Source organism: Coloeus monedula (assembly GCF_965178545.1).
Source record: "Coloeus monedula genome assembly, chromosome: 2".
In the NCBI taxonomy this organism is placed as follows: Eukaryota; Metazoa; Chordata; class Aves; order Passeriformes; family Corvidae; genus Coloeus; species Coloeus monedula.
In genome coordinates, this window is record NC_138782.1 from 45399821 (window position 1) to 45543999 (window position 144179).

At 40.8% G+C, this 144179-nt stretch overlaps 4 protein-coding genes across 6 annotated transcripts; 2 read left to right on the forward strand and 2 right to left on the reverse strand.

Annotated features, from left to right (window-relative positions):
- Window positions 1-7952: 7952 nt before the first annotated feature.
- On the reverse strand, window positions 7953-23081 carry ARV1 (ARV1 homolog, fatty acid homeostasis modulator). Its single transcript, XM_082302762.1, has 5 exons — window positions 22949-23081; window positions 13611-13730; window positions 11823-11976; window positions 10388-10612; window positions 7953-9933 (listed from the first exon to the last, which is right to left on the reverse strand). The coding sequence occupies exons 1-5, from the start codon at window positions 23045-23047 to the stop codon at window positions 9827-9829; spliced, it is 705 nt and encodes a 234-aa protein (XP_082158888.1). The 5' UTR covers window positions 23048-23081; the 3' UTR covers window positions 7953-9826.
- Window positions 23082-23277: 196 nt separating this feature from the next.
- Window positions 23278-64177, forward strand: TTC13 (tetratricopeptide repeat domain 13; the record flags this gene model as incomplete). 3 transcript variants are annotated; one of them, XM_082303355.1, is made up of 23 exons in its annotated part: window positions 23278-23485; window positions 27213-27307; window positions 30097-30172; window positions 32935-33005; window positions 35260-35325; window positions 36828-36920; window positions 37975-38091; window positions 38917-39027; window positions 41425-41507; window positions 42662-42803; window positions 44041-44215; window positions 44655-44811; window positions 45897-46027; window positions 46365-46497; window positions 46976-47068; window positions 51735-51818; window positions 53245-53329; window positions 55638-55747; window positions 57053-57188; window positions 57803-57882; window positions 58971-59049; window positions 60597-60676; window positions 64042-64177. In XM_082303355.1, 23 exons carry the CDS (start codon window positions 23287-23289, stop codon window positions 64163-64165), a joined length of 2520 nt encoding a protein of 839 aa, XP_082159481.1. In that variant the 3' UTR covers window positions 64166-64177. The 3 variants fall into 3 exon arrangements, 2 of the variants coding, with proteins under 2 accessions (XP_082159481.1, XP_082159480.1); XM_082303354.1 differs by having other exon boundaries at window positions 23302-23485; window positions 55641-55747; XR_014227376.1 differs by lacking the exon at window positions 58971-59049 and having other exon boundaries at window positions 23302-23485; window positions 64042-64113.
- A 4711-nt stretch (window positions 64178-68888) lies between these two features.
- On the forward strand, window positions 68889-88748 carry LOC309570262 (uncharacterized protein C1orf198 homolog; the record flags this gene model as incomplete). Its single annotated transcript, XM_082276968.1, has 4 exons — window positions 68889-69236; window positions 76653-76703; window positions 86047-86598; window positions 88524-88748. 4 exons carry the CDS (start codon window positions 68889-68891, stop codon window positions 88578-88580), a joined length of 1008 nt encoding a protein of 335 aa, XP_082133094.1. The 3' UTR covers window positions 88581-88748.
- An 18375-nt stretch (window positions 88749-107123) lies between these two features.
- Window positions 107124-131871, reverse strand: CAPN9 (calpain 9; the record flags this gene model as incomplete). The annotated part of the gene is made up of 20 exons (XM_082302426.1): window positions 107124-107150; window positions 107957-108015; window positions 109468-109584; window positions 110230-110308; window positions 111694-111762; window positions 114112-114176; window positions 114756-114813; window positions 115313-115393; window positions 116520-116556; window positions 117209-117417; window positions 118060-118217; window positions 119031-119191; window positions 122434-122511; window positions 124312-124397; window positions 124644-124727; window positions 125260-125428; window positions 125778-125911; window positions 126518-126636; window positions 127063-127132; window positions 131659-131871. 20 exons carry the CDS (start codon window positions 131869-131871, stop codon window positions 107124-107126), a joined length of 2073 nt encoding a protein of 690 aa, XP_082158552.1.
- Window positions 131872-144179: the final 12308 nt, after the last annotated feature.

Below are 144179 nucleotides of genomic sequence, written 5' to 3' on the forward strand. Positions count from 1 at the left end.
TATCTTTGGTTTATCTGAAGTTACTGCATTTAACTCTAGACAACACTGCATTACTTAAGGAAATAACTTGTTTGTTTCCTTAGCAAAGTAGTTAAAAGATTTATCTTATTTGCAAAGTCATCTTCTACTGATTTTAACATTTTCTGTGAGTTTCCAAGCTCCCGATGTGGTAAAGCCTCTTAACTGCCTATTCTATGATCCTGGCAACTGCAACTCTGCAGGTAGCTTTACAAACAGCCAGGGTCTGCTGTGAGGGCTAGGTTCTGCCATGGCTCAAAGAGCCTGGGGGATCTGTGCCAAGGGACAAACCCTCCTGAGCTGAGGTGGTCTGGAAGAGCAGAGATGGCCCCACAAAACCCAGATGAGCTCTAAGGATTAAAGCCTAGGTGAGGCTGGATGTGTGCTGGACTGGCACCTGCAGCTTGTGGGGCAATTGCACCTTGTAAGAAATGAAGAGGATTAACAAGGGGTTCTCACTCAGATGACTCACTCAGAAGTGAGTTTGGCTATTTGATTTTAAATGACAGAGGAACTTTGGAGGGGATAAATATTCACTGCAAAAGTCTCTTTCCCTTAGTTTTTTGGCCCACTCTGTTTTATCTTTTCTATTCCCAAAACTTAATTAAATGAATGTGGAAGCAACCAGCCCTAAGTAATGAAGCCCACATCTGATTTCAGAGGAATGTGCTTTGAACAGTAGAATTTACATTTTTCAGATAAGGCTGGTATGCAATTTAAAAAGATAAAGCCATCTGCTACTGAAATACACAGACTTGTGACTATTTTGGCTCTTCTCTGGAGTTTTGCTACAGATTTTAAATGCACTTGTGCTAAGACTTTATTAAGATAATGTCTTCAAGAGAATGTAATCTTTCAGAATTCCTCAGTTTAATATGAGAGAAGAAATCCTATGCAAATAATGGATTGTTAGAATTTAGTGGCCGAAGCAGACTGTTTGGAATTGTTAGTGCACAGAGAGTTCAGTTCTATGTCAAACCACTGCCTTAAATTCATGTTAGCAGTTCAATCCTCCTCGCAGTGCTAACTACTCACTTTCAGAAATCACAAGCATTTCTTCCACAGGTCAGAAACGTCCTTGTGATTACCTGGCTAGACACATGAGTAAGGGCTTGTGAGCTCCTTTTGGCTCAAGATACCAGGCGCTGTCACAAACAATAAAGTTGCCTGTCTGAGCCCTACCAGCTCTTGCTTAAACTCTTCTGACTCGTCAAACAGCAGAACATTTTAAATCATTTACAAGGAGGCAGTGTAATAAGGTCGTTACTTCAGTTACAAAAGCACCTGGATGACAGGGACAGTACATTTTGTTGGGTTTTTTTCTCTTAACCCTTTACATTATTTGGTTACCTGAATCTTGATTTTAACAAAGCACTAATTATTTGTACTGAAAGCCCTCATGGACATAGGAAAATTCAAACATTGCATGCAGAGGTGCGCTAACAAACGAAGTTTTGAACAGGTAAAGTACAATCTTAAATGGAACCACATTTTAACCTGTTTCATTATTCCTAAGCAACATCAAAGGCTGTTTGATTGTGGAATAAAATTACTTTTTATATGCTACATTGCACAAAAGGTAAACGACTGAAATACTAAAATAGTTTGGTGTAGGGGAAGGACATTTTATCAGAATCAGCTGAAAAAAATAGTATATCAAAAGAGAGAAAATTAATTTCTCATAGCATTAGAGTATCAAAGCTCTGTTACCATTTGGTTTTTGTCCTGTATGAACACAGCATGTCTATATTCTTTCCAAGGGTCTTGCTATTCCTGTTTCTTCTGTTAGTATTGTACAAATCATACATGATCTTGACTTGCATCTGCAAAATACCCTTGCTCTTTCTGACTGATACTTCATCATGATGCTCAAGTTGGAGAAGCCTTTCCTTAAATACCTTGCATCACACATATAAGCTGTAGAGAGAATGGAATATATAGCACTTATTCAATGTGTAATTTGAGTGCATTTTTAGAAGAGGAAAGACATTTATGAACAGAGTTCTAGTGTATTTTGGAGACTGTCATTGCACAGTTGCTTGCATACAGTATTAACCCTTATGGATAAATGAGAGAAGTAGAAATTTGCAGTAATCTCTGTGGGGAAGAAGGAATTCTGTTTTATGCATTTCTTTTATCCTCTCTCATGTCCTTTCTTACAGGATTTGCTTGAGTTCTGAGTTCTCATATGTAAATAGGTTTGTCTTGTCTCCAGTGCTTTGTGTGGTTACACAATAGGACTTTTTTTTTCACTTATCACTAGCCAGTCATTCAAAAAGTCCTTTCTGTTTCTGTTGCAAATGTAGGACTGTTCTAGGCTTTCAATGTCCCTTCTTCTCATAGAGAATAATACTCTTTTCTGTGCTTTCAATGCAGGTGTGTATGGGCAGAATACATCATTCAGTGTTAGAGAAGCCAAGCATACCTCGTTATTACCACAGACGTTTATTTGTATAAGCATCTGCTAAAGTGTGCCTCCTAATGAAAATTTACACTACAATTTATTTTGCAAATTAGGAAGGAGTTTGTATGGATGCATTTATTCTCCAGAAACAGAGATCTTAATGCATCATGCATCATGTCCATTCTCTCATTCTCTGAGTTGAATACTTTCATTTGTAGGCACTGATTGTATTTTTGTTTCAGCTTAATGGTGTGTTACCCAGTGCCTATGTCCTTACAAAAAGTCTGTAGTAGATCTGAGATGTGCAGGCTGCCTTGTTTATTTAAAATGAAATATTTAATGCTTTGTGGTCCTGCAGCCAAGGAATTTGTCTGATGGATTTCTGTGTGACTGGCTTAGCAAGGCTAAGCAGCGGGTAGGAGAGGGAATAGGAAGCATACAACCAGGAGAATAAAAGTGGAGGACAGAAACTTTCTAGAAGACCAAGTCACCATCTTCACCATGGATCAAATAAAATCGTGTATTTTCACAAAATCATATTGCTTGAATAAATGGTCGTAGTTGAAAAACAACCAGGCATCAAACTGTCACTACATGCAGTAGGAGCTGATAGGTCTCTTAATTCAGGAAAGGCAGCTTAGGTTTGGTTTCTGAGAGCCAGAATATCTGCCTGCCAGGGAGAACATCTGTCAGGAATGCCTATCCATCCAAGTGGCTGGCGGAAGGACCTGATGACCTCTCAGATCACTTCTAGCCCTGTCTGATTCTGTGAAAACAAAACTGTTCCCAAGGGGGTGGCTGAGGCAGCTGCTTGCTCAGGACAAAGAGCTGAGCCTTCAGGAGCAGCTGCTGCAAGGAGTTTAGAGAAGACAGCACTTTCCAATATAATGGCATGAAATGACAGATGGCACCTTCCACCCTGCCATTGTAGTGGGGAAGGATCTGTGCACGAGGGCTTCCTGTTTTGCCATCCGCTATTGGGACGTGTTGGGAGGATTAAAAACACCTCTCTGAACTTTCAGTCAAAGTGCTTGTGCAGCTGAATTAGATTAGAATCACCATGCTGGCATTTTGTTACATGAAAGTAGCTGAGTACCAATGAGGGAAGGGAGACGTCATCTCTATGTGCTTCTGATGCTCTTTTATCAGGGACATGACTTTTTTTTTTTTTAACTGATACAATCTGTTCTGTTGCAGAATAATCAAACTACTGTGGGAAGAAGGTGCCTTTCTCACTGGTGGCCTTTTCTTTCAGTGTGGGACCTTTAAACAGACAGAAGCTGCACAACTTTATACATAGATAAGGCAGAAAATGCACAGGCTGTAAGAACAGGATTGACCTTCCCTTTCCTTCCATCTACACACACACACACATCATTTACATAAATTGCACAATTCAGTTGAGCAGGAAACTATTTTTGGGAGAAATCCACTTAAAGAAGTGCAAAATACATTTGAAAAGATGAGAATTTTAGTATAAACTAAGTCTTGTCATGTGGTTGTGTAAGGAAATGAGTACCTGCTATTGTGTTCATCTACAGCAAAGTTAATTTCATCTCTAAAGAAAAGGGGTCAAATAAGGTCCACCATTCCTGAAAAAATTCTTCATTAATCATCAGTGTTTTATTTCCACTTTGCTCTCTCCCAGGACAAAATGAGTAAGAGATGGACTGTGCTTTCCTTGCTGTGCAATCCATCTGCCATTTTCACACTACTAAGTAGGAGAAATGTCCTTAGAGGGAAACAGATTGCTGCTTTGGACGAATTTATAAGGCGTATGCTCAATGTGATACATTCACTTTTAGTCCCTATCCTGCAAAATCCAAGCCATTTTTTCTGGTGCTGGTATGTGGCATGTTATTATCCAGTGGATGTTCTCAATGGGAAATGTTTTCTTCCTAGTTATTATTACACTTCTGTTGGCTTTTGATTTTCAGTGATCAAAAGAACGCTGTAGTCCTACTGAGAGAGACTATCTCTACTGTAGCCAAGACATGATACATATGTGGCTTTGAAGGTTAGAACCAAAGCTTTATTCTGGAAGTGGAGTGAGAGACCAAAGAAAGGATCAAAGTTAAGGAGTGATGCATGTATGACAGCATCAGATGGGCTGCAGCTTCCCTGGCAGGGAATCACTATAAAGGTAACACCCACAGATGCTTACAGAGTGAATAAGCAGTTCTGAGGAAGGAGTGCAAGGTGAGTAGAAGTGCTTCTATGTTGTTGAGGTTTTGTTTTCTTGTTTAAATCTATGAAATGTTATTGAATTTGTTTACTGAAAATTACCAATGGTTTGTAATATTTTTTTAAGAAATACTTTTCTGCAAAACATACCAGTGCTTTCCACCGCAAAGTCTCAAACTGTCAAATATTAAGTACCTTATTTTTTTTCTTTTAGACAGCTGAAAGTAAGATCAGCTAATGTGCCAGTTCCCTTTGCTCCAAGTTTTTCAACTAATTTCAGATTTATTTTGGCACACAACAGCTGCAATAACTTCAAAATCATAATAAGGGATTAGTGATTTGCTGTATATACCCCTAGAAGTCTTCAGATGTGTACATTACAGAACTGCATGCCAGCGAGGGTCAGAATTAAAGCTTCCCTTAGTACAACAAAGACTTTAAACATGTCACCTTTAATATTCACATCCTCTGGCTCCTGGCATGTCTGTTTCATATCTGACATTCAGTGTTGACTGACTCCTAACAACCTGCAGCTGAAAGGACTTAATGCTTTTCATCTTTCTAAGCAGACATGAACAAATTAATCCTCCCCCAAATCCTATGATGGTGGAGATACAATCATTTTATGAAGCCACACATATGACTTGCTCAAGGTCACAGTACTGGTCGGTCTTAGAGCCAGGATTAGGATTCAGGTCTTAATTCAGGTCCCCAGTCCGGTGCTCAGAGAGCCATGGCATGCACTTCTGTGCAGCTTATGGACAACAGTTCTTTTGCCTAAAAACGTCCTCAGAATTACAATTAGAGATTTTAAGAAATCAAGGGGATCATCTGGATTTATTCCAGCAGCAGCCAGCACATGTAAAAACTCTTAGGTTCACACTCTTACGCTTCTATGTAAAGGAATTTAAAGCACATTTTTACCCAGGGGAAAAAACCCAAACAATATATATTATTCTAATGAATAGCAATTAAAACATCATTAACAGTATTTCCTAGTTGCTTTGCAGACCTGTCATTTGTCTATACAGAGCTCAAAAAAAGCTTTACAAATTTAGGACAGCAGATCATGTTTAGGAAAAAGATTTTATGAAGCTCCTTATGTTCGTATCTTCTTTCTTGCTACCTCAGTAATACAGTAAGCATTACTGGAAAGAATAAGAAGGTCAGAACAGCTAAGAGGCAGGAGACAAAATGGGAATCTTGTTATACACAGCTTCCTGCAAATTTTAACTGCAGAAACCTGAGTTTCAGATTAATTCAGCAACAAAAATCCTGTTGATTTTTAGCAGTGGAGGAATGCATTCATTCTCTCTTTTGCCACGTGAATTTTTGAAGAGCTCAACAAGACTCAGAATAATCCCAGCTTGTAGGACTACTTAGGTTTTAAAGAGATGTCGTCCTGAAGTAATTTGTATTTTATAGCATCCATGGTTTGTATCTTGAATTGACTTTGATACCAAGTCACCAAAACAAGTATTTTGTGACCTATTTTTCACCACTAATTTCATTCTCACATTTCTCCAAACTGAAGATGGATGTTCATTTTTTAAAAGCTTGAATTTGTGTTTTTAAAAAACAAAAATTAATCAAAGAACATGTGTGTAAGAGTGTCTGTGTGTTCCTTCCACTTTTGAAATCAATAGTGGTTTCCTTATCAGCTCCAGATGGCACTGCAGTGCTTAACACCACCCCGCTGGGGAGGGCTCAAGGAATGCAAAAGCAGGCAAGCCCCTGAGAAACAAGGGCCTGCTTGTTTTATGAGAAATCAGCTAATAGTTTTCCAGTGCAGATGTCCTACTTTACTTTCAGTTTGGTGAAGACTGGGGTAACAAATGGCAGCTTATGTGCCTCTGAGATGGGACTTGTGTGGAAGAAAGGGCTCCCTTGTCTGTACGTGCAGGAGGTCACAAGCACAGTAGCCCTTGCCTGCACCAGCGAAGCCTAATGCAGCACACACTAATGCAGAATGAAGGGAGAAGCTCTGCTGTTGCACAGCTCTTCCTATTCAGTGACTAATTCTAAGGCTGCACAATTGGAAATTCTGCTTTGTAAAAGTGTATTTGCAAGGCTGTAGTGCAAACCATTGAAGTAATGAGGTTACTGGTACACCTTTTCTAGGGAAACCCATAAACTTTACTGCTTGGACGACATCTTTTGATATGTCATGTTGTCACTTAGACTATTACAAAAATGTCTACACTAAATATGACTCTTCTTTCATGTTCATCATTTGTAAACTTGGGAATAGGATGTTTTTCTATTTGCTTAATGATACACTCATAAACATCTATACTGCATATTTTCTTACATATTTTTCTTGAGATGCTATCTTCTTGGTTTTTATTGTCAACTTTGTAGAAGTCTGCCAGACTCCTACCTTCTCTTTTAACCCTCCTTGGCTTTTACTGTAATTCTCTAATTCTGCATACACTAATTTCTAAATACTTGTTACATGACCTGTGGACCCAGCTTAAGTTCCCAGCTCCCACTGTGCAATCACTAAACCATTGCTCAATCCAAGTCTCAATAACACCCCTGGTTCTTCTGTGCATTTTATGCAACAGCATTCTGAATTTGCTCCATAGGCCACGCTTCCCCTTCTGATTCCAAGCAAAACTCAAAGAGTTTCTATAGGTCCACTTGCAGGCTGGTGTATTTTAAACTCAAATAAATATTTTCCTATAAGTTAATGAAGCAACTGATGATATATAGAAAGGGCTAGCTATTTGCCATCCATCTTCCAGCACAGGTAACTGTTTCATTACAAAAAGCTTATGGAAAAAATATGGAGTTCAAAAGACAAAAAGGAGTAAAAGGAAGAGAGATGTGATGGTTTTAAACAGGCAGAACCTTAAAATAGTCTTGGTTCTCTCTGAAGCACCATATGAACACCTTTTCAAAAGCATAAAAAATGTACACACCTGCCCCCACCCAGAGGGTGTCCTTAAGCTCCCCGTAGATTTATGAAATAGTAGTGTATTTGTCATGTTAGTTCTGGTACGTGAGTAGCTTTAACACCGAACAATGCTGAATGCCCCACATTACTAATGATGCCTCTGAAGACTGAGAACCTGTACCACACCTGCTTTTGTTCCACAGCTCTGTAGCTCTTAATTGTCTTCCCTTGCTTCAAAGTTGTGTAAGGGCAGTGGTGGCTCCTGGCAGCATTACAGAACGCATAACTGACAGGTTATCAGTGTATGTGACACAACAGGTAAACACTGCTTCTTTCAGAATGCGTTCGTGTCCATTCTAGGTGTTCTGAAAAAAAACCTCAGAAAATACCTGAAATCAGTTTTTTTAAATTCAAAATAAAGTTTAATTTCAGAAAACTGTCCCCAAATAAAATTTATATACATAGTATTTACAAATTTGCTGCTGACGAGATCATGTTTACATATAATAACCTGCATTAGTTACACTTAAATGGGCTTCACTCAGCATTAAGACTGAAACCGGTGCCAGAGCAAGTATCTAACACAAACCAACAAAAACTGCCCGTTGTGGGGGGGTATATATAACCATGACACATATGATGAATATTTAAAAAAAAAAAATCTAACCTAAGAATAAACCAAAGTACAGTTGTTACATCTAAACTGGCATGAGAACTCATGCACATTTTTCTGAAGAAACATCCTGAGTTGTGGTGGATTGACCCTGTCTGGATGTCAGATGCCCACCAAAACTGCTCTGTCACTCCCCAGCTGGGCACTGGAGAGAAAATATAAGGAAAGGCTCACAGGTCGAGGTAAGGATAGGGAGAGTTCACTTACCAGTTACTGTCATGGACAAAACAGACTCAACTTGGGGAAATGAATTTATTACCAATCAAATCAAGATTCTTGCATACTTAAAAATGTTGCAGTTTGGGGTTTTTTGCTTTCTCTGACATGCTCAGAAAGTTGCAAAGTGTAACACAAATGACAAAAGTGCTATCAGCCTTTGACTTAATAAAAAAGAATCAGCAACCATTTGCTTTTCTGATCAAGTAACTTGCATAGCACGGGCAGTTGCATCAGACATGTTTAATGTCTTCTGTGGTCATAATCTAGACTTACTCTAAACCTGGTGGGAATTAACTTGAGGATGTTGCAAAATGTTTTTGATTCATTCTGGAAAACACAGACATGAGACAGCATCTGAGGAAAATGAAGAATGGAAGTAATCCCTATGGATAATACACCCTTCCAGAACTCAAGCAGTAGAGTTAAATATTGGATGGAACAAATAGAAACTGGTCTGCACAAAAGTGGGTTTGTGTCCTTACTACTGTCTTGTGGACACCGATTCTGTCAGTTCCTTTGTGGGCCATTTAGCTCTACTTTTGCCTGCTGAGGAAGAAGGTGCAGAACTTCTATAGATGTTTCTTCACCAATTTAGGCCTAAACATTTTGGTTTGTTTGTTTTTTTAATGCACCTCTCTATTGCTGAATGACCTCATATTTCACTTTTTGCTTCCACTAAATGTGCAGCCAGATGAGGACTGGGTGTGGGGGATATGACTTAAATGCAGAAGAAGCGGTATCCCAAACAACCCTGCATGTTTGGGATCAGTCCTTTCTCTTCAGCTTTCAGAACTAAGCAGCATTTATGAGATCACACAAAATTTCAAGTATTTATGAGATCACACAAAATTTCAAGCCAGTTTAAACCTATCGTTCCGAGAGATTACTCTGGAACTAGATATTTTATTACTTTGGATTGTTACATAAACTTTCCAGAGAATGCAGCTTGGTTTTCCCACTGTAGTTTTACTCTGAAATACTTGCCTTTTCTCTAATGAACTATTTGCAAATGTTCACTTTTCTCTTTGAAAATCTGGTTTTGTGGAAATATAAATTTTGGCTTTTACATTTTTCCACTGACTCCCTTCCTCTTCAGGGAACGATTCATCCTCCTCTTTCTGCCAAAATGCAGTGATTGGTAGCAGGGCTGGGTGTTTTTATGTACCTTTCTTCTTACAGCCACAGCTATGCAGCTGGATTTATAAAACTGTTAGGATAGTGAGACATTCATATTTTTAATGGGAAAATAAACAACATAAAGCTGAAGTTTTATGGCTCAGCACAGTAAATAGCCAAACTTCTAATGTTTCTTTGTTATCTGTCACCTTCTTTATCCCTATGAAAAGTGTTTTTGGACCCTGCTGGCAGAGATCATTCTTAGAAAATTATCATCATGTTGTTGATATTACTTCATATCTGGGCTGACATTTCAAACATCCCATCCCATTTTCTGGAACAAGCAGACCACACCATTTTCAAAAATTAATCCAAAGAGGATGGCAAACCAAGGGAGTATTCGATTCAAGTTCAATGTAACTGCAAAAGAAAACAGAACAAATTTATCACGTACCATTTAAGAAGATCATAGAAATCATGTGAGAATTCATATTAATTTGTGTGTATAAGAAATCACACAAATCTGTTCAGTCTGTATTCCAAAGACATGAATAAAATTAATACGAAATTTTGATTTTTCAGAAACTCAAAAGAATTCTATTTTATGTTTCAATGATCTATGATGAGTTGTCTCAAATTGTAACAGATGGATCTGGTGGATATAATACCATATCTACAAAGAGATGATGGTGAGATAAGAGGTGCTTTTTTTCTTCTTTTTTAATTTGTTTTTGTTTCAATCACTTTCTATTAAAGTTTAAGTAGAACAGTTTTAAGCTAGAGCTATTTCAGTCACGTACCTGATACAGATTAAAAAAGATAACAACAATAATGACTTCTGTAACATCACATATACACATATACAAAAATGTACCTCTAATTGCCTGAGAGTTTGATATCAAGACAAACACTTTTATAAAAGCGAGGCACAAAGGCGTGTAGTCGTGTTCCCAAATAACAGCTGGAATTAGCAGAAGCTTTCCATAGGTGGACAACAGCAGTGCTTTGAGAAGTAAAATGAAGTCAGACTTTCTTTTCAGCGTCTCAGGTGTCATCCACCACAAGGTAATAAAAATGCCAATGAAAAATGAAGTTTGTTCTAAAAGGAAATAAGAGGAGTTGGAAAGAGAGAATGAAGTGCCAAAAATCAAGTCCACTTCTGAATGAATTTCAGTAAAATGACATGTCCTAAATACAACAGAGTCACTTTTTAAAAGCCATAGGCAAATATAAACATCCTCCATCTGTGTTCATTTTAATAGCCAAATATTACTTAAACCAATTCAGTATCATGATATTCAGAACAGTTCTATCACAGAATTCTATCTGTAGGATTGCCATACTTGTGATTGCTGACTCCATATAGCACAGGAAGTTAAGCATAAGAACCTCTTCACTTTTTAGCAACAGGAGGGGGATTTTTGAACTGTCTGTTAGGCTGTAAAACAAAATCAATACTTGTCTTCTTTGCAAAAGGTCACCAGCAATGAACCCTTTTCATCCAGCATGAGAAAGAACACCAAGGTGAAAATACCATTGAGCTACCAGAATTCTTTTGACACCGCTCCTGTGATATGTTTGCATTAATACAGATGTCAAAGAAACTCCCACAGTAACTGTAAGAGATGAGTCACTACTGAAAAATCAGTTCAATATTTTTAATGACATGCTATAAAAACCTACTTAAAACAACATTAGACAATAAAGGATTTAAATTAAGCTCTGAATGTGTAAGAAAAATACTAGTTTTAGTATGCAAGTTTGATTTAAACACTATCATCTGAAAAAGTATGAGAAAAAATGTTTTAAGCAGCATAGAACAAAATCCCTCCCCTGCCTTCAAGTGTAGTCTTAGAGCACAGTATTACTTACTCTTTATTGGTGATGACACTGGTCTGTATTTTTGTGTATTTGTTTAAAAATACAACACAAAACAGATACATCTTTTCCCAATTGTTTACTTTAGTAAGGTTGTATCACCTTAATGAATAATAAACCTTGAAGTCAACATAAAAAGTAGAATAAGGCTGAGCTCTACATTGACCTTCAAACTATGTCAACAGATTTCAGGCGAAGATTTCTGAATATTGCCACTTTTCAGTCTCTTCATATCTAATGCTGATAATATCAGTCTGAACTGTAATGAGGATCAAAATAGGCATTTGCATTACATGCAGGCAAATCAGAGAGTATGTAATTGTGTAACCATACTGGGTTGGACATGACATCCATTCCGTATCAATTTTTGCAGTATGGGCTTGAAGTTCTTCAATGCTTAAAGAGTAGATAATACATATCACCAATCTTACCTAAAGAAGCTATGCCAAACATTCTATAAAAATCCCATTCTTTGGCATATCTGATTAAGTCATCAGGATCTGTATTTTGGCTTGAATCCTGTAGTTGCAACCACCTGAGATAAGCTTCACAGAGCAAACAAAATACACAGAGCTTCCCATGAATCTGGTAAATTAAAGAATAATAAAAGTATTAGTATTAAATCAGCATAAATTAAAGCATTAGTATGAAATCAGTATTTAAAATACATTTCAATGCCTCTACACAAGAAGTCTGTAGGTGTATTATTTTTCTTTAGAATATAACCAAAATTACTTCTGTTGAGCCACTAGTTTAGGACATCATCCTTTTAAGATCTGTTAACATGATAGTCAATTTACAACATGTACAAAACTGCATGAATAGTTTTGTACAGAAGAAGGTATAGAACTGTGGTTTCTAAGGCCTGATCCATACTATTTTAAAATTGGGAAGGCTGTTCAGCTAGGAATGAAAAACCAAAATTGTGCCATGGCTAGTAGAATTATACTATCTAAAATTTCAGTTCAAGGTCAACTACTCCATTCAGCAAACTGGTTTAAGTACCCTTGTTTCTCTCTTTCCCTGGGACAATCTCCATTAGAATAAACTGATAGTGTAGTTATACCAAAATATTTCTTAGTTCATATAAGGGTGAGGCATCAAAAATAAAGGGAGCAATATAACCAAATAAAACTTCAAAATATCCTCTGAAGTGACTGCAAAAATTATGTTGTAAGGGCCAATAGTTAGCATGTTTCCACATTAAACAGTCTATAAGACAGTGCATATATGACGTGATTTCTTATTTTATACAGATTTAAATAAGCCATAACAATTTCTGTGCATAGATTCTACTTTTTCCATTAGAGGCAAATTATGCCAACTGCACATACATGCACAGGGCTTTGCCAGTTAAAAATTCAACTCAATTCATTTGAATAGATGAAGTTTTCACAGACAGAATCCTCACAGAAGAACATCATTACCAGTCTCCAGAAGCACCGAATTCATTAAAAATATTTAGTTAGATTCATCCTTGAAAGATGAGGCAAGTGTATTTATCTACACTGCTTAAACTGGACTGGCTAAGACATACCAACATGAACACAGCATACACTCATGCTTAGAGATTTTGCTCTAGATTAGCTTCCCTCTCCTAGGAAATCAGTCCTTACAGTAAAAATATGCAATACTAAAAAGTCCTACCTCCACACTCCAGCCTGGCCAGCCCAACTATGTAATTCTGCATCAACAACACTTCAAGTGAAAGCCACCACCTTTTGTTCTGGCTTTGAGGGCATGGTTAATTACACAGGAAGAAACTTGTGAGAAATTAGTACAGTAGGTTTAACTGGCATAGTATTGCTCATTTAAAAAAAAAAAATGTTTCCAACAGAAATTTAATTTGGAAATTAATTTGCAATTAGATCTTTCTCTTACAGTGTAATTTAGCACATCATCATTTTAACATCAATTAACATGATAGGCAGATTAGAGAGTGTAGAAAACTGCATGAACAGTTCTTTGCAGTTCCTTCTCTTTAACATGTAAGAGGACTGTGTACTTGCTGGTACTGTGGCATCACTTCTGTGAAGACAGAAGCTGTCTTAGTAACAGGGAGTTTGAGATTCCATGTGTTCTATTCATGATATAACTGGTTCAGCTTGCTGAAATCTGTGGAAGGGCGGGAGATGAACGAGTCTCTAAAGTTTTACAACTATTACAATCAATATATTTTTAACAAAAAAAAGTCACAAGGTAGGGACATAGCAACTTACATTTATCTTTGTATTGAAAAGAATGTGCCTGTATGCTTGTGCTTTACATAAAACAGCATTAATCAAGATGATAACAGGATCATACTCAATGTATTTATCCACAGGTTTCTGGCAGGATTTCTGAAAGTCACAAAATAATAAGAATTAGGGGAAAAAAGTAGAAAGGAAGAGTTTATGAAATTTTCCTCTAATCTTAGTACAACTGGATAAATACAAACTAGCAGTTCAATTATTATGAGTCTTTCTCTAATGTCATCTTCATTTTCAATACAGTTTATATCCATGCAGAAAAATTGCTTATCTTCCCTTGGCACTACAGTTGACACACGTGCTTCCCTTATAAAATAGAAAGATTTATTATTGATTTTTACAGGCTTTGGATTAAGATCAATAATGAACTGTGCAGGAATGGACTTCTTTATCATTCTGTGCTCCACAGATGCAAAAAACCAAACTACTTTCCCAAGACTCAAGAAATGCACCAGTATCATGCTAAAGGTTAACTGATCATGGCTCATCTACTGGGTATTTTATTTGTGTTATTTTGGGTATTTTTTAGAAACAAAATTAGTTTCTTCTATCACTTCCCTCTTTTCAGAGATGCTTTATCCTCCTATCCTACCTTTTTCTTTCTTTCAAGGCGAAAGTAAATGTTTTGTGCTGTTGCATTGTTCTTCCATACTGTTAAATTTTCTGAATGTTTCAACCAGTTTTCCATCACTGAGCAAACACTAATATATTCAGAATACTGATAATGTAGTTTTCACACAGATCTACAGCCAAAGAGTCAGTTGCCACTGAACAGTGGTAGGACACTAGACCATCACTTCTCCAACACAGCTGCTGGTTCCTGCTGTGTCTGCTAGAGAGGTTATTTCACCCACACCACTGGGAACTGCTTGTCATCAATCCCCTCCAGCTTTATTGACTTACCTGCATGGCTGATCACTCCTTGATTTGGGTTAGAGCTAATAAAAGGCTGTTATACTGTAAGCAGGAGAGTTAAATAACAATCTTACAAAAGACTCATCTAGCAGACCTGAGGGGGAAATAACTTCTAGCAGAGAACTGAGGAGCAGCAGAGGAGCAGCAGCCAATGCTTCAGCTCCAACAAGTGCACTTGCAGAAGGGTGCTCTTCTGCAGGTCAGCTTTCTCCTGCTGCTAATCCTCCCGTCTGGCTGCTTGTTTCTTCCAAGCTGTCCATAGCTAATCTTGGTCCCCTGGGCATTCACATTAGCTGCCATGCTGAGAACACAACAGTCATAGAAATTATCTCTATTTCCATTTTAGTGAGTGCATGGTGGTGCACTACCAGAAGAGAAATGTTGGCACACCACTTTCTGAAATGCTGGAACAGTCAAAAATTCAGCATCAGACAACACACACCTACAGACAACTCCCAGAAAAGAACATAAAGGTTTTTCAGTTTTATAGAGATTCATTGTGTCTGTCATACAAAAACCAACTAAGTACCACACCACTGCTCACTCGCCCTGCAATGGGATGAGGAGACTCAGAAAGAGGTAAAGCCCATGGGTTGTGAAAAGAACAGTTTAATAATTGAAATAAAGTAAAATATAACAATAATAGTAATGAAATGGAAGATAGTAAGAGAGATAAAGCCCAAGAGAAACAACTGCTCAGTTTCTCACCACCCACTACCCTATGTCCATCCCATCCCTGAGCAATGATGATCCCCTCCTGGCCAACTCTCCCCAGTTTATTTACTGGGCATGACACTCTATGGGGTATGGAGTATCCCTTTGGCCAGTTTGGGTCAGCTGTCCTGGCTGTGCTTCCTCCCAGCTTCTTGTGCACCTGCTGGCTGGCAGAGCATGGGAAACTGAAAAGTCCTTGACTTGGGATAAGCATTAATATCAACAACTAAAACATCAGTGTTATCAATATTATTCCCATATTGAATCCAAAACACAGCACTGTACCAGCTACTAGGCATAAAATTAAACCAGCCAAAACTAGGACAGTGTCCAAAGTTAACATTTCCTTGCTATTTAACAGAATTATTTTTGTAGAATCTGACAATGCAAAATTTCACCAGCAAATTGACTCAAGAGTCCAACATCAATGTCAAGAAAAACATTCAAACAAATGCATAAACTGAAGAGAGTGTCTAGGGAATGCTGCAACCTCTAATCGGTGTTTCTTGGTCCAGCTCAAGGAAAAACTCAACTCATGTGGATAAGAAAACACTGTGTATGACAGTACACAAGTTAGAGGTAATGAATTAAAAAACTCACTGAATTAAACAAGGGTTTGATAGGTCTAAAATTAAAGCGAGTGAGATGGAAGAAAGGACATTAACACAAGACTACACTTACAGGATTTAATAGAGTGAAAAAGAAATTGTTACTTTAATTAGAAGCAGTGTTTTGCTTCATTTCTTTCTACTGGGAAATCATGAACAGATATTCCTATAGGTGGTAATTTGCATATGTCAAATCTCTGGGTTTATGTAGCACTGGACAAGTGTAATTTTTTTTTTTTTAATAGGTTTATTTCCACAAGCACTGGCCAAGTCCATACAAAATCAGATTATTCAACACAATGGGTGTCATAAAGGTTAAATGAAGGATATCCTACATACCCCCAGTTTTATCATGCTCTTAAATTCTCCTACAACAAAACATTTTTTGACCAGGACCAAAAATCTGAGTAAAGAATGGTATCTTCAATTGGAAGATGCCAATCAAACACTGATGAAAAAAATTGCTGTTAAGAGGTACTGAAAAATTTTCACTGACAACTGACATGAATTTTAGACAATGAAAATTTATCAGACCATCCAGCCAGACAAAACCAACAATACAGAAATTTACTGCAGATATATAAGGAGACTGCTACAAATGAATACACAAATAGTGGTGTCTTCTGCACCAGAGCTTCTGGCAGCCTTATACCAAATCTTCTGCAGCTGTGAAAATGATGTTAAATTTAGTATTTCTGTCTTCTAGAGCTAGATGAGAGCCCTCTTCTTCATATATCTTATATTTCTAATACACCTTTTTTTCTATGTGAGTCTCTGTTGCAAGAAGGAAAAGTCCTCTGTGCTTATCCAGCCAGTGACCTACCCAGCATGAGTTCACCCAGGGATTTGTGAGACCTCCAAACCACCCTTCCTGCAAAAGGCTCACATGTGCACTGCTATAGACTAATTGGATGATGGTTGCTATACTATTAGTATACTACAGAATTAATATGCCCTCTAGGAAGAATTTTTTCCATACCTGGCTTTTTCATTATTTTTTCCAGCTATACAACTAAAACATCTGACACCAACCTTAAATGCCTAGGAAGGAAACCTGTGACTGAAGCCTGACTTCAGCAAAATCACTGCAAGCAAGGATTGATGCAGTTTAAGCACACATCTGTTTCGCTAGATAGTTTCAGCTAGTTAAAAGGATGTAAGTTCGTGGACACTGATAATCACTAAGACTTTCAGAGAAGATTGGTATGAGCAGCTCAGCTATGGAGAACTGCTTGCACACTTAATTTTTAGTCAGGTAGTTTAGCATGAACTACAGTACTGGTGCTCATGTTTCGTTCCCCACTGCTGTTCTGCACAGCTGTAGCCAGTGGCCTGGGTAGCATGAGTGAAGAAGGCACATCTTCAAGAAACCTGAGCTTTTTCATCTTCTTTGGACTTTCTTGAAGATGTGCCTCAGTTATCACAACCAGTTCTAAAGAGATAAAAAGAACTGGATTTCTCTCTGCTTTTAGCCATTTTTCAACTTCTGCCTTAAATATGTAATTGATATCAGAAAGAAGTAACCGGTATTTTTTCTTGAAAAAATAGACACTAGTTTGATTAAAAGATACTTTAAGATTATGTTGCAGAAGAAAAAAGTCAAGCTTCACACCATAAATTCTTCTGATCTGGTAAATTTAAGGAAAATTACAGATGTCTGATACTGACATACGAAAGTCCAACAGATCTCTCCTAAAAAAGGATGTTAAAAGTATATCAATATTCTAGAAAATTTAAATAGATCTTACTTTAAGAACTGTTTGACTAATCAAATATATAGGAAGATTTGACTATGCTTGTCATTTTAAAAAACAAATCTTCCATTTTCATAACTTAGAAGTTTGCTTAGTTATCTTAAAAAAAAAATTAAACCAATTAGCAAGGGCAGATTAAAGAAAAAAGAAATCTTCAAAAGCTAGTGCAACCATCTTTTTCATAGTGTAGTGTATCAGACTCTTTTTTATCAAAGCAATCCAAAATATTTAACGAAAGTAATATACATTTTAACATCTCAGTTGTATTAAATATGACTAAAAAAAAATACTGATATGGTAATTCAAACTGCATGTTCATCAGCCTTTTATAAAACACTACTCAAAAGACATAACTCTTACTTTGTTCATCAAAGATACTCAACTTGCAAACAGTGTTCACAAATGTGTGCCCAATACAATACAGGGTACAAACATTTGAAAAAACACCTTCTGTCTCTGAAGGATAAAGTTCCTAAAGTATATGAACATGACTTTTTTGGAGTCATCTCTCCAATATTAAAACATTACTTATTTTTAAATAAAAATATTTCGGGATGGGGTTTGTGGAAAGTAAAAGAATTCTTGAAGAGGAAGGCATAGGACATGACAGAAAGTAAAAGTACACACTGAACAATAAAGCTTCATCCTGATCTAAAAATACCATGCAAACCACATCAGGAATACATTTGCAAATCTCTGGGAATTAGAAATATCAATGAAACAGTCTCATTATAGTATTCCTTTCCCCAGGGTTTGGAGTTTGGCAAAATTAAACTACAATTTTTTGCTGGACTACAAGTACAGCAAATTGTAACAACATTTACATAGATTTCATATGAGCACGGGTCAATTTACATAGGTTCATAAGGCAAATTAACACTCTTGTGAGAGTGCCCTTAATCCCAATTGCACCCTTAAATAATAAAACACATTAGCCGTGCTGCTTTCAGGAATGGATTCTTTATTAGAGATGCAGCCAAGTGTCATAATAGACTGAAAAACAAAACAGCCCAGTTTCAGATGCATTCCATTTCAGAAAATAAATTGAAAATACTGTTTTATAATTTTTTCCTGTATAATGTATTTTCCAGTAGTGAGCTGGTCTGTAAATAGAGTTCTGTAAAATTAGCATGTTATTTTCCAGGATGATCTTTGTACTCTTGACAGATTCTTACCATACCACATAAATGCTTTGCATTCAAAGCATTTGGTCTCTCTGCCTTGCTGCAATAAAAGAGCTTTTCAATTATTTTTTAATTGCAGAAAAGCTAAATGAAGTGTGCACTGCTCATGCAATTTGGCTTTCTTATTACAAAACACAAGGGGGATCCTGACTGAGCTCTAAATATTGCAATGAGTAATTTCTTTTCCTTTGTTATGGTCTGGAACATTCTTAACATTTTATTTTTAAACACAACAACATATATGAAATTGCAAACCAGATTTTTAAAATGTTTGCATGCGTCTCCTTCTATTTTTGCATAAGTGAAGTTTGCTAACTTCTTTCTATACTCATTGCACTTCACAGAATTTATTCCAGGTTAGCCAAATGTGTTCCCACCCCCCACCCCAGAATTATTACTGTAGTAGCAGTGTTATTGGAACAGTATTTTTTCTTACTGTTCTTTAAGGTTGGTTTGGAACATATTCAGTGAAGATTTGCTGTGTTATTTACAGATCAATTAAATTGTAAGGATCTCAAAATAATTAACAAAATTTTCTCTAGAAAGAGCAACCTAGGCTTACTTTCACCATCAATTCTCACTCAGAATAGGGAACACATCAGTACGTTCACAGATTAGGACTAAACCCAGACCCATGAGAAGCAAAGTGACCACCAAACATCACCTCCACTGGAGGCAATCCTAACATGCCCACACATCCCCACACCCTCCCCTGTTGCTCCCCAGTTACCACACTGAACAAAAAGCATATGGAAGAGGTCCATCTGTCCCTTGTACTGGTACTTCCACAGCAAAGCATATGCAGGACAAGAAAATGGTTCATCCACTAAATGGAAATCTCGAGCAAGAAGGAATGTGCAATGCCAGAGGTCTGGACTAGGCTTCAGCTGAAAATGGTCTTAATTAAACAATACAGATTGTAAAAGAAGTTACAGAACCTGAGGAATTTGTAGCAGTTATTAAAGAAATATATCACCTTTCCAACCCAAGTGTCATTGTACTGTGTGGACTTTCATGTTTTATAGAGGAAAGTTTCTTTAGTTTCTTCAGCATGCATTGCAAATTTATTCCCAGGGTGGATAATAACACTTGTGAGGTCTTCAATGCTTGCCCACATGAAAATTACAATATGGAGTTCAAAGAAACTTTTAATTATATTAAGAGCAATAAAAAATGCTGCGGGAACTAAACGAAAGCAGAACTAGGCTGAATTTCCAAAATTGTACTCTAATATTGTGGGCTGGAAGCACATGTTCCTTAATGGAAACTTTTAGTATTTGCCTCTGGAAAAAATTCATTCTTCCCTTCAACAAATTAATAACAGAATACAAAATTGTGGTATGTTGCTTAGGCATTCAATTTTAAATCTTTCACCTCAAAATCACACCCAGATCAGGTTAAACACATCCTAAAATAAATGTAGGGCTAGACAGAAATTGCTGTTGGGAGAACTTAGCTTCTTCAACCTTGAGATAATCTTCCAAAAAGTGTTCAATGACAGGGTTGTCCTGAGAATGGCAAAGACCTTTTAGATGCAGATTTATTAATGTATCAAGGATAACTTTAAAATAGTATTGGGGAAAGTCTGTAGGTCAGTAGGAAACAGTGATGATCTTGACAATGTTCTGCTTGTTCCCAGTTTTCTGGGACCCTCTATTTTACTTACCATATGGAACAAATGTTGGGTTGTTGTCTGGTTTTTTTTTCCTTAAAGTGTCAGTATTTCCAGGTACTACTTGAAAATGGGAATGAAACACAAACACTTTTCAACAAAAAAAAATTATCTAGATGATACCCACTGGCCTCATTTTGAGTATCAATATACAATCTTTCTATGAATTTTTCACTTCTCTCTTAATGCTACAGCGGAGTAGCAGTACTCAGTGCTCTCACTCCACAAAGACAGATGAAAAATGTTCTCAGGCTGAGTGATCACACCTTCTAATGTCACTTCAGACCTTCAATTTTTCTTGAATACCTTCAGCTTTTCTTAAGTTTTTAGAGGTCTACACTAAGTTTTATACATAACTCATATAAATGATGTTTCACACTGATAAGTGGGATCTTCATGTATTTTTAAGTGAAGACTTCTAAGCTATCATTATTTTCAGGTTTTATCATCAAGAAGATTCATAACATTGACACACTTATTATATCATGTCTTGGTACATACCACTACTCATGAAAGTCTGTGAAGGGTATCAAATGACATTTGGTACTTGGCTATTTTTTGTTGTCAGCAGCATGATGATGAACAACTTTCCAGGTCTCTGGCCAGAGCACAGCCTTGCCTGCATGGAATAGAATGCCTGCAGAGAGTTGGTACAGTGACAAAACTATTCTTGCAGATTAAATGGAAAAAGTAAACCAAGCATTACTCTATTAGAAACCACGAGGCAGCTGGAGACAACAGTAGGGCTCTCCTGCCATACGCAGATACAACTGAAGTCACATCAGTTCAACTGAAAGAATCTTGATCTTGGCAATCTTTTAACATTCTCATCTCCACTTTATATACCCTGAGCTCTCCTGCTCTCAGCACCTCCTGGGTGGCCAGAAATTGAGGGAAAGCTTTGAGATGATATGACATGCACCACATAAGAGCAACTAGAACTGAAACTGAACCATGACAACCCACAACATAGCGGAGGAAACAGACTGGTACGAGTAAGTGAAAAATGGTACAGATCTGGGACTGCATGGAGAAAGGTGGACAGAATTCCAAGTTGCTAGGAATGTGTGATTCTTTGCTCTTTCTTTTACTCAGTTCTTTACTCTTTTTACATGAGTTTGACATTTGTAATGAAAACAGCAACTGGGACTTAAGTCTTTGATTCTACCAGGATCTTTGGTCCGGAAATGGTTAAACACTAAGGGGAGCGAGTGCCATCTACTGGCTCCCAGGTTCCCTTAGATCTGCTTACCATCACCAGATTAATAAGCAACGAGGAAGTTGCAGATTTCAATGAGGTCTCCCCTCAGCCTCCTCTTCTCCAGGCTTGAACACAAGTGACCTCAGCCACTCCTCATACGGTTTCCCTTCTACATCCTTCAACAACTTTGTAGTCCTCCTTTAGATGCTCTCCAATAGCTTTACATCTTTTCTTATATTGTTTTGCCCAAAACTGCCCCCAGCACTTGAGGTGAGGCCGCCCCAGTGCAGAGCAGAGCAGGACAATCCCCTCCCTTGCCCAGATGGCGATGCTGTGCCTGATGCCCCCCAGGACAGGGTTGGCCCTCTTGCCTGCCAGGGCACTGCTGGCTCATGTTCAACTTGCCATCGACCAGGACCCTCACGGCCCTTTGAATGATCATCACTCAGACCCTGGCATTCTGGTCCAATGGCATGGGAGCTGTGTTCAACCATGGAGCCATGCTCAGATCTGCCCTTCAGCAAGAGCCAGGCCAAGCACACACAGCAGCAGACACACTGCAGTGTCCTGTACAGAAGGACACAGGCCAGTCGGGACAGCTCTACCACACAGGTGCACTCAAGGAATGGGAGAAAATGACACTGGGAAGCAGAGCAGATGGAAAACCTACAGAATCACAGAATGGGTCAGGTTGAAGAGGACCATAAGGGGTCATCTGATCCAACCTCCCTGCTCAAGCAGGGTCATCCCAGAGCACCTGGCACAGGATTGTACAGAGATGGTTCTTGAACATCTCCAGCGAGGGAGACTCCACAACCTCTCCGGACAATCTGTTCCAATGCTCGGTCACCTGCACACTGAAGCAGTTCTTCCTCATATCCAGATGGAACTTCCCATGAATCAGTTTTTGCCCATTGCCTCTTGTCTTATTGCTTGGCAGCACCAAGAAGAGCCTGGCTCCATCCTCATGACACCCTCCCTTTATATATTTATACACATTGATGAGGTCCCCTCTGAGTCATCTCTTCTCGAGGCTGAACAGGACCCGGTCCCTCAGCCTTTGCTCCTAAGACACCTGGATTCAGGGAAAGCGGGCACGGCCCGAGCCCGGCAGCAGGGGGCGCTCCAACGGGCTCAGGCGCCCGCGTGCCACCGGGCCCACCACCACGTGCCGCGCGCCGCCACTGCCGCCTGCTGACGTCAAAGCTTCCCACGTGCATTCCTCGCCTCCCCCACCCACTGCCCGCCGCCCCAACTCACGCAGATGGAGATACGGAGCACCCCGCGCCGGTAGTCCCGGTACAACTCCGTCGCCTCCCCGTTGCACTCGATGCAGCGGTAGGCGCCCAGCGCCGCCATAGCGCGCGGGAGCACGCCCCGACCCTGTCAGCGCTTCCAAGCCGCCTCCTCGTTTCCGCGTTCGGGAGCGCAGCCGAGCCGGACCGCGCCGCGCTGCATCCCGGGAGTTGTGGTTTTCCTGTTGCCGCCGTCCGCCGGGCTGCGCCAGTGGGGAACTCCATGTCCCAGGGGGCAGTGCGGCGGCGGCCCCGCGGGAGGGGCGGCGGGGGCAACCCGTGTTCCCGGCCGAAGCGGCGCGCATGCGCGCTGGGAAGATGGCACCTGCCGGCGGGTTGGCGCGGGGGCCGTGGGTGCTGCTGGCCGTGCTGGCCGTGCTGGCCCGGGTCGCTCTCGCCCTCACCGAGCGCTACCCGGCGCTGTCCCTGCTCCAGCAAGAGCGGCACAGGCAGCGCCACGGCCCGGCGGGGGAGTGGGCGGAGCAGTACTCGGCCGAGTGCGGTGAGTCGGGGGCGTCGCCGCGGTGACCGCCGGAGCCCCGGGGAGGCGGTGACGAGGCCACTGGACCGGCGTCCGGGGGCGGCGGTGGTGGTGGGCGGCCCGGGGCGGTGCGGGGTGCCGGTGGCCCCTCGGCTGTGCACGCCGCTGCCGCTCAGCTGACTCACAGCGAGGCATCTCGCGTGTGAGCTGCACCGACGAGCCGCGCCATGCCGTTGTGTGGCGCGGAGCCACAGAGGCTGTGGCAGCGAGCCGAGGAAAACCGCTCACCCCTGGGATGGGCAAGCCTTTGGTATCACACGGGAGGATCCCTGCTGCCTCACTCACCTCCCGAGCCCAGTAGCTGGATTCTGCCTGCTTTTTAATTGCTGCATTCAGTAGTATGGGGATATACCAGCACCCCACGCTCGTATTACTGAGTTTCTCAGTACAAGATAAGGAGCTGCTGGACAGAGTCCAGGGGTGTGGAGCATCTCTCACGAAGAGAGACTGTGGGAGCTGGAGCTGTTTAGTCTAAAGAAAAGGAGACTGAGAGGGAATCTTGTTAAGGCGTATAAATATCTCAAAGGTGGGTGTCAAGAGGATGGTGCCAGACTTTTTGGTGATGCCCAGAGACAGGATGAGGAGCAGTGGCCATAAACTAAAACACAAGAAGTTCCACTTCAACTTGAGGAAGAGCTTCTTTATGTTGAGGGTGCTAGAGCACTTGAACAGGCCACCCAGGGAACTTGTGGATTTTTCCAGCTGGAGACGTTCAAAACCCACCTGGACGTGTTCCTGTGTCACCTGCTTGAGGTGCCCCTGCAGGAGGGTTGGACTGGATGATCTCCATAGGTCTCTTCCAACCCTGTCAGTTCTGTGTTTCAATGAGTGGGATGTGGCTTGATTTAATTTCAGCTACAGTTATATGTATTTTGCTGGTGAACTGGATGCTTCTCTTTATGAGTGCCAAGTTTGTGTAGCAGATCTTCTGCTATTTTTCATGTTAATTGATGTCTTGTAATATACGCTTAATTAAAACTATTTTTATATGCTTGAGTATCTTTTGTATCTGGATCATGTGATTTAATCGGTTACAATTGTTGATCTTGAGCATGGTGTGAATGGGCCATACAGAAATGACAGTCTGAATCCCAATGTACACATACTATAGATAAAGAAAAAGGTTTACCAATTGCTTGGAATGTTACACTAAATTATATATCAGAGAATAACCAATGATGTGTCATGACTTCTTAGCTGTCAGCCTGGTTTTGTGATTTTTTCCACCCTTTATTTCATAAAGCCTATGGTCATATCAGCAATTCCCATGGTCCCTAACAACTAATACAAAACTAGTATAATCCACTTGAAAAACAGACTTTGAGGAAATAACTTTTTATGAGTTTCCTGCACCTGTGTTTCTGCTTTCCCCTCTCCCCCATGTATGTGCTTTTGTCTTCACATTATAAAGTTCTTTGATTTGTTTTTTATCATCTTTTTTGTGTGTGTGTGTCTGGCTCAAATGGCTGAGAGCCATAGCGCGCAAACATGAAATCAGATTGTGAAAGTTATCTCAGGTCACCATTGCTACAAATTATTCAAGCTTAAGCATAAAACAAGAAGACTTTCACCCAGTGTTGAGATAAATATCTGTATACCCTACAAGTTAATAAATGGCAAAGCACTTGATTATGTCTGTTACTAGACCTGACATGAATGATTGACTCAAGGTACTCCTTCAGAGGCAGATTTGGAAGATTAGATTTTAATTTAATGGTGGATGTTGTTTTAAAGAAACCAGTGTAACTAGGATTGATACAAGGAATTCTGGTTAAATCATCAGGTATCTCAGGTACCTTGCATGCAACTGATAATAAGGTAGGTAGCCCTTAGTTACAGAACAACATACTTGAAATAGCTGTATGCTAATTCACTCCTTGCTGTTTAAGTGTTAGGATTAAATGAATTGCCAGTTGAAAATTTCCTTTAACGTCTCGGCCTTTGTTTTAGTACAATTTGCACAGAAGCTGAGATTTTTTTTGTCTCAAATAGTTTTCCCTGTAGCCTACTACAAGGTCCAAAGTACTTTCTCTGGTTGGTGTTTCTAGGTTTTTATGAAGTTGTTAATGTGGTTCAGTTTTGATTGTGTCTGACTTGCAGACAAAGGTAGATCCATTCTTCCCTATGAGTAAAGCAATTTGTTGCCCCAAGAACTGCAAGATTTGAGGGGGCCTTTCCCTGCTGTAGCTTGTGTCAAGCTTGTGGCTTGGCTGTCTTATTCCCTACCACCTTACGAAAAATTCCATCATTAAATCGTTGCTGTTGTGGAGAAAATTATTCCGGAGGTAGGCCATGCCTGCACCTCTTTGTTTTGGTTTCTGAAGTGAAAGTTTCTCAGTGAGTCTGCAGCCAAAACTCTTAAGTCACTGATTCACGAGCACCATCAGGAACAAGCAACGTGTTAATAACGCTGCCATAGCACAGGAGGGTTTGGCCAATGTGAAGAACAAAGGGCAGTGATGAAACCTCATGCTGGCAACACTCTTTTTGGGAACTGTGAGTGGTTTGTCACTGTTCTTACAGGACTGACTTTAAACTTTGACCTTCTGCTTTTTACCACTCTTGCTTTTGTTGTAAAACTTCTCCCACTGGTTATCATTTATGGCTCAATGTAGATCCAAGTTCCTATTTACAGGGAATGATTTTAGATGCTACTTTGACTTCTCTTTATAAGAAGACTGTTTCTTTTTCTGTTCTAGCTCTGTGCTTGTGAGAGATAGGGAACTAACTAACTGCAATCCTTAAGAAGTCAAAATATAAGAGCGCACCCTGCCCCCCAGCCTTTCAAACTTAGCATCAATCTTAGATTTACAAACATTAAGGGAGATTATAAAATTTGGTATTTGTGGCATGGATTCAAGGAGATAATACTGTATATTTTCTTTTTCTTGTTTACTCTTGAAATATTTAAAGAAGATAGAAGCTTTAGGATCCAAAGATTCAAAAGTTAACAATTCTGTAGGAATAGCAATTAAAAGCATCATGTAGGGGAAGTAGTAGCTTCTATAGTCTATCAATCTGAGGGGGTGTTGTTGATTCTTATTGTTACTTGTTTATTTATTTGATATCTTCAGCTTTTTCTCTGCCATGCCAATGAGCTGTGTTTGACTTCTTATAGAAATGAATCAGTGTTACACTTTTTGTAGTGACATTCTTAGTAGCGTAACTTTGTATGTGTTCAGTCAATTACAGTTCACTATTCTGGCTGCTTTTCACAGTCTTTATACCTCTGCTTCCTGCAGCTTTTCCCCTACCTCTTTATGGTCAATTCCATTTATTTTCCTCTCTGGGATTGAAATGATAATTCTATCTGTTATTTCCTGGGTGAGAGAATGGAATCATAATGCTGAAAGGGGAAATGCCTACCCCAAGCTTTTGTTATTTGCTTTCAGCTTCCTCCTTTTTTAACTCTGCTCCATTTTTTTAGCACGTCTTTTTATTTCTCTATTTTTAGCCAAAAGCATAAGTAGGGATAAAACTAGTTGTATAAAAGCTGTCATGTCAGCTATTGCTTCCCTGTCTGTGTGAGTATAGTGCTATGGGCAGAAAGCACTTCATGAAAGTTCTGCCCTGTGGGATGCCCAGTGGGGAAGCTGTTCTGCCAAACACGACGAAATGTGAGATGTGCTAATAGGACATATATGTAACTCTATGAGTTCCTAAAGGTTTTTTCTCTCTTTTCTCCCAGATTCATCATTTTTGCACTTCCATGAATCGGATTGTGACATAGGAGGGTCATCATCTTGTGAATCTATGCTTTCCCTGAATACAGAAAAAATTCTGGTATGTTACCAAGAATATAACGTAGAAAACAATTCTAATAGATTGTTGAAGTTGCAGATCGCTTCAGCTGCGTAACCACTTAGAATGAAGTTCAGGGAAATATCTGCAAATAGAATCTATTAATCAGTAGGCATAGCTGCCCAAAAGGCTTAAGTATGAATAAACTCAAGTTGCTCATAAAAGTATTACATCATAGTAATCTGTCATGAGTCTCTAGGGCTGTCAACTAATTGAAGCTGATGTTGTCACTGAGAGCTAACTTTCAGCTCAGTTAATCAACCAATTAATTTTTTGGTTTTAGGGGTGCAGGGGCTATAAAAAGGGGAGGTGCTGTAGTTTCTACCCAGAGTAACTTCCCGAAGTTTACCACAAAACACGTGTAGGAGTAATGACTTCTAGTTACTACATAAGTAACACTGTGCAAAGATGAGAGTTAGAAGCTTCAGACCATATTTCACTAAATGTAATACAGACCTGGCATGTGAAGAATATTCTAACAAAAGAAGAGTATATTTTGGTAGAGAGACTTCAGGAGTATTATTTTGGAATTTGGGTTTTCTTGCACCACTACTCGTAGTCTTTTGATCCTGAACAAATATAATACATCAGAACACAGGTTTGATGTTACGTCTTCAGTCCAGTAGAGTACAGGTGTTGAAAATCTTCAAATAATTTCCATGTGAATATTCAAAGAAGCTTTGGCAAATTTTTAGAAATTATTGGCTATGAGGGAGTGTGGAAGCAATATTAAAACTGGAAGCAACTTCTCCAGAGGTGGCACTTGGAATTAAAACTACTATCCTGCAAATCCACTAAGCCAATTATTTAACTTGAATATTCTCCTTAGACTTCATCATGTATTGGTCAGAAGATCTGTCTAGTCTAGTCCAACAGTACCAGTTCTTTCTAACACAGTGAAATATGTATTTGTTGATAAGAAATTTCCCTGTTTCAAACAAAAAAATAAAGGTGGTTTTAAAGAAAGCATCAAGCAACAATTAAACCTGTTTGGTTATGGTGCTATGATGAAAATTCTCCTGTGTCTTGAAGGCAGAATGACTGACAGTTTTTTGCATGTAGAGTTGCAGGATGTTTAACCTATACCTGAATTCAGAGTTTGTTGAGGAAGTGTGAAACCACTTTCTCTGCCACCCCAACTGTTCTGTTACTCTGTAATGACAAAACAGGTGAGGTAGTGGTACTTCTCTTGGTGCCACATGCAGCTCAGTAATCCATAGGAAGTTTTTGTAATGTGTTGTAAGATTCTTTTGCTTGTGGCTTATTTTCTAATACTCAGTGTGAAATCTTGCTATATCTTATCTTTGTCTGCAGACAGAGTTATGTAGACCTATTTTTGTAAATCCACCAAGGAAGAGGTTGTCCTTTAGTAAAAATGTTCTGGTGTTTTTCCTAATATTAAGACAGTTACAGAAGAATAATGTTTTGCAGAGTTAAGTGTTAAAGATTATTTTCTGAAGTAGATTTTCTGGAAATTACACGGAGGCCACTGATGATATAAAAAGTCTGTATTTGTAGATGCATATGGATTGCAATGGAGATTTAGTTTTCTTATTGTTACACCTGTTGAACCGTGCTCATTTTTGTGCTGCTTTTTAATGACTTTTCTCTATAAGGGAAATAACTGCTGCACTCTGTTACTGTAGCAGCGCAGATATAGGTGGGGTAACAATTTTCAGAGTGTTGTGGTATAGTGTAGAGCTCATACATCATCTTTAATTGCAGTAAAGAAAACAAAAGGTTTGTAAAATCCATTTGGTAATCATTCATGCCCTCCAAAATACTCAAGTTCTCTGAGCAGACCAAACATTATCCTCATCATTAGACATACAGGGCAAAAACTGTGCAATGGGATTTGACCATTCTACTTTTGCACCTTGCAGACAAGTAAGATGTCCATGTTGTGGACACAAGTATTGTGGCTACTTTTGATTGGACAGGCAAAACAACCTGAAAGGAGGACAGTAGAGGAAATGAGCTGTTTAGTTGAATTGAAAGAAGAGAACTGAATGGAGAGAGGTGTTATTTTCCCCCCTTGTTTCCTAAAACAGTTTGAAAGACCTATTAATTTAAATGAACATTTTGTATTTTTCTAACATAAACTACTCTGGTAGGGTTACACCTATCTATGGAAACTACTTGTGAAAATAAACAGAGCTGAGTATCCCTGCATTTCTGAGGGGTTTGTCTTTGACACTATTGGTTTCTATGGGTATGTTATTTAAGGAACAGACATCCTAGATAAGGCTACAATTTGAACAAAGTGTAGAACTGATAGAATGTCAGTGTTAAAAGGACAGGCTCTTTAGTATGGCATTGTGAAGTTAAACTTTCCTACATTGATGGAGTGATACTCTAGTCAATGTTTATTTTCAGTGCTTTACTCCTCTGCAGTACCCTTCCCCTTGCAGGAGACAAAGGAATAATTATAGGGTAAAGAGTATAAACTTTCATACGAAGTTAGGTGTCTTAAAAAGACTTAAAAACTTCACCTTAAGTAAGTGCAGTACAGAAACATCAGTTCCTGGTAACATGCTGACAGTGTTCTTTCTGAAGCTTGGTTACCCTTACGTTAGAGCAGAAAACAGCAGCATCTGACTAAAGAGAAGCTTTTCTCCCTGTGGAAGACTCAGTTTCAGTTACCTTAGTGAAATCACGTTAGTTTTAACTTTGTGGTTTAAGGCATTCTCTTAAGGATTTAAGACATGGATTTTAAATGTTAAATTCTGTATTGTTGTTTGCTGAAGACTTAAAAACATGATGTTTTACAGAGTCAAGCGAAGTTGCTTGCAGAGCAAAAACGATTTCCATTTGCTACTGATAATGACAACACGAATGAAGAATTGGGTAAGATGCTTTATATAAGGTTTGTGCAGGTGAATGATGTGCTTATTATTAGCACTAAATGTTTTGAAAATTGATGATTGAAGTGATGCATTAACTTCAAATTGATCTTACATCTGGAAATACAGCAAGTTTCTCTGGTCATATAAAGCAGATATTTATTTCTGTTGCTAAAAACGTTTGCTGTTTTCTTCACTAGAATTCTTCACCATGTCTGCTTAAGCAGATGTTCAAAAAGCGTTATGATTAAATCCTTTTTAACAGGCTCAGCTACTTCCTGTTTCCCTTTTCTGTCATTATTGATGACTAAAACTTTTCAAACATCCATAAAATTTTAGCAATGCAATATGCTTTCTGTAAAACATAGATCTTGGATCTGTTTCCCCTCTCCACACTTCTCCCATCAACAGTTATAGGCAGCAGGAAGACTTTCTGAATTATGCCCTAGGCTGCTACTTGAAGTTTTTTCAAAGCACACTCAGCACAAAAAAATGGGGGCATTTCAAATAAATGAACAGGAAATACTTTCCTCAAAGGACTTGAGGCCGGAGTTGCACTGCTTCTTCAAATGCAGAGGTATTACGAGGCAGCAAAGAGATTGTTGAGGATGTGTGTCAAGGAAGGCAGCAGACCATCTTTTATACAAAAGCAAAGAGAGATTTTATTCCCCTCTAATGAACTTAATTAAGTAGATTTTTTTGGACACAATTTCTACCTTCATGGATTTATCCAGGAAAATTTGGGGGCATAATCTTTTTTCATATTCCTAGGCTACCTAGCTATGTTCATAGAATCTTGCAAAGAATACCAAACCGTATTCAGATGAAAATATCTGATACTTTTAGTATCTGTTCTGTAGACTCGGAAGGCTATGCTAGAAGGTCTCTGTCCTCATGTTGGGCATGTAGGCTGGCACTATCTACCCACTTTAGTCCAAGAATGCCATGGTGTGAGGAGCCTGGGTTGGTCCTTCTTGTTTGTGCACGTTACTTTGAACTGTTCTGAGGAAAAGTGATGCAGAATGTATGGGGCCTTCTGAAGCCATGTTGGTACTGAAATACTTTGGCTAATGGATAATTGTTAACCATTAGATTCTTCATAGTGAAGTACGTACTTGTATTTTTGTAATAGTAAAGAGTAAAAAATCAAAAAGATACCATTTAAAAAGAAGCTGATACTGTATCAGCTGGTAGCTGTCAACCACTTGTGATAGTTTTGCAGTCATAGTTCACGACATAGTTCATAGTTCAGTTTGGCATTTTGCCAAGTGTCTTGTATAAATTATATACCATTATTAGGAGCAAGACAATTGAGTGACAGTGTAAGTCTTCATTACCTTGCTTCCTGCAGTTTTTTTTTTTTTTAATACTGGCATGGTTGAGTTGCTTTTACTTTACATGCCAGCTTTTCTGTGTTCTGAGATTGGAACCCTAAACATACTATATAGTATAGTTTTACAGAAGAATGAAATGAGGAAAGTTCAAGAGCTCTTCACCCTGCCCATTTTTTCCCTTTTTTTGGCAATACTATGTATTTGTGCCAAGTGAAGCTCTTTATGTATTGAGGAGAAAGCTTATGTTACATACAAATATTTCCTTCTTCATAATAGAAGTGCTCTGAGTATGAGACAAGCTCTGGATTAAATACATTTCTCATTTCTCTTTCATTTAACTGTTTTCCTTCTTTAATGAAATGTGCTTAGCAACACTGCCAAAACAATGTGGCTCTGCCTGCCTGAAAGATAAGTGTCTGTGTCCTATCAAAAATGCCTTTGCTTTAACTGACTTATTTGTCTCTTCACATGTTTGAATAAATAATTAAGCTAAGAGGTGCCTCTTCCATTCTGTTTGGATGACTGCTAAATTCACTGTAAGTGGGGAGAGGTGACATCCTGCTCGTAGTTCCACTGCCAGCTGTTTGAACAAACTGCCTGGGGAAGAGTTTCCTCTAACTTTCATAGCTGTGGTCTTCAAGATAATGGGTTTTGCTGGCAGTGTAGACAGAGCTTAGTTCAGAATTAAGAACTGTGAGAGATTAAAACATGCAAAATGAAACCATCTTGAGCTCTTCAGCTGTCAGAACTGAACTTCAGTCATGCAAGCACAACTACAGCTTTCCAGTCTTGTGATTTGACTGTATTTTTGTATCTTATGGAGATTACAGGAATGTATTTCTAATGGTCTGTTTCTTTTTCAAACACTTGGCTTCTACTTCAAAATGGGGGGTTGCGCAAGGACTTTAAAGTTTTCATAATTATAACATGGGTAAAGACTTGGCTGTTTTTCAGTTTCAATTTCATAAATAATGAAATCAGTTTATTTAAGGTATTTCTAGTTAACTCAAATTAAGGAAAACCCTAATGGAATTGTCAAAAAAAGTTAGTGATAGCCAGGTAGCACTTTAAATTGAGAAAGAATCCAGGGCTATTATATTGGGATCATAGTACCTTCCCTGATCCTAAGTATTTTAGAAGAAAACATGGGCACTTTCCTGAACAACTTGTAAAAAGGAGAGAAAAAGCCCACAAACAAATCATAAAACCCCAAAGCAGCTCTGAAAAGCATAGTATGAATTGAGTAATTAATGAGTGCTAGGTAGTGGCCGAGGGAAGTCATGTCGTTTTGGTGGCTGTTCAGGAATCCTCTGACTATTTTAATCTTCACTGCAATGTAGGAACTTAAACATTTTACAATTTGGTAGTATTTAATATTAAAAAAAAGTCAGATTTTTTTTCTGTTTTATTAACATTTTTAATGTTTTGATAGCAATTGCTTACGTGTTGATTGGCAATGGCTTGTATGACGAAGCTATACGACATTTTTCAACAATGCTGCAGGTAAGTTTTCTGCTTGGACCCCAAAAAATAACTTTATGAAATTATCCATTGCCACATATCACTTTAATAGAAAAAAATATTAAATTAAGGATTCTTAAATGAGAGTAATTATTCTGCTGTTTGTTCATTTTTTTTTTCCATCCAAACATAAGCATACTCTTAGAACTGGGTGATCAGTATCTTGGTTATTTGGTGAGTATTTTTCTCATCTGTAGGCATAAAGTTTTTATGGCACTTTTACCAAAAAAGCACGTGTCTTCAGAAACTTGACCTCTGCAGTGGTGAAGTTCCTTAGATTATCTGCTTATTGTGTAGGCTGAGATATTTTAAAGTAGATTTTTTTGGGTGACAGCACGTTGCCAGTAACATGAGAAAAAAAGCCCTGACAGAGATCGTTTATTGCTAGTGGCAAGTAACACATTGCTTTCACAATGATAAATGATTTTGTATGCTGGCTTTATCCTTTTTCAGTGATAAGCTTTTGATTAGTTTAATAAAGAAATAAAACATAACTAATACTTATATTGGGGGTGTTTTTCCTGACCAAAATAAAGAATTCAGAATCTTCTGCAATTAAGTAGGAGGTAGTCACATTTAAAACAAAACCAGCCCCAACAATTTATAAGCTTCAACTAAAGCTGATTTCAAATACTGTATTTTTATGGCTAAAAGCCTGGAACATGCAGAAGCATGGACATACTTTTTCATTTAAACTGTTTGAAGTACACAAATGCAAGCTGAAAGCAATACTGCAAATAATAGCATGTATTTTTAAAGTGTCATATGGCTTGTTCTTAAATTGAGTGGAAGTGTGACAATTTAATGGAATTATTCCAGGGAATTTATCTGAGGACAGGAATGTTGGGGTTTTTGTGTGCTTTTATTTTCATTGGTTTGATATAGGTGTTTAGTGATACCTGTCTTTGATTTGTTTTAATGTGAGGGATTTTTTTGACCCTAGTGAGAAATCCTGCTTCCAAAACCACTGGATTTATGTATTGTTTCCTGTCTTTATTCAGAAGGAGACTTAATATAAGTGAAGATAACCAAGATACCCAAGTAGAAAGATAGTGGAAGAAGCGTTTATGTAATAGAGTACCTCTGCAATGCCCACATGTCAGTTTAATGTATGCTTTAATGTCATGCCTATAGTATGCCTGAAAGGCTGTAAAGTGATCGTGATTGTTCACTCTGTTTTCCGTGAGGCAATTTTAAATACATATAAAGTGAGCATTAAAACATTTAACTGAATAAAACAGCCTTGCTTAGCCATGGTATTAAAAGTAGGACGTTACCTACTGTTGATGTTAATGTTGCCAAGTGTAAACTTGGAATCAGCTCAAGTCTGGCAAGCTGCCGGCACTGATGTGCCACGTATTCTGTTGTTTTATCCACGGAAGAGTTTGTTTCTTGGCAGATGTCCCAATTAAATAACACCAAGCCTGTGCTACAAACTTTTGTAGCACAGCTGTGTTCCTTGCAGGTGTGAAGATGGTGTGATTCCTGGCTGGTTTCCAGGGAAACTGACTGCACAGGCATTGTTGTGTTGACAAAACAGTTTTGCTGTGTAGTTCTTGAAATTTGTATGGGAAACTGTGGTTGGAGTAAATGACATCAAACACGAAGTAGATTCACTGTGTAGGGTGCATCCCCGCTAAGTGCCCAAGTAGGAAAGTCATGAAATTAAATCTAACCCAAGGAAGGTTGGTTTGAATTTTGCAGAACTATTTTGGTAGAATACTTCCGGTTTTAGTTGCTGTCTGAATATAAATTTCATCAGGATGTCACAATATCTTGCTTCCAAATATTAAATCTCAAATTTAAGTTGCATACAAAATAAGCTCTGAGTGGCCAAATTGTATGTTTCTTATCAGTTCAGTGATGTGAGATGGAAAAAGTTATATAATCACCAGTAAGTTTGCAACTAATGAGGATGGATAACAGAGTATTCTAATGAGTACTGTGTATTCTAATCTATTCTAATGTATACTGTGTAATAGGTTCTGGTAGGTGGTCACTGGCACTACAACTGCATTCTGTTTGGCTTTTTTACCAGACAAATACTCCAGAACAATTCCATTAAATTGAATTTGAAGTTGTGAGCGTATGAAAGAATGGACTGTAATACAATAAATTTCTTTGCCTGGCAACTGTGATTGTTCATTGCTTACTACTTTAGATCGGCTAGAACTAAGTACATATTGAAGAAACCAAAAAACCTACACCACAAGTTAATATTTTATTTGTTTAACAGGAAGAACCTGAGCTGGTTAGTGCAATTTATGGACGAGGGATAGCGTACGGAAAAAAAGGACTACATGTGAGTAGATCATTATTTAAATCAATATCCACCTGAATTATTTGAGACTGAACCATAAGGAAGCCTGTAGCAGGAGTAACTAGACTGATTAGAACGTGATGAGTACACTTCAAGGCCTTTGTGTTGTCCTACTTCTGTGATGAGTCTGTCCCTTGGTAGATGCACTGTATAACATTGAGGGATCTAGTAGATCATACTGCTCAAGCCATGGATATGTTTGTTTTGTGAGACTGTGGAAGTAAAGCTGCATGACATAAGTATGCCAAAGGAAAAGATAAGGCACTACTGTGAGTGGTGGATAGTAAGGCTGTGAGCCCCAAATTCTTGACAGAGTTGCCTATTACGATAACAGGCAGTATCTTGCCTCTGAGACAGGTTTATGAAGTCCCACTGAATTCATCTCCACATCTAATGTGTATTTGGAAATGAAAAAGTCTTTTATTGCAGCTTGGGAACATTGTCAGCTCTTCGGATACAGTAGGCTTCATACTGCTTTTTAATTGCTTATGCTTCTTGATAAGTATACCACCTTAAATTTATTAAAATAAAATTCTAAGTTAAATTACTTAGTTGCAATACTTACTGCTCAAATAATTTCTTGAGCAGAAAGAAATTTATGAATAGACTATGGTCCTTGTAGTTTGACTTTGTGGCCTGTTGAATCATGATTGAATGGTTGCTAGAGTTCTAGAAGAATGAGTAATTGAGTAACTCCTTGAAAATTTTCTTTGTACAGAACATTTAATTATTTAGGGGTGCTGACAAGAGCTTGAAGTCCCTCATATTTGCTTGTTTTTAACATCAGCATGAGTTTGTTTTCTCACTTTGTTTTCTCAGTTTGGCTAGGTGTTAATACAGCTTCACTTCATAAAAGGTTTTGTGTGGCACCTTCAAGGCACAAAGATGATGTTAAGCACAAAATTTCCTTGCTTTGAGAAAGAACAAAAAGATCAATGAAATCTAATACAGAACTTGCTATATAATTACTTAGGTTTTTTTGTAATTAAGTAACTACTTCCATCCTACACTTCATAGAGGACAGTTAAAAAATTTAGATGGGCAAGGTGCTGTTGGCATCAACCCATTTATCAGTACTGCTTGGCTTAAGTTGCAGACGATGATGACGCCAGTGGTGGGTGTGAGTGTGCCTATGCCTTGGAGTTCATGTGGGAGCTTGAGCCAGCTTTGCTGCCAAGAAGGGCACCTCTAGAGCCACCTGATGCTTATTCAGAGTTATACTAATAACTTATAGTAATCATTAGAGGTACAACACAAAGATGATGTGTACAAACAAAGTTTAGTTTTGTTGTTTGTAGCAGACATGGTTTTTCCAGCTGTTTGTGGAATACTGCATCTTGATGTTATTAGCCAAGGTGTGAAGGGCTTTTAATATAAATAGATGCACTTTTGGACACTTAGCCAATCTAGTTGTGCTTCATCTTGAGAGCATATTAGTCTAAGTGTGCACAGTTGTTCACCTTGTTTATTTTTCTCCTTTTCAGGATATGAAAAATGCTGAACTTGCTCTGTTTGAGCTCAGTAGGGTGATTAGTCTAGAACCAGATCATCCTGAAGTATTTGAACAGCGAGCAGAAGTGAGCATTTTTTCTTTTCAGACTTTGGAGAAGTTTCAATTAGACAGTGTTTCCAATTACATCTTAACTGATTTAATGACTAAAGCTTGGTGTTCTTCTGTGAACGTTCCTCCTTTCTTTTAAAATATATGCATTTCCTCTCAGTGTAATTTGTGGAATATTTAGTTTTAAAATAAAATATAGACCATACAGAGTTACTATGGCACATGCAATGCCATATATGTGTAACTGTTCAGTCTTTGACATACTAAATAGCAAGATCATTTGTGTTTAGAGTTTTTTTTATAAAATGAATCAAAATATCACTTGACCCTTACTGTTTGCACTTTCTGTCAACTTAGTAAATCTATTGTTAATACTAGTTGTTAGAATACCAAACTTTAAAAATTGAAATGTTTTGGGTTTATATTTGTGCATGTAATTTAAATATCATTCCAGCCCACATATATTTTTTATTTTGAAAATCAAGTTTTGTTTTGCCAACTAAATTACAGAAAATGGATGTCAAGAAGCAGCTTTGTAGGCAAACCAAAAGCATAAATATTAGTCAGCATAGTGTGTAATGATAGCTGCCATAACATTCACAGTTTTAATGTTTTTAGTGATCTCGTTGTACGTTTGTGAACCTTGACCTAAAAATGTGAAAGGCATTCGGATAATTGGAAAATGGACCATTTTCCATTGGGGGAATGTTTTTTCACATAAGGCTTAGGAGAATACTTCAATTACATTTTCATTTGAATATGTTGAAATAGCTTGAAATTGAGTATTTTGCTTTGACCAATTTGTTTTTAATTTGGAATACTGGGTTTCTGCAAATGTTATTGGTGATGTTTATGTACACTGATAGTTTTGAGAAAAATTATTCCAGATTTACTCTTTCATAGGGGTTTAAAGGCGATAAGTACTGAAATTTATAGTGGAACTTTCCAGCCTATTCTAGCAAATACAATTACTCTGTTACAGCTGAACATGGAAAAGAATAATCTTCAGTTTTCAGATAAATCTATTCAGTCTGTCTGCTCTAAACTGTGTTTTGGTTTTATACTCTTAGATATTGTCCCCACTAGGACGAATCAGTGAAGCATTATCTGATCTCACCAAAGCTATTCAGCTGCAACCATCAGCAAGGCTCTACAGGCACAGAGGTACCCTTTACTTCATATCTGAGGTTAGTGGATTTGGGGGATTCTCGTTGACTTTGGTTGTGGGGATGTTGTTGATTATTTTGTTGACTTTTGTGCTAGCTGTTCCTTTTGTTCTAGAGCTTCTTTCCTGTTTAGTTAAAAAGCCCCAAACCACTATATATATAACAAAAGCCCTGATTCCTCTTGCTGGCTTTCTGACAGTTCAGAGGTATTCTCTGAGTATTTCATTTGCAAATTTGTTTAGTGCAGAGAATCAGAGGACAAGTACCTTGCATGCACACCTCAGATTCTTTTGTGTTTGAGGAGTAGGATGTGGATAAAGACTCTGAATTAATTTATAACCTGTGGCTGCATTTAATTAGCATTGATAAACACCAGTTTGAAAAGGAAAATACTTATGGCCAAGGTAGTCTATATGCTTAAGAAAAAACACTCCTCACAATAAACAAATAAAAAACCTGTAGCAAAATGCTAACATCCCATTTTGCTATGTGACCTGTGTGTTTTGTTCTTAAAGCTTTAATGTAGAACAAGTAGCTTTATCTTCAAAGATTGTGTGAATACTTGATGGCTGATTTCCTACTTGATTCTTCTGATTTCACGTTTGTTTCCAGCTATTTTTCCATTTACTTTACTATGTTTTATACAGCACTTCCTGTAAAAGTTGGAAGTGTATTGTGCATTCTTTGATGTTCTGATTGGTAGTTGATAATCATTGCTGCTTAGCCCTGAGACTGACTTCATATATTAAACAAAATTCTGTAGTTTACTTTTATGAGAATAAAAGTATGTATTCCTCTTTATTTGTATTCTGTTTCCACTGTCATCTAAAATCTTCTTTATCACAGGATTATGCGACAGCCCATGAAGATTTTCAGCACTCACTGGAACTGAACAAAAATCAGCCTATAGCTATGCTTTATAAAGGCTTAACCTTCTTTCACAGAGGACTTTTGAAGGTAAATCTATATTAAACAATAGTTCATGTAGAACAATACCCTTTATTTGAAGTTACTTCCATAAAATAGTAGAAATATCATAGGTGTTGATACTATATTTTCTCTCACATAAGGAAGATTTTTAAGGCAAAAGAGTGTAAGCAGAATAAAGATTCCATGATATGATATGTAAATCTGCAGTTGTTGCTGAATCTCAGTAGATCAGTGATAACAGTCATGTTTAAGGAGTGCTTTGAAAGATGTTTGTATTTAGCACCTCTGCTAGTATTTGTATGGTTATGTTCAAAATTTCAAAATTAAATGGAGATTTTCTAGGTTTTGGGAAGGGAAGAGGGATGAAGAGGAAAATAATTTTGAACTCTTCCTTGAATGAGCTAGGAAGTAATCAAGGGAAGTGTAGAAGCTCTGCATGTATACAAGTTTATTTCAGTTATATGTTGTTTCTGGAAGGCTGATATCTAACTTGAGGGAACATAATTGCTCCTTCAGTTTCTAAAATCAGGGAAGTAAGTTCTTCCCCTGTCTTTTTTAAGTTTTCACCATTTTGTAACTCAAAACTTCTCTCTGTTTAGGTGTAGTAATATTGCCCCTGTTTCTTGTTTGTGAAGTATTTAGGGATACTGCAGCCATTTTTCATAGGGGAGAGTAATTACACAAGTTGTCTGATACCCTCAGTTTGAAAACTGAAGATGCAGTGGTGTGATTCCTGAAACTCAACAGTGGAAGCTGTCTTTTTTTTTTAACCTATCATAACAGCTTGGGGTTCATTAAGGATTGTATGCAGAACCTGGAGACAACTGAGGACTCACAAGTTTCAGCCCACTATCTTTCACAGGCAATCACTATTTTTATATCTCTCTTTTTTTTTTGCTGTCTGCTTCCTCACTTTTTTAGCACCCAAGCAGGTATTTTTTTCCAGTCTCACTGTATGCTGTGAGAACATCAGATTGTCACTGAATTTTTATTATCTGTATCTTCTGGTAGTCAGAAGAGATACTTGCAAATAATAGTCTGAATTTCTGATTTTTGGTGTAGGCAAAAGAGACCCCAAAAAGTGATAGTGAAAATACTGACAAAAGAGACCCCAAAAAGTGATAGTGAAAATACTGACAAAAATAAATGCTGTCTCAGTTTGCAGAATAGAAGTGAAGTTTTCTTCTTTCTGATACACAGGTCAGCACATTTCTACACCACCATCTCTTTCCCCCCAGTTTCTTTTCTCAAAGAAAGCATCTTCCCTCTCTAATATTCACGTTCGGAGAGATTGTCACTGGGGTTTTTCATCCCCAGGTACACCTTAGCTTCCAGTCAGATTCAGGCTGCATGTTAAAGGAAAGCTGTAAATGTCATCTGTTAGGTTTTATAAGGCTTGCTAAAAATTGAAGATTGGGGTTGAGGGTGGCTGTGTTCATTTTTGAGTGAAAAGAGATTGATTTGGATCACTGCTTTTGGGAATAATCATTGTGCTTTTAAAACTTACCTGTAGGATATGTGCCTATCAGTAGATGTAGGTGATTGTGCTACATTTTTGTTCAATGGATATTTTTGTGCGTGTTGTAGTGCTCAGAATATATTTGATAGTTTTTCTAAATAAGAATTTCTAAATTGATTGAAAATACCAGTGATTCTTTCCTTACAGCTTCTAATTTATTGCATTGTATACTTTAAGATACTTTTAAGGCATTCCTTAGTAATATTAAGTAATTGATTATTCCATCCTTAATTCTAGGTCTCAAGATTGAATATGCCAGTCTGAAAAGCTGAGTTCTTAATCAGACTCTTTGAAGAGGAATATTTCTTTAACCATATGCTTATTTTGTTAGCTTTTATTTTTACTACCTTGTATTCCTCACAACAGTAATAGCAGTAATAGCAACAGTCCATGCTGTTGTGTGAAGATGATCACTTACTCTGTAATCCCTCAAGAGAATGTTTGCTAACCATGGAAGTAACAAAGAATGCAATAAGACAATTGAAGGCAGAGTGCAGATTTGAAGGAGACTTTTGGCCTCCCGAACTTAAGACGTGCAGTATGAATGAAGAAGGAAGACTGTAAGGAGAGACTGCTTTACCTTAGGGACCAAACTGAGCTTTGAAAGCAAACTCTGAAGGGATTTCATCTCTGAACTCTATTAAAATGCTAAAAGAATGCTCATTCCCACTGCATATTAGACAAAGGAATTCCAACTAAATCTGTCAGTACTATAAAGAATGTTGCAACATTTCATTTATTATGTAATAATTTTTACTACATAGATATTGTAATAAATTCATGCCTTGTTTGTTCCTTCCAAAGGTTTTGATATATAACTAAACCCATAGCTAGTAACTACTGAGGATGCTGAAATTTAATGAGTATAGTAAGTTACAAATTTTTCTATTGGTCCCTTTCTGCAGGAAGCCATTGAATCCTTCAAAGAAGCTCTGAAGCAGAAAGCAGACTTCATAGATGCATATAAAAGTCTGGGACAAGCCTACCGGTACTCATATTCAGAAATAGTTTTAAAGTTAATTTTTTCATTTGGTTGTGTTCTTGAAAATGCACTTAAGTTTTACACACTTGTTACAAAATTGTGCAGAACCAAATGTGGTATTTGGTAGCTCCAGCAGCTGGTATGGCTACATCAGAATATGTTTAATATAAATAATTTCTATGTTTGCTTTGTATTTTTAATTTCATCTCTGGTATCTCTTTGAGTCTCCCAGACTCGAAGGTTAAATGGCAGTTTTCAGTAAGATGTTTTTTAGGTATGCTAGATGATTTTTAAATGATGGAAATGTTTAATGCAACATGAGCTATAGCATTTTACCTATTAAATCCTGCTTCAAATGTAGTGGCTTTGGTGCTCATGCATTTATTTGAAACTAAAGAGCTTTGGTTAATCATTATTTTGCTAAAAACTCTTTTTTAGCAGATGTATATAAAACTAGTAGATCTTCTTTGTTTTTCTAGTCTTGTTTTGGTTTGGATTAATTTTGTCAAATATAATTTGATGTGGAAAGAATTTAGTAATCTTAAAGAAATCGGTGTACTGGATTAAAAAAATTAAGATAAGCTGTATACTATTTATGTTTTAATTTTCTCACAACAGTTTCTCTGTGACTGTTTTTACATGTACAGCTGTCCTTGCACATGGAGTAATTCCAGTCAATACATTTTTAGTTAGTTACAGTTTTCAAACACCATATGCTTTGTTCTTACTCAGCATTTAAGTAGTTGGTAAATTCTTAAAAACATGTTTGTACATAGAAGTTAAAAAGACCTCTCAAAGATAGTGTTTTCCAAGAACGCTTTGTGTGGAAGTTTTGTTTACTTTAGTTTCTGAAGAAATACCATAGGTATGTGTTTTTGCAGTTTTAATGTCTGCTAAGGATTGTGAAGATTTGTGGTCTGGGGTTGTATTTCAGAGTACATATTTCTTTCTGGGAGTAACAAACTCTGTGCAGCTGTTCTGTTATTACCACAGAAGAATAGTTGCAAAATTACTGCTTTTGTTATAGAAATTTTCCATTAATACTGTGTTTCTCTTCAATGATATCCCCTTTGGACACTCTTAAGCAACCTTTAACAAGTAATTTTGTTGTCACTGTTGTCTTCTGTATTTTTCACTTTCCATGTTACTGAATCACCTAGAGAGCTTGGCAACTTTGATGCTGCTACAGAGAGCTTCCAGAAGGCTTTACTGCTGAATCAAAATCATGTTCAGACGTTACAGCTCAAAGGAATGATGCTTTATCATCATGGTAGCTTAGATGAAGCACTAAAGAATTTTAAGGTAAGCAGGCTGTAAGTAAACACAAAATTTAAATGTTGTAATGAGGACTTGTATTCAACAAGTACAACAAAATGGACAAATTTCAAAGCTTTTCGTTCTGAATATGTGTGCATTTGGACTAGAAGTATTTTTTGTGAAGTCCATCTTAAAAGCTACAACATAACAGTTTGTAATTAAAAACCTAATTTTGCTAAAACTAAGGTGGTTTCTTTAACTGTTTTATGTTTTTGTAAAACCAAGCTCTGGCTGAAATGTGTTATTTTTCTTTTTAAACTGGTAATTGTGTTCTTGCTAATACTTTGATTTGAAACCTAAAGTTCTTTTCATATCGGATGAAAGATAAAATGTACTAGTCTGTAATTTTAAGCTGAAAATAAGTTACAATGTTTATCTAATTTTTCTGGAGTATTTTCTTCTGAAAAATTCAGCATATGTTGTGATTCATTGTGCTTGCAAAAATTTTCATGTTGCCAAAATCTTGCCTATCTCTGTTGGCATTAAATAATTGCCTTATTTTGTAGAAAGAACAAAAAAGGCAGATGTTATTTGTATGCCCATATTCTTAAAACAAGGAATGAAGTAAGATCCCTTTCCAAATGAGTCTGTGCTTATCCCAAGGAGAACACTTTATGTGCATTATTACATATTCACCTTCTATAACCCAATTTGTAGATAACTGGTGTAAATGAAAAGATACTTCAACTTCTGAGATGGAGATGCTCTTCTAAAGACATGTAATTGCTGGAAGAATTGGAGCATTCATTTCTGAATCATAAACAGGAATTTGCTGTGGGTTTAACATACAGTAAATAGCTGACTAACATAGAGTGTACTAATTCATGGAGTAGTGAAGAAATGAATGGGGGAAATGACAGAAAAGATACGTATCTATATAACTAACCCGAAATGAGTTGTTATATTGTCAGGAGTATATTTTGTCTAATTTCACTCAGTTAACATTGAGCTAATATTGTTAGAGCCAAGTGTGCAAAGCGTGTTTGCACTGGCAGAATTTGGGTTTTCAGGTTTTTTCCCCTTTATTAAAGCTGAAAATATTTTTTCTTACATTTTCTAGCATTTTAAGTGCTCAGCAGCATTTGAAAGAAGATTATGAGGGAAGTGGATCTTAATAATCAGTATGTCTTTTCACACGTCTTCTGACCAGACAGGTTGGGTTATTTGAAGGTACTCTTTCTGTCTCTTGATTTATGGGTGCTTTGTTCCTTTAATGTCCTAGAGATGTCTACAGCTAGAACCATACAATGAAGTGTGCCAGTACATGAAGGGTCTCAGCCATGTTGCCATGGGACAATTTTATGAAGGCATAAAAGCTCAGACCAAAGTTATGTTAAATGATCCACTACCAGGACAGAAGGCCAGTCCAGAATATCTGAAGGTGAAATACCTCCGAGGTAAGTTGGGATTGGTTGGGGTTTTTTTGTTTTTGTTTTGTTTTGTTTTTTCTTAAATGTTTCAAGGGCCCTAAAAGTGCAAGCTTTCTTGAAGTTATGGTCATTTTAGACAAACCAATGTACATTTTCATAAACGCTGTTGAGTATGTATGTTAAAAAAAAAGTACACTGATTCTTCTTGTTCATACAGTTAAAACCTAGATCCAAAAACAGAACATACATTTCTATATAAAGGTAAAGACTCTTGTGATACTTAGTTGAAAAAGACTTATTTCATTCTTGGAAATTGGCTAATAGCAAAATTATATTATCTAAAAATAATGACTTGTGAAAATCATGTTGTTTAACTGACAAGCATATAACCTGGTTACTGTTTTTGTGTAATGGCATAAGTAAACTGATTATGCAAACAGTATTTAATTTTGTTTCTTTCCTCCAGAGTATTCTAGATATTTGCATGCACATTTGGATACCCCTCTTACAGAGTATAATACTGATATGGATCTTCCTGGAAATTTCAAGGATCACTGGGCCAAAAATCTTCCTTTTCTTATAGAAAATTATGAAGAACAGCCAGGCTTACAGCCACATATAAAGTGAGAATTTTTATTTTTTAAAGCCTGTTCTAAATGGGGGGGGGGGGGGGAGGTGTTCAGTTTTAAATTGCCATTCTGAGGCATTTTTACAATGTTTAATATTATATGGACGTACAATTTCACTGAGTGTATAGATTCTTTTGTACATCATAAGAGTTGGTTTATCTCATAGGAGGAAGAATTAAACTTAGGACAATGTTCTTCACTTCTCTCTTCACATAATAATATTCACATATTGTTTGATATTCTGTGGCCTTACTGATTAACTCTCGTATTTCTTTTTATTTTGTAATTAATGTTAAGAAGTTGATAAGTTTGAGATGCTCAGTGTAGTGTTTCCTGATGCCCTTATTACAGTTCCTGGTTGTGTTTTAGGTTTTTATTTTGTTACAGGTGTAATTTCTAGATACTTAATATATCTTTAATGGCAGCTCAGTTTCACTGGGTGAACATCTTCTCTGGAGTAACTTTGGAGTAACTTTAGGAGGAGGGTGACTTCAGTCAAAAAGTAGGGGATTTACTAGAACAGACTTCAAAACTGTGTAGCTAAAGGAAAGATAGCAATTTCTCAGCAATTTCTCTGCTGTAAACCTGTTTCTGAGTATATTGTCATGTATTCACTTAGTGTAAAAAAATTGCTGTTAAAAATTCATGGCTTTTGTGTATATGGGATAGAATCCACCTTTTTAGCACAAGAAGTTTTTACAGAATTATGGGAGAAGGTAATGGAAGAAGAATTCCTTTTCTTAGTTAATCAGGGTGAGTGTAATAGTGAAGAATAATGTATTATTTATGAGCTTTATTTAATATCACTTACGAGCAAGTCTGAAGTGAAATACAGGTTGTGACACTAATAAGATCTGCCACTGAATTCAATTAAGAGTGAATTAATTTGAGATATTGGGTGTAACTGCAACATACTGTGTATGTTCAGTCGGCTGGGAGGAGGAATGAGTGTTCTTCATCCTGTGTTTGTGTTTCTCATACAAATGGTATTGATTTGTAAAACAGAGATTTGTTTGCCAAATGCTTTCAGGACTTTTATAGCCAAGCTGTGTCTGATGCATGTTTTTCTCCTCTGTAAGAGATGTGTTATTTCAGAATTTTGAAAGCTATAAGCCTGATGTGCAAGAACTCATATGTGTAGCTGATCATCTGGGTTCCATGATGCAGTATGAGACGCCAGGATTTCTTCCAAATAAAAGGATACATAGAGGTATACTGAAAATATTCTGTAAACTTGAGTGGGGGAAAAAAGTCAATGTAGTGATAATTGAATGCTATATCTTTGCAATCTGCAAATTAGTTTAATGCTCTGTTTCTTTCAAATCAAATAGAAAGTTTAAAATTAAAATATTCATTATGTCAGCAGTTTCTTGACCTAGCTGGGGACTGGAAATCAGGATCTCCCAGACTTTTTGATGTTGTCCATTCTTTTCCTGTAAATACATTGCTTTCCTGTCAGTTTTCCTGTCTGTGCAAAACTGAGTATTTGGCTCTAATTGGTTTTCTGTTTCTGCTGTTGGTACCTCTTTCCTCGTGCCTCACCTCAGCAATGGGATTGGCCACTCTAGAAGTAATGCAGGCTGTGCAGCGGACTTGGGCAAACTCCAAAGTTCGGATGAATGGGAAAACCAGACTGATGCAGTGGAGAGATATGTTTGATATTGCTGTGAAGTGGCGAAGGTAATGGTCACAGAGGACAGAGAGCAAGCCTGTATTGGTTTTAATAATGATGAGTGCTCCAGCTAACCAAAGGGCTGGAGTCATGGAGAAGAAAATGAACACTTGCTGCCATTCTGTAACTAGAAAGGTTCTGATAAAAGAAAAGGATGGTGTGCACTTCTGAAAATACTCCATTTTTCTTCTTCTATAATGGAGGGAAAAATTCAGAATAGCATTTTCCAGTTGAAGCAAAGCTGTGAGAGACCATAGGATCCATTGCAGCTAAGGGAAACAAGAACTAACAGTTTCAACTCCAGAAACAGCAAATATTTGAGTTGTATGGTTTTTATAAGAAAAAACCCTATGTTTCAGGAAAAGTTATTTTTCATAATCTCTGCATTCTAGTTTTTGCCTAAAATTGTTCTGTCTGTGAATAAAGCTCTGTTAAAAATATTACATGGATTGAAATGTGTGCCAGTGATGTCCTTTGTCTTTGTAGGATAGCTGACCCTGACCAGCCTGTGCTTTGGTTGGACCAAATGCCTGCCCGGAGCCTTAGCAGAGGTTTCAATAATCACATTAACTTAATCAGGTAGGAGAGTTTTACCCAGCAGCATTCCCACACACACTAAGGGATTGTACCAAAAATTACCAGCTGTTTGTAAAACAGCATTTTACTGTATTGAATGTGTATGTACTTATTGTTTAATATTTATTTTATGTTTTCTAGTGGAACATTTAGCATTTGTGCATAATTTTCCCTCTTGACATTTCCTCTTTTTCCTGAATTTCAATTGTACAACTGAGTTATAGCAGTATCTAACAAGGATCCAGAATATGCATTATTTTCATGTGCTGTTTTTGTTTCCCAAATAACCTTAAATGTAAAATTTTGATTAAGTTCATCATAGTTGTAATTTTTGCAAATGCTGCCTCTCAAAGGTAGTGGCATCAGTACTGAAACAATGCTGTTCTATTAGCTTTAATACCAATTTACAGTGGAGAGGAAAAACATAATTCTTATAGTTGTTTTCAAGGTAGGCCAGAGTAAAGCAAAAATGACAAAATAAGTAACCTGTGGAAGATAACAGTTGCACTTTCAAATAAAGGTAAAATTTAAAAGATTCAACCACTGTTGTACGTTCCATCTTCTCCCATGCTGCAAAACTCTGTATTGTAGTCATGACAGTGCTACTTCCCTTGAAGTGGTGCAAGTGTGACAGACTCGATGTGGCAACATCACTGTCAATCACAGGAGCAGAGTGTGTTTGTGTAAGTAAATATGTAGCCAGGTTTCATCCTATTCCACCCCCTCATGGGAAATACTGAATCTTTGATCTGTCATTCTGCTTTTATATATGTCTATCTCTTTATTCTTTGAGAAGCTGTACTGAAAAATGAGGATAAGGGAGACAAAGCCTTCTCAAGAATTATTTCAGGCAGAGAAAAATAGTGATATTCTAATGTTCATATGCAGAGGCTAATGAGGATTTGTCCTCACTCTTCCTTCCACTCTGTGAAATGGACCCTAGCACTGCTAGGGACTCTGCTTTACTTTATGGAGTGGTTAATGCATTGAACTCCAGTGCAGATCAGTTACTTTGCAAGATGTGCTGCTTCTTGAACAGTCTTGTGCTCAGGCTTCTCTCTTCACTCAAGCAAAGTGTTACACTTGGGCTCCAAGCTGTTTCCATCTTTGCTGTTGCTGCATTTCTCTCTTGTCGTATGTACAGTGCAGCAGAAACCACAGCGGTCTGTACTGAGACAGAGATGCATTCCGTACTTCACCTGTCTCTTCATGGTTTTATTTTTAAATGGGAGAGTAAAAGCCTAACTTCTAGGTGATCTGTGTTGGCAGAAAGGCATTAATGCAACAACACTTAATTAATGTCCTGAAACTAATACTGAACGTTTAACCTGGGGAAATATGTCCTTGTACAGAATCTGTCAGGAACTCTTGTTTTGCAGTGGACAAAGTACTTTACTTGTTTACCTTTCATTAGAGAACGCTGGCAAAACTGGCAGTGTACTGTTAGAGCTCTTTCATTCATTTTATCGAAGTCTGAAATAAGCTTCGTGAACATTCAGAATTGTAGGCCCACAGTGAACCTAGTTCTAACCTTTTGGGTTTGGCTCATCCTTGGCTTTTGGGGATCTCATCAGCATTTTGGTTGTGCTTATTTGATAGCTAAGTAGTGGTTCTCTGAAAAATACCACTGGCACCTGTTTTGAAAAAACAATAGATTTGAAGCAGCCTAAATACCACTGCCTTAGGAGTTGATCATGCTTTAGTACTGGATGGTGATTGCATTCTTTTTGACTCTGGAAACCTCTTCTGATTTGGTCATTCTCCAGCCTTAAGTAATAGCCACTTTCTTTGATCAACTTTCTACTGTGATTTGTTTCTGCTTTTGGCTCCATCCTGATGATTTCACATGATGTGAGGGATAAAAATAAATGAACATATTAAGTGGTAATGGTTGCTTTTTAAATTTTATTTTCATTTTGAAGCATGTTCTAGTTCACTATGATTTCTAAATGATAATTTCTTCATAACAAATTATGCAGATTTGTATAATTTCCTTTTTACATTACTCAGCTTGTCAAATGGCTGCCGGTTGAAGAGACTAATCAGGCACAGAGCTAATAGCCTTTTCTTGATAACCGAGATGGCTTTATGACTGTCTTTTGACTGTCCTTCAGGAAGATATACTTTGTTTTATAGTTAGGTTTTGATTCAAAAGTTATCCCATACCTATATGACTAAGGCTGAATTCTTTCTGTAATAGTATGGCTACCTGACAACCAGGTGTAACAATAGATTTAGACTGGCAGCTAGCAGTTTGCATGGTTATAATATATATTAAGATAAAAGCTGCTCAGTCAAACAAGAACAGCAACAGCAGTTGGGTGTTCTTCTAGTATTTGTAACAGATCTAGTCATGCTGAGCTCAAGCTGTCTGTAGGTTTTGTTTCATCTGAATTAGATACCAGGAATTTCTGTGGGCAGAAATACTTGGATTACCTGTCTGTTAGTATAACCATTTTCTTTACTCAGATTCTCTGCATTGGAAGTCCAGTATTGTTCAATTACTCCTGTCAAATGAGTCTTTTCATGGAGGCATTAGCATTCAGTGTCTGCTGGAGTTTTTTTTTTTCTTTTCCAGAATGGCAAAATGTTTGGAGTGTGTCAGAAAACAAAAACCTTTTTTGTTTGTTTTGTGTCAATTTGGGGACCTTTTTTAAAAGATATAGAAGAAACATCTTGCACTTCACAATTTTGGATAGGCTTTCAGATCTTAATGTTCTGAAGATGCAAGTGTGTCAGCTGTCACTTTCTTTGTTGATCTATAGACAAGGGTGAATTTCCCTTATCTCCTTTCTGGCTTAAATGATCAAAGCTAGTAAGTTTGATTTAAAGTAGAGAAGATGTTTTGGAAAGCTTTAGTTGTTTTCATAGACAAAGCAAGGATTTGTGATCAGCTAAACAGTGATGATATGTTTAATGTTCTTATTAAAAAAAAAGACTCTGGAACACTGCAACTTTTGAATTCTTGGTGGTACTGTTTACTAAACAAGGAGAAAGAGTGGGAATAAACAGAAATCACTTTCGACCACCCATCAAAATTCTTTTTTGGTACAACAGCTTCTAGATGGCCTTATAGAATGATAGGTCTGCTTTGGATATATTTTCCAATGTGACACTAAAGGAGAATCCACTTTCTTATACTGACACACTACTGCCTGTTGTACAGATATTTTTTTAAGACAGATGGAAAATGATGGGACGTACAACAAGGGCAAATTATGTATATTAGATTTGTCTTCATCCTTCCGCTTTCCCTGCCTCCCTTTCCTCTGTGCAGATACGTGTATGTGTTCTAATTCTGTTCAGTTTTTGATGACTGATTCTGCTGGTTTTCTGAGACTAGGCCTCCTAAGGTGAGAGACTGTCAAGTGAGGCATTAGGCAGGGACTTGAGCTGCCAAAAATCACTTAAAGTGGAGAGAAAAAGCTAGCTGTACACAGCTTCCTGTGATTGACAGTGGTTTTGCTTCCTCAGAGAGCGATAACGCTTGCTTTATAAAATCTTGTTTTGTAGACTGGGAGAAGAGGAAGGACTCCTACAAATGCAGTAATGGTATGTAATTTTTCCTCTCAGAGTGGTTATAATCCTAACAAGTTTCTACCACATTTTAATAGAGAGTTTCTTTTACTTAGTTGTCCAAGGGAAAAAGCAACACCTCTTCAATGTTTTTGTTTTTCAGTTACTACTTGTAACTGTTGGGATTCAAGGCAGAATTAATTCACTATAGAGGGACATAGGTGAATAAAGAAAAATATATGTGGACAATCAGAGCAGATCAACATGTTTGGCATGTATGTATATTGCCAAATATGTAAACTGGAGAGTGTTGGTTCTCCAGATGTGCAAACTGAGAATTCTTTTCTAGTTTTGTTGTATCTGTGAGTCTAGGGAAGATTATATCTTGTACTGATGTCTTTTCCTGGTCTTAAAATCAAGAGTCAAACACAGTTAGAAGGGAAAAAGGGATTTTACCTTGGTATTTATTTTAAGGATCCTTAGGTGCACATGTCCAGGTCATATGCACCAAAATGCACACTGCAATGCACACCCCAGAAGATCGGTTATAGCATTATAGGTTTTCCTAATTAGCATATCTATCAAAGATTCCCCAATGAGAGCCCCCCTCCCCAAGGAGCCTTCCCCTGGATGGTTCTATCTTGGTTTACAGAATGTGCTCTGGAGAGGACCTTGGTGTCTGGGGCACACTGATCTCTAACTACAAAGCTTCTAAAATGTTTAGTCTCTCAGCTTGACAAACAAGTCCAAGAATGTAGGCAAAAAGCACTAAGAATACAGAAGTAGTAAAAAAGGTACAACAGGTATAAAAGCAAAGGCAAAAAATCTTCATGGCATCAGTACAAATTGGTAATTATATATATAAGATTTACTGGAATTAGGCACACTGAAAATGGGGAAATATGCATGGAATGTAGTTTATCAGAGAACAAAAATTCTAATGATACATGAGTTTGAGCAAGTTCACTATGTAATCCATATTTAAAACGGGGGATTGGCAATTCACCATGTAGATAAACCCTACGTGGTTCATTCCTTTAATTTACAGAGCAACTGTGAATAAAATTGTGTCAAATGTTAATGAGTAATATTTGTGTCCTGGAATGTTGGGTTGAAGAACAAGACTTCAAAAAACCCTTTTTTTTCTTTGTAGGGGACAGGTCATTAACATGCGGTACCTGGAATACTTTGAAAAAATTCTTCATTTTATCAAAGACAGGATCCTTGTTTATCATGGGTAAATTACAATTTTTTTCCCCCCTGCTTCATTCCCCTCGTAATAGTGATCTGAAATTTACATAATATTAATTTCAGAAAGCCTGAAAGATTTTTTTCTTAGTTTACTCAGTTCTGGTTTCCTTAGTAGATATAATTGTTTTAATTCCTTTTGGAGATGGAAGATCCTATTCATTGCCACATAAAGAAACTTAAACTAATAGGAAAAAACCACTGTGAGTTACAGTGTATGTAGAAACTAATAACTGTTTCGAATTTGTAGCCATGGTTCTGTCATGATTGGATCTTTATTCTTTCTAAGCATATGATTTATTAAAGATGTTGGGTTTCCTTGTGGTAGAATCAAGTACAGTTACTCTGACTATTGAGATTAATTTATTAAGAAGTGAGGAAAAAAGAGAAAAGAAGATATAGAAGGTAATTTTCATTGAAACACGTTTCTGGCAAGTAGTTTTAAATGAGCAGAGAACCTTTACTGTCTGTTACATAAATGGGTTGGTAGATGCTGTCCTGGAACTGAAGAGAGTTGTAGGCTTTTGAATGAAATAATGTGACTAAAGGTAATATGAAAATTGATGTTGGCATCTGTACTGAATACTGTGGCTCAGTATTCGATAACATAAATTAAAAAGCTCTTTTAGCTTTAAATCCTATAATTTTCCTTTGGCCTGGTAACTTTTATTAAATACTGAGTTCTGTTTTTCAATCTCATTATACTACTTAAATATCAAAAAATGAAAGTGTAGAAAATCCTTGCAACAGCTGAAAACATTTACATTTTAGAAAATTTGTGATAGTTGCTGAAAATACATGAGTTCTGTGGTAACTGGCAGTCTGTCCTCTGTTGCTAGGAAGTTTGTTCAGAGTACACCCAGTAGCATTTGACCTTAAACCAGACCAACTGGTGCTTTGATTTCTAAAATAATGCTGTTCTTAAAAACTGGTATAGTGTAATTAATAATTATTAGAGCAGTAATTCAACAGGTTTCTTCATGATCTAGCTGTGCCTGCATCTGAAGTATTTACTTGCCTTTGAGGCTACACAGATGCGTGTATTTTGTGAAGAATATTTCTAATGTTAAGCCTCTTCTACTTCCTTATCTATCTTTCTATCTTTCCTTATCTAGACCCCCCTGCCCACACACACGCATGCAAACACTGATGCTTTAGAGCGGCCAATAGCAAGAGTAAGACAGAGGAGTTGATTAGAGAATTGAGGTTTGAAGCTGAAAAAAATAACCTGAGCTGATAAACTTTTTGAAATACAGGAGAGCATGTGGACAAGTATAAAGGAACTAATTTCCAGAAAATAAATAAGTAACTTTAAATAACTTATTTCACTATGGCTGATTAGGTTAAAGGTAGGTGAATTTCCAGAAATGCTACTTAAGTTCAACTGTTGTATTGCGTATTTAATTTTTTTGCAGTGCTAATAATCCAAAAGGACTGCTAGAGGTTCGAGAAGCTTTGGAAAAGGTACATAAGGTAGAAGATCTTCTTCCCATAATGAAGGTAAATTATAGAAAAACTTTAATACATGGTAAAAATAATAAAATGTGTTCTGGGAGATATTCAGTTCCTCAGAATAAAACCATTGTGTATAAACTTAAAATGAGTAACTGGAAATAGTAGTTCAGGTTACTCCAAATCTGCATATGTAGGGTTGGACCTTCCCTTTGATATGTGTAAATGGGTGATGTATACTTGAAATCCTTGGCCTAACTGTGAATTGGTAACAAAATGATCAGAAAACAAAATGTAGAATGTAATTCTTTGAAGCCAGCCTTCTCAACCAAGAGGGTTTGTGATCAGATCTGCCATAGTGGGCTCATTCTATGCCTGTACAATAGGGAGGAAAAAATTGATTGATGTGCCTGAAAGATTAGGAATATGGAAGCTGTTTTTACTTAGGTTCATTGGTGCAGGTCAGTATGTGGTGGACCTGGCATGGGGAGGTGGGGGAATAGTTTCCCTTAGTGACTGATAGCTAAAATGAAATCCTGGATAACATTTTCGTGCTTAGGAAGACCTGGCAAAAAAGAGGTGGGAAACTTGTAGATTTTCTTCCTGGTGGTGGTGGTCTTTGTAGAAGGGCTTTGGATATATGACCTGCAAAATGATTTATACTCTTATCTCAACTTATATAGTAAGGCTTGAGCTGGGTTTAAGTAAAAGGTGTTCACCTATTCCCCCCATTCCTCCAAATGAATCTAGGGTGAGCAGTGTCTAAGTATTTGGGTTTAGGGAAACTATGTCACAAAGTATGTCTTTTTAAAGGATTGTACAAGATTTTAACTAGAGCAGAGTAAAATTTGGGAAGAAACAGTCATGCTAAATAGAGAGAAATTCATTGCTTTCTTATCTTGTGTGTCCTCATTGGAATTTAGTATGTAAGCAAAGCAGCTGGGTTGCCATAGAGCAGAGTTCTCTGAAGCTGCGTTGCTGCTACTCCTGACAGACTGTCTGGCTTTGGATGTGTTCTTGGTAGTAGCGCTCACTCGTGTACTACAATTATCTTTGCAGGAGCTAGGTGGCTTAAGCACTAAATTTTTGTATGGGTTTTTATAATGTGTTGTGAAAGTATGTTCTTTGAAGACACCCTAATTTCAGAGGTCCTTTTTATATTACTGTCTTGTTCTTGGCTTTGAAAGATGAAGCCAGTGGATACAAACTGAACCTAAACAAAAGTTTTTGCTGAAGAGGTAGTCATGTTGGGTTGAGTGAACAAATGAGTATTCCCTACTGACATACAAATGCGCAAGTAGGGAATACTCATTTGTTCATTAGGGAATCATATCTAATATGATTCCTTTTGAATTGTAGGCCAGAAAAAAAGCTACTAGTAGAGTTAAAAATACAGGTTACTCTAGCAGAATGATGAAAATATATAAACATAGTGCACTGTACATTATTATTTCAAAGTAAATGTCTTAACTGGCAGCAAGTATTCTTCCCAGTTTCCATACCTGTACATTTCAGTCCAGTTTGAGTCCCCTGCATCCCATTCCAAACTGTATCAAAGTGGAACGCTGTCTCATTAGAAGCTTTTTGTTTCTTTAAAATAAATGCAGCTTCTCTTAAAATATCCTGGATCACAGGTTTTGGGTTAATATAAATAACTGCCTGAGTAAACACTAGTGCATGCTAGTCATTATTAGTGCCTATATAAAATGAAAGTCTTTCTAATAGTGATGTAATCTGGTTATATGGGTAGCTGGAGAATGCTGTATTGGAAAGCTGGGCTTTTGGCTTTACTTAAATGCAGTTCTGCCTGGTTTATACAAGTCTCTGGCTACAGTGTAACTCTTAGATAATGTAGCTTTGTAAAATTCTTAAACCTAGAGATATTTTCCTTCTGATGAGGATGAACATCAATTGAAACTAGATCACAGTTAAGAAACTTTTGCTTTGAGTTGTATTCTGGAATTCACACCTGGACTAATGCAGACACTTCTTAGTGTAAACATAAAATGGGGTCTCAAATTCCTGCTTCTGCATTTACACTGTTGCACCAAAAGGTTACCATCAACATGCAACTTGGGGAGAAATCTGTACAACTTGAACTGCTTTGTACAGTTGCTTTTCATAAACAGCGCTTTTTATTCACCATTTAGTTATAAAGTTGAATGCCTCAGTATTTCTGGTTTTCATTCAGAAGGAAATAAAGGATGAATGAAATAATGTTGCTGACAGAAACTTTGTTTTGTTCCCTAAGTTTGTGTGTTTTCGTTTCTATTCCACATATTTTAGGTGCTTCAAAGCAATAGGTAGGCAGTCTGTCTCTGCTACCTCTAATATTACTTTTTTTTTCTTTTGAAAGCAGTTTAACAGTAAAACCAGAGATGGGTTCACTGTGAACACAAAAGTCCCCAGCTTGAAGGATCAAGGGAAAGAATATGATGGATTCACAATTACAATAACGGGAGATAAGTATGTTTGCTATTTTCAGGGCTTAGGGTACATGAAGTAATGATGAACTTAATTAGCAATTAATTGTCTGAAATGCCATTTCTGTGTGCATAAGGTGGGTTTTGTTTTTTACTAGTGGCATTTTTGTAAGTAACTAAAGTTTATTCATTTGAGGACTTGATTCCTTTTGTGTTTTCAACAGAAGGGGAATATGGATAACACTGATGGTGTAAGCCTGGTTGACTTGATTCTCTAACATACAGCACAAAATTGAAAAGAGACCTTGTTTTTCAGCTTAGACTATAAAATGCCTAAAGGGGAAAACTATCAAATACCTCAGTCTTTATACATATCAAAATTCATTTCTTCTTGTGAGACCTTGTCTTTTGTGTTGACTGACAAATCCTGAATGGAATGGAAATTTCTGTGGTCTAAGAGTAGAAGACACTCTCTTCTATTTGAGATTTTGGCCTTTTTTATGATTCAGATGTTTGCAGACCTTCTAGCTGCAAGTGAAAATTTAAATAGTACCTGCATGTATGAGAATACATTCTCTGGGTGAGATAGTAAATTTCTCACGTTATGGATTCTGATTCCTTGTCTTTTTGAAGAATGAGCAAGTCTGAAGCTAGAAGTGCTGTCCTACTATTAAATAAAAACTTTTTAAAATCAAATTTAAAATTCTATGCGTTGGGATTTTTCCCAGAATTTGTCTGCTTTCAATGAGTGGCATGGAAGCCAAACTTCCCTGCTAGAATGTTAGTGTATCTCTTGGATTTTCATTTTACATTCTAAATAACGGGCCTATATACAGTGAAATGGCATTAAGTGTATGGCCTCACTATTTTGCGGAAAATATTTTGGTGTCAGTAAATAGCCTAACTTTGTTCTGGACGACCTTTGTTCAGTATCACTCAGTCTGTTTTGATCCATAGTTTGTAACTATGCTTTAATACCAAAACAATCCCGTTTTGGTAGTTTAGGAATGAAGAAAAACTACACTCCACATTCTATACCAAAATCCTAAGTCTGTAAAGATATTTTAAAATTTGATATTTCTTATTTTTTACCTACAGTTTAAGTGAAACGCTAATGCTTGTCAGGTATCTTGGTGGCAGTCTTTAGATATTCTTTCAGACTTAGAATGTGATGTAGCATTTTTAATTCACTGATTTTTGGGGAAGTAATGCACACATCTCCTGCTTAAGGAAGATGATAGGAAAAAGGAGATGTGTAACTGTAGTAGATTTGTAATTTACCCTGGATATGCATCAAGTTCTGTTCAAAAAATTTCTTTCCTCCTTTTCTTTTCCATCTGCTTAATAGAGTGGGGAACATACTATTTTCAGTAGAAACTCAGACGACAGAAGAGAGAACACAGCTGTATCATGCAGAAATAGATGCGCTATATAAGGATTTAACAGCTAAAGGAAAAATTCTAATTCTGTCTGCAGAGCTGGGGGTAAGGCTGTTCAAGGAATTATTAATTCCTTGAAAAAAATCCTTTTATGCTTTTATACTCTCTTTTCTGTAGTCCCTATTCTAATACTTTTTGACAGAGTTCTTAAGTAATAAAGTTACTTAAACCCAGTTAACGAATACCATAAGAAGTTGCTGTAATTCTTTCTGTAACTGTAAAATTTGCTGTGCTTTGCCTGAAGTACTAGAGGGTGTCCAGGCAAGGTCTCAATATCACAGTGTGTTCTGGTTTTTTCTTATTTTTCTCATGGGTCTGTGTTCACCTTTGTCATCATCCCTGTAAGTACTGTTCAGGATTTGGCACATGGTGGTTACACATAAGATGAGTAACACGAATTCATGACAGGCACTAGAACTGTGTTTGTGCTGATTTGATGTGCAAGGAGAATCTGACTACATTTGGGATATAACAAAGTAGTTTGATTAAACATCTGTTAGTCAGACTTCAACTTCACAATTTGATATTTTCGCATTTGAAATGGTTCTTAAAAAGACAGTAATTTCAGTAACGTAAGACTTTGCAATATGTGTACCTTTATAAGTTACTACCTGGCTATTAAATTACCTCTAATTCACACTTTTTTTTTTTCCTCTTAGGAAGTAGATGCTGTTTGCAACTTGATCCTGTCACTAGTTTATTACTTCTATAATTTAATGCCACTTTCAAGAGGATCTAGGTTAGTGTTTGTATTCATCATGTCTTTTACCTTGGATGCATGCTGTACAATGTCCGTGTGTTGCAGTATCTTAATATATTTTTTAATATTAATATTATTTTTAATAGACCTGTGTGCCCTTCACAGTCTCTCCTTTTGTGCTGCCATGACAATGGGAACTGACTTAGTATTGTTTTAAAAGCTAGTTTGTAATTGCTGATGGTAACTATTCATAGCTGCATGTTTATTTAAAATGATGAGTAGTCTGTATTTATAGACATCAGCTCACACATTGAGAAGCGTCATTTTTAAATTGTAACGCTTGGTTTTCTAATCCATATTGTGTTACACCACTCATTTCACTTGAGGCTTTTCTGAAATGTGTATTTAAGATGAAATATACTTTGACATAACTTATTTTAATAAAATACACTAAAATACTATTTTAGTAAATTGTTGCAACTGTTCGGGTCACTAAATGAAACCACAGGATAAAGTTCCGTATGTCCCAGAACTCTTCAACTGGAATTCTAGTTTAATGCAAACCTGGTTACATCTAAGACTTATGCGTTTCTGTTCCACAAAGCACTTAATATCTTTAATATTACTACTAGATACAGTTCAATATGAAAAAAACCCTGAGATTTTGGGATTTTATAATCAGGTTTTCCCTTTTTCTTATAGAATGTAAAAATTAAGAGAAATTCTGTCTGAGATCCACAGTTCAAAAAAAAAATGAAATAACTGAACGGCTTTACAGTGCCTCTAGCTCTATTGCAGTAGAGTTCATAAACTCTTCTGGGCTACAGCTAATCTTCTTGGGAACAGGAGCTTGCTTTGTTTTCAGCCATGTGGAGTCTTAAGAACTCCGAAGTCTAAAAATATGGTTCTAACTAATGTAGAAATGGTAGTAAAACCCCATAGGTTCATAACTTCAGTGATTTCACCTTTTACGTGTTTTGTGCTTTTTTTTTCTTCTAAAATAACTAGCACAGTAATCTTTACTAGCCTTCTATGAAACAATGCTATGTTCCATTTGTTTTGTAGTCTTAAATAGCATTATGGAAAGACTTCTACTCCATTTGTTGTCTTTAATTTTATTCTTTTAGTGTGATAGCTTATTCAGTGATAATGGGAGCATTAATGGCAAGTGGAAAAGAAGTATCAGGAAAAATTCCTAAAGGAAAGGCAAGTATCAAAATACCGAAGTACACTAGTTCAGTCTTGATGGAGGAAGTAATACTTGTAAGTGTGGGGAAAGAGCTGTAAGAATAAAAAAAAAAAAAAAAGAAGTTGCATGCTTATTTGCTGGAGATGGGTTAGCTGCAGTCTGTGATGTCTTGCAGCCTGAGAGTGTTGAAAATTCCATTGCTATTCTGACAGCAGGTGAATTTGGAGATGGTATGTGCAATAATTGGGATTTGTCAAATTGTAGCAGTATGGTCTCATAGGAATTACAGATCTGTTAGTGAAGCATTTCTGGTGGGCTGAGATGCTCTTTTCAGCTTGCTTTGAGAAGGGTTCTGAGAATACTGGGGCAGGAAAAGTCACTTTTCTGGCACACAGCAGAGATTTTCTGTCTGTACTCTCAGTGTATTGTAGAGCTTTTAGGGCTTGGTAAGTAGAAATGGATTTGCAACTTCTTTTGATTTCTCCTTCCCCTCTGTATTCTGCTGAATTTAAATTAAGTCCTAGTTTTTAAGTGACTCAATTTGAATATTATACCACTGTGCTCAATAAAGTGACTACATTTGAGTATTATACCACCTTGCTCAGTGGTTTCCTTTTCTTCAACAACTGGGGGTTGTTAGCTGCATTACCTTTACAGCATGAAAGGAGTGAGAACACCCCTGACTCTTTAAAGTATTTTCAAAAGAATCCAAGTTGTTGAAGAAAATATCCTGCATGGATAACTGAAGAAAGGGTGACTTTCTATTTTGTTCTGGAAAGCCCTGAAAACAATGTACTCCTTTTGAGTACAGTGAACTCTAGTAGGTTTTAGGAGCAAACTGCATTTGCTTAGCAGCAAGAAAGCTTTTCAGTACACCATGAAGCTGGTATCTTCCCCATTCTGAGGGAGTTCAAGCTAAGGTAAAATACTTACGTGGGCTTTCTTAAGCAGTTTCTTAGGACTTGATAGAGTAGTATTTTGCTGACTGATTTTATGCCAGCAAGCAGAGTTTCAGGATTACTACTAAACAGGATTTCTGACTTATAGGAACACTGGGGACATCTTTACATTTGATGGCTTTTCCTGAAACAGAGTTCCTGAATCTGAATAAACCTGTTTTTTAGGAAAGTTTTCACAATGTGGAAGAGGTTGTTTTTCCCGGTTGAATGAAACTGGAATTTGTTTTTTTGCCAGAGTTGTTAGAAGGGCTAAGCTGGTCCCAGGCTTATGACAGCCTGCATTTTCAGGCTGCTCTGAAGTCAAAGGTGCACAGTAGTCAAGAGTCCTGTTGTTGCCTGGCAGGTCATTCAGTAGCCATGGCCAGTGTAGCTTCGAGTATTGTGGTGGGGTGTGCAAACCCCACAGAGAATTTTAGTGCCTGGCGGGAATGCTGACTTCAAACTGATGGTGAGGGACAAAGCAGTCAGGGCACGGACTGGTTCGTAAGCTTACTCCTGTCTTACCAAGAACATAGGTAGCAAAGCCCTCAAAGCCATTCTTCAAGTTAGAGAACTTAAAAATTCTGTAATTTCTTAATATCTTTTTTGTTTTCTTGCATTTTCAGCTGGTTGATTTTGAAGCCATGACAGCACCAGGGTCTGAAGCTTTTAGCAAAATAGCAAGGAGCTGGATGAATCTAAAAAGGTAAATCTTTTTGTTCAGATAGGGAATGGGGAAATAAAATATGAAAGACTATATGTAAAACTCAAACCTATACTAAGAAATGTTACTTAGAAATTATGAGTTTAGTAAAGGATTCAGTGTATTTTTTAACGCTCTTTGGAATTGATGAGACAAGATTTGCATTTACACACATAGTAGTGTATTTCTAGTCTAACAGAGTAGTTAGTAGTCCAGACATTCAGTTATATATTATCCCCTGGGGAAATTATTTGGGTTAATATTTTCTTCATTTTGTCCAGTGGGTCAAATTTATCTTTTTATATTATGGCTTATCATTAGTAGATCTGTCAATGAGTGAACAAAGCAAGGGGAAATTTTGACCTTTTTTAAAAATTCTTATGGATCTCTTCAAACTACATATCCACAGTAATTTGCTTATCCTTTAGTGCTATTTTGATTCAGAGAATAAGTGTTTTCAAAGTAGATGGACATTTTGAGTACGGAGAATTACATTACTTAGTATAGGTGCATGACTTCTGTGCAATGCTTTAAAATTTTGATTTTCATGTGAATTTATAATTTAATACTGCATGCATTGACAAGGAATTAATATTATGAATCTGGTGCATTTGATTGGTCCCCTACTGGTTATTAACCATACAAAATCTAAAAATCAGGCCAGACACACCATCAGTTCTAGTATACTTCCAAGTCAGGGTCAAGACACTTAAAGGGTTCTGAGAGAGTTGTCCAAAGTCCTTATAGGGCCATCTATAATCTTGGAAACATGGTGCACGTCAGGGGACATTCTTGGTTAGTGCAGGAAAGGAAGTCTTGAGTTCCTCTTCAGGAAGGCCAAAAGGAAACCCAGGGAAACTGTAGGCTGGTCAGCCTCATTTTGGTTCCTGGGAAAGTCATGCTTCTAGGAAAGCATTTCAGTTTATATGAAGGAAACGGTCACAGAAAGCAATCAATGTCATCTTACGAAATGTTTGACCCAGTGATGGTTCTCTGTGGTAAGAACTGACTTTTGGGGATGATGAGAGCAATCAATGTTGTTTATTTTTACTTCAGCAAGGAGTCCTGCAGTACTCTCATATCAATATAGCACATTATGGTCTGGACAAACTAGATGGATTAAGAAGGTGTTTGGATAATCAGATTTAGGGGCTATTCAGCACTTTAGACCACACCTAAAGTACTGCATCCAGCTGCAGTAAAGACTGATAAACTAGATTATAAACCAGAACAAATTCAGTTGAGAGCCACCAATATGGGTGGAGAGAGTTGGGCTTGTTCAGCCTGGAGAAGATAAGGCTTTGATCTAACAGCAGCTTTGCAGACACTGTGAGTGTTTGGTGGGGAGACAAAAATGTGCATGAGTTGAAACGACGTTTAGACTTGGCATAATCTTTTCATTAGCAGACTGCCCAAAGAGGCTGTGCAGTCTCCACCGCTGGAGATTTTCAAGACTTGGCAGGATAAAGCCCTGACATGCTGATTTGACTTTTTGGTTGACCTTGCTTTGAACATGATCTTAGATCACATCTCCTGAGGTCTGGTCCAGCTTCCTAGACACTGTGGAACTCAGCAGCTGCTCTTAGTGCCGAGTATCTCATACTGGTTAGTGTTGTTTATTATCAGGGGTTCTGAGCCTGGTGAATTTCACTAGACTATAAAATCCCTTCCTAAATGAAGACGGCTAATAAGATTCAAGGACATCTTTGTCAAACTCAGGCTAAAAATCTACTTGTAAATGAGTCAAATTCAGTAATCATTAAGGATTGACATTTCTAAACTATATGTGTACCAAGTTGTGGTTTTTATTAAAAGTAGTCTGCACAAATATTGAGACGTGCTTGTCTTAGAAATATAAAATATTTATGGTTCCCACAATTTTTTCTGTAATTCTCTCAATTATGTACTCTTCTTTATTAATCCTCTAGTCATGCTGGTTTTTGTTTTGTGGGTTGTTTTTTTTTTTTTTAAGACATATCTTTACCAAAGAGAAACTTCTCTCTTGGGAATAAAGTCAGTTTAAGCCATTTCAGTGCTACTCATGTGTTTCTGACTCCCTCAGCTGTGTTGAAATTTATGGGAATCCATGTCAAACCATATCAGGGAGCTCATTTGTGTTAAAAATAAACTTGCCAAAACAATTTCTTTTTAATCAATACCATTTGTAGGATAGTACAACCTAGAGTATTGCTGGGTCAAATTAGAGATGAGGAAATGAGGTGAGGAAATGAGCCAAAGTGGAGAAAATGCTAAAGTTGACTTTGTTGAGAGAAAAAAAAAAACCATCTGAAGAACTACAGCCCAAAGGACTTGATGTAATAATATGAAGATAATTAGCCTCAGTGTCTAATTTGTCTGTAGTAGACAAATAATAGTGGATATGCTAAATAAGGCTGGAAGACTTAAAGCAATACATTTCTTCTTTAACTTCTGCTGCTTTTGAAAGCTCTTCTATGTAGTCACTGTTTTCATTTTGTATGGTGACAGAGGCATCATGAAAAGCAAGAGCTGGTTGTGAACAACATTCTGAGAATCAGTGAATCATTAGGGTTGGGAAAAAACTTTAAGATCATAGAGTCCAACTTCCAATGCTGCTAATCCAGCAGCACTGTGTTCACCACTAAACTATGTCCACAAGTGCTGCATCCACACACTTTTTGATTGCTTCCAGGAATGGTGATTGCACCATTTCCCTGGGAAACTTATTCCAATGTCTTCACCCTTCTCATGAAGAAATATTTCCTAATATCCAATCTAAACCTTCCCTGGCACAACTTGAGGCAGTTTCCTCTGGTCTTGCCCCTTGTTAACATAAGAGAAGAGACCAAGCCCCACCTGGCTACACCCTCCTTTCAGGCAGTTGTAGAGAGCAGTAAGGTGGCCCCTGAGCCTCCTTTTCTCCAGGCTAAACAACCCCAGCTCCCTCAGCTGCTTCTCCTAAGACTTGTGTTCCAGGCACTTCACCAGCTCCATTGCCCTTCTCTGGACTCACTCCAGCACCTCAGTGTCCTTCTTGCAGTGAGGGGTCTAAAACTGGACATGGGATTTGAGGTGTGGCCTCACCAGTACCGAGTACAGGGGGACAATCACTGCCCTGGTCCTGCTGGCCACACTACTGCTGATAGAGGCCAGGATGCCATTGGCTTTCTTGGCCACACTGCTGGCTCATGTTCAGCTGCTGTCAACCAGGACACACAGATTCTTCTCTGCCCTGCAGCTTTCCAGCCACTTTGCCCCAAGCCTGTTTCATGGGATTGATTCTTGACACAGGTCCCAAATTTGTTGGAGAAAGAAGTCTAAGTTAATGTGTTAACTTGCAGGTAAATTATAAAACTCATCAAAAAATAACTTTTTTTTTTCTCTTTCAGTATTTCACCTTCTTACAAGAGTCTACCATCAGTAACAGAGACTTTTCCAACCCTGAGAACAATGATTGAAGTACTAAATACAGATTCATCTCACTGTCTAAAAAAAACTATAGTTGTTGTATAATTTATGCAAATAAAAGGCCAAGAGGTACCGCTTCATAAATTATTTTGAACGGCAAATTATGGTCAAAATGGTTTGATTTTGTTTTGGTTTTTTTTTTAATAGAACAAACTTACTTGACTATTTATCACCAAAGTAAAAAAAATCTTTCTGTGACCAATAATATTAAAAAGGAAAAAAGAAGTAGAACAACTGATTTTTCATATTAAGTCACACTCTAACAGAAATAGTTATTCAGGGGCCAAACTGAAGAGCAGTAAGAAGCTTGATCACAGTTATGAACTGAACATACTGCAGGTGAAAATTTAAGAAAAAAAAAAAGAAAAGTAATCTTCATTGGAAATAATGCTATACTACTTCTCACTGTTTTTTTCAAAACCTCCGAATTTTGCACAGAAAACTTAGAGCTGTACCATATGTGAGTAATTGGAGAATACACAGGCATTTCATGTAGTGCAGTCTAGTGAAGGAACAGGTGTCAGCTTAAAAGAATGGGGTTCAGGGAAACATCATTTGGAAACAAAACCAAACAAAGCACATATAATTACATATAACTACAAACAAAATACATACTACATATTGGAGTTATGCTCTTGGTGAATAAATGTCAGAACCACAACGATCTCCCTTTCCAAGTAGCCATTGGTGGTGGTGGTGGTTGGCAAAAGTTCTCAACAGATTGACAGGATTGAAGTATACTAGGAGCACTAGCTGGGGTTCCTTGAGTTGTGTTTGTTGCACAGACTTGGCAGAATTCTGGAAAGACAGGTTTCCTGAGGGCAGGGCTATTTCAGTCCAAATAGCATGGACAGTACCATGAACCAATTTCTGATTGTAATAGTGATGATGGTATTTCTGGTGAGTTCTTACTGAATTATACTCATTTTAGCTTCAGCTCCGTGACCTTAGAGCTCTTTATCAGATTAAGTGATTGCAGGAACAGCAAGCAATCATGGGTCAAATATCTGGTTTCCTTAGTGGCTTTGATAAACTTTTTTTTCATCCCTGAATATTCATTATTTGAGGAAATGTACAGAATTGTTCTGTTTCAGATACACCTTTCAACTGCTTAAACTTGATTCTGTTGCTGTCATTTTCTACATGAATATTCTTCCAGTTTCCCAGAGGTTTGGGCTTTGCTGGGCAATTGCAAGTACCTGGCCTAACCATGTAACATGGAATATGCAAAAGAATAAGTTACTTACCAAGGAAGAGGGGAAAAGATCCTGCATATGCCCCAAGTGTACCAATAGCAGTGGTGTGGTTGCTTTTCTCTGAGTACAGTGCAGTGCAATCTCAGTCCCCTCTTTAATGAAGAAAGGAATGCAGCAAAGCATCAAGAATGTTGATACAGGTGACTTAATTTCAGTGGGATTGACAATGGGGTGAATTTATAGAATGGAGGGTCTCTCCTTGATTATTCCACAAAAGTATTTATTGGATTCAAAGTGGGCTCTGTGTATGTGTTAAGTACAGGAGCTGGAAGTGCCACAAGGTTAGAAGCTGTGGTGAATACTGACATCCATTATATGAAAAGCTCTGTTGATTTAGATTTCACTATTTGTTACCTTATTTGCAGAATATGACAGATATGGGTAGCTAGAGACCTAAAAGTTTCTGTATGCAGGATTTTCATGGAGGTAAAAAATGAATCCCAGAAAATGGGTGCATACTGTATCTTCATTGGGAAGCAGTACATCCCAGACACATTACAGGCATTTTGGAGTTTTATTTTTGTCCGTTTGTCTAGTTGATGAACTGGCTGCTTGTTGCATTTAGGCTGAATCTTAGCAATGCATATTCCAGTCTGGACTTACCTATTGGATGAAACAACAGGTATCTCTCAGCACTATGAACCAAAATGTGGTAAATGGAAAAAATGAGAAGACCCACTTCAAAAGTGTGCTTCCAATTTAAATTATCCCAGGGTGCATATGTACCTATGGGAAGTTTTTTTTCATGAATTTTCGTATCCTAGGATTGTACATTGAAAATACAAGGGTAAGGAAAGAACGTGCTTTCCTTCCATATGCAACAAATGTTGCTGTTGCTTCCTCTCTTAAAACAGACTCTTAAAATACTAACTTCTTGCCTTAATTTATGGTACTGTTACCAGATTTATAAGCACAGGGAAGTAACACTGTATGAAGCAGATACTTTGTTCACAGACATCCTATTTCTTGTATGTCTGAAAGTAGGCTTAGAATGTATTTCAAAGTTTGCATGCACTGTACTGGAGCTACACTGATAATAACATGGTTAGATTTGATCAAAAATTGTGACCCAACATCCAGCCAAGGGTAGAATGATCTAATGTGCAATATCTTGAACTGTAGAAATCACCATTTGCTTTGCAAATACCAGAAAGCAAATGGTATGCCCATGTCTAAACCCGTTTTTCCTAAAGCCTCTTTTTCTCTTCTTGTTTGCTTGTTAAGTTCAGGTACATATATCTGATGAGGGGTGTGTAATAGGTGAGTGCCCTAAATACAAGGAAATCTAGAAAAGTGGGGAAATAGCTGTTTGGAATCCAAGATTTTAGCCTTTAGTAAGCACTGACACACTTTGTAATGCTTCTATGCTTTTGGAAGGATAAGTGTGATTCTGAGTAAGTAAAACTCATCAGGAGAAAAAAAAAAGGCAGAATTTCCTATGCAGACCCAAGGGTCATTAACCAGACCATAACAAAGGCAAATTTGACCACCTGTCTGTTTAGTACCAGTGAACATGCATTCTAAACTTTGTTGATCAGAATTTCGGTAAAGGGCATAAGTAGGTATTTCTTTACAAGTAAGGATGAAGGAGGCTTGTGAGTTTTCTTTGAAATAATTGGGTTACTGTTCATTTGTGACACACATATTTTCCCAACATTCTGTTCTTAAGTACCTTCTTCTATCCCACTAGAAATAAGCACGATTTGCTTCTTCAGTTTAGAAGTATAAGAAACCTCTACTACATTTCATTAAGGAGGAAAGGCGTTTTCCTGGAAGAACAGCAGCCTGGAAAATATGTCTAGCTTTATGCCTTGATTTTGTTCTAATGATGTGATGTCTTGTAAGCCTGTAAGTTTTGTTATGCCTTGTCTTTTTCATTGAGAAAGGGGAATCAGCATTGGCACTTGACCAGACAATCTTTGGAACTACGAAAAGGAGGGGTTTTGGTTTAGGGATTAGACCAGAGGGAGTGGAAAAAGGGTGGTGGGGAAGAAAAAAACTGCCTGTCCAAACCAACCATGTACAATTGTCTGGGTTTCCTTGTCCTCATTTCTTACTCCTGCGACTGACTTCATATCCACCCCCTGGTGGCGGACAAAAGAGGTTAATGGGAGATCACGGGAGGGTTAGGTGTAACGTGTATTACACCTCTGTGAGTGTGTGTGTGCCTGCAAACGTGTTTAAAAGGCTTGTTTCTCTGGGCGTGATGCAGATGACTAAGAAAGAAAGCAAGCTCAAGTAAGCTCTCTCAAACAAGTTTAACAAACAAAACAGGATTATATAACTGGGCTGGTATGTGATGACTTGGGGAACTGTAATTACCTCCTAAGAACTAAGTATGTGGAGAAATCTAATTATCATTCTCCATCCTCTTCTGTGTCATCTTAGACAGCTGCTGTAGCGATACCATTTGAACTCTTAAATGGGAACATTAATGTATTGTAACCCCAATCATTTATCTATTAAGAATGATACTAAAGAAAGCAGAATGAGGAAAAAAAATAGGCTAAGCAATGAAAAACCATTAATCTGAACATCAATATTTGTGCTACTTCGTAATATATTTTGAAGATAATAAAAATTCCCCTGCAACTACCTAGGCCAAAAGTCAAAGTAGTTTTAGTCTCACATAAATCTTCTGACATATTTGCCTATCTTAGGGAAGCTTTTTTTTTTTTTTTTTTTTTTAGTGGAAAGGAGCTATACTTCCCTCACCCCAGGAGACTCTTGGGAGTTTGCATGTGGGACCTCGGTGAATCCTTTGCCAAAATAAGGACTTTTTACAGGAAAAGAGCATTTGTACAGCAAAGGAAGAGACCAGAAAGCCTAGTAATTTCAGCCTGTAGGAAATCTCTTTTACCAATATAACTAATGCTTACAGCATGGACTTGTTACACTTAGGCTGCAGCTTTACTATCAAATTAATACAGAAGCCTCGGACTGGTTGAGTTGGACAAAACAACCTGTGCCAGGTTCCTGTCTCTTCTGAGAGAAGCTGCTGGACCTTCTGTCGTGTTAAGAAACACGTACGACTTATTTAGGAGTTAGGAAACGCAGGTTCTTGGGCACGGTGCTCCTCTGCTAGCCAAGTCAAGTCCTTTCCTTTCCTGGTGCTCCTGGCCCCGGCAGCGCGGGACTACTCTAGCTTCCCTCCTCGGGAAAGAAGGGCAAGGGCTGTGGGACACGAGCGCTACGGGGAGGAGCACTTGAGCCCCACGCTACCGACGGTACCGAGACCGAAGCAAGCCCGGGAGGCGGCGTCCCCGCCTCCCTCCGTCCCTCGCCGGCCCGAGGCCGTGGGAGAAAGGCGGGCGGCGGCGCCACGGGGGAGGCGGGCAGGGGCTGCCGCGGGCTGGGCGTGCGGGGGGCGGGGAGCGCGGGGCGGCGGCCGCCCGGCTTTATAGAGAGCGAGGGGAGGCGGTGTCTGCAGGAGGGGAGCGGAGGAGGCGGTTCTTTTCCCGGTTCCATCCCCATTCCCGCCGTGCGAGTGCGGGGCTGGCGGCGGGGTGGCCATGGCCTCCATGGCGGCGGCGATCGCCGCCTCCCGCACGGCGGTGATGAACGGGAACCGGCCGCTGGACGAGCGGGAGCGCAAGCGGTTCAGCTACTTCTCCTCGCTGAGCCCCATGGCGCGCAAGATCATGGCGGAGAAGGAGCGGATCCGCGAGCGCTACGGGCCCGAGTGGGAGCGGCTGCCGCCCCGCCAGCAGGACGAGATCATCGACAAGTGCCTGGTGGAGCCGCACGTCCAGGCCCGCTACGCCGCGCACCGCGGCACCACCCGCCCGCCCGCGCCGCCCGCCTCCTACCCCAGCCTGCGCCTCAACACCGGGCAGAAGGTGGTGCGCTTCGGAGACGAGGTACCGGGCACGGCGGGGCGGGGGGAAGGGGCGCCGGCGGGGTCCGGGCGTGAGCGCCGCTCCCCATCCCCGGCAGCGCCGCAAGGGCGGGGCGGCCGCGACCTCCCCCGGGCTGCGGGGCTGCCGCTCCCGCCCGCCGGTGCCTCCGGCGCTGGGCTGCCCGGGGCCGCGGGCGTTCCGCGCCGTCGGCAGCGGGGCGAGTTGCCCCGGTGATGAGCTTTGTTCCTTTCCCCGCTCCCTGGCTGTGCGGGAGGGCGGGATGTTCACCGCGCGAGAGGCACTGGGTCACACCGTAAAAGCGGGGAAGGCGCCAGCAGCGATAGCGCTCAAGTGGATTTTGCGGAAAGGAGACTTGGAGAAGAGGACGGTCTCAGTTCCCCCGACGGCGGAGCATGACCGTGGCTGGCGCTGGACATAGTCCCTTGCTGAAAATGGGCTGTAGGGAATGTTTACACTGAATTAAATCTCTTCCTTTTCGTTTCTAGTTTTAGACACAGTTAAAAATACAACACTGAAAACATTCCAGCTCTTGGCATGTTTGACACCTTAAAAAAATGCAGCCTGTTCCATGTCACATGCCAGGAAAAACAAGGGAGTGGAAAGATAGATGGCAGAAAGTATGGATTTTGAACCTTCTGAGAGCCATCTATCTAATGGTGAAGCGTGGCAGTCCTGGAAATCCATAGTATACGAGTACCCAGTTTGGAGCAGTGGGTCATGTTACCGAGTATGAGCCCCTGAAGAGGAAAGTCTAACAATCCCTGAAGAGACATGACAGTACTCTTCAGATACTGTGTCTTTTATTCTGTGTATTGATTCCCTTTGTTTTCTGTTCTTTTACATTTCTATTCTACTATTCTCATATGATTACAGAGCTGGTTTCTTTCACTATGTCCCTATTATAACTTTAAGTGACCTATTGTTAATTAAGTTCCGTGGCTTCTACCAGAAAAGAAAAAATAATCTGCTTCTGCATTTGGAATCATCAATCCAATTTAAGGAGAGCAGTGCTACTTTTAGCTTCCTCTCCAATATCCCTTGCAATGGGATTTCTAAGAAGCATAGGGGCCCGCTGATATTGGGCATCGTGGTTCCCAACCAGCTTTGTGCCAGGAGACAGACTGCTGCCTGTGTTTCCCCTGTCAGGGAGGTGTGATGCTGTGCTGCACATACATCATATCTAAAGCTAGAGAGCATAGGATGTAGCTCAGTTTTGTCTAGTCCACGATACCCAAAATTCTGGATAAATATTTGATAGTAATGGCAAAAAAGAGGTGTAGAAAGACACAAGACAACAAATTTGGTTGTGCAAACAACCTTTGAAAAGAAACTTAAATCTGAAATTAGATGTGAAAGAATTTAGGTTAATGAGTGTAGAAAATAAATCTGTTGAGTTTTCCCACTCTCTGAGAGTTCTGATGTGCTTTCTGCTTAGAATTATGTGGATCTGGAAGGAAAGCAAGCATGTTGTAGGCTGTTGTGCTGCACTGTATGGAAATAATAATTTCCCGCTTGACAAAGCAGCTAGAGTCCATCTGAAACTGGGCAAATTGTTTTCTTTTCCCTTTTCTCCCCAAATACAGTTACAATATGCATAATGTTAGCGTTTCTGTAGCCATTAACCAAAGAAGGCATGGTTCATCCATATACTTGATACAAAGTGTTTAATTTTGGAAGCATCTGCCTCAACTGACTCTCTCTTTGACATCTAAGCAGAAGTTAATATAAATTGTTCCTCTGAAGAAAAGAGATTCCACTCATTTGGCATTCTCCATTTTCATTTTAGTTCTTCCAACTGTACTATTGAGCCTTGGAGCCTTTCCTGGCTCTTCATTTGATAGCTTCCTCTCCTCTGGCTCCCTTGCTGGCGTTCAACCTGATTGTTGGACACTTGCCCCCGCTGACAAATTGTTCCTCCATGTCTTGCTGTTGCCCAGCCACTGCTGCCGGTTTCTTGCCAGTTTGGTTCAACTTTCTGGGCTTGCAAGCACTTGGCCTGCAGAACTCTGTTACCTCGTTGTCTCCTGGTCAGACAGCTCAGGGAGCTGTGCCCCTTCTGGCTTTGTGAGACTCAACTGCTGCACGCACCGTGGTCACCCAGCCCTCTCTCAGGCCAGTTAGATCGGTCCTGGCTGCTCTCCCTGTCTATTGATGTATGGTATCCTAAGGCAAGGAAACGGAGGGTAGCCCGCACATCTCAGAAGCACTTGTGGATGTTGCAGCGCTTTCAGTGAGAGTGTTTTGGTCTGATGATGTTCTTGCTGATACACCTGCTCCAAAGGTTTCATGTTTCCAGCCACAGCTCATCTTCCCTGTTAACTGATGTTGAAATCTGTAGTGATCCTACCTGTGCTTGCTTAAGCATGCAAATTTGATCTCTTTCACCTCATGTTCTCTGGAGGACTTGGTAGAAAGCAAACCAAGGATGAATACTGAAGATAGTGATTTACTGGTCCAGGCCTCTCACTATTTCAGTCCCGTTTTCATGCATTTGACCATTATGTTAAGGTGGTCCAGAGGATATATATATATTGGTCTTGTATCTCTGGACAGTTGCTTCTTTCTTTCTTGCCCCCGCCATTTCTCGTATATCTCTTCTAAAACCAAATTTATCTCCTGAACTCATAGCCCAGTTTATAGTTCTCAAACTATAAACATCACTTACATTTTCCAAACACCTTTGAGTATGTTGGCTGTGTGGGAAGGGTGTTACAGAAAATAGACGTGCAGTAACAGGACCGTGGCGTCCTGTAGCCATGATCCAATCATTTTATAATGCTGGAGCACTGCAGCACCATGTGTGACTCTTAGCAAATGCCTAGAGTCAGCTGAGTGCCACTGCTCCTTCTCTTTCATCTTATCCTCATTGCAGTATCACCAGTCATGGAGTTAATAGCAGAAGCTCTGCAGGCACTGTGAACACAATTTTGAAAGAGAATTAGGGTAACAGGGTCATTTCACACACCCATGACATAAGTTTTGTCCTGTTTACTGAAGATTGACTTGCTATCATTGCACATGAGCCCAGCACCATTAGACTATTTGTTGCTTCACCATAATTTTCTGTGTCTAGACAGCCCAGGCCTCTTGATCAAGGGCTTTTGGATGCTGCAACAGACCTTCCTCTTTTTAACAAGCCTCCAGTTGCTGGCATTTCTCCATTTATAATTTCTTTATTCTAACGCCCATAGTGGTAGAAATGAAAGTTAACTGAGCAGAGAGAAATCTGGAAATACAAGCTGAGATTGAACATGAATGTAATATAGATGGATTATTTTTGAAATATGGCATAAACCTGAGTGGAATAGGTGGAAAACCAGCAGTATGTGACAGGCTAGCACCCTTTGCCCGCTGTAGTGGCGAGCCTTCGCTAATGCAGCTGATTTGGTGTCAGTTCATGCCACTGTGTTCTTTTTGGTTCAGTTGAAAGATAGTTCAGATATTCAGTTTACAGCAAGTTCTCACTGTTCTCTTAATACTGTCCTTCTTTATCCATGAACATGTGACATACACATGGAATCAAGGTCTGATTTTTCCTTATTTTTTAAATTCTTTTTTTTTTCTTTAAATGGATAATCAGTATTTGAGCAGTAAAAGAGTTGGACATGAAATAACTAAACTTTTCATTGGAGAAAATGCCATATGCTTTAGGAAGTGGTAAATTTTATGTGGAGGAAAGACAGGTAAGAGAGTTTGGTTAGCTTCATTCATTGTGTTTTAATAGGGAAGTTTGACATACCTGCCTTCAGGCAGAGATGGGATTTGTTTTGCTTAGCCTTAAGATCTTTGGCACCAAGCAGAGGATCAACCCTTTTACCTCCCTACTTAAAATTGCTTTAAAGCAACAAATAATCAATATAGCAAGAACTTTTAAGTTGGGCCTGTTAGAAACTTGTGCTTTTTAAACACCCAAAAATGAAAGGCAGCTTTTGAGTGCAGTAAAATCTCAGTAACCAGCAAGTCCTGTTCTAATAATACTTCTGAGTTGCATTTATTGGCGGGTTTGTGTCTTGCCCAGCTGCTCTCAGCTGTGCTGAACAATGCTCATGTCAGATACACAGACACGTTTCTACCAGTGTCTTCCATTTTGAAATTCAGATGTTGTTTTGCAGCAAGCTGCCTACATACAGCAAATGTAATCTGTAATTCTTCTTTATCTCTTTTGCAGCTGGTTGTTGAAGTCAAGTGTATGACCAGATTTTTGCCTCTCTTTCTCTTTCTCACTCATCTTTTTCCGCTTTGAAATATGTTGCACGAGGCCCCATTTCTTACAAATAGGTTCTTTTCTTAACCCTCGTGAACAAAAGTTTATTTATTTGCCTTTTGTCTGGAAGAAGGCATTGTTGTGTGCTGAAAACAAAAGATGATCAGATATGGATTTTTTTTTAATCTGTGTTGATGATAAATAGCCTTGAGGCCTTTTTATCTAGAATTTCCATTCATAATTCACTTTTGTTATTATTGAAATACTTGATTTTTTGCTCCCGGTTTCTTCAGGCATGTAAGAACTTGTTTATTCTACAAAAAATCGAAGTTACTTCTCATATTTTGTTAGTGATAAACATGAATCAAGAGTTTAGATAGAACAACACAGTTCAATAGTATCCTATCTTCTCACTTGGTCCTCTGTGTGAGGGCACAAGAGGTGGTGGCCACAAACTTCCTTCCCTTCCCTGACAATGGACGGAAGTTTTCAACTATCTCCTTCATCCTAGCCTCAAGTACTCTTCAAATAACCACAGACATCAATTGCTTGAAGGTTGTATCCTCCTACATGTCTTATCCTGTTTTATTCTTTGCTATATCCCATGGAAGATCTTTTGAATGTGAACAGAGCTTCTCAGAGTTACTGGCTCTGAGGAGTGCTGGGCTGTGCAGCCCAAGATACAATGAGCCATCCTTTTAAATTAAAAAAAAAAAAATTCTTTTCTTTTAGGGGACTGCTGCCTAACAAGTGTCTACTACTTCCATCTTCTATAATGTATGAAACTTAGATTCTATTTCTGACCAGAACTTCTAACAACTGTTACCAAAATTAATTAATTTCGGGAACTTCTTGCTCACCTGTGCTGGAGGTTGAGGCTACAAGTTGCAGTGCCATCAAGGGCAATGATGGTTGAGAAGACATCAGATTCTGTGAAGTGGGAGGCTGACTTGCTCTATCCTGGAGGGAGTAATGTATCCTGCTGCATGACAGCTTCATACCTTCACTCTGCCTTCCCCATGCTGCTTTTTTATCCCTCTGTTGTCGGCCTTTTGTCATCAGGGCTCACTCACAGCAGCGGTATGATTGCTGAGTTGAGGGTGTGCAGGGAGCATTGGGTGAAGAGGTGTCCCTCCCGATGCTGTCTTCTCTTGCCTCACATACAGCAAAATAAGGAACTGTATATCTTGGATCTAGGATGAGGATGAACGTGGCTCATTGCCAAGTTTAAAACTGGTCCCTAGCTGGTTTGCTTGTCCTGTAAATGTCAAGAAGACAGAGCTTCCTTTAAACTCCTTAGATAAAACCAACTGACAGCTATGCCTACACATCTGGAGCTTTAAGGTGCTGTGACTGCATGTAGGAGTGTAACAGTGTTTTCTGGACTTCACTTCTGTCCTTTACTGCTGTGGTTGAAGTCAAGCCTGATTTATCCAGACCCCATGCAGACAGAAGTGTTATAGTCCTGCCTTGTGTGTGAGACTCACTCCAATGGTTAGGTTCTCCCATCTCTCTTCGCTTCTGGGCCATGATTCCCGTCTCATGCATGCTTCAGAAATGAAGTGCCAACTCCCATTTCAGAGGCAAAGGATATTGTCCTAGAAGGAGTCTGAAATAATTAGACACACCTGCTGTGAGGCATCACACATTGAATGATGTAGTGTCCCCATGCAGACAGCAGCACACCACAGTGCAAATGCTGATAGATCATAAAAAGCAGACTTTTACTCCCTCTTTTCCTTTAAATGTTAATATATCTGAGTATCTGTTTCCTGGATTGAGAGAACCTGGTATTAAATTTGTGTTCTAGGCAAAAATTTCCTGTACCAAATTTCCTTTTGGCCACAAAATGTGGTTGAGCGGAGCCCGGGCTTTTCCTCTTAGATGAGCTCTATCAGCCCAGTTCTTTCGAAGAGCATGGGATCACCCTCATGTATACCACAAATACTTTGCTGCTAGAAACCCTGTATTTCACAGATGAGTAATAGCTGGAGTATGACATGTTTTTATGTTCAGGAGATGGTTTTAGACACTTCTAATCATGATCTCATAGCTCTCAGCCATGAAAATCTGCCTACGGTGAAATACGAGATGGCAGCTCAGGAGAATGTTATCAGATGTCTGAGAAAGATATTCCTAGAGAGGCAGAGATCAGAAATAAGAGGAAAAGAGCAGCCATAATGAAATGTGGGGTTCCTGTGTTGTGTTAAAACATGGTCGAGTTCTGTTATTCTCTGAACAGCAGGAGTGGGAAAATCTTGGGTGGTTCCTCCTGGCCTTTCCCTTTCCATACAGTGTTCCATACTCCTGTTCCTTCCCTGGAGTGCTGCGGCGTCCACAAGCAGTGATGTGCTCAGTGTGGAGGGTGCAGCTCACTACCTCTACCCGTGGGACCATCCAATGTACCAATGAGTCCCAGCCCCGACAAGGAATAGAAATGCAATCGTTTTGTTGTAATTCTTCAATAAATATGAACAACAACCATTTTTCAAATTATATTTCACCCTTCCTTTTTCAGTGCAGGTCATAGGTATTTCTGGAAGGCATGCCATGTATGAGGAGATTGGTTAAATTTCTCAGTTTGGGATTATTTTAAGAAATGAATCTTCTTAAAAGAATGGATTTCAGATGGGGATTTTGTGCTGTGGATGCCATGTGGCTCCTTCAACACCACTGACCATGTATTTCAGAGCGATGATGTGTCCTGTTGGGGCTGGATCCAGCTGTGGCTTGGCCCGGTGGCCATGCAGCTGTTGCACTGAGCCATGACTGCCTAGCTGTGGACGTGCTCTTTGGTCTGCCAAAGGGAGGAAATGGGACTTTATTTCCCTGAGGCCTCTTCTCCTTTTGTTGTTTCTGTCCCTGTGTGCTGCTAGTGGCTACCAAAGAAATGCCTGGTAGAAAACTGGAAATATAATACATTTTAAAGCTGTTTGTGGAGAAACCATTTCAGGAGATTTAGACCAGGTTAAACCTTCATATATTTTGTAGATTAAATTGGTATAGTATTGATAACCTTCCCCTCAGAGAAATTGCTTTCAGTCTGTCTTAAAATGTAATCAGTGCCATCTTTAAGTAGTGCTTTCACTTTTTAGTCAGTTCTGTAGCAGTGGTTGTTATAGTTCCAGCAGTGTAACATGTCATCTGTGTGATGTTTCTGAGAAGATGAAGCTGCTCTTCTGACTTTTAGTCATTCTTGAATTTTATTTCAGGACATAACTTGGCAAGATGAACACTCAGCTCCATTCTCCTGGGAAACGAAGGTAAATAAACAGCAATTTTTTAAAATGTTGGTTTGTCGTTTTATACTGTTCCTTCTGCATTTATTGTGTTCGTTTTGATACTTGATAGATTAATGTCACCTTTATTCTATGAAAGCTGTACAAAGTGACCATTCTGGAAATGAAACAGGACTGGTATGCTTTGATTTACATCAGCAGAAACACAAACTGTACTTCAAGAACTAATGTTCTGGCTTGGAGTGCAGGTATAAAACCAATTCATTACAAATTATTTGATTTTTTGTTGCAAACTTTTTAATCAGCTTTCCATGTTTAGTAAGACCAATGTCTCAGATACTCTGTAAAAATAGCTGCATTTCACTTTTGAAGTCAGGAGTAACGTAGCTAGAAAATGGTATGAGAAATGTGCACGTATCTAGTAGCTTCATTGGATTCTTTCTGAAAGCCTGTCTAGTACTTCATCTTTTTATTATGAACTAGAATGTTGTCTTAGGACAAATGTAGTGAAACTTGTTAACCTGGGGCTGTGCTAGAAGCATTATGTTATTTCCTCTCCAAAAGGCTTCTTAAAAAAATTACATGTTTTTCTGTGGTGGGTTGGTTTGGGGTTTTCTTTTACACCTCACTTTACCGCTGGTATTTTGTTAAAGCATTATTTATGATGGGATTCTCATATGGCTAACACAGAGCCAGAGTTCTTCATCTTTCTGAACCTGCCATGTGAGGAAACATAGTTGTGCCATATGTGTGGTGGGAAATCAAGTTTAGTTCTTCTTGTTGAAGAAATTCTGGGAGCAAAATCACAGCTCATTGTCTTTCTCAACTGGGTATGGCAGGCAGGTTAATTTAATCACACATTTCAGACTTTTTTCTGCTTTTATCTACCACAGAAAGCTGCTACTGCCCTGTTCCCTATTTCTTTCTTCTTCTTTTTTTTTTTTGCCCTTGAACTATGTAGATAATCATGTACGACCTTATGAATATAATCTTAGCCTAATGCAGAGTAATTATTTGGAAATGCCAGTGAATACTAAATTAATCCAGTTGAACCAAGACTTAGCCCTCCATGCTCAAGGTCACTGCCTGTAGCTGCACTCCATCTGTGCTTTGCAGAAGCTGATTAACCTATAACTTGATGTGACTCCTGGGTCTGCCTGCAGTGCTGTGGTTTAAGAGAAACCAATGCCAGTCTTCATTTGCCTTAAAAGTCCCTTAAAAGCTGTGATGGTTCAGGAACCAGTGGAGGATTTCCTGCAGTGGAAGCCTGATTGCTCAGGCAAGCCCTCCTGTCTTTCAGGACCCTTAGAAGAAGCAGCCACTGGGTTTTAGTATAACATTGAAGAGGTTTTTAATGTGGAAATTCTTGGGTGAAGCTGCCAAGAAAGGAAAAATTGTGAGAAAAGTGTTGATCTCATTGACAGTAAGGTGAAATAAATAATATGTTGGAGACAGCAGTGTTGTCTCTCCTTCCCTTATCGGTCCAAACCCAAAACTCAGGGTTGGAAATGTGGCAGCTGTAGTCATATTTTTAAGCTCTGTCTTGATAAGATTTTGTAAGTTCTGAATACTTGAACTTCCTAGAGATAATGCTTCATGTAATGGACTGACGAGTGATCCATGATGAGATACATCTGCACTTGAATGGATTTTCCCTTTAATTGATAGTCCTCTTTTCTTTTTAAAGCTTGCATGTCTACTGAAGTGTTTTTAAACTCAGCTTGTGGTTTATCACTTGCTGATGAAGGGCATTTCTACTGTACTCCTGGTGTCTCCAAATGAGGGACCAGAGTGGATAAATGCACTAATTTCATCCTTTACTGCACTGAATCGAGGAGCACAGAATGATATGGGAACGTTCATGTGGTCATTGAAGAGAAGGGGGGGGGGGGGGGGGGAGGTTGCTTTAGAAGTAATTGTCATGGCTTATCAAGCTGTGTTTCCCTCTTTCCCCTCTCCCTCCTTGCTGACCAGAAATAAAAGCTGTGCCACAGCTGTAGGCTGAAAAGTTGCATGACCTTTTCCTTCAGCATAAGTCTAGAGAATCCATTTTGTCTGGCTTTACAGGATGTGGATTGGTTGGTTGGTTCCTGTGGGTTCTTCCTTTTGGTTTTTCCCCAGTGCCTTATATTGTATCAATCTTTCAACCAAATGCTTCCACTCCTGAGTCTCCCTTTTCTAAAGTGGAGATCTTGCTTTGTGCTTACTCTTTGATCTTCCCTAACCAGTACTTTTATGAGATAATATTGGAAGGCAATTTTTTAATGAGGTACCAGCTGAGGAAAAGTAGCCTTACTCAAGTGGTCCCATGTGAGGAAACCTGAGTGAGCTATTCGAGAAGGTTGATGTGTTGTAATGCATGTTCAACATCCTGTGAGCCAGATCTGTTCCCACTGTTACTTAAGGTTGTCAGGCTCTTTCCATTCCATGAGCTCTCCCCATGATGGGTTATTCTTTCCACAGTATTCTTCTCCCCGATCTCCATTTAATGCAGAGTTTTTTGTTTGGGTTGGGTTTTTAGCGTGTTATTGCCTGAATGTGCATGAGTGTGCTCTGGCTCACCCAAGGAAGAGAATGCAGCTTTTGCAGAGCAGAAGAAAGTACAGATGTAAATCAGTAAAACCAGTAGGCTTTTTTTTTTTTTAAACACTGAGACTCAGAAGAATAAAGCAGCAAAATGAGTATTTTCTATAACGAAACTGGGAGGGTAGTGAGAAGTGTAGAGAAGAGGGGAGGGCATGTATTCTCCCAAGCTGAAGCCTGTCAGCTGTGACAGTGATGCCAGTGGGGATTCTAGTTGATAAGGTATGGACAAATTTTTCTCTCAGTAGCTAGTGCAGTGGATTCCCTGCTTCCATGGCGGTCAAACTTTCCCAGAGAACAGTGTACTGAATTGCTGTCATTTTGTGCAGAACATTGTTGAAGGGCTTGATAACTTCACTTGCGTCACAAGTAAACTTTCTGTATTCTTATTTTAAATACAAATGTGAGATATGGCTGCAGTCGTTCATATCACAACAAACACTTGCATGAATATCTCCACTATTTTTAGCTGTTAGATGAGTATTTCTTGTCTCACCTTTTTATTTTTAAATCCTCAAACATGGCAAACAAAGTAGAAATACTATGTAAATTGCCGAGTTAGCTGTTAGACAGCATTTAAAATAATATTTTTAGTAGATAACGATAACACTTCTCAGGAGGAAAACTTGGGAAGCCGCAAGTTCTCTTGGCACTGCAAATGGGCTGACATTTTAAAGCTAAAGTTTGAATTGGAGGGAGTGATTTGGTTCATGGGTGGAGCCATCATGGACATAACATGTCTTGAAATGTGGGTTACATTTTTAACTGGAGCTCTAGCCAGGTTTATGAATTCAGGGCATTCTATTTATGGGTTCAGGTTTACGTGAGATGAAAGATGACATTTTGGCTGTGTTTAGCCTTTGAGGTTTCTTGGTTTGTTTGAAGTAAAAATTCAGTGAAACTCAGCACGGACCTCAAGATATAAATGGAAAACAAGAACCATGCCTGAGCTTGGAAGTAAAATTTCTCTGCAACTCTTCCTGAACTCAGAACTTTATGGGTTTTAGATTCGGGGTATTTTTAAATTAATTTAATAGCGGGCAGAAAATATTTCAGTCTGCCACCTGAGTTAACACACAGAATGCACTGAGCAACATGGGAATAAATTGCAATCTGCTTCTAATTCATGGTATTAATGAAAATAGGCTTTATTCCAGATGCTTGAAATTGACACATGCATATCTAAAGATTTCTTTTTCTTGATACAGGTAGAATAGTTGCCGGCTCTCTTATATTTTCAACAGATTCTCAGGTATTTGTTGCAAAAAGAAGTCTCTGCAGTGTGTTTAAAATAAACCAAAAAAAAAAAAAAAAAAGGCAAAATAAGGACATGACAAGCTTCGATCCCTTCAATAATCTGGTTGCTGCCTCCCTGTCTGAATTCCCTAATTATATTGGTACAGAAGTGATCTAATCCCAGCAATGATTTAGGAAGAAAAAAATTATGTTCCACTTAAAATAAACATGGTTTACAAACCGTTTCCTTTATCTAAAATTGAGGCAGTCTTCATTATCCTTCTTTGTATGAGTCCTAGTTGGTGTTTTGTTTTGTTTTAAATAGGAAAACGGTGGCAGAAGAGAACATTTTCCTTCCTTCCTTCCTTCCTTAGCAGCATGATATTATAATTTGGTGTGATTATTTTTACCAAGCTGACATAAATGGTAATGTTTCCTTGGAAGGAGAGGGATCCCTGAGCTTTTGAGATTAGCCTTCCCTTTTTGATTTAGACTACAAATGTTTAAAACACAGTGCTGTAAAACTTCTGTTGACTATTAGTTCTTGAGCAAAAGAAACCCCACCAAACGCAACTTGTGGTAATAAAAGCTGTCTTCAGGGTTTATTTTATTCTGTATGGCCAAATATAAGGATTCAGTTACCTGCATCAATCTTTGCTGGTTTTGAGCATAAAACTAGGCACTGTCAGTATGAGCTTGCTCAGGCTAGCCAGGAACAGTGGCAGACTTGATTGAGTTCATATCACCAGAGTATATCATGGAATTTCCTCCAAAGGTCTGTGCTGTATAACTCTGGCATTGTCTTTCTGTATGGACTAAAATTACTTAGATTGGTTTTTGAGTGCTTTGCTCTATTTTTTGCCCTTGCAATTTGCTGACCTAAGGATTTCTTTCTGACTCTGAAAAGATCCTGAAAACACCCATGGTGTGCACAGGAAACACAGCAAAAACTGCAGCTACTTTGGGCCCTATATTTATTTTGGTTTTGTCCATTCAGCAAAGCAAAATCATCTTCTAAATCTTTTAAAGTTGGCTTTCTTACCTCTGCATTTATCAGGCTGTGCTTAAAACAAGTTGCTTTTGACAGTGTTTCTGTAGTCTTTGTCTCAACAATTTGGATTTTTCAGCCTGCCAAGCAAAACAATTTGTTTTGGCTGTATTTGCGTGACTGTTCAGTAAAATACTACACATTCCTGATGAGTGAATAAGATGCTTAAAAAGTTCCTGGGTTCTTTGTGGTCATCTTGTTTTTAATATATACTTATGAACTGAGACCCAATGTCCTACAGGAATATTAAATCGTGGCATTCTCAGTGTCTGGTGCCTCTCTTTCAGCAAACATTGTTTCCCATGAGTATATACAGCCACTATTACGATTCAGTGGATTACTGCTGCCTTGAGACTGAAGTTTGGTCTAAATTTTTTAATACAGTAAACAACATTTCTGAATACCTTCATATGATCTTTTTAAGGAAAGATGGACATGCAACCTCCTAAAACCTGCAGTTTATAATATTATTTATATTTATGATACAGAAAAATGATCAAGACAGGGCATCCTTTATTTGAACCCTTGCAGTGGTTTGGGACCAGAGGGATAAGACTGAAAAGAACACAGACTTCTAGGTTTGCTCTGCCTCAAAATGCTTTCACATGCACTCTCTCCCGCCTCTCTCTTAATGTGTTGAGAAAGACTTGCTCATGCAATATCTTGAAAATACTACTGCTGTTAATAGTGTCTATTTGAATTCCAGTGATTTCTAGGAATTACAGTTGGGACTTGTCTAGTCTGTCTGTAAACTCTTAAGACTTTCTGGGCTGAACAATTCCCAGAATATCATTTGGACAGATGGTAGGAAAAAGAAAATATTTTTATTTTATTCCTCAGATGGGGAATTATACATACAGAAACTGCAGTTCATGTAAAGTAATGCAGAATCAATGAAAGCAGCGGGGGACTGAAACCCTCTCTCTAGAATCCCAAACTGTGCCTAAAAGACTATTTACTTTTGACCATGAAATCACACCCCACTGTTCAGTGTTTGCCTCCCCAAGGTGGCAGCTGGTAGAGTGCTACAAGTGCTGTTCTCTGCTGCTGAGCGCTGCATGTGCAGGTGCAGCTCACAGCAACTCTGCCCCAGCCTGGGGAAGGCAAACCTTTACAGGTGAGCTGCTACCCTAAGTTTGGCTGGGGCCAGAGAGATGTGCATCAAGATAGTCTCATGGCTGGCAAACCTAAAGGAAAAGGATATTTTTTTGGGAGGAGGAGGAGGAGGTTACTGTCTTTTAAATATCATTTCCTTCCTTCTCCTGCTGACGCAACCAATTGCCAATTTGCAATCTGATGTAAGAAATTGAGAGCAGAACTCTAATTAAAATCACATTTGTAGTGTCTAGTGACTCATTAGAGTGTACAGTACTACTCATTACTTAGATGTCAGCATAGGGTGTTTCACACATGGGCCTTTTCCGTCTCTGTGAAATTATCTTCCTACTTAGGCTGCTGCTCTGTTGTTTGGTTTGTTTTTTCCTTGCGGGGGAGGGTGTTTTATTGCCAATTTTTTGACTGGAAAGATACTGCCTATTAATCATTTTCTTTCGTCAGCTACATTTCTTAGGGGTTTAAATGTGTTAAATAACCTCAAAAGTCAAATAGAAGCATTATATATTTCAGGGAAAACAGAATATCTTGTGACTGGTCCACAGAAGTTCTTGGCTTCTGGAGTTAAATGCTAGAAGCAGAATTATCCGTCTGACCTCTCAGAGCTGTATTTACATCACGCTGAGACACAGGGCTTTCAGAACCTGTCGGGGTAGTCTTGTCTTCTTTGCCTTCCTTGTGGGAGAATGAAAACTCCTGAAGAAGTATTTTCATTTGGATTATTCCGTGTCAGGCTATGAACTGTTTGATCTCCAAAGCATACAGTGACACAAATATGCAATCTCAAATGTCAGGTGGTCCTGTCTTCTGAAATGGGTACACCCCGTGGTCTCTGTACAAAAGGGCAAAGAGGACATCCTCTCCAGAGCATGCATTCACAAGCAGGCTGGAAAGGTACAACTGCCTGAAGTGCTGTTGCAGTGCCACGCTCTTCTCTACACTAGGAGTGATGTGCCACTTCCAAACCACATCTCTGAGTTGATATTTTGACCCATAAAAAAGAACATAAAATACCACCACAGTCAGTGACTAGCTCCCCAGCCTAAGAACTTCTCAGAAGGCCTGGCTTTGCTTGTCTGTCTGGCTGCTGTTGAAATGCAGAGCCATCTTGTTGGTTTACTTTTTCTAATTTTGGTTCTAACAGACAATTTTTGTTCTAACATGCTTCCCTTTCATTGGTGTTTTTCCTGGATTTTATTTCCAGCACTGTCCTGGTGGACCTGGGGGTTATGATGGCTGCTCTGCACTCTGGGCACTGATCTTCCTTCTCCTTTGGGCTAGGGGGTGAAGGAGTCATTCTACTGAAAGTGACTGCTGCTGTGGTGGCCTTTAGCTACTGTCATCCTTAGTGTTTGCCCTGGGACAGGCTATTCAGAAGACAGCAGACTGCTGAAGGACAAAAAGTAGCACTGTTTTAATTCCTACATGACAAGTTTTACATGACTTAAGTCTTCCAATATGGATTTTTTTTTTAGCCTGCCTTTAATTTTTTAAATCTGTCTTTTATTTTTTCTCTTGGCCACTGGGGAATTGCAGGTCTATTTTATATTGTGTTGTGGGTTTTTTAAGCTGGGATTTTATCAGTTCTAAAGTCTTAAAGCATCTTAACTTCAGGGTGGTAAATCACTATTCAGTAGTTCTGCCAAATGAGCTTAGGGAAATAAATCCCTATATTTTAATATAGGGAATGGCAGTCACTGTAAATAATCCTCAACACCATAGCATCTATGGTTTGTTTATACAAAATTTATCTACGGATAAATGTCGTGCTCTTAATTTTACGTCATGACTTGTTTAAAAAAAATAGAGCACTTAGGTTTTTTGTTGTAGTTTTTTGCAAGGCAGGGTGGGGTGTTGAGTTGTTTGGTAAAACTTGAGTATATCTTTGTACTCACCTTATTTCAGTTGACCTGTAATTACTTGCAGTTTGTTTATGTTCTGGATCTTTTGATAGCACAGTATATCCTTCAGGAAAACACAGAACTTGGTGCTTTCTTGCCTACAATCTTGGAAAAATGATGCATCTAATTCTTTAGAAAGGTCAGCTCTAAGTCCATGAATCAAATTATGTGTAGTCAGCTGCTGACTGTTTAACAAAAATTGTTTTATAAATAATCAGCTGCTGGGTTAACAGTTGTTCTTTGATGAGAGATTTCTGAATATTAACTAGTAGGCATGTGAGTCCTGCTAGATCTAGAGTCCCTTTGAACTTAACATGCACAGTAACGAAGGACTCAAGATCAAACACTTAAGTGAAAACGATATGCAACTAGGACTTGGTTTAGACTGAAGCCCATAGATGCTATTGCAGTTTTATTCAGGAAAGGCTGGGCAATGAAGTAGAATGAAAACATCACAAATTTGTAATGAACTTCCAAAGTATCTTTTAACCATTTGTAACAAAAGCTACAAGTCCTCTGAGTTTTTTCAAACCAAATCAGGCCCATGATGACAACAGCATAGCTTTAACAGTAAATGCAATTTTTTTCCCTTGCATTATTTTTTCCTTTTTATGAACACAAGTCTAGGCATTAGGTTGTTCTTTCCTGGCACATACACTTAACATGTTTCTCAGAGTAAAATAAGGCTTAACTTTTATTAGCCTGAAGAGTCTCTAGCTAGTTGAGAATCATTTTACTGGTGGTAAGTAAAATGGACATCTTGAAGTCCATGTTCACTTTTCTGTGACTTGGAAAATTCTTTTTGTGCATTAACTGTGGTCACTTGCTTCCTTGGTGCAGTGTTACCTCTCGTACCACTATCTGCACTGCAAGTGAAAACAAACCAAGGCTCTGGAATAGGTGAAGGACTGGTCCTGTTGGAGTTGTTTCTCTTCCTTCAGTGGGGCATTAGAATTATAAAATTACTTACCCACACATACCCATTACATCTAATCCTTTATCTTGGAAGTAGATGGAATTGTAGCGAACTATTTCAAAGACTGTAATGGAAGATTGCCTTTTGAACTACACTCTAAAGCCTTTTTTGCTTAAAATTTTCATGTAAAACATCTCTGACTTTCAAAATGCATCTGCAGCTGTTGTAATGTTTTAGTGCCGCTATTCTCATGTTTCAGTGCTGTGCATGCTGTGCACTGCTACCTTAGATGGCACTGAGTAACTCCAATACAATTGCTTTCTCTGACTCCTCTGCAGCAGGTCTGGGACTTTTATGTTTGCTTGCAGTTCAGACTTTCAAAAATCATTATTTTTATGAAACTACAAAGACAGACATTCATGGAGAAAATAAGTTAGCTTTGCTGTGGTATCTGTTGTCTGAGAGCAGTCTCGCAGTGGGCAGAGGTGTTATCTATATGCACCAGGGTCAGAAAGTCAAAACTGTATCATGTGAAGGGCTTTGAAATACTGTTTTTCTATCCCTGAACAGAGTCAGATGGAGTTCAGCGTTGCATCTCTCTCCATACAAGAGCAAGGTGGTGCCCAGCTGCAGAACGAACAGAGGCAGCCTGTTAAAGCAGCACCTGGCATCCAAGTCCCTAAATCTTCTCAGGCCAATAAGACCCCTGGCTCTGATGGGTTGATAGCATCCAGAAAGGAAGAGGAGTCATCTTTCTGGAAGATAAATGCAGAACGCTCGAAGTTTGAAGGAGACAAGTCTGAGTTCCAGTCCCTGACCCCCAGCCAGATCAAGTCCATGGAGAAAGGAGAGAAGCCCCTTCCCTCTTTTTACAGACAAGAGTCTGCTCCCAAGGAGATGACCAAAGCTGAGAAGCCCAGCATAACCAAACCAGAGAAGTCTGCCGCCCCCAGCCCACCTTCTGTATCTCTCGAATGGGAGAAACCTCGACCTACTCAACTCCCTACTAGTTCTCTAGATGACTTCTTTCTTCCTGATCCACCACAGGATCTGGCATCTTCTAGGACAAACAAAGAAGATACTGATGGTAGTATACTTACAGACCCACAAATGCCTGGACAGGTAAGTACTGCTATACCCCCTGTCCTTATATTTAAAAACTGTAGAACACATTAAAATCTGACAGGGCCACTCTGGAAGTTTAGAGACTCCATAAAGCACTAAGCCATAGCTAAGCTTGATGGCTTTTTGTCTTTCAAATGTGAAGAAGTCTATTTAACCTGTTATGTAACAGTCTGTTTAACATGTTAACTTCAATTAAGTGCTTTTTAAGGTATAAGATAAAGGCATAATTTAAGTACAACACCAGAAATGCTGACAAGGCACCAAGTAGCTAATTGACAGCAAGCTGCCTAGCAAATTGCTGTATCACATAAAAGAGGTTGTGGGGTTTTGGGTTTGGTTTTTTTTTTTTGAAAAAGCAAAACACTTAATGGAAATGATAAGCTTTTTAACTTGAAAAGTAGGTGAACTAGGGTCTAGGATACTTTATTGGTACACAGAGCATAGTGGTGAATGGTGAACTACTTTCTCAGCTGTTCTAAGCAGTAGCCTGACAGCCACTTCCCAGTGCTTTGTCCCAGGCAGCTGGGCTGCTTTCAAATGTGTTTTCTCTTAAAGTCCAGAATAGAAATAGAATGAGCTTCCAGAATTAGCCTTCTTAGTGTTTTTTTTTTTTTATGAAAAAACCCAAACAACCCAACAACAAAAAATAACCTTAAGGAGCTCAATCGCCAATTGAAGCTATTTTAAAAAGCAGATGCTGATCTGTGAGAAAAGAAGGGGAACAGCAGGATATGATATAGTGAGGGGAAAAAAAGAAAGAGATCAAAAGCTTGAAAACTGCGAAGTAGAGGAGTGGTACTTCAAGCAGAGCTGTGCAGTTCTGCTTGAAATCTGTGGCATCACTTTGGCAATAGCCTGACACATTACTGTACACCTTCAGCACATCACACAGCTTTTTCTCTACTGTAGTTTCCCAACTGTGATTGTTTGAATTCCAAACAAGATGATGTAAAGTCAGAAAGATACAGGGTGAGGTAACTAGTTGCAAGAGCAGTAAGTGGCAGCACTTAGGAGAGAACAATACTTAAGCCACTCGGGTATTTGAAGCCCTGTGTTTCGTTACCATTTTCTGAAGCTGAGGGATAATGCTTCCTGAGCTGTCTAGCTACAGATCGTGAACACGGTAATCTTTTAATTTTAAAGTTAAAGGCTTTATCATGTTTTTTTACAAATCAGCAGTTTTAATTCCTCTGTGAACGTTTTCAAGGTAACTGAAATAGTTTGAAAAGCCTGGTTTTTCTCTCTGTGGAGAAACAACCCTCCCATGTCAAAATGTGAACAGAGTAGCAGAGAATTTTATGTATGATAATAATTTTCTTCCTTTCTTCTTTCCTGGATTATCTTCCCTGTTCTGGGAAGCCATGCTCTTAGGAAGAGAATCCAGAGACTCAGCTGTGCCTCTTGAATACTCTTCCTGAACACTAAAATCACCTTAAATGTCACGGCTAACACTGGCAGGAGTGAGCATGTTCTTGATAGCATAGTAAATAACTTGTCATCAAAGTTTAATCTGTGTAGTTTTCTGGAAACAACTGGCTCTAATTGCAACAGACAATCCATTGAATTAGTGATGCTTGCCTTCTGTGTTTGTTTCATTCTCTGCAATTCCTACTGTAGTCTAAAAAATTGATCTTTATGAATTTTTTCCATGAGGAAAAAAAAATAACATTTTGCCTGTAGACCACTAGAATAATTGTATTTTTATCTGGAATTGCCTTTTTGGGCACTGTGAGTATTTTTCCATGTCATGTCTAGCATTTTATGGTGTAGGTACTTAGGTATCCTAGGGCATGGAGAAGACCTTGAAATATTGGCAGGCAACATTTTAAGCTTTTTTTTGTAGATAGGCAGTCAAACACTGAGTTTGTAATACCATAATTAACAACTACATCTTACTTCTTTTTTTTTTTTTTACCTTGCAGACTAGTACAAGCAATGTTATCTTGAAGACTGGCTTTGATTTTCTAGACAACTGGTAAAAGATACTGCAAAACAGATCGAACCAATTTTGGGGAAGGAGTGGAATACCTTTCTCCTTGTATGTTAATTTACTAGCATTTGTGTCTTTTTCTAGAAGTAACTTTCAAACTCTTACATGTTGCCTTTGTATAAACTTTTGTAATACCGTATGCGTTTTTGTTTTTAAAACAGTGATAGAAGTGTGGTTTCATTTGGATATTTTTTTAATATCTGTTAAAATTTTTAGTAGCTACTGTATTGAGAGGATGAGAGAGGTTACTGTACACATGTTAAAGAGATATAAATGAGAGTCTCTGTATCCTAGAAATGGAACCTTCAGAACCCAATTGCTGTTTTGAGTTGAAAGCTTGCTAGCATGGCTTGTAAGAAATAGTGTTGCACGTGCAGTGGTTCCAAGTAAGAAAACCATTCCGTACTTCAGATAGCTAGCAAAAACAGTATGAAAGGCAAGCATCCAGAATTGCATTGATTTGTAGATTTTGTTTAGTTTGAAAGTATCTTTTGTATCACTTACTGAAAACACTTTTGTTCTGAAGAAGGCAAAGGCATTGCCAAAATGATGGATCCAAAAAAGCACTGTGTTTGTACCCTACAAATCTGCTAAAATAACTTCAGTGTTAGGAAAATGATCTGGGGAACTGGTGTTTCTGGTCTTTGGATTGAAGACTTGGAGGTGGGTAGAGGGGAATGGGACAACACCTAATGAATTGGAGAAGTTCTTCAAGGAGCACAATTTCACTGCCTCGTTACTAGAGCATAACTCTTCATAACACCAGTGCTGGAACTACAGCACTGAGAATTTCTGGAGTGTAGATTACCTTTGTGTCAGTAAACCACTATGTTTATGGGAGGTCATAGCAGTGTGAGGCTTTTTTGTTTTTTAAGCAGCTTATTGTCTCAAGGACTCATCAACTTTGGTGCTTTTTCCTCCTTGTGGGTACATCCTCTTTAGTGTTCAACATCTGGGTTACATTTATTCCTAAGGTGCAGAGAGGCGTCTCAAGGTGGCCCTTGGCAGTCTTGCCTCCAGTTCTGCTTTTGAATGATCTTTGGTGTTTAAAATATAGAGAACAAGAGTAGCTGTCGTTTGGATCTGTTGTCTCTGAAATGCAGCATGATTTACACACTGATTCTCACTGTGTTTACCTCACCTTGAAGCCTTAATTCCCCTACGCACAGCCAATGACTGGTCTGCTCCAATGCCAAAGGTTTGACTTTTCCCTTTACCTCAGCAATAGTCCCATAGCATTTGTTTGGGGTAGAAGGCAAAACACAGGGCTCTAATAGGTCCCAGCCAAGGCTGTAAGAAGGTCACCATCTCCTAAGCCAGAGTTGTGCTAGGCTTCCCATGGATTAGCACTTGACATTTGGTTCAGTGCCAGGGGCAGTTAAATGTGCAGAATTGGATGCAGCAGGATTTTTTCTGCTTGTTACAGGAAGAGTCTGCAATGTCCTGGAAGAATCCGTACCTCTAATTGGTGTGTCGCTTGCTCTGAACAAGCGGAGTATGCTGATAGAGCATTAAAATTTACTTGTTGGACAAGGAAAATGCTGTAAGCATATCCCCCCCATTTCTTACCCCCACCAAAAAAAAAAGGAAAGAAAAAAAAAAAGAACCACCAAGGCCAAAACCTCCACTTTTTCTAGTGTTTTCTTCAAAGGTTCCTTAGCTAAAGGCTAAGATTGCCACAGAGTAGAAGTCATTGCATAGCATACTCTTATTTATAGGCTTCTGAAAGCTTCTTTACATTCCTCCTGAGATGTTCAAACTCCTGTAATTCGTGGATATTATCTCTGCATTCAGCAGTTCAGAAAATATTTGTTGTTACCATCTGGGACTTCACCGCTCTTTTTTTCTTTTGTAGCATTTGCTACAAGCATCCAGAATTAATACAGCTTACAACAACTTTAGCACAAATTCTTTAGGTGTATGATTAGTATTGACTTGCACCTTCCTTTTAAAGCTAACAAATGTTAATCTTGGGGTTTACAGTTACCAGTGAATCTGATTTTCTGTACATTCAGCTGCTGAAAAGTTGTAAATCCAAAATGAAGATGCACATTCTAATCTTACTCTGATTTGGGGAGATCTGAAAACAAAGTCTCCTACTGTTGAGGAGCATTACTTCAAATCTCTGGTAATACCTTAAAGCTTCTTAGGGAAGAACCTGGGCTGCCTGTCTCTTCCATCGGCTAACTCAACCCTAATACACATTGGGACCAGCTGGTAGAACATGCTGCAGAACTTTTTACTTATCCTGGTAGGTTTTTCCTGTGCTTTGACAAGAGTTGATGCTCCTTCTTTCTTGAATATGTTTTTATTAAACATTCTTACCAAAAAAAAATTGTATTTGGTCACATTTTATATTAACAATGTTTTAATAAAGTCACTTTAAATAGAACTGTCAAGGTTTTTGTGCTGCTTTGTGTGTTGTCCTTAATACTCTGCTTTCCTCAGTGTCACTGGAATTGTTTGGGGTATCTTGAATCTGTCTGACAGACAGCCAAGAATGATTTGACCCAGAATTTAGAAAACTAATTTTTTAGATCAGAAAAAAAAAAAAAAATCAACACGCTTCAGCTGTTTTTTCAAGCCTTTAAGTGAATCTCTTTGGGGAAGTATCCTTGCTTTATCATTTCATCTGACAACTGGGGACAGGATGACATTTGGAAAAGACTAAAACCTATTTGTACTTCACTGTAATAGACTTAAACCTAACACACACACTCTCCCACTAGTATCTCCTGGTAATCTAAAGCAGTATCTGGATCATTACTGCAGGAGCAATTTGAAAACTGTATGTTGTGGTTTAGCCCCAGCTGTCAATTAAACACCACACAGCTGTTCCTTCACTTCCCCCAAGCAGGATGGGGGAGAGAATGTTAAAGCATCTCACAAAAATAAAGGTTCTAGCAGAGGCCACTGGGTAGTCTCACTTTTACCTCCTTTTGTCCTGTGCAGCCAGTTCTCAAATTGTAAGAGAATCAAATGTGCAGCTACAAGGATAGCTTTTCCTCTGTATGCTCACATCTACTTCTTCCAGAAATGTATTTGGAAAAACAATTTGGTTATACCCGAGCTGAATTTCCAACAGCTAAAAAGGCATTTGAAGAAGAATTTGGCTTGGGAAGACTCCACAGCCAAGTGAGGGTGGTATTCCAACTATATTTAGGATCTGGCCTACACATAATTTGCTTCAATCTTGTCTAAGCTCCCTCTCAGCTTTTAAAAATTCTCTCTACTAAAGGCAAATCCACAGCATCTGGGCACTGTCTCAGCACGAGGAGCCAGCAGGTCTGATGTATGAGTGAAGACTTGTAAGGGCAAAGTAGAAAAGATGCTGTGGCTGCCTACTGAAGAATAGTGATTGACTGATTGATTGAGTGACTGATTGATTGATTGATTAATTTAGTGGTGACTTTAGTGGTAGTTGCTGAGGTTGGGGCAGCATTTGAGGTCATGGTTGTGGGTGCTGGTGTAGCACCCAGCAGGCAGAGTCCTGCTGATCACTCAGCAACAGCATCCCCCAAAGAGCTTGCAAGTCATGTCCCTGAGATACAAACCCAACTTTGTAGGCATTATTTACAGACAGACCCCTGGGCTTTGCTGTCCAAGTTTGCCCATCAACCACTGGAATCAGTATGTTTATATTACTCTGAGATCAAAGCCATAATGTGGTGACCGGTGATAGGACCTGAGGGAACGGCCTGAAGTTGTGTCGGGAGGTTTAGATTGGATATTAGAAAAAAGTTCTTCACCCAGAGGGTGGCTGGGCACATGGCTGTGAAACTTGGACTTTATACAGGATCAAGATACAGGGCGTAATGCCCTTGGCAGGTCAGGATAGGATGCCAACAAATCAAAAAACATAGAGCTGCCCTGAAAATAGCTTACTGTAGTTTTCCTATAATGCTTGTCTCCAAAATGAATAATGGAATGAAGAAAAAAATTAAAAGCTTGGGGGAAAGAAAGAGTCTTCTGTGATTTTTGTGGGGTTCAACTTCAGTGACCAACCAGAGGTTTAAACAAGGGCCTGACCTGAGCCCTAGCTTCTCGTCTTACCAGAAGTGTCAGGTGCCAGTGACCCTGAAGTTCAATGGGCCATTTGTCTCCTGAGCTTGTTCTCTGAAGTCCAATAACCAGAGCTGAAGGCAGTCTTAGAAACTCTCCCACTTGCAGTAGGTGCAGATTATCTCAGGAGAAATTTTTTTGTTGCTGTGAAATGCCAGCTGCTATGAAAAGATGCAGTGGCATCACGATGATGATGGGAGAAGAAGAAAACCTTTTCTGATGGAAGGAAAAACAAAGTTCAGCTGGGAGGAGAAAATTCACCGCATGGGTCCTCTCCACCCTGGTATTTCCAAGCTATGTGATCTGAAGCACTGGCTCCACTTAGCTTGGTGGCAAAATTTATTTTGACTTGTAGGAAGCCCAGGCTTTATTACAGCTGTTTGTTAATAAAGTTTTGACTGAACATCCTGCTCTCCTTGCCACATTTTTCAGACCTTACATCTGCCAAGAAAGAAACTTGTGGTGTGTGCCTATAAGCTTGTGTTTAAGAAACTCTGCTCTGGCCTGAGTGTTGTACTGATTCCTTTGGGTTCCACCCGTTTGGCTGCAGCTCAGTTGCTCCAAGGCAAGAATACTGCAAATGTTTGTGGCCAGTAATTAACGCTTTTTTTTGTAACTTCTCCATCCTGGAGAAACTGATCTGCTGCCAGTGAGTCAGAGCATGTAGGAGGACACCTTTGTGCTACCACCGGGCTGGCAGCAGTGCAGGCAGTGACTGCTGGGGGGACTGAGGTGCTGGAAGCTGCTGCCTGGGGCTGTGCCACTGCCTCTAAGCCCTCCAGCACATCCTATGGCCTGCAGTCTGAGACACACTGAGCTGACTCCAGAAACTGAGTCTGGCCAAAGTCCCTGCAAAAGTACCGACAGGTGAGAGTTTTCTTGGCCCACCATCCTGCCAACACAGGAGTACTGCTTTTTGCTTGTCCTCTGTTTCATCCTCTCTGGCTCCCACCTCCAAGAGAATGGTTTAGTAGTCGCTAAGAGTCGTGCAGTGTCTTATTAGTGAGAAAATGTAAAGTTGCAAGACATTTTAATAACATAACGAGGCATCAGGGACCTGCTTTCACTGAGGGACACCTGGCATGTTAAATTTCATGCAGATTTTGTCTGCTTTTCCTCCAGAAACCACTGAAAGGAGTTGAGAAAGGGGAAAATAATCCCAGATCAAATAATTCTGAATGCCCAATCTTTGGCCAAGTTGTATCATATCTCTGCCCCCAGACTTGACCCAAGCTTTGAGTCAGCCAGCTAACTTTGGCGTCAAATCATCTGACTGTGGAAATCCCACAACAGTCCCAGGGAAGCTTCTCATCACTTAGGTTTCACAAGTGACATTTCAGGAGCACTAGTGACTAGGAACAAGTTTAGCAAAAAGCAAAGTACCCTTCTATGTGTTCTTTTCACCACCTGATTCAAAACCAGCCCTGGCTGGGAGCATGCAAATCTTGCTTATGACTTAGATGAAGCAACTTCTCCCCTCCAGCCACAGGCAGTTCCTTGTCACTGATGTGTCTGGCACCTTTCTGCCAGGAATGATACTCGCTCTCCCCCTTCCCAGCATGGCATGAATGTGCCAAAGCATGAAGCCAGGCCTCTCAGGCCTACAGCCAGGGACAGAGACCTCTCTCTGCCCTGTCACTGGTCTAGGTCATTCCTAGCAGACAGCTGTCCCTTTTGGGCTGTCGGGACTCTCCAGGACTCAAGGCGTAGGTCGTTGTTGATGGATGGAGCAAGAATCAGGAGTTGGCAAGGTGGGCACTAACTTGTCAGCCTCCAGTCCAGCCTGCTCCAGCACTGGGCTTGCCCTTTTAAAGGAAGCTTTCGCCCCCAGGCTCACTCTCCAGCAGCAGGGATTGTTGTTGCAGCAGCAGCTTAGCAAAGGGCCCCGTGCCAGGATGGGATGCTTTCCCTACGAGGCATTTGGCTGCCAGTAGCCCATAAGCCAGGCACCAGAGCCCACCTGAAGCCCACCGGTGCCATCCTCGTGACCCTCAGCACAGAAAAACTTTTCATCTTGAGCTGTTATTCACTCTCCAGTTTTCTGCCTTCCTGCCAAAGCCCCCAGCCCTGCAGCAAGCACCTCAGTGGAGAGGCCACAGGAAGGCTTCACCAGTTACAGCAAAGTCTCCTAAAACATTCACTTTAAAAACCCCTGGGCGAGCTTCTCACGCATGCCTGGAAAATCAGGCACAGAAGTATTTGCAAAGCACGGCCATTAAGAGACCACTGGAATTTTGTGGGCATTCTTTAAATATGTTATTTTTGTCTCTATCAACTTTTTTTTTCTTTTTTATTTTTCTAAAGGGTGCAGCCAGCACCCTTGGTCCCTCTGCTGGCATCAGCCCAAACACCAGGTCCCAGCCTCCCCCCCTGCCATTTCCTCACACTGGAACCCAACTCTTTTCTCACTCCACCACCACTCCCTGAAGTCAAATGACTTTCACCAGTGTAAAGCCAGAAGAGCAGATGGAAAAACTGGGTTGTAATGGTGATGTCTGGGTAAGGGAAGTTACACAATAATAAAAAACAGAATCAGGGGTGGCTTCTGAATCTGGTCTCACAGGTTTTACCCAGCTGTCGGTGACCCCAGTTACAGAGGATTTCAACTGACATGAAAAAAATCCAACTCCTGACTCATTTTAACTGTACAGATTCAGTTAAAATCCATAGAAGCAACATCACAGAGTTCTTCATAGTTAATTTGCAATGAGTCCCCCAGGGTATTACTTTTGCTAGAAATGCCATTAGCATTTACAATTAAGTTCACTGTGAGGCACTTCTGGTTTTAATTATATAGTGTTTATAATGCTTCTTCTGGCGCTCTCTTAGCATGGAAAAAATGAACCTAGGATGTAGAAAGATAAAAAAGCTATTAATTCCAGGGCCAGAAATGCCAGATCAGTATAGTTACAAACAGATTGCTCTCTGTAACCCAGCCCAAACAGCTGGCTTTCAGTGTTTGGATAGGAATGCACCAAAAATGACAAAAATGTCTTTATCTGAGGAAGCTAATTTTAGACACTTTTATTTTGGCCAGGCAGTACAGATACTCAGAGAAGAAATCATTAAACTTCCAATTTAAAAGCTGGTTTTGTAGGATACATTGCATGCAGTGTTTCTGCAGCAGCCTCCCTGTATGTCCATCACAGGGAGACTCTGGAGAGGCTGCTCCGCCCAACCTGGCCAACACCCAGCTGAACACACACGGGCTCCAGGGAAGTTGCATTTGCCAGTGGCTCCCACAGGGCTGTGAGAGGTGTTTGCCAGCACCCGTGGGGTCTCAGCTTCCAGACCAGCACCCACCCTACATCCTCACTCACCCTGGAGAGACAAAGGTTGGGCACTGCAGCCGGTGGGGGAGCAAAACAGGTTCCTGCCCCATGAAAGGGGAAAATCCATTTCAGAGCTTCCCACTGCCTTAAGACAGGGCTGAGGTTCTTCACAGTTTAAATTAATAAAAAGGGACCCACCTGCTCCAACATCCTCCTGGCACACAGGTGATGTGGCTCAGTCTCTGCTCTGCTCTTGAAGCTGTTCAGGGCTGAGAGACTCCAAGCCCACCGTGGTGAGGGCAGTGACCCTCCTGAAACGAGAGGACCAGGTGCTAGCTGTCAGACTGGCTCAAAAAGAGCAGGCAAGCCATACAAGTGCATGCACCACACATAGCTTTGTAAGGAGAGTGATTATAACCCAGTTAAAGAGAGATGGAAAGCACATGGCACATAAACAACTTGTTACTGGAGAGGTGCACTGAAAGATTTTTAACTGATCTAGAGCTCTGCTCTTTAAAAATTCATAGACTTCAAGTTACTCTTGCCACGTTTAAAATCACTTGGAGTTTAACAGCCTCAGCACTTGCAACCAGCTACCTACAAAATGTGGTCAGTTCAAGACCTCACGAACAACCAATTTGTTTTTGTGTAACACGTGTTCTCTTTCCATGCCCAGTCATTGCAGGAGACAGCACGACTCAAAACCAGTGGTGGTTTTAGGGAAGGGGCATTCACAGTCCTGAAGGACACCAAGTATCAACAGGATACGAACAAGGACATACATATATTTTTAAACTCAAGAAACTGGGGCTTAGAAATGCTCACTCTTTATAACAGCAACTGAAACACTGAAAATCTGCCAGCGGTTCTGCTCTCAGCAAAACTCCAAGAATCAGAGTCAGCTCCATCTGTCATGTTGTTTCCAGAGCAGATTGTGGCACAGCCCAACTCTTTGCTGTCCCTTTTGGCAGCAGCACTGGGCCTCCACCCCGAAGCGCCTCCTTCTGCTCTGATGCTGAAGGAATGACCTGGGATGGAAGCCATGGGCAGCCAAGCTGCAGTGACTGAGGCATTGCTGTGGGACACCTCTGCTGAAGTCTTTGCCTGCTAACTTGGTGTGACCTCAGATCCCTCACTTCACCTAGAGATGTCCTTACAGGCTGTCCTGCAGGGATGCTGGTCATGTGGGTGTGTAAACACATACAAGCCCAAGGACAGTAACACTGACATTTGTTGTCATCTTTTGAGGACCAGCGAGATAAAGATCATGGGGGCCTGTGAATTAGGTTTTTACTATAAAATAGAAATTTAAAATAGACATAGAATATGAAAACTTCCTGGCTGGAGCAGTTGCTAATAACCATGGTAAGGATGAGGTGCTATGGCCCCCCTGGCCTGTCTCAGCCTCCATGAGACCAGTGATGGATGGCAGTGCCTTCCCAAATTACTTGCAGCCCACAGTTCTTCTCTGTGAACAGCCAAAGAGGACACCCCTGTCTCAGCTGACTGTATGAGGTATAGCCCAATGAATGAACGTGCCAATTTTGTTATTACAGGACATCATGTTTTTTCCAGTGCTGAAGTTATTCCAAAGAACTTTTCTGCACTGAAATCCTTTGGATATTCTCTTGACGATGCAAAGTACATCAAGACTCCTGTTCAGAGATTTCCAGTGAAAGCAGTGGGCTCTGATCCTGGCATCACCTCTGGCTGAATGCCAGCACACAGCTCAAAACATCATTTTAAACTCCTGAAAAGCTGCAAAAAACATCAGCTGAAGTCACTTGGAAGCAGCCTCATGGCAGGAAGGACAAGAAATAGACATTTTTAAGTCACTTGAGATGGTGGCAAAGATGCCTTTCTGGACACTAGCTGAAGGCACAGGCTGTGGTGGAGTAAATATCCCCACACTGTGATAGGCTCCATGCTGGGACCTGAACAGGAATGCTGCTGTGGGATGAAATTGTGGCTGGCCAGTCTACCCCCAGCAGCCGCAAATAATTTCCCACACTGAGGTGTCGTGCAGAGGTGGCACCCACTGGTGTGCAATAAAGGCAAGTCTTTGCTGAAGCAGTAGAGTTTATGGAGAAACTTAAATTCAAAATACACTTGCAAACAGAAAAGGCTGCCAAACATGCCTGAGAAAGAGCTCTCTATAGCCCACAGATGTTTCAGGACACTCACATATCCCAGCTGTGTGTAGGTGGTGGCCCTTTCTCAGGGGGTGCTTCCCAGTTCTCAGCAAGGGCACTCGCCCTCATATCTCTGTGTGTTGTGTTTCTGGCAGGCAGTTGCTGCCCTGAAATGGAAATGTTTTCCTGCTTGGAAAACAGGGGCTTATTGTGCCTCCAAGTGAAAGCAGACCTGGCATTTCAGCGGTGCTCGTGCTGACAGAAAGAAAGGCAGCACATCCACAACGCCTGCCACAGTGCACATTTGGAGCCAGCTTTGGAGCTTTTCCTGGATGCAGTTTCTACTCAGAGATCTATAGCTTTTTGTTTATTTTGAACCTCCTTTGCAAACACAGCTAAACATCCTGCCCCTTGCCCAGAGGCAGTAACGAGGTTTCTCCACTAATGGTGTCCCACCAAAGGCCAGTTTTGCAGCTTTCACAGCGACCTGCAGAGTAGATCCCCTTGGGCCAGGGGGGCACTCCTGGGCTCTGGTAGTCACCCCACTGTGGAGCATCTCATCCCGGCGTGACAGCCAGCAGCGCCAGCTGGAGCAGAGGAGGGCATCGTGTGCTGCCAACGCCAGGATGTAACTGCCACGTCTAATTTTAGCCTCCAGAGCCCTGAAAGCCCTCTTGAGTTGCCACATACCTTGATAAATTGTTTAAGTCAGTGCTGCTTGGCCTAAAGGTGGCTTTCAGATGGGAAAGGCTAAGTGCTGAATGTTAAACATAATTTTTGCTGGAGCTGAAGATGTCTACCTTCAGTAGTTACCCCGGGCTTCTGAGGCTTGTAGGGACTGCAAACTAAATGAGACACAAAGAAGAGGCAAAATTGCCTGGGATATTTTGTTTTGCTGTCTCATGCAAACTTGACTGAGAAGAAATCTGTGTGTGCAGTGTATATGCAGGGTGAAAGCTAGAAGGCTGGAAATAAGGAGAAAATATTTGCAGGGTGCAGAACGTCCTTCAGGTCTGTGGTTGGACACCAGGGACAGCTGGTTCCTTCTTTAAAGAAGACCAATCGAGCCTTCAACAACCTACACAGCAAAGGGAACAATTGGTAAAAAAAGGCATTTTACAATGAGTTCTGCATTCACTGTTGCCTGCTTGGCCCTGCCACTTGGACAATATTTAGAGTTTTGAAGTCTGGCTCCCATTTGGAGGCAAAACAAGTAGTGCAAGATTGATAGGCCTTTGACATGACAAGGTTTGTTGTACTGACCACAGGGGGCTCTTCCTTAAGAGTACCACAGCCTGGTTCCCACACGGATACATATGCACCTGCCTATGTCTCCCTTCAGAGGTCCATGAAACACATGGGAAATTTTTTGCCTTCCATGTTAATGAGCAACTGGAGAAACAGAACTTTGTCATTGGGACAGAGGTGAGTCTGTGACTACGGGCAATTTTCTGTGCAGGGGCTTTGGTACCCTTTCCCAGTTAACTGTGAAATTGGATAATCCATGCATGGAGAACAAAAAGCTGGCTGTCAGTACATTCAGGGGACCAGCTGCATCACTACTGGCAATTGTGACTGAAGCCTTGTATACAAGCTGTGCTACATGTACCTAAAACACATGTATATCTCTATATAAAAATCATTATTTATATTACATATTTTCTATGAAGTATATAAGCCTACCTTAACATTCATATCAATATGCTTCTGAAGCAGTAGATTTCCATATCTCCCTTCCATATCTCTCCATCTGAGAGATGCCCAAGAGCAAAGAGACTACGGAAAGAAGAGGAATGCTGCTCAGTTAAACAATGCAGCATTAGAAAAATGATGTTAGGTCTTCATAGGTCTAAACCACAAATTCCCGCTCTTGGGGTAGTTTGGTGTTAATGCTTTTCAAGAACTGCTTGTTAATGATCAGGAAACTACTAAATTAACAACTCTGGAGAGTTAATTGACTGAACACTTTCAATCATTTATTAGGGAAGGAAATCCTTGCCTGTAAACAAAGCCAGTGTAGGGTTATTTCATGTCAGGAGCAGTAACAACACATCAAGACATTCACAAACCATGAGTTAGGGCCACTAAAATTATCAACAGGGTTTAGACTTCAAAAATAATAAATTGGGATTGATCTTTATTTGTATTTTGTTTTCTGAAGCTTTAAGGCCTGCTCTAATGCCATTTTATAGATATTCTCAGTAATCATAAAAGCTGAAACTTCCAGTAAAAATCCTGACAATTCTCACTTTCTCAGAGGCTTCTGGAGGAGATGAGATTCTATGGCACTGACAGTGCAACTGCAAAGGCTGCCAGCAAGGAAGGAGCCTTTCTGATCCAGTCTGAAATTCTGAGCAGCAGTGGAAAGATTTCTACCCCACATGAGGCAAAGAGCATCTTTTCAGTGAGCCCAAATAATGGGTCGTGTCTTTCTGGCATAAGCAGGGCAAAGGTACCATGTCTGGTGTCTCTTGGGCCATCTTAGATCCCAGGTGTGGTGTGGTAATGGGGAAATTTGCTGTGGTCCATGGAGGGAAATAGGGGCAGGGCTGCACTTGCCTTATGCAGGCATATTGTCCCTGTGCTTTGGGAACATCCCTGCATCCAGCCACAGCAGTGGGCTCCAGCTGCTGCCTACCCAGCCCCTCACACCATCCTCATCAGGATGTTTGGGGTGCAATGTGGCTGCATTCTGTCAGCAAAGCTGCTCTGTGCGTGCTGCTCTTCAAATGGGCTTTGGCATTGTGGAAGTTTTTTATACTCAAAACCAGGCATCTGTTTTTAGGAAATGCAGAAGTTAGGTTGCTGTCCTTGAGGATATGCCTTGAAGAGCATGAGGGCAGTTTAAACACAAAATCTGTACACAGCTGGGAAAGTTTCTTTCCAATGCTGTCCATAGGTGATTGATTAATCAGATTAAATGATTTTATTGGAGGTCTCTATAGGCTAAAATAATGAAGGAAAGTGTCCCTTCACCAAAAGCTGCATACAGGCAGTCTTCTTTACTCAGAAAGATTTGCCCCATAGATCATTCCTTGACATCAGTGAGCTCTATGAGACCCTCAGCTCCCCTGAAAAATGGGTCTCTTCTCCTCAGAACTTTTGGGGTGGTGATGGAGCCTTTGCTTCTCGTTCCCGATACTTAAACCCATGATAATTGTGGGACTTTATGTCTTACACTCTTCTATCATCCTGGAGGAAGGGAGCAGCACATTTGCTCCCTAGTGGGCTAGGCAAGCTGTAATGCCAGCCAGTTAAGCCAGACTTGCCGTGAAATGTTTGCAGACTGCAGAGCGAGCTGCTGAGGGAGCCGTCGCTCTCCGGCTCCTTGCAGATTCACCATCCCACACTCAATGCAGAGCTCATTTTCTTTTCCTCACACTGAGTTACATATCTTTTCCCCAGGGGTTATGCAAACTGCACAGTGACTCTCTTTCAGCCTCCCAGCCAGCCGTGCACCTGTTTTTGATCAAAATTTTTCTGCTGTAGCCCTTGTTGGCTCAGAAAAGTGCTTTGACAAGCTTGAAATTTCCTGCCTCAGGAAGGAATAACATCTCTCTAAAAGAGTGCTGTGGGTTCTGTTGGAGAGGTATTACCCATGAGTTGCAGAGAAAGCTGGACTTATTATAAGGATCAGAAACTGAAACAGCCTTTGTCATGGCAGGACAAAAGATGTCCCAGAACTCCTGGCTCCAACAACATAAGACACAACTTGGCCTGCGGCCATTGTGGCAGTTTCATTAAGACACTTCTCAATCTGTGTTTCTTGTGCTCAAAAGTTTTCCTACCCCACTTCAAGAAAATACACCATATATAATGTCCCTGTAAGGAATAAAGTCAGACAGCCTTCAGCTGAACCTGGTAGGGCAGAAAGCTAAGATGAGGCTGCAGCTGATTGTGACTCATCCACTCCCCTTTCCCCAGGGACATGAAGAAACCCTCCCAGAAATGGGAGAAATATTTATGTAACTTTCAATGCTAGAGAAAAAATCTATGAGGTTGTCAGTGTCTGTACAACAGCCCCCTTGAGTTTTGTCTCCACTCTCCTTGACCCATGTTCTGATAGAACTTTCAGTAAGCTATTTATCAGGTACATAGATAAACCAGCCATCATCATATCAACATATGGTGACAGTGACTGAGATCTACCCTATTAATTGCTGACCCCATTTCTATTTCAGTCACTTGGCATGTCCTCTAGGAAATGAATGGGATCAGTCATGATAAATCCATTTTCTCTGGCACCAGATAATCTGCTTTCAAGCTGGAGCAGATGCTGAGATGCCCATGCTGGCAGCCTGCTGCTGGATGACCAAGGGGGCTGTAGTGCAATGCAACTGCATCCCTGAAGCTTTGTGTTGGCTCCCCTTTGTACAATAAAGGGTTCTGCTACCCAGTATTGTGTCCTAAAATGCCCTGCTGATATATCACAGATATATCAGGAAGGGACCAGAAGGGGTCATCTGGTTCATCCTCCCTGCTCCAGCAGGGTCATCCTAGAGCACCTGGCACAGGATTGTGTCCAGGCAGTTCTTAGACATCTCCAGTGAGGGAGACTCCACGAATTCTCTGGGCAATGAGGTCCCACAGATTATTTCCTGGATGGATGACAGCCTTGAATTTGGGTGTTAAACCGATGTAGAAAGGCTGAGTGTCTAACAACCAGAGGAGACTGGAGAGACAGGTAAATGCTATTTGAATTACTCAAGGGTTTTGAGCCCAGATCTCGTGTTTCAGCTCTAAGCACTGGGATGTGAGGCACCATGGTGTGGTGGTTGGGATCTTCTCAGCTCCCTGTGCTGGAGCTACTCTGTTTTGCAGTGAAATTGGGCAGTTCTTTGAGAGGACAGGGATGGAGGGAGTACGTAAACATTTAAAAGTATAATTTGCTGGTGCTTCTAGTCAGACAAGGAGAATGCTTGCCATAAAACACTTAACTGTCTAGAGGCACAGAAAATGCATCCCAGCACTCAGTGCTGGGCTGAAAAGTTGGACACAGGTTTGCTCTCTGTCTCCAGCAGTGCTCAGTGCCCTGCACAGACACAGGGGGAGCTGGGGGGCTGGAAGAGCCAGGTGTGTGCCCTCAGTCAGCCTTCTGCAGGCAGGTGTGGGCTCCCACCCCCCCGAAAAGAGAAGCCAGCTCAGCTTGGACCCTGGCTGCCAGAACCCCTTCCCCAAGCCTTGCACATGCCATCACCCTCACTCAGCCCCTGGCACAGCCCTTGGCACAGCCCCACGAAACCGTGTGCATCTGAGCAAGGAGGACAGAGGAAGCCATGGGTCTGGAGCTGGAGAGCCCTCCCAGAGCAGCACGGCTGCTTTCCCTTGGGACGTTTTGTTTTCACTTTATTTGTGTCCCTGGGACCCAGCTGCTTAGCAACTGGATAAAATTGTCACAAAATGTTGGCATTGCCCCCCTCACCAGGGCAGTGGCTGGGCTGTGTCCTTGGGGGGGCTGTCTGCCAGGCGAGGTGGCCACACATCACTCATGAGGGAACGCCCATCCCTGTCCTTGTTCTACTGGGAGGCCTCTCCCAAAGTGTGAGGGAATTTGGCCCTTGTGCATGGCAAACACTACACTGCAGGTAAGGCATGTAGGCAGCTCCATCTCTCCCTGGGGGCAAATGAAACATGGACACTTTTTGGATCTGTGGATAAATGCTTTTTCCTCTCTGAAGGACCAGGAAATAAAGCCCACTTGAAGTAGTCCAGTGAAGTACCTGAAAAGGAAAATATTCACCATTTCTGCTGTATACTTGGGGGAGATGGGGATGAATGCACTTACTTTGGTTCAGGGCCTTTTAAATCAAAAAAAAGAAAAAATGGCAATGAAGAGTTGTGGCTACATATTCCTTGGGCCAGAAGAACAGGCATGTGTCCAATGCCTGCTGCTATCTTTGCCCTGTTTGAGTCCTCTGCCTCTGTGGATAATACTCAAAGAGGTATCCAGGCTGCCCAGGAGGCCAAATCCTGCTCAGTGGAGCTCACTTCCCTTGAGGAGTCATGCAAAGGGCAAAGGATGAAAAGAAGAGATTTTAGGAGAACAATTTATAAGAGGACCTTATAAGTGCCTGATGTGCAAAAGATAGTTGCTGGCAATTGCTGACATCTTGTGTGTTTACCTCAATCAGCAAGTATTTATAATTAATTTTTAAAATGCTGAAGTTCCAGCTTTACTGGGAACACTGCAAACTGCCCTCAGCACTCTGATGTGCTTCCAAAATGTACACTGCCACAAGTCAAAAAGAACAAAGACTCACATGTTTCAGGGAGGAGGTTGGGGATAGTGGAGAGATAATTCAGTTCAAATGAAAAATGACTCTCATGTTCCCCATTAATATTGCTATTAGCAGACAGGCAGGGCTTCCCAGCATGAGCCATTCTTGCTAACAAGGTCTGTGTGCAACACATTAGGGAATGTACCTCTCACAGCTTTCAGAGCACTGTAAGGGATTGGCCATAGCTCCTGCAATGGTACAGGGCCAAACATACCTGCATCTCATCTCATGTCAGAGAAGACAGCAAGATCTAGCTTTAGCTTCAAGATCCTTGATTGAAAAAAAAGAAGACCAGCAAGCCCAGACTCCTGCTTCTGGGCAGAGTTGCCCTCCTGCTCCAACAGCAGGTGGGTGCAGTGCTGAGAAGGATGATTGTGTTCAGGTGGGGCTGTGAAATCAAACGTCTCACTCTCCCACTCAGTCACTCACACAAAGCAGCGTAATAGGACACAAAAAAACCCACCTTACCAGGGATTATATAATCCTCCATCTTCAGATGCACTTACTGCCAAAGTTACTCTTCCCTTTTTAAGGTGGGCCTTGCTCCAGTGCAGAAAGGAAATGGTCTAGCACACAGGACAAGGGGGAGCAATTACTGTTTTTCCCCTTGATGTTGGCAAGGCTTTCAGCACTGGCATCTGTAATATCCTTACAGCCAAAGTGGTGAGACAGGGACTGTGCTGCAACAGAGTCTGAGTGGCCATGGACCAGCCCGGTTGTACCTACAAGTTCTCTTGTGCTGAACTCCCTTATGTGCCCTCTGCTGTGGCTGTGGGTGTTGTGTCAGCCCCAAGGCAGAACTGGGACTGGGCTCTCTGCAGAGAGCTGGCTGGCCAAGAAAGAGGCTGATCCCTAAAGAACTCAGATGTAATCTCTCAAGCTCCTTGTGGTACAGTGGGCAACTGCTCCGAGTGGGCAGAAAACTCCCCAGGGTGTTTTTTCTTAAATGCGTGAATTTTGTTTCAAAAGCAGAGGAGATTTTTGCCTGTACCTCATTGCTCCCATCTTTATTTACCATTTTCACATAGCAATCCTGACTTCTCAAGACAGTATCAGCTCTTTGGAGAAGAACAGAAAGCTACACTGGTAATGCCAGGTACTGAGACATCTCTTTTCCTCTGCATAACTTGTGAACAATGGTATATTACAACAAATATCCACATCTAAGCTTGTACAGTAAACTAGTTAAGGATCTGTGATTTGGGGGTTTTTTGTTTGTTTCAAGTATGCGGCTGAATGTTTATAGGACAGTCTAGATTTTAATCCAAACTTTCACAAATTTAGACAGCTGTCTCTGGTGCTGTAAAAGGGCATACATACATCAGCACATCTGAAAATCAATACACCTCATGGGGCTGAGTACTTCAGTTAATCAAATACTGCGACCATCAGCTTTTGCTCAGCTTCTAGCTAGCTCCAGAGTATTTTCTGCATAGTTACAAGATTATAACTGCTAGAAGAAAAGGAAGTTGCTATTTTAAACACCATGATCTCTATGTTTTTTCATTGTTTGAGCTTCACCTTTATTGAAGCTTGATTTTCCTTTCTGAATTGCTCATTAGGTCTAAATCTAGAGAAAACAAAATCCTGTCTATCTCAGTGATCCTAGACAGCAGGGAATGCAAGGCTAGTCTAGGGCCATCTGTTTCACTGCAAGAAAGGTTTTCGAAAACAAATCCAGACAGTTGATTCATTATAGAATAGACATAAGTTATGAGGATAATCATGGAAACAAATCCTATGAAGACATCTTAAGTCCCCAGCTGCTATTACTGTTATTTTTTAAGTCAGCATTGGCTACCCACATCACATGAATAATACTGTATAAGTCACAGATGCAAAATAGCAATAGCTGCAGAGATCAGGACCATACCAATTTAGTAACATTTAGTTATTTTAAACCGATTATAGTTATTCTTCTGGAGCATGGTTGGTGTGGGACACAATTTCGGATGGTCTGGAGTAAAACATCCTCATGCAGGAGCTCACTGTCTCAGAGACCACGTGTTTCTCTGAAGATGATGACAAATTGTGTGCAACTCTGAAGAGATGGGCCTATAGGACACTCTTTGGCTACACAGCAAAGTGTGAAGCAGAGGAACTTTGTTGGTAGCAGAGGAAGGACTAAGAAAAGGGGAGATGCAATATTTTTTCCCTAAAGTATATCTGTGATGAATGTCAAACCTTTGCTTAAGCATCTTTCTAAGGAACCCTGGACCTGGGACCTCTGTCACAACTATTAAGAAGTGAATTTTCACCCATAGATTCCCTAGTCTTTCTTTGTCCACAGTTCACCAGACTGCAATTCATGTGGCTGTGACAGGGTACTTGTCATGTAGCCACACATTATGCCTGGAAATAAATTTCAAACTGAACAAGTTTTATGCAACCTTGTATTTTCAAAAGCACCTTATAGTAATCGGTAGCCAAGCAGCAATAAAGACTTTTAATCACTATAGTCTGTGCTGTGCTGAAACTAAATACAATCCTGTTTAATAAAAACCTGTGGTCACTCAGGAAGATCAGTTTCAGCATGCTTAAGAGGCATGTGTGTCCCATCCAAATGCTCAGTCCCAAATCCAGTATCAGGCTCTACCAAAACCAAAACCACGTGATCTAACACTTGAACTGATCCACAGGGCTGGAGAACAGAAAGGGTGGGCAGCATGCATGTTCCTCTACATGAAATCTCCTGGTGAAGTTTGCATGTGAAGGGGACCTCAGCTCTTGGGGCAAAAGTCTTGGCAGCAAAGTTGCAAGAAACTCCTGGCATCCAAATCAGACTTCTTCAGATGTTCATTGCCAGGTTGATAAACTAGTATCAGAAAAAGATCAACTTTACAATAAAGCATTTCAGGCCATTCTCCCTCCCCATGTCTTTCCCCAAATGGAGCTGTTCCAAAGCAGTGCTTTGCTCTGAATTGACCCCATGAAGGGAAAAGGACCTTTGCTCACTTGGCTTTTACATCCTGTCATTAAGGAGAGACCTCAGCCAGCAGGAAGGAATAAGGCAAAGCTCTCCAAGCACTAGATGCTGGAAACAGCAGTTGCTTTATTTGCATCCCAGCAGCCCACATGGGTTCCCACATTTCTTTTGCCTGGGAATTCATTGTGCCTCACCCCAGGAAGCTTTGGCTTAGTGAAATGAGAGACAGCTCACAGCAACAGGGAGACAAAGAGAGCACAAGAAAATAAGAAACCTGTGCTGAGCAGTGTGAGAAGCAAATGATAGACATGCACAGATGAGGCTGATCTGAATTCCTGGGGGGTTCAGGGGGTGTGAAAGACCCCCCCATCCCCATCTGCTCCTTCCTCTTTCCCCACTGAAACCTGGTGCCCAAGGAGGGAAAAAAACCAGAGAAACTAGAAAGGGGCATGGGAAGTTGTCAATATGCCACAGGGCAAGGAAGGAAGGAAGGAAATGGCATGGAGGAGATTTAATCAGTGCGTGGGCTGTAGTGGGCTGTAAAATTCCAGCCGTGGTGGAACCTATGGCAGATACCCCCCTGCACTCTCACAGACACCTGAAGTATCATGCAGAAATACTCCAGTTCTTACAAGAGGACAAAGCTCTAGAGAAACCCCATCATTTTGTCAGTGTTTATGAATCTGTGCTCATACCTCGCCTATATTCAGGTTAATGAACTCCTTGTTTTTCACACTCAGTGCTTGGAATACTCCTGAAATGAAAAACAGGACACCAGTGCTATAAATACACCTCATTCATATTCATACACGAGCTCTCCATCCCACAATGACAAGCGGCCATGCCAAGGAGAGGGAAGGCCTGGCACAAAGGCAGATTGCTTAGGATTGCTTGGTGGTGGTAGCTCCTCTGACAAAGCAAAGTCCATGCAAGAGGAAATGTCTTGCTCACTTAAGGCCTTTGTGCAAGTCTCACTTCAGGACTTGTCTGGAAGAAGTGTCCTGAATGTGTTAAACAGTCAGATTTGGAGGATACTCTGAAACCAAGCCAAGCAATTTGCATTTCTTTTTTACCTTATTTAACTTTTATCTCTCAGAAGTTTAATAAATCTATTACTACATTCAAACCAGAAAGTAAAGAGAAGAACAAAACAAAAAAAGAAATCAGTGAAGGAAGTTGATTTTTCTTCTCATAGAGTGAATTAGGTTTTATTTGAATTTGGAGGTACACTTATGATCATTTCAGCATTTATCCAGCCATTTAACCTATCTCTACTACTGCTGCTTTGTAACAAGAGTGACCCTCTACCAGAATTGAACTGAGACCTTCGGTGCCTTGATGTACAGGGAACCACATCTGAAGCCAAAAGTGAACATGTTACATAAAGGGAGATACCTGCCCAAGCGTGTGCCAATTTTCTGTTTCATGAGGGACGAGTAATATTTGAACCTTGAACTTACGTGATCCCAAATTAAGCTCCTGGGTGAGCCACAAGAAGGGTTACAACACGGACTTCACCAGCATTCTTCACATACCTTCAACATTGCTGCAGAGTTTATGCAGCAAGCTCTATCCACATGGGGAAATTTTCCATTAGCAGCAGAACATTTTTCCCTTTACAGGAGAAAATCCTAAATGCAAATGCTAAACACAACTCCTTTCTGCTAGCCTTGTACTAGATCTCAGATACTGTGCAACACGCTCAACAGCCAAAAGCAGAACAACTTCTTTTTCAAAGGGGATGAAATTCCAGAGGAAGAAGATACTTGTTGGAACCCTGAGTTTAGAGAATTTAGGTTTTTGGGATATAATTATGCATAAGTGTAACAATATGGAGGATTATGGTGGATTTATGTCTCCTTCTTTCTCCTTCTTCTTCACAAATCTAGGATTTATGCTATTGGGTCAAAAGTTCCTCACTGCTGGACACGAAAAGTTAGTAATTGGATTGTAAGTAAAAACATATTACTTAGCATGTCATAATTGGTTAATTTAGACTTTAAAGAAACTTGGAAGTGAAAACTCACGGCCATTTTCCACCCTTCCAACAAAGAGGCACACTCTGTGCAGCTGTGTTACTGATAAGATATAATAAACAACCAAGTCCAAACAAGAATACGCGCTCTCCTGCATCTCAATTCACACTCTGAGTAAAAAGAACTCGAGATGTAAAAAGGAAAAGAAGAAAAAAGTAATAGATACTCACGACTTGCATTCTCTAGGCGAATTAGGCAGTTCAGAAAGTCATCAAATTCAATCTGGAACTGCTCATCAGAGTATCGGAGGACAATCAGTTGCAGCAGGTAATTGTTGAGTTGGTATCCTTCCCAAAGACACACAAAGAAGAAGTGAGCAACCTCACAGGTCAGCGGGAATCTAAAGATCTCTATTAACTAATCTTGAAAACCACTTAATGGGAAGATACTCTGTGGCACACATCTGTCCAGAAAGAGATCTAACCACAAAGATCCTCAAGTTTGCAACGAATAACAAACAAGAAATTTTTCAGGCACTGCAGTTTCTAGTGCATGCACACTGTGATGTATGAGAGACCATTCGCTATTCTTGAAATTTGGAGGGATTTCTGCAAAACTGTCTGCTTTAATAAAAATAATTTGTGCTGAAATACTAATGCAGTGATTGATCTTCATAGCAACTTACTCACTATTCCTTCAACCCTTGAATGAAGATGGACTCTGAAAGGTTTGTTTCAGGGTCCAACCCTGCACAAGTGCAGCCCTGTTGAGTTTAACAGAGCTCACTAAAATACAGAGATTACTCTGACTGACTGCCCTTCAGGACTGGGAGTACCTGGGGCAAAATTAGCCTACTCAATGTGTCCAGGTTCTCTCTGGGGTTTAGACCTCTTCTCTGTTCCAGAGCACCTGGCCTGTGTGATTGATTGTCCTCTTCACCCAGGCTCATCTGCCCGACAGGTTTACCGGATAAAATGCAGGGCTTGCCTTACCTGCAGCTTTAAGAGCACCACGAAGCTCATAAGAGGACATGGAGCCAGATTTATCAAAGTCAAATTGAAGAAAGATACTCTGTTATGAAAGGAGCACACAGAAAGCTCAGTACTGGGATATGAAAGGGAGCACAGATAGGGCATAGCAAGGCAAGGTGTTTATCTCCAACTACATAGTAGAAGCATTTAAGAGAACTGGCAAGACTTTGGTCTAGATCCAGTCTGATTTTATAATAGAGAAGCAAATCTTGGTCCCAGTTCTCTTTGTCATATGAACAGGTTTTTGTGACTTAAACAAGTACTGCCAAATCCAAGCATTAGAAAGTAATGAGTTGCTCTTCTTTAAAAATTTCATTATTTTTAAAGAAGTTCTTTTAACTGGAAAGGATTGATTGTTCTCTTCTAACTCTTAACTGACACATTCTCTTAATCTCCTTTTTATGTTTTTCTCCATAGTTCTGAACACTAGAGACAAACTATTTAACATGACGTTAATATTGTCACAAATATACTCATTTGCTTCTAAGTATAAAAGATATGAATAGCCACATTCATGGTACAACCAAGAGAACTGGTCAAACAGTTTGAATTTTGACCTATATATTAAGCAATTTTTAAGCTGGAGTTAAATTCCATCCTTTCATTGAGCTTTGGAATATGAGTTATTTAGAGCTGTCATCACACTCAGCTTAAAATTTTCCAGCAAATACATGTGCAAATCTTCCTACAGGATACAAGGATTTCTCAAGGCCCTTGTAAAAACACAGTGTGTCCTTTGTTAAAAGAGATGTGGCATTAGTACTCAGAAAAAGTGTTGGCCATTTCTGATGGGCTAGACAAGAAGCAAAGAAGTGCATATTTTGAATGCTTTGGTGAGGCACGAATTCAGAAAAACCTATTAATGGCCATAAGGAAACAATTATAATGTCTTTTATTTGAATATTCAGTCTGTGATTGATTCTGCAAGCCTACTTATTCTTAATACCATATACAGTGGCAGGGAAATGTGTTTAAAATTAGAATCAACACTTTCCCAGACTTCAGTACAGTTGACTCCTGAGAGATCAGTAATGAAAATGCAGTGACTTAGGAAATTATTATTTCCTACTCGTCATGAATCATCACTTTCTTCTTCTCTACAACTGCAGTTATGGAAACTCCTTAAGTTTCCTTTTGATTGGCTTGCTTATTAGTGCCCATTGCATTCTTTATCCCAAACATAGTTGATTAGCTTACAAAAATTTCAGTTATTTCCAGAAAACCATTATGGTTTAGCATCATGGAAAGCTAAGAATGTCTTTGACTATCCAAAACAAACCCCATGCTTTTAAAACATTTGTTTTGTGTTAGAATTCATGGCTTGAACACAATCCGGTCTCCATTTTTGTCTGCATACACCTAATAAACTGTTCAGGAAGTAGCTAATGAAATGGAAGAAAAATTGCAATGGATAATGTCACCTACTATCCATTTCTTCATTTTGTCCCAGAAAATTTTGAACTCACTGAATTCCAGTTTCCCATTGCCGCTGGTCTGGTAATATGAACTAAGGAAAAGGACTTGTTATGTGAAAGTCCAAATTCAGTCTGAACTTATCAGAGTAGCTCTTTAAGCAGAAAACGTTGACTGGAAAGCCTATGGTGCTGGTGAAACTGGCATCGGGATTCCTCATGAGGTAGAGCTCCAGCAGTTACAGTCATGGCTGTGATACTGGAGGAACATTATGTGATATAAAAACACAGCTGAGCATTCAGGCTCTACATGAGGAAGAAAGACAGATTATTCTAAGTCAAGAACAGTTTTGGATGTAAATGGGATATAAATTATTCAGAGGATTAAATTACCCGATTAAAACAAATTGCCACTGTACCCAAATGAGTTAGTCAACCAATGTGCTATTCAGTATTTTTATCTAGACACCTGACTCTGTTACAATGGCTCAACCAGAAATTAATGGGAGTAGTGGGGTGAGACTGGCAAAATCTGGTCCTTATGGTCTGAAATAAATGCCTGTATTTATTTATGTTCTAGGAGGCAGTGATTAGATCTGCCTGGCCTTCCCTCTGCCTGAACTGAGGGAATTATTTCACTGAGTTACTGATGTCCCCCAAGCACAGCTCACTTCCAGGATGAGGCACCTGCTCTGAAATACTAGATAAGGAACGGCCCATTCCCCTTCCCTTTTCCATCATGCCAGGACAAAGCCCTTGCTCAGATGGACACTGGCTCAGCGAGCACTCACAGAGGTCAACACATGTCAAGCGGGTTCTAGCTAATGCCAGCTGTTATTTGAGCACCTATGCTGGTGATATTATTGAGGGCACCCACAGATCCCAAGGACATTCTCACTTCCGTAGAGTTTTTTACCCAGCCAGGTTCTTCTTCCCAGGGTCACGTAGGACTCAGTCCCTGTTCCTCACCACCACACGGTGACCGTTGCCAGGGATTTCAGTAGCATGTGACACAGAGGAGACTATGCCAGGATTGACTTGGGTTTGCATTTTTATGGTTTTGCTCCTCCATTGTGCTCCAAACAGCATGTCCAGAGTGGGATGATTGTGTCTGCATTCCTTGTGCTTCCAAAGCAGAGGAAGAGATGTCTCCCCATTTATTCAAAACTATGCAGAGATTTGCTTGGAAGCATTGCAAATCATGGAAACTATTTAGTTGTATCCTAAATAGTAAATCTGGAATGGCTGACATGCTCCAGGGTCAAGTGCAGGCCCTGGGTCTGTGCCAATACCATGTAAGGATGAGATGTGAACATGGACCAGCCTCCCTACTGAGGCTTGATTTTTAAATGAGGAAATTTAGGACTGGTCCCCCGTTTCTCATTGCATGTGCAGGGTGACTAATCTGCACAGAATTTTAGTATTATGAACTAGCTTTAACAGGATAAAATTTTGACTGTTTTGATTTTCTCTTAGAAGTGTTCGAGTGAATGTTACCTCTGTCATGGACTGGAGTAACAAAAGCAAAAGACAAGAACATCTCAGCTGAACAAGCAAGACATAAACCAAACATTAGATACTTGCCTTGGTAGAACTGTTTTGTCTCATGTGTAACAAAACTGTTTATTGGGAAAGCATATTGCAAAACAAGCTCTACCCAAGGAGAAGCCATGCTAAGCAAACTCAGCAGGGACCAGAACTCTGCAAAGGACAAATCTGGTGGGAAAGAATCACCAGAGCTGTGATTCACCTCACTTGATGTCTGAGCAGTCATTTAGCATGCCTCAGTTAGGTACATCCAGAACAATTAATTACACCACCCCTTTTGCTATCTACAAAGGAAGTCTAGAAATCTAGCTTAGATGTAGACGCCTACACCACAAATGACTAAATTTGGACAGACAACTCTCACCCACATGTCTGTTTCCTGGAGTCCCAGGAACTAGCTGAAAGACCAGATTTTCCAGTTTTTAAACTGATTGTCAAAAAAGAGCTTTGATATCAGCAATTTTCACCACTGCTGATCTCTAATTTCTGACCCATAACTTGCATGTACAACTCTGTCTGGTGAGTTTAGCTCTCCAGACAACAGACTTCTCTGGAGCTTTGTCTTCTAGGTCTCCTTCAAATAAGCCACAGCTTGAAAAATGCACGGTTCTATACAGAAGTAGCTTGAGATTTCCTTCTAAATGTGCTCAGCATTAAAGCATCTGCCTCTAAGTCTGCAATAGAAAACAGTTTGTCTTGAAACTCCTAACTCTAAATTTCTAAAATAAAGATCAGGATAAAACAGTCATGTATTTTTGTTTCCTTTGGGTAGTGATCTGCCATGACATTATCAAATCCATCTCTGACATCTACAACATATAATGTTATGGACAACTATACTCATTCTTCATTTAGCCTCACAAGCACTTGTTTGAAAGGATACATCCATAAGAGAAATGATATTTCGGCATGAAATGAGACTTAAGTTCTTGAATTTTATGTTCTTTGCTGAAAAAGAACAACAATAGGAAAGAAATCATTGGGCAAAGCTGTCTTTTATAAACTGAAAGTAGAAAACAGGATTCATGAATACAGATAGCTGACTCTTAGTTCTCATTGTGGGAGGACCTGTGCACTGGAAGATGAAGGCAGCTCTCACTACAGAGAAGTCTCAGTCCAGACAGAAGAGGCATTTACTGGAGACATGACAGGAAATACTGTCTTTGCTTTGTAAATCAGGAGATGAGGTTCAGAGAGTGTCAGGTTTCCCACTGTACAAAGGGCCTGTAGCAGGATCATGAGCTACATCCAGGTCTTTAAAGTCTCAGCCTAGTGCCTGTCTCTCCACCGCAGAGTGGTAGTGCAATAGGGAGCTGGCCTCACTGAGCTGACATGGATCATGCTGGAGGCAGGGCAAGCTTGTGGTTAGACCATGGACCAAATGCTTTCCTGGCTCTGCCCTGGCTGGCTCAAGGACACTAGGTGGGGGTCGTAAGACAGCCTTTAATTTTCTATAGGTAAACGAATTTAATGGCAGCTTTTATAAAGTGCTATACAGCCCTTAACTTGGAAGCTGTCAGCACTTACTTTTTTTTAATACAGCATTCAGAACATATTCAAGTTCTTCTGCAGATATCTCCATGTCCTGCAGGGAAAAAAAAAAAAGGGAAGCATCTGTTACTTGAATGTTTCTGTAATCAGACATACCAAAAACCTCAGAAAACACAAACATCACCCATCTGTACACTAGTGCAACTCAGCAAAAGAGAATCATACAAAACCCAGAAAGGGCTGAAAACTAAAGGGCTGGAAAAATACAGGAGTGCTGCTGTGCATAAGTCTGTCTGAAGGACATCTCAAGCGGGAGCTGTTGATTCAAAGAAAAATCAACTGCAGCTGAACATTAAATCAGGTAGGTTCCTTCAGAGCTTGAGTTCTAGCTTTGGTCCTTCTGCTTGCTCACCAGGGACTGCACCCTTATCCATCGAGCCATAAGGCATGGTGACATCTGGTGCCCAAACAACACACTACAACTAAACGTACTCCCAAAATACGTTGGGTTTGTTTCACGTGGCCCTGGGTGGGAGCAGAAGTGTTTCCCCTCTTTCTACATCTTGCTCTGACCCAAAGTGTTTTGCACTCACCTTTCCTGAAATCTGCTCAAACAGTGCCCGGAACTGCTTTTCTTCTTCAGTTTCTTGTGGGCTTGGGGTTGGGTGTAGAGGCTGCAACACCAACCACACAAGTCCTTATAAGAATTGTAAAACATGACACTTCTCCTGCAAACAGCCCCTCTGTGCACCCCGGACCACTGTATATCTTAAAATAAGGGTACACATGCTCCTGAACTGTGCCAGATCAGAGGCCTCCCAGCCATCTCTCTGTCTGAGGGGAGTCTCACCCTCTCATTTCCTTCGCCTGGACAAGTGTGTAGTGTGCCATTGCCTTGGTAAAAAACAAGAGCAGCCATCCTGGAAAACACCTCTCATCCCACCCTGCACCATTCTGTTTCCCTGCACTTCCAACAGCCACAGCTCTATTGAGTTCCCTCCTGTGGCATCATCCTGGGACCCCTGGTGCTTCTTGAGAGCACCAGCCAGAGGCGGCTGCACTTCAGCATATTACCCAGCACAGATTTATTTTGCTACAGAACATGGCCCTGAGATCTCAGAAATGAAGATGTCCTTGTTAGCCGGACCCTGGAGAAGAATTTTATTAAAGAGGGATAAATGAGATCTTGGCTTAGCTTGTTTCCACGGAAAGGCACACCACAATTAATAGCTTATTTCCAGCGACACACTTAAACACACTTAAACAGGAGCTGACTCAGACCCAGCTGCAATTAGTGCTCAGCAGGCAGACCAAGCCATTCAAAAGCAAAAAGAATTCAATCATTTCAGTAGGCATGTGCATGTGTAAGCATTCCCTCTCAAGTCCTGTGGATACTGAGAAGTAAAATAAAGATACTTGTATGCAAAATTAATGTAGGTCTATTAGACATTCTCTTGCTTCTTATTTTTTTGTGATAAATAACATTTTAAAAGATGTGAACAGCAATGTGGCTCCCCAGTGCTAATGGGTGGTGCTTTCCCACGTGGTGGCTGACACCCAACATTCGTGCTGGCTGGCACTGACTGCCTTCAAGGGGATGTGAAGCCTAACAATTATGATTTTGATTGTTACAGCTCTTTTACCATATTCAGCAGAGCTTAGCATTTCAGCGACATACACAAAGCTGGCAATTGTGTAACATTCCTGTGAAATGAACGTGGTTTAGCCAAAGACAGTAAAAGCAATGTGTGCCGGCTTCTGCTGAGCTATTCTCTTGCTATTTTAACTCTGTAGACTTACCTCAGGGAGATCAATGGCAACGTTTTCATCTAGATCCCTGGAGAAAACAAAACCTTATTTGGTATCTGAAGGTATTCAACATCTGCTTGGGGTGGAAACTTGCTTATTACCTTTTCTCCAGGTGAATGATAAAACAGGTTTTTTTACTTAATGGGTTATGTTTAGCCAAAATTTAAAAAATAATCAGACTTTTGCACTGTTTAAATTCTGGTATAAGCCCTTAAAACAGACATTAGGCAGGATTTAGGGAGGACATAGCTGTGCATGTCATCTGCTAAAGAATTCAACTCATCCTTTATTCATTATTCATTGTGAACACATTTTTGCCTCAGCACCCTTTTAAAGCATAAAATTGTCTTTTGGACAAACTTTGGGAGGAAGCAAACAGGAAGCAAACACTGCTGTATTCAGAGTCCCCAACAGCGCCAGGCAGCTAGCAGCCCTTCCCTGTCAAGCTTCCAGCAGATTCATCACGGCACACCCTATTTCCCCACCTTCTCAACTCCTCTCAAAATAAAGTCAGGTTTAGCAAAAATGAGCAAATACAAAAAAAACCCCAAACAATCAGGAGTTTGCCTTGCCAGAGCTCTGCCGTAGGGCTGGGTGCCTGGCAGCCACACTCTCCCCAGCAGCCAATAACCCCATGTGCAAGGGAGCACAGGAGGGCCCAAATCTTGCTGCTGACTTACTCAGTGATGGCCTTCTTCTCAGAGAAGATCCTCAGGCAGAAATCTGCTTCCTGGTGTGGCTCAAATGTGGTTGGAATAAGAATGTAATCACCCGGTGGCAGCTTGAATCGGTGGGATACTTCCCTTAAATTGATGTAGGTTTTGCTCCTGGCCTTGGAGGGGTGGTACCTGAAGAAGTCTTTGCCCAAGTGTCCATCTCTGCCAGGGCTCTAGGAGGGGAAAAAAAGGCAGTGCTGCACTGGCCAGGGTCGGCTGAAGGCCATACTCACCTCTTTCCTAATCACAGAGCCAAATTCTGCCTGGCACAAGCATCACCCCAGGCTGTGATCCTGACTCTCATTCCCTCTCCCAGGTGCTTATAGCAATTTAGCTCCCACCTTATAGCAAAGACCCACTACCAGTGCCCCTTCCCATCCACAAGGCAGTCTCAGAGTACTCTGGGACATTGTCTTCCTACTTAAACATTCCCTGCCATTAAGCACCACCATCCCAGATGGGGTGTCACAGCGTAGTGACAACAGATTCACCAATTTCAGCCTCACTTGGGAACAGGCATCTGTGTGTGATGTGCCCCAGGATGCTCAGAAGAAGCAACATTCCCTCTGTGTGAGCCAGGCAGGGGGTGACAGAATCATGGGGCTGAGGGGTCTGTCCTAGGAATCCATGGCCCTGTGGGGAGTCTCAAATTCTCCTCTGAGAGGATTCTGTCCTCCATGGGGCTTGATGCAACTGAGAAGATTATTTTAAGAGCAAGGGCCATAAAAATACATGAAGACTGGCAGGGATACAAACCCCGAGAAAGTTCCAAATACCAATAGTGCAGCTCCTGTGCTGTAGCAGCAAAGGAGTACCTCATAAATAGAGTAGCCAATGGTCAGCATTTCAGCTCCAAGCTTCTTGAGTTTACGGCGACCCTTTTGCATCAGTGCTGCTATGAATGTGCAGTCATCTTGTCCATCATCCTTCTCTGTCAAATGTAGCTTGATTTGTGGATTTGTCCAGAAAGTCTCTGCCAATGTAAAGAACACCACAGAGTTTCTTGACTCAGAATATAAACCATCACTACTACTACTAAAAAAACACCAAACAAAAAAAAAAATCAACAAACTAAAAAAGACCATTAAGCTGAGGTTTCACTCAAACTTAGTTTTTCTGTTAGTTGTTATACTTCTTTCCAATAAGTTTTGCAAAAAATAAGCCAAATCCCAAAGTCCTTCATGGAACAACGTGTAGAAAAGATTTTAGACCTGGTACCTTATTAAGTTACCAAGGTTTAAATGAAATTGTCAGATGAAATTTTGTTAAAAGTACACAGCTACAATGATTACATAGTGCTGGTGCCAGTCTGCAGTAACACAGTTCAGATCCATGACACAGCTTCAGAGGCACCTAAATATGTTGGCTGAGCTGGGCTTTTAGTCTAATTTTACACTTGCTGCTGCAGTTTAACTGGCTTATTTGAACCTAGTCCTGCTCATGCAAATGTCATTAAGGCATAAATCAGGTCCAATGAACTTGAGAGCAAAAAAAGCAACTCTTTTACCACAAAATCTCAAGTGGGACCATATGAGCATTTATCCCTTTGTTCATTGCTGGTTTGTTCATTCAAAAAAGCCAGTCACAGAATAGCCTTATCTTTAAAGTACAGCACTCTTAAAGCCCATGGTTTGAGTTTCCCCATTTGTCCCTTTGGCTGGTTCCTGTCAGCTGAACTGTTCTGCACTCACTGTTCTGGCTACAGAGCTCCTCCCTGAAGAGCTATAGCTGAGGGTGGATAAAGACTTCAGTGCCTGCTTCTCATTTTCAAACTCTATGTACTTACCTAGGAAATTTCTACATCCTCCTGCGGTCGCGCCCCGGACCCAGCTTCCCTGGTGAATGGTCACTTCCCATTTGTGGGCAGTGCTGTCTTCCAGGGCATCTGGAGTCAGGTTGCAGATCTCAACTTTGTCAAAATGCACTTTGAAGTCTTCAAATTTCATCCTGAGCAAAAGAGGTGGTAAGGAACAGGCAGCCATTCATTTTAGTGAAGGATACCTAGCAGAAGTATTTATCTCCCAGAGTCCCAGGGCCAGATCACCAGTTCATGTAGAGTAGTTTTGGTGACCATGGATATATGGCAGTGTACAGCAGGAGAGAAACTAGCTTTCGCTCACTGTGTGTAAAGTACAAGCATCCTTTTTGTCTGCATCTCATTCTGACATCTCTTACACCTTTCTTTCCTTCAGTTACAATTGAGTATAAGACTAAATAGAAGTGCCACTGGCACAAAACCTACAGTAGAAAGTGTTATTTCACCAGCACCATCCTGGCTTTAATGGCTGCATCTGCATTGCCAAACACCCAACCAAAGGATTGTCTGGCACATGCAGGAGCTAAGTAAACATACAAATCACCTGTGTGTTCAATGTCAGCCACAATGATAGCACTACCAGGGACACATGCTGATGGATTAGTCAAGCCATGGTATGATTACTTGTCTGCACTGCAATTAAAGTAACATTTGTCTCTCTGCTAAGGTTCCTAGGCTCAAGCTGCTCACCCTCCCCTCCCTTATGGGTGATTGGGACCTTGTTCTAGGAAAAATATACACCAAACATGAGCGATAAAGTGTGTTTGGACTTGAGAAATGTCTCTAACCTGCCCTTGAAGGTAGCATAGACACTGCTGCCTGCTACTCTGCCCCACAGATTGCACTGCACATATCTTACGCCCAAGGAGGAGACATGTACATGGCAATGGGAATGAGGGAGCAAATGCCACAATATGGGTAGTTTTGAGCTGCTAGGCTGGGCTGGTTGAAACTAGCCTGCTCAACACACAGAGTAGCAGATATGCCATGAGATTTTATCTAGCAAGTACAAGGACAAAAAATACCAATAGTCCCATTGGCCAAGGAGTCAGTTCAGGATTCAGCAAACAGCCAAGAGAAGGGACAGCCAGAGCCATGCACCACTGGGCATTGGGTGCAGCCCCGTGCACAAGGAAACTGCACAGAAGCCGTCTAAGAGACAGCAGCTTGCATGGTGTACACCACAAGGACAAGAGGCACATCTACTCCAATCCTGAGGGTAGCCTTGGTAGGCTGAATGTCCCTCTGTAAAAGAGCAGATGCATTAGGCCTTTGTGAGAGCAATTTGTCATCCAGATACGTTCTCTGCTCTGAACTGCTATCTGCAAGAGCCCCCCCCCCACCCCCCGAGGCATAGAAATAACACACAGAAATTGATCTCCTCCCTAACACAAGCTTCTATAACTATGCCTTTCCTCCTGTGGCTGATGCCTAACAACAAAAGGGAGTAGCAGGAGAGCAAAAGCCCTACAAGATGCAAGTTTATCTGTGGCAGTGGCAGATAGGACCCAGCTAGCCCCCCGTGTGCCTCATCCAACACAGCTAGTTCCATTTTTCTTCCTCAAAGATAGATATTTTCTTCCTCACATATAGATGTCTGTAGTGGTATTAATTTACATTTGCTATGGGACATTTTACAAGTTGGTTTTGATGTGGAAAGAAACAGCAGAGTTTTTTTCTGAGCTCTGTCCTTTCTTGTCGGCTATTCCCAGATATTGCTAGCCCTAGGCACTGCTAATTTTCACTCTGAGGCTCAGGACACTAAAGCAGGGACAGCATAGCAAAATCTGTCTCTAAATGGCTTGGTTTCCTGGCCACACTGAACAATTTTGGGCTCTTTGGAAATGTGCTGCAAAGCAGAGGAAGGGGTTACACTTTACAGATTAGATTTGACTTCTAAGAGGTAAAACACCTGTTCTGATTTCCCTAGAGCTGCTCTGGTTTTGTACTTATGAAGGGAAAAGAAGACTGACCCTGTGATTTTAGGAGGGAAAGCACTAGGGTGAGTGAGATGCTGGTTTCTTAGCCAACAACAGGATGCCCCTTTCCATCTATTACAAGCACCTGGACAAGACTAGTCTGAACTGCTAGTAAGTAGCCAAAATATCTCTGGGGTAGTTAATGAGGTCAGAAGGCCCTCAACGTGTTACCATGAGGATTTTTTTCAGTTCTCACAAGTCCAAAGAACAAAAGGGACTAAAATGAGATTTTTTTCATTAATTTCACTCTTTGTCTGATGCCTACTTGCAGACTTTTACCTCCATCACATGGTCAGGCCCTGTATTGAGATATTTGCTGGAATTACTTGAGTTCCATGTGAAGTCTTTGTCTCCTTTACACTCATCAGATAAGCTCCAGCTGTAGCCAGGCCAAAACCAGACAAAAAACCACCAAACCCAAAACCCAAACAAACACAAAGCTTTTTGGAGAAACTGGAAATATCCTAAAGCATTTGCAACATCAATAGCAAAACAACTCAAAATATCCTATATAAAAATAAAGTAATGGAACAGCCACTGGAATTACTTCCCTCCAGTTACGAAAATTTGGGATAAATAATTTTGTGTAACTTAAAGTGCTGCATTGTCTATCTCAAATAACTTCTCAGGCATGAAGTTGAACTTTGGTTTAACTTGCAGGCAAAATCTGGAATAGCTCCATTGCATACCTCTCTAGATTTACCTCTGTATAAAAGAGTTGAGCATCTGGGCCTAGAAAATGTGACCAGACACATTGTCACCAGAGCACAGCATGGTTGATGGGGGGGGGGGGGTGTCATGTGCAAGCCAGCCATCTGCTCTGCCTGAGATCATTAATTTGGCATGAAGAACACATCACACTTCTAAAGCAATTTCCACCATGTTAGTTTCTTTTTTTTCTTCTCATTTCATTTCATTTCATTTTTTCTTCAATTTTTCCACAATTTCACACATATCCTGGTGCTCTTTTACTTCATGCAACTAGTAGTATTGCTTCTCAGGACTCATTCTCTACCAGTGCATGCCCAGCATCAACCCTGAAGGCATTTCATAGTTGATGCAAGTGCCATACAATGCTCCCTTCTGTATATCCCACCTTTGTTCGTGGGAAGGATTTAAAGGGTGCTACATTCATGGGAGACACACAAATATATTTCAAATACTATTTGAAATATACCAATGCCATTAACTAAACTGATTTCAGAAGGCTTTTGTTATTAAAACAGATATGGGCACACATGAAACACAGAAAACAAAGTGAGCATTCTACCGGCCCTCTCTTAGGCAGAAACCGAGAATTTCCTCACACAGAGGCTTCTTCCTTGTTGCTTGTTTCGGCCACTTGCACCTTGACTTCTGATCAGAGTCGCACACTTTAAAAACCTGTGGCTTACCAGAACTCTCCATCATCCCGTGCTGCCTGAGACAGGCGTCTCTGCTCCGATGGGCTGACTGAGCGCCACTCTGGAGAGCTGCAGGAAAACAAAACCAAGCTTTATGACAGGTATGTGGCAATTAATTTTCCCTGGCTCAGAATGACTGGCTGGACATAACAGCAGGCTGTTCTTCTCTCACATGTGTTTTATTTGTGCTGCTTACACAAACACAGATGCTTTCAAGAGGCTTCCTGATCCTGCTGGCACTCATGGTCACAGAGACCAAATTAATGTAGCTGAAAGCAGCACCAGGCCAAAGATCCCAAAGCTGCTCTAGAGTGGTCTTAAATGTGAGTTACTGACATTGGGACTGCTCTCAGGTGTTTGGGTTGGATATAATAGGGCTATTGGTAAACCTCAAGATGTTGGTAAGTCAACCCTCTCCTTAAATCTGTATTCCATCTGTAGCACCATCTTCTCTTTCACACTTGTTGCTAATTTAGGGCCAGATGTTTTTTCAAAATTGAGTCAATGGGAACTGAGTAGGCTCCTTCCCCTGCACAGAGAGATTTGGTGGAGGAACTGCGGCCCCAGGTAAAGTCTTTGCCTCCTTTTTAGTCACCTCATCAACTACAGCTGTGGCATATCAAAACCAAACAGAAAACTGATAAAGCTTTTCAGAAAACCTGGAAGTGCCCTACTGCATTTCCAATTTGACATAATAAACTTATGGAGTAGCAGGCACCTTGTCTTGTGGTTTTTAATTCCAGCAACCACTGCAGAATGTTAATACAGACTCCTGTATTGATCTGCAAGCCCCTCTGCATCTTGAGTTCCAGAAAGCCTCCCGAGTGCAGAGTCAGAGCTCTGCTTTGCAGAGACAGCCTTTTTGATGAACAGCATAAACTGCCAGATGCCTGTCCTGATCATAATCTCTCCATCTTTTTCAGATTTAAGAACTCATTATACATGTCAATTATCCATGTTTTTCTTCAAGGTAACAAAGGATCTGAGCTGACGTGGACATATTTAATTTACTTCTGAGTCATGATAAGCATAGGGAAATTTAAAGTAGTCCTACAAATGATTACATGTTTCAGCAATATTAAAGGGTCAGGCAGGTTATTGTTCCTCTCCTCTGCATCTGTGTGAATAAAAAAATAGAAGTAGAAAGGTGAAACAAAAATGAAACAATGCATCTGTGCAAAAATACGTGCAAAAGTTTATATTGGAGAGGAATGTAGTGTTGATTTTTTAATTATGTAATTTTTTAAATTTTGTATTGTTTGCACTTTGTTTACCTTTGGTAGTAAACCCTGACTGGTTTTCAGGCCAATCTTGTTGTGATTTTGGGTCCTTCCACAACTTTAAGCAGGTATCACATGGAGAGGGTCTCATTTAATGGTCATACATTATCATTAATACATTATTCCTGATGTGCTTAGAAACCCCAAACAATAAACAAATAAATAGAGACACACAAGCTATTTAGAGGGGGTAATACAATATCATTTTCAGTTTGTCTGTAGTAGGACAAAGTATGGATGTTGTGTTACAAGTACTACAGCAACAGGCTCGCAAAAATTTAACAAAAAAAATCACTCCGAATGTATAATGTTTACAATTGGGAGTGTATTAAAATTAACTTATTTATATTAATGTATGGTTTCTGCTAGTGCTAGGTTTTGGGGGCTAAACAACTTCAACAGCATCCCTGCATTGCGCTGCTTTGAATATGCTGAGGGAGAGATGTTGTAGGGCAGTAATACTGTTAGGCATGTGCAAACTCCTGGTTTAATTTCCTGTGGAGCAGCTGGGGATGCAGGATGCTAGCTGTGGAGTAGAAGCTGGGATTTGGCTTTTGTGAGGCCGGTGTGTACAGGACAGTGCACCCACTTGTCACTCCAAGGGCCATTCCATTCCACCTGCCCCCAGGGGTTCCTTATCCTTATGAGCTGCACTTGCCGGCCCCGATAGCTCACCTGGGGAAGAAGGAAATAGAGAAAATATCAAGTGCGGGGATCTAGGGAGCAAGGCTTCTCCAGTGTGCAGAGGCTGGTGTTAACAGCTGGGCAAAAGGCACAGACTGCCACAGCAGATGTGCGAGGAAAAGGTGGATGGGAATTTGGACAGCTTCCCCAGGATAACTTCCCTTGTCACCTGAGACTGAGGGGACACTCCCTTATCTTTTCCCCAGGTGTCTCCTTGCCCCGCGCCGCTAGACGTACCTCCTCAATGCCAGTCACAGAGTAAGCATGGCCTTTCACAAGGCCAAAAGGGGTTCGGGCTTCTGACTCGGCAGCACTGCTGGTCTGGAATAGGGGAAAAAAAAGTGAATTCATTTTTCTCCTCGCAGTGAGATTGGCAAGAGGTGCCACCTCGTCCCTTCCAAGCACAAGGCTAACCAGTGGCTAACCAGTACTAAGAACAGGGAACTTGTCTTTCTGCTCAACCATGGTGCAATGGTGCCCTTTTAGGAAACAACAGGGGGGGTTTTAAACACTGTTCACCCAGAGCAAAAATTCCAGGGTGGAATTCCTCCTCTGCCCCTGTGATTTTGTTTCAGCACCATCTACATTTCCAGGACCCCACTCTTAACTCTCAGACTGAGATTAGCTTTTGATATGGTCTCATTTCTTGTTAAAATACTTTGATGGACAATGATGGTGGTGAAGGGTCCCATCAGCCAGCTGAGTATCACACTGCCTAGTTCAATAAAAATTTAACTACTCTTTACAAGCAGCAAATCTTCATCAGGAGAAAAAGTGAAACTCAAACCAGAAAACACTGAACCCCAAAGATGCCTGAAGGCACTGAGAAATTGAGACCTCATTTCTTACTTACATCAATAGAGCAGCCCACCATTGAGCATCTTTTCAGGGCTTTTTCTAGGATTTCATAGAAATTGTCAGGAGCCGCCTTAACATCATACATTTCTCCTATACCCCCAGTGAAATCCTCCATGGCCTCTATTGTACTGCCACCCTTCAGAGACTCGTAGCTGCCATTCAACCTGGAAAACACATGCTGACTGTGAGAATTGCTTTCAAGATACCTGTCTTTGAGAGCTTTCTCGCACACGTGTAGAATTGCAGCAATAACACTGAAGTCAAAAGTATCCCAGAGCGTATCCAAGCAGGAGTATTGGGGTCATTCTGCTTTTTTTTTAGTTGCATTTTTAATTCATCTGTTTCTCCATATCCTTAAAGCCTGGGGCTTTTCTTTCTTTAGTGCTAGTTGTCAGGTTGGCAAGGGCAGCAGCAAATGCTAGAAGCTGCTCACTAGGACTGTGAGTAACATATGAACAAATTGTGAATAATGTATGTACCAGTAGCAGATTATGTATGTGCAGTGGGACTTACTTGGCATAGGCTTTTTCCAGTAAGGCACTCCAAAATTCATTGAGTTCAGCTGAGTGCAGGAAAACCAGCCGGCCCTTGAAGGTGGGTAATCGGTCATCAATCACAACATCCAGCCACTCGTTGTGCTGCCAAAACTGTTTAGAAAGGATGGGGCATGAGTTTGCTGACAGCATGGCATTTCCCGAGAGCAGGATTCTGGTGTCCCAGCATTTCTAATTGCAAGTTAGTGACAACCACAGGCTTGATTAGAAGACATATAAATAATTTGTTCCCGTACTGCCATACAAGGCTGCTCTCTAGGAAGGGTAATCTATCTTAAGAAAACACCAAGACTAAATGTGTAGACCTGTACTGTAGCTCCTTGTCTGGATAATGTCACTCACGTAGCTACACAAGTGTTCACCACATGATTCGAGACTCCTTTAGGACACACAGGTGTTACAGATCCCAGTTCAACTCCTTTAAGGACTTATACCCTAAGTGAGGTCTGTGTGCCCAGGAAAACGTGAAATGATTTCTAAAGCCATGTATCTGTTCACAGAACAGGAGTGGCTGTGTTTGTGCCTGTATGAGGCTGACATAGCCCTCCAGTTTGTTTCTCAAAACATGAACAACAGTGTAAGCTCAACAATCCATATTTTTTCAGTGTCTCCTCTGCAATATTGGCAACCTCACTGCAAAATAGACCATGAAATGTGAAGACAGAGATGTGTTCATGCTGTGACAGATGTTCACCTTACCTGGAAGTGAAATATTCCAGCATAATCTGGCCCAAAATTTTGATCCAGTGGCACCACTCTTGCTAGTGTTTTTTCATTCAGTGTGAGAGAAGCTATGGCTGCTAACAGCCAGCAGTCACCTGTGGATTGAGAAGGGGAAAAGAGGAGAATAAGGGGCCAAAGGAGATGTTATGACAGTTAGCTGCCACTTCCCCTGAAATCCAGAAGACAGCCTGCGTGTCCCCAGAAAGGGTGTCCCTGCCTGGCCAGGGCAGACTGTGCTTCAGTCTGGAAGTGCTGGTAGACAAAAGAGTCCCTTGGGCTCACAGTGCCGTTGAGTGGAGATCCTTCCCTGATCCTGAATCCCACTGCACCAAGATGGTCCCTGGCATGGATGGGAGGGAGCTATCCAGGAAGTAGCTGTAGGCCAGATGAGCCTGGGCAGGACCTCCACCTTCACTGCTCCCACCAGCTCAGGAGGGACAACATCCCCTCGTGTGAGGACATTCCTGCTGCTCCTCACAGTGTGTAGACATGAAGACATCCACCCAGGGGGAATCACTCACCAAGATCCCCTTGACAAATGTCAGTTCTGGTGGCTCCGCTAAGGATAAACTTGGGGTCTTTGACAATGTCCTACAACAGTGAGACAGAGAAATTACTTAGAATGTGCCAGGAGAATATCACCATCACTCTGAACCAGACTTGCACCAGTGCTGACAAACCCTGTGTGCCACATGAGCTATATTATCCTGCAGCAGTGTTGCCACCACAAAGAATGAGATGGGGAATCCTTGCTAATTAATTACAATGTAGAGCAATTAAAGAATCAACTATCCTCATTTTTTCATAATTAGTTGGCTGCTAATGAAAGGCTGCCATTCTTTATTCATCTGTAGGCAATTGTTAAGATATCATAGAACAAACTCATCCAGAAGATTGATGTCAGGCTGCAGCCCCTGTTAACAGGGCTTTTTATTTGCTTGCTTTCCTCCAATGGCTGAAAAAAATAAAATTGGCAATTTACTTTTAACTGAACTATTAAGCCTTTTATTTATTTGCATGTCATACCTGGAACATACAGTGTCTGACAACCATGAGACCATTTCCTCCTCAAATAAGCAAACAACAAAGACAGCTTTCAGTCCTGTTAATTTTTAGGAGGAGCTAACACTACCCACCCCTGTGTGGTCAGAGGGACTGGTGCTCATGGTGGCATTACAGCAATTCTCAAGCATTCATTTAACTGGTTTAGTTCAATTACTAGTACCATGGATGCACAGAAAAATTACAGTGACAAACCAATAAATGTGGCAGGAATTCTTCTCTTTTCCATTTTCCCATGAACTGTATATTGAAAGTAATTGATTGAACTGAATAGAAAAGGCGAGAGGAGAGTATCTAATATATTACTGGGAGAATATGCCTGCAGTTAATCAGTCTGCCCTGACACATTATTGCAGACCCTATGGCATGAAGCAGATCCTTCTGCCTAAGTGGCAAATGAAACAAATTAATCGAGGGCGGGGGGGGGGGGAGGGGGGGGGGCGGGAGTGTGGAAATAGAAGAGCACATTCAGTCATTTAATCCCTGCATTTGCCTAGATGAAATTGAGTTGCTTTGCATTGATATCACTGCATTTTCTTAGACCATAGGACAGAATATTGACAGTTTTGTTCAGCTTCCTGCACTCATTGCTGAAGTATCTGCTGCTGGCCACTGCTGGAGCCAGGGCACTCTCCTCAGTGAACCAGCACTGCTGCTGCAAAGCTGCCCCTGAAGAGGCAACATTCAGGAGGAAACTGGTTTGCATATTTTTTATTTGTCTTTGCTGGGGAGGGGGTGGTGGCCAGGTTGTGCCTCAGCCACAGGTGCCCCGGGGAGGAGCTACCGCATGTCCCCAGAGAATGGAGCAAAGGGAAATCAAACAGCAGCTCCTCCTTACCTGGCCCGCCTGCTTGTTAAATACACTCCTTCTTGCAGGCACTGGGCATGAACAATAAAACCACAGCTCATTGCCTTTAGACATTGATATAGCAATGGCTGATAAAGTAGCTGATCTTCAACAACACACTTTGTTTTAGCACCATTGCTGCCTGGAGACGTAATTCTCATTGCAAGTAGTGCATTTAGCTGTTACCAAGAAACCCTGTGTGTGAGCAAGGGACAAGATAAAAAACCTTTCCACTGACATAGGCCTGAACATTAGATTCATGACTCATTGTTCATCACACATCTCCACATCAGACATATGGAAAGATGTTTTCAGCCTCCTCTGTCTGAAGCAATCAAAAAGAATTTTAAAAAAATCAATAAAAAGGAATTGAAAGGATGTTGACTGGACTTGTGCCAATTCTCTGCTACACAAAAGAAAACACATCCTACAGTTTTTGAGTGCGTGTTACAAAAATAATATTCATTTTAAAAGGATTTTCAGATGGTATAATAATGTATCAGGACCTTCAGCACGTTAAAGGACAAAACCCAGCATTCACACACAGCACGCAGTAATTTAAGGATTCACCTGCACAAGGATATTGCCTAGAAGTAGGAACATGCAGTCTTCAGAGAGATTAAACATAGTGACCCATGACTGTCCTGATGCAGCATTAAAGCTGTGTTTCTTTAAACCCAAAAGAAAACAAATTCCATCCCTGTGCCTGTCTCACTGTTAGAGGGGGTGCACAGAGACCTAAAACAGGCTGGGAGTGGGATTGTTTAGGTGGTTTCTGTGATTACATTTCTCTGCCTGGTCCCAACCTGTCATACTGGTTGCCCGTGACTGTTCACACTACAAATATTTCTTTCTTACTTCCTCCTGTAGACCATAGACTCATTTGACATTGGTAAAACCTGTTTGTCTTTCCTTTTTTGGGTTGGTTATTTTCATTCTTCAATTTATATGTCCAACTTTTCCAGACACTGAACTGTAGAATTCATCCCAGCAGTTGAATTTAGATAGAAGGAAAGAGAAGGAAAGGGAAGGAAATATAATGAGAAAAGAGTCTTCTGTTCTTCAAATTGTTCTAAAATTTTGATAAACGACAGTTTCAAAGGTTCAATTTGTAATTGAAAAGGATTGCTAAACAAAATCAATAAATGTCTTTCTGAATCTTGGAGCACTTCACTTTTGTAGAAAGTCAGCTATTCATCTGGTGTAGATCTGTGTAGCTCACTGATTGCAGTGGGAGATTTACAGATTAGTGCTAGCTGAAGGTCTTGCTCATGCTGCTACAAACATGCATATATGCAGATATATGCATGTCAAAGTAATGAGATAGCCTTCTCTACTCTGATTACTAAAGATTAATCTCTAATAGATTTTAAATCAGAAGATTTAAATTATTTGTCCCTGCAACTACCTGCACGTACTGTGCTACACTTCATCCAGGCTACTGTAAAATGCTAGTGGGAGAGGCAGGAAAAACCAGTCACCATGAAAAGCAGGTGGAACACAATACCCTACACAGAGGCCATGTTTTTGTGCTCACCCTCTCCAGCACCACAGCTTCACCAGCTGAGCTGTGGCAACTCACCTGGCACATGCTCCAGGTCCGTGATCCCCTTGCAAAGTAAAATGTGTTAAATTGAAATTGTTACAGTGCCTCTATTTTGCTGCTGCTCCTGATGGATAGCAGAGATGAAACTGATTTAGCTTAAATGCTGAGGAGCCAGAGCAGAGCATAACTAATACCCTGTCCTTACACATCCTCTCAGCCTCCCCTGAGTTTTATTTCTCGCTGTGCAGCTCACAAAAATGTGGGGGGTGGGAATTGGAGTGTAAAGGCAGATGCCATTTGAGGTAACTTACTCATCCTGGAAATGTTTCCAGCTCAGCATACAAAGATCCTGAAGAAAACAGACCATTCTCCACTGCCCCCGCGTAGCATACGCAAGGGCACACAAACTCTCCACCACATTTTACACCAAATTGTAACTATTCTGAAGCCCTCAAAAGACAAACTAGCAACAAACAGCTGGCCAAAGGAAAACCATTCTTTACGATTTGGTATCACAGCCACTCGCATTTTTGATGCCCCACAGCACTCTACACCACACCTCACAGCCCTCTCCTGTGCTGGGCGGGCAGCCCCACAGGCCACCTGGCTTTTTGAAGTACAGATAGGGCCTGTGGGAGCTGCACTTACCATGTGTAGGGATCTCCAGTTTTTTTCATAACTGAATCTTGTCCAGGAGTAACAGCTTTAATTCTGTTCTGTAGCAGCACTATGGTAACTACCAGATGCTGAGGCACTGAATGCCTATCGCTATGAATTAAGATAATTTAAACCCTTCTTTAAGCTTATTTTGTTGTTTTTCTCCCTTGGGATCAGTATCACCAAAGAAAAGTTTTTTACCAAGGAAGAAGCTTTCAGACTATAAAAAAAAAAAAACCAACCCAGAATAAACATCATTCATTAGCAAAGAAATGAAATGTTGCCACATTTTTTCTGTGGTTATTAGTTACACAGCAAAGTGGGGAGAAGGAACCTCGAGTGATGCTGGGTTTGTAATCTGAGAGCATGTGACTGGTGCAGCTTCAGGCTCCCACTGTGTTATTAATGACTGTTATGCAAGATGCATTAAGAGATACTCGCTGAGCCCTTGGCTACTGCTGAATGGCTCAGTAACCACGGCATGCATTCGTAATCTCAGTGTTTCCTGATGGAAGTAAGCAAGTACCTGTAAGACTCTTATACTCTGAAAGTTAAAAGGTTTGAATTTTTAAAGTTTAATATTAATTATGAATTTCCTAGATTAACAACACCCAGTTTTGCACAGTTAGAACATTATCATAATGTATTTTACCCTTGATTCCCGGCATGCCCTCTTATTTTCATCTTTTGTCTGGCAATACTGTAAGAGAGAAGCTGATTACGAGTTCTTTATGCATGGACATAATACACATGCATAAGCGTGTCTGTCCAACGAGCTACACCTGAAACATGGGGTGAAGCCTTCCAGCCCTCTCATCCTGCAGCTCGAGCTCTTTGCGGGTGGCATCCCAACCCTGTGCCACTGCCCCTGAGGTGGGAAGGGTTTACCCCTACACTTCATCTCCACATCTCCCCGAACACTCCACGTTATTTGGTGCAACCACGAAGCACAGCGCTGCCTGACTTTTGGCAGGACGGGAGGAACGAACACAACGGCATACTCACCCCAGGCCTCTTCCAGACGAAGGGAATGGGTGGGTTTTCGCTGAAGAAGAGAGAGGAGTTGCAGGCGGGGAAGTCGGAGTCCTCAAAGAGGACGCCCCTGCGCAGGCACTCCCGCTTCAGCTCCTCGTAGCCCTTGCCCGAGCTGTGGGTGGCACGGGCACCCCCGGGATGCGCAACTGGCCGCGGCTTCGAGTCCCGGTACAGGTAGGGCATGTCTGCCTCCCACCTGCCCGAGAGAGCCCGGGGAGAGAAGGCTTAGCTGGTGGTGGGGGCAGAATGAGGAGGAGAAGAGGTGGGAAAAGAGAGGGAAGCAAGAATACCTCACGTGCCTCGTGAACGAAAAGGGGGTGGAAAGGACTGGGTGGTGGGGGACCCGGCAATATCCTTCAGCCCTCCTCCGGTTCACCCCCTTGAGCTACTGCTGTGTGAGACTGACCTCCCGGCTGCTCTGCACAGCACCAGAGACAAACACCCTGAAAGCAAACAGAGGAAGGCGGCTGGTCCCGAACAGCCTGGGAGCGGAGCGGGAGCGGCCAGGAGGTGCCCTCTCCTCCCCCGTGCCTGCCGGGCGAGGAAGGGTGTGCGTGGGTCCGGCACCGCTCCCCACCCTGCAGGGGCCGGCGGGAGGTGCCACGGGGCCAGGATAGCTTCGAGGTATGCAGAACCCAGCCAGGGCAACTGAGCAGAGCCCACGGTGGGCTGCAGCCGCAGTGCGAGCTCGCCTGGTTCTCACAGGTGGGAGAGCAGCCTGGCCTGACTGCGGCAGGGCTGCCCTGGCGGGCAGGTGTTGTCCCCGTTGGACGTCATGCAGGAGGGACAGCAGGGCCAAGAGATGGCCGTGGCCATGGCCGCTCTGCTGGCAGGGGCCTGGGCGCAGGACAAGAGCTGGGTGAGCGTAGGAGAGGTGTGCAAGGCTAGTGGGGAGGACCTGGAGCAGGACACGTCCTGGGCAAACACAGGAACAACGCTAGAAAATGTTACCCTGAGGAGGGATTCTGATGGGCCACACACTGAAGGAGTTCTGTGTGTGCACTGAAACACATGATTTTAATAACAAATATATACGTCCTTGTCACTGATTTCCAGGTTTCATGACCTGTTCGTCTGACCACTGCTGAAGGGTCTGGAGCGCAAGTCTTACGAGGAGCAGCTGAAGGAGCTGGGGTTGTTTAGCGTGGAGAACTGGAGGCTCAGTGGGGACCTTATTGCTCTCTACAACCATCTGAAAGGAGGGTGTAGCCAGGTGAGGGGTTGGGCTGGTCTCCCAAGTAACAAGCAGTAAAGAAAGAGGAAATGGCCTCAAGCTGCACCAGGGGTCGTTTATATTAGATACTGAGAAAAATTTCTTCATGGAAGGTGTTGTCAAGCATTGGAACAGACTGCCCATGAAAGTGGTGGTGTCACCATCCCTGGGGATATTTAAAAGACGTGCAGATTCTGTGCTCAGGAACATGGTTTAGAGTGACAGACTTGGCAGTGCTTGGTTGGTGGTTGGACTCAATGATCTTATAAGTCTTTTCCAACCTAAATGATTCAGTGATTTTTCTGCTAACTAGCGTTTACCTGCACCATTGTGTCTCACACTAAAGAATAAAACACTGGCTGGAGAGGATGACAGATAATGCACCGTGGATGCACTAAAGGAATAACACTCAGAGCCCAACATGGATATTCCTCTCTGCTTGGAAAGAGAAGAGATACCACCCTCTAGGAAAAAATTACAGCTCCTGAAGTATGAAACACACCCCTGAGTACAAACAGCGCTCAGCCTCCCCTTGCTTTAATTGACCCTTTGGTGGACCAGTCGAGCTTGCTGCCAAGACATGATTTATAGAGAGCAATTAGGTGAAACAGAATTAGTTCCTTTCTGTTCTGCCATTTTTCACAGCAGTGCTGTGAGGAAAGCTTTCTTTTTCAGAGCACTTATTCTCATGTTTATTCCCCATAATTGTATCCACTGTTGATGTCTACAGGCTCCCTGCTGAGACCAAGTTCCCATTGTCCAAATAAATGGATACTGACCAAATGTGTGAGAAAAGGCAGGCCTGGTGCTCCAAACCTGGCTGTCATTTGACCAAACTTTAGGTATGCAGAATAGACTCCAAGTTATTCACCTCAGCTTTTTCTACAGCTGATGAGAAGATTGAAACCTCCAGAAAGTGACTCACTGTGGACTCATCCTCAAGATCCCTCTGGAAATGACTGTGTCTTTCATTTGCCTGTAGACAGACCCTCATGGACTAGCTTAGGGTATATGCCCAGATTAAATGCATACAGTCAAGTGAGAGGAATCCCAGACAGGGGATTAAGGCAGGTAAAAGGCATTTTAGTGCCAATGCAAGCCCAGGGGTTGGAGTACCCAAAATCCCACATTCAGCCAGCAGTAAGACCAGAAACTTTATCCACAACACCTCTGTGTGGGCCAAGGCACATTCTCATACACCAGAGTAACATGCTGACTGGGGAAGGAGGCATTTGGTGCCCTAGACACAGACTGCACACCTGCTGTGTCCCAAGAAGAGCAACCATGGATCACTTCAGGAAATTTCTTCTTTTCAGAGTTCGGCTGCACATGAACATGTGTAGGCTGAGCTATATGGGTGCTTTTCCTGCTGCAGGGGAATGTAGGCAGATTCTTTCCTATGGGAATACTCTGGTGTGCAATAAGAAATGTTTTCATGCTGTAGCCTTTCTCCCAGAGGGCAGAGACAGCCTTTCCCTCTCCTCACCCTGCTGCTTCATGTCACGACACTGCAGGAAACTTCATGTCTCTGAGATTTCAGCCTTGGTGTCAAGGCACTAAAAGTGCACAGGAGAGATGGTGCCTGGGGAGGTCAGGTGGAAAAAATAGGAATGAGCAGAAAACACTTATAAAGTGTTTCAGTTCTTATGAAAATACAATACCTTGCCTGTCACATGTTAAGAGTCACGGGCTCATCTCTGGAAGGGCAGAAACAAACAAATCTATGTATCACTTACATACTTACCCCAGTCCACAGTTTTACAAGGACTAAGCAGTTTTACTTTTTTACCTTGAAATCCCCTTTTGAAAGCAGTGAAAGACCATTTCTTCCCATAAATGACTTGTTATTCCTGCCACTTGGTGTTCTCTGCAGGTATTCAGGGTGGGATGAAAATGCAACACATGTTCTGTGATAGTCTCTTACGGACAAACACCAGCAGCACGATCCTACTTGCTCAGGAGAGTGGCAGGCAGGATTTGAGCCACTGACCCCAAACATCTTTGCTCCTTAGGTGTCCTGGCCCAGTGAGCAAGAGCAGGGTGTATTTTAACACTCCCTGGAACAGCAGGTGAACACAGGTGATGAGAGGCTGCGACACCAGCCCCTGTACATTTTCATTTGGCATGCTGTCACAGCAGACATATTGTGACATTTAAGCAATACAAGACAGTATTAATACTAATGTCTTGTCACACTGAGTAATAGAGTCCTTCCTCCATGATTCCACTGTCTCAGGAACTGTAGGTTTCCAGCCCACCAAGCCTCTCCCAGCAGGGGTGATAGTGCAGGTCTGTCCTTGGTCTGTGAAGGCAGTGAGTGAGTGCCTGCCAGCGTGTGAAAGTGCTGCTGGCCGAGAGAGAGCTGTCAGATCAAATGCAATTAGTTCCTAGTGGGACTGCTCTGGACACCATTAGGCTTCTGCAGACTGCAGAGATCTCTCTACAAGCCCCATGACCAGGCAAAATTTCAAGGTGACAGCATAACAGCATGAGTGATGCATAGGCTGGCAACATATGTTAAAGCTGAACACCAGGTTTTCTTCCCGGTACTGTCATTAAATGCCTGTTCCTGACACATCAGGAGTTTTATCCATTACCTTCAGCCATGGCAACAAAGCACTTGGGGAGTGTGAACACCAGTGCAATTGCAGTTGCCCACAGGCACCACCCTCCTGCCAAGCCACACTGTTCATCCCAGGACACCAACAGAGGGGGCCAGATGGGCATTGTGCAGAAGAAGCAGTGGCTCTGGCAGAGGGTGAGCATCCTCTGCCAAGAGCAGAGTCTCAGGCACACTTACTGCTGACAGGAACAGTGTAATTTCTGTCTGCTATTGGGTCAGACTTCCATGGACTTCTTATTTTCTTAAAGAAAGCAGAATGTCTGATTTGGTTTTCTGTGGTTTGAACAGCTTTTATTCTAGAAGAGACTCTTATTCACTTTCCAGCATAGTTCATGGGATAGAAGGTGACATAAAGGCTTGGTGTAGGAAACATCTATGGTTTCCACTTCTCCTTGGCATCCTTGCTTAGCATCATGCTACAGCTCTGGCTTTCATCCCCTGCTGTTCAGCATTTGGCATGTGCTTTTTCTGAGTCACACTTATGTAATTCCTTCCCCATTAACATCAGGTAGTCTCTGGTCATTCAGGATTTAAGTTGTTTATTCAAATGACAGCAACTTGACTAAGTCTTTCATAACCCTGTTGTCATTACACCTCCTGCCCTGTCAACAGTTTAACATTGGAGGGTTTATCTGTAGCCTTTGGCCTGACTGACCCCATGTTCTCCAGTGCTTGTTGCCTGCTGGCTAAACCCCTTCAGTGTCATCTGACCTTCTCTAAGGGACTGTTTTAGGGTAGAATATTTCATTTTTGTGCTCTTTCTCCAGGTGTTTGAGAGAAATGACTGGTTTTGTCTAGGTGCCTTTATTGTTCTCCTTATATTTGCAAAGATTTAAGGAAAGATGTTATGTGGACTGAGGTACTATCTGTGAAACTCAGCAGCTCTCTGTCCTTCCTCCTCCAAATCTGTGTGAAGTTACATAAAACATCTTTGTTCTGTCTCTGAGATTAGTCTCATTTCATACTTCTTGGCACCCTCTGAACCTTGCATTGATTTGAATCCAAATGCCACAGTCACAGTCACATGAAACCACGCTGTTTCTGATACTTTCCATTACTTTGGCTCAATGCAGTGCATGGATTTTTGTCCAGTGGCTTGCAGCCTGGCAGGCTTTGCACATGCTCCTGCACATATCTTTACTAACTGGGGACAACTTCTATTGCTCTAACAACAGCTGAGACCAGATAAAATTGAGCCCAGCTTGGGGCCGTTTTTGTAAGGACTTTTCTGTTGTATTCTGGCAATAAAGTAATACACACTTTCTCTGGAGGTGACATAGTTCACTACAGAGGGGCTGGAGTACCCTTCTCTCCCTCATTTCAAGGCAGAAGTGAGGCAGCAAGAAGGGAGGTGAGAAAGGTCAGCTTTAGGGGTTCTGCAAGACAACCTGAGGACTGTACAGCCCCACAAAATGTTGTGGACAGCCTGGTGAAAAATGGTAGAGAGCAATGAGTAAAAAGGTACAGGAAATCAAGGGGAGGGTTTTTAAGAAGTGCCATTTGAAAATTTTGCTGATTAAGGGGAAAAATATCTTGGAGGAATTGTAGGATATCAAAATCTCATTCAAGGGAGGATCCTAAAATAACAGGGAATGTAACAAGTCTGGTTGCTTTCACTGTGCTGTGCAAAAGCAATAGGTTCTTCTCCTAAAGAGGCATCAGTTTCCAATGTGGTCTCAGGATTAATGTGTGCTCACACCACCTGCAGCTTTGCCATCATTGCCCACTGCCGTGGCTGGCTATGAAATGCTGGTATGGCCCAGCCACGCTGCAGGGCCAAGGGCAGGGGGTGCTGAGCTGTCACCCTGAGGGAGGGTGACCCCATGAGGTGGCTCCCCCACCACGGCCCAGCTTGCCTGGGTTACCCTGATGCTGACAGCACTCCAGTGCCAGAAGGCAGCTCTGCTCTGCCTGTCCCCTTTTTGCCCAGCCCATGGGCTACCACACCTTTTGCACACCCAGAAATGTGAAACATCTTTTTGTGTGCCTGGGTAAGTAAGGACAACATTATCTGTGCTGGCAGCTGAAGTCTCATCGTTAGACAGCCATCAAAGTGCTTTACCCAGCCAAAGACCACAGCTTTCTGAGCTGTTGTTCCAGGCTTTTGTCAGAGCTAAACACACACTGCTGCATTAACTCATTACTTTGGGGGAGCAGCAGTTTTACAAACAAAAGAGGGCTTTTAAGATTATTTTTATTCTTTTTCTTAAGATTGTGAAACACCACGTGGCAGTATGGGAGAGGAGCCAAGTTGCAGTATGTCTTCAGCTCCCTGAGTCAGAGGCAGTCCCTAAGGGAGCTCAGCTTTTCCTGGGAGCAATAGAATAGCTCTAAGATCACCCACTGATATTTTCTTTTTCTTTTTTTTTTTTTTTTTTTAATGAGAGGAGTTACGGTTTTCAGAGGCTTTCATCAGGATATGTTGCCAGAAGGCAATCTTAATCCTTTTCTCATCATGAATATTCTGGGCTTGATAATACTGTTCCTCTGATTTATCCCTCAAGCAGTAAGCTAAATTATTATTTCATGTTTTTACAGTTAAAACAGAAAAGGTAGAAAAATAAAGCAAAGTAAAAATAAAAATGAACCCAACACTGCAGCATTTAAGCCTTTGCTTAAAAACCATCCAGTAAAAACAGAAGAGCAGGAAGTTCTGATCTGCCTGGAGACTGACTTTTGCCACTCTATTGAAACCCCAGAAACTTTAAGTTATGAGCTCTTTCATTATTTCCTGTAGCAAAAAAAATTACTGGATATAAACTTAACTTTCCCCTCCTCTTGCTTCCAGAATGATTGGTTACCAAAGGGCAGTAAGGTAATAACATTTCCAAATGTTGCTGGGCGGGCCAGCCCCGGCCGAGCCGGGAGCAGCGATGCGGCGGCGCCTCCGCACGGCGGCAGCTTCGCACAAGGAGACAGGGAAGGGATCGGCCGCGGTCCTGTGGCCGCGGGAGCGGCGCCGGGATTAGCGCCGGCATGCACACCGCTCTCCTTTCCCGGCACACTTCAGACCTGCCGACACTTCCACACCGGCGCTGGCCGGGGAAGTTGGTTCCCAAACCTGCGTGGCAGGGCTGGAGCTGCTTCTGAAGGAGTGGGTGGGTCTGTTTAGCACCCCTACCAAGGAGGTCCTGCGAGGCTCTTGCAAACTGGGCAGCCCTAATGCTGCCCGGCTCAGTCGCTCTGCTTTCTAGCGCTCCTTAGTTGTGCACCCCTCAAATTAACGCCAATCTGAAAGCCCCGCCCATATCTCAGGTTTCAAAAGGGTCTGTAGATTGTATTTGGAGCGTTGAAAATTCCAGCTGCTGTCCCAAAAGAGTTGCAGTTTTGCTCATGTAGCTGGCTAAGTAGGATTTGCTACGGCTCCAGAAGATGGAAGAGTCCCGTAATGCCTGGAGTGAGGAAGGCGCCAGTCTGTTCCTCACTAATGAACTGCACAAAGTGCATATGATTAAAAACACTCCTCGAGTGAGGCAAGAGACCACCACAGACAGTCTGCTCAGAGGAGCACCAAATAGAGCCCAAACTAGTGGAGCCCTGCTGATTGCAACTATTTGCCCACCCAGGCAGAAGAACAGGAGGAGGGGTGGAGGTGTCTTGAGAGAGGCTTGGGAAAAGATAAAGGGGAACCTGAGTTTGTGCAGGGAACATGGATATCCCATCTTCCAAAGGTCTTTGTATGGCTATGCTTTGAATTTCCAGGCTAGGAGACAACAGCTATTGTGCCCTGTGGACAGTTTGGCTGGGGTACAGAAATTCAAACCAGAGTTTCAAAATCTCAGTAGTGCCACAAAAGATCAGCCACCCAAGGTATCACTTAGGAGATCCCCAGGGAGTAAATCTCTGCTGAGCTTATTGCAGCACCCTTGCAATACTGAGGGCAGCTGGATGTTTGGTGGTGGAGGCTTTTGGAGCTGAATATTGTGGCAATTCCCCGACAGTCACCGGGCTGCTTCCCTTGCTCAACTTGGGTAACATCTTTAAGACTTCAGTGGCTGACCCAGCTGGCAAATATTGGGACAGTGCAAAATCCCTCCCTGACACAAAGGCATCTACCAGAGATCTGATAACAAAGCTAGCACCAGCTCCTTCAGGCAGGCATTTTGCTGTGCTGCTCTGCCGTGCAGCTCTTATCCAAGGGATGAAGATACAGCATGGTCAAAAAGGTAACACACTGGGCTGGGAGTAGAGAAAACTGGCTGTTTGTCCTTGAGGTGTTGCCAACCTGGTGCACGACTGAAGGTGATTCATGTCACCTCTTTGTATCCACTTTTACTCTCAGGACAGGCTGCTCTGTCCTGGCTGCTTCAGTCTGGGATTGTCTCCTGCTCCTCACAGGCACAGCATGTGCCACAGGAAAGGACCCAAAATCAATTACATGTTGCTGATATAACTGTTAGACTGCAAAGTATTTTGAGATCCTCAGGGAAGGAGGTTTCCTCTGCCTACATGCATAGTGGGCCCACAGTCACGCCTCTGTGTGCATGTGCAGGCTGTGCACAGATCATTCTAAAAATGCTCTTAAAAACTGCGACTTCCACTGGGACAGACAAAAAAAAAGGCTACAAAAATTCGAAGCAATCTTTACAGTCAGGGCCTGCAAACACAAGCTGTGACAAACCAATTGTAATTTTAGGCTGGAATATGTACTAGTGTTAATATAAGCTTTCTTGAGAAGCTGAAAGAGACGGCAAGATGGTGATGCTCCCTCCTTCAACAGGGAAGATTTGTGTCACTGCCAGGGCGATGGCAGGCCAGGCAGCTGGCTCAGCCAGGGCACCTCTCCTGTGAGGAGGGAGCACCATGCCACATGCCACACCAACCCTTCCAGAGAGGCCCTGGCCACCTGAGTCAGCTCCCAGGCTGCCCACTCATCATGTGCATTTTGGCATCATCCAGGCAGACACGCTCTTTCCCTCCACCCCAGCACAGGAATGGCACACGTGATCCTTGGGTTTATGGGAGCCAAGTTACCAAGTTTTCCACTGCTCCTTGCTGTGAGAACCCATGGCAGGAGCAGGATAATCCCTCTCTTTCATCATCTGTACTTTGAATGTTATTATTGAAAAGCATTTTTGCAATCCTCTTTACACAAAAAATTGGGCAAGCTGAGTACATCCCTCGTGCTCACCAGAAGCTTTCACAGAAAAGTGGTTCCAGCCAGCATGGGCAGAGGTCAGGCATACAGAGAAAACACAGGGAAAATCACATGAAAACCTATTCCTGTTTTATTTAAAAAGCCAAAAATGTATTACTTTGCAACTGCCTTTCCCCACCAGAGACAGCAAAAATAAACAAAATCAGGCCCATGGCAGCTTGCTACAATTCCCACAGAATGGGGGGAAAAATGGTTTACTAAAGTATAGAAACTTGCCTGACATGTTGCCAAAGTGGTACTCCTTTCCTACTTATTCACTCTGGAAAAAGTCACTGGCTACTCTGTGTGCAGCTGAAGTTAAGCCCATGGGTCTGGCAGGAGACAGAGACACATTTCAGACCCCAATGCAGTAACTCCGCTGCAGTTACTACCTGTACCCTGATTAAAAGAGAAAAATACTGAAACCTGGCTAATTAATATTAAGAGCCTACCCACAGTTTTTGAAAATTGTTCATATTTTCCAGGGTTTATGTTGATTTTGAAGAGATAGCAGCACATTCCTAAATGCTCTGTGCACAGGAACAATGCTGAGGCTGAGGGTCAAGTTTGCTGAGTGCAGTGTTTCATTAGTATAGCTCTACTGAAAGAGTGTCTTCAGTCTGTGCTGCAAAATGAGCCAGCATACTCCATCCTCAGCTCAGACATCTCTATTTCTGTTGCAAGTTGAAGATGAGCCCTTAGAGAAGAGCAGGAGAGATGCTGGATCAAGCAAAATTCATGACAGCTGGCTGTCTGGGGATTTCCTGTGTTAGCAATCACACCTGGACCATCATGTTCTGCAGAGGCCAATGACCATGCCCTCTGTTATTTCATTTAATCTCTTTTGGTACCAAGACCTTTGGTCTCTGCAGCATCCTGTGGCAGTGTCTCCTGCAGTTCAAGCATGCAAAAGGGTTCTTCCTTTACATTTGTTGCCTGATAATTTCACCAGGAATGCACTGATTCCAGCAATATTACAAAAGAGCAATTCAAGACTTTCTGTTCACCTTCTGCATTTTATGTTTATACTTCCCATACCACTGGATTCTCTTCCAAATCGAAATGTCTTGGTCTCTGTAGGTACTCTAGTGCTCTACAAAGTTTTTTCCTGGAGGTCTCACAAACAGTGGTTCTTCCATTCCATCCTTATGATCGACTGCCACACCTAAGGTGGCCACTGCAGCAGCTGATGAAGCAATAGTCTCCAATCTTCCTTTTGTCAGATCCTGCCACCCAGGCATTCTCTTTTTCCTTTTCTCCCTGTCCTTTTCCCAGTGCCTGTTTGCCCTCTCCATTTGGAGCCTCATTAAGGCTCCAGGCTGTGTTCCCTTACCAAAACAGATGACAGAGTGAATGTTGATGGGATGTAGAGGGTCACAATTACCAGTGTCAACTCAACAGGCTGTATAAACAAACTGTTTGTGGCCAATTTCTCACTCAAGATAGGCTTAATAAAAGAAACCCTCAAATTTAAAATGAATTATCTCTCCCCTCTCAGGCTCAGTTTAGAGGCATAGAAAGGCACAGAATTAATTTCTGGGCATAGGGCAGCAATATGGGATACACATCATAAAGTCACCCCAAGACAGCCATGTACATGCTATTATGTCTAAATTAGCCATATATTAATTCATAATCTATGTATGTCAGACATGCAAACTCAAGTTAGGAAGACCTCATGTGAAGGTCTGTGGTTTGAGCCTGTGATTTATTATCCCTCCTCCAGGACTGCTGCCTTTCAGGAGACAGGAACATCATCACAGGAGCACATCTGGCCCTTTTGAGTTCAGGTCTCAGAGCAAAATTTGGGAAAGCTGGAAAACAAATGGAACAAAACAGAATAAAATATTTACTATTGTGTCTCCTCACAAAGTGCTGAATTTTATACAGCTTTTCCCAGAACTATTTAGATCAATGAAAACACTTTTTGACAAAGTGGAGACACAATGTTCTTCGGCAAAAGAACAGCTGCCTGGTCGATCAGTCAAAATTCTAGCTTGGACACAAACATTTTCCCGTTCAAGGCTGAATTACATGCTGCTGTCTGTAGCGGTAGTGTTCCTCTGCCATGGTTAAAATTTTTGAAGCCCTTTTGGAGCTATTTACATGAAGAAGTGCTGGAGCACCATCACCAAGAGATTTTTCATGGGGCAGGGCAGTGCTTCCACATTAGCGCTTCAGAACAGTGAGGCTGACCAGGAGATCTGATCCCTAGGATGGCTGCAAGGAAACCCATAACCGCAGCACTAGTGTTTTTCCACCCGTCTTTGCTTCCTCTCAGCAGCTACCATGAATAACAAGCAGGAAAAACAGAGGCAGGTTTTGAAGAGAAATGAGGGCAGTAGTGGGGGGGGGGGGGGAGGCGGGCCTGGCTTATGCAAGAGTGGGTATAAAAGGGGGAGCCAAGTACCCCTCCAAAATCGGAGAGTGGGGCAAAAGGAGAGAACACACCTCACCGCTGAAGAACAGGTTTGAGAGGTCTGTGTTTCTTTGTACTTTTACTGTGGCTGTTGCAGGGAGAGATTCATTAGAAAACATGTGTGGGCCACAGGCTTGTTTTGCATAGGGGATGCTTGTAGGAAAGCTTTGCTTTCACCTTCTTTGGTTCCTTGTTGCCAGAAAGCTTTTTGCCCAAATTCAGCGCAGTGCAAGTTCTCTGGCACAGCTCTCTTTGAGGGGAAAAATCCTTGGACACCAGATAAGTGAAGGGCAGGATAGAGACTTCGCTTTCTAAAGTTGAAGCTCTATCTTTAAGCACACTCTGATTCCTAAAACCATGGCAACCCAACAAAAAAAGCCTGACAACAGAGTCCACATATAGTAATTGGAATAATGCTCATGCACTCCTGCTTAAAAATGGCTCAGAAGTAAAATGAAAGACTAACTGTAGTTAAGGACTACTAGGATGAAATATGTTGCCAGTGTGGCAGGATATGTTCTTCATACTCTGAAAACTTCTCCTTTAGAAGAAACTGTTAGAAGATAAAAGACAAAGATCTAAGAAGTGCGCTGGTGTGTGATGCATCTTAATAGGGGTATATTAATTGAGTGAGCACAAGTGAATGGCAAATGAGGGGGGGAGCTGTGTCTGAGCTTTTTCACATAAGGTGAAATCAAACGTTCTCCCTCATTACTGGGGCCAGCCAAATTCCCAGTGGTCTGAAGCAGGAGGAGCACTGTGGTGAAAACAGGACACTGAACATTTCCTGGTGAAAATTCTCTTTCTGGAGAAAGCTAGGTATTTTAATTTGATTACTTTATTGATGGGGGGGGGTAAAGATGGGGGGCAAAAGATAGACTTCTGTATTCCTCAAAGACATTGACCATTTTTTATCAACAGAGAACAATAGAACTGAGTGCATAAACACCACAAGAGATCCAAAGGTCGAGTTGGCTGAAAACCTTGAGGAAGTTCAACTAAACTGAACTTTCTTTATGTGGCAGAGCCACCAGACCAGCATGCTGGAGTTGTTGTTCAGGTGCCTCCTGCTCCCACTCTTCTTCAAGCCAGCATTCCC

Bases quoted from the DNA above. Each gene is read 5' to 3' on its own strand.
- ARV1 (XM_082302762.1), bottom strand. From the start codon at position 23,047: ATGGCGGCGCTGGGCGCCTACCGCTGCATCGAGTGCAACGGGGAGGCG. The intron at 13,731-22,948 runs GTGAGTTGGGGC...TGTGACTTTCAG, and splicing joins TGCTCCGTATCTCCATCTGC to AAATCCTGCCAGAAACCTGT. The intron at 9,934-10,387 runs GTACATTTTTGT...TTTCTTTTGCAG, and splicing joins AAACTCTCAGGCAATTAGAG to TTACATTGAACTTGAATCGA.